The 124152-nt window shown below is 42.2% G+C and overlaps 3 protein-coding genes across 13 annotated transcripts in view; 2 read left to right on the forward strand and 1 right to left on the reverse strand.

The window, feature by feature from the left end:
• Positions 1–11333, forward strand: part of GNG2 (guanine nucleotide binding protein (G protein), gamma 2) — a 149220-nt gene extending 137887 nt beyond the window's left edge. For all 10 annotated transcript variants that reach the window (XM_011961785.1, XM_011961786.1, XM_011961791.1 and 7 more), the window contains one exon: positions 8092–11333. In XM_011961785.1, the coding sequence (XP_011817175.1) occupies positions 8092–8220 (129 nt within the window). In that variant the 3' untranslated portion in view covers positions 8221–11333. The remainder of the gene's footprint in view (positions 1–8091) is intronic.
• Positions 11334–30749: 19416 nt separating this feature from the next.
• On the forward strand, positions 30750–46243 carry LOC105525971 (chromosome unknown open reading frame, human C14orf166). 2 transcript variants are annotated; one of them, XM_011961797.1, is made up of 8 exons: positions 30750–30997; positions 32617–32741; positions 34862–34961; positions 39623–39709; positions 40820–40908; positions 42936–43004; positions 45750–45798; positions 45912–46243. In XM_011961797.1, exons 1-8 carry the CDS (start codon positions 30937–30939, stop codon positions 46064–46066), a joined length of 735 nt encoding a protein of 244 aa, XP_011817187.1. In that variant the 5' UTR covers positions 30750–30936; the 3' UTR covers positions 46067–46243. The 2 variants fall into 2 exon arrangements, with proteins under 2 accessions (XP_011817187.1, XP_011817188.1); XM_011961798.1 differs by having other exon boundaries at positions 45750–45802; positions 45912–46237.
• Positions 46244–46345: 102 nt separating this feature from the next.
• Positions 46346–110868, reverse strand: NID2 (nidogen 2 (osteonidogen)). The gene is made up of 22 exons (XM_011961796.1): positions 110400–110868; positions 109482–109787; positions 102349–102581; positions 96230–96534; positions 95789–96148; positions 85464–85613; positions 84793–85038; positions 83366–83566; positions 81496–81726; positions 71797–71940; positions 70998–71126; positions 69362–69505; positions 62104–62223; positions 61114–61347; positions 57146–57367; positions 56356–56525; positions 53685–53814; positions 53009–53180; positions 49405–49562; positions 48063–48186; positions 47266–47378; positions 46346–47022 (listed from the first exon to the last, which is right to left on the reverse strand). Exons 1-22 carry the CDS (start codon positions 110625–110627, stop codon positions 47012–47014), a joined length of 4131 nt encoding a protein of 1376 aa, XP_011817186.1. The 5' UTR covers positions 110628–110868; the 3' UTR covers positions 46346–47011.
• Positions 110869–124152: the final 13284 nt, after the last annotated feature.

Below are 124152 nucleotides of genomic sequence, written 5' to 3' on the forward strand. Positions count from 1 at the left end.
ACAAGCTCCTACCCTCATGACCCTTCCAAACCTCACCCTATATATCTCTTTCTCCAACTCCTCATTTATAGCTTTTAAAATATCCTTTGCAATAAGTTGGAAATAGCAAGTGAACTGTTTTCTTGGGTTCTGTGAGCTACTCTAGCAAATTATCCAACCTGAAGAGGTAGCCACAGGAACCTCTGATTTGTAGCCAAGTCGGACAGAAGTTGTGAGTAACCTGGGGGCCTACTACTTGCTATTGGCATTTGAAATGGGGCGGGGACAGTCTTGTGAGACTAAGCTTTTAACCTGTGGGATCTGTTTCTATCTCCACATAGATAGTATCAGAATTAAATTAAATTGTAGGACACCCAGGTGGGCCAGAGAATTGCTTGGTGTGGGAAAACCCACACATCTGGTATCAGAAAAGAAGTATGTAGAGTGGTGTGAGTATAGAGTAGGAGAAAACAGTTGGATTGTTTTTCTGTATACACTTCCCATCTCAAGCCTCCACCCAGTATAATCTTTGAAATCCTTTTAAAAAACAAATTAAAGTTAAGTCAACCTTAGATGGCTCCATTAATGCAGGCAACCCAACTGAAGCCGTGATTTTATGACTGATATCCTTAATGCAGAGGCAATTTCCCATGTGTATAGGCAATGACAGCCTGTCTGGGCTTATTTTTTTGCCTGATGGCTTGCAAGCATTTTGCAACATCAATTTTAAGATGTGTCTCAATTTCAGATGTAATGAAGATGGATTATATCTCTACCTTCTGTTTAAACTTGGGGATCTGGTTTTTATCCTCACTGACAACTGCTTCCTCTTGGCATTGTCAGGCAGTCTTCCTAGAGTAATTCTCCTGTTTTTTTGGAGCCTAGAATCACAGTCCGGTAGCCTTCATTGAAGCTGTCTAGAGTACCCCCCCGCCACCCCCACAACTCCTTACTTCCTGGTTCGCAGTCCCAGTCTGGTTTGGTGAGGATGCTGGATAGCAGGATTTTAGCAATTGCTAATCTGGGGAGATCCTTGCTGTGATCAAAAGTGAAGTCCTTCACTTGTGCAGTAGATCCCATCTCTCTAACCAAGAAACATCCTCCAGCAGTTTATTCTTCCACCTTCTGCCTATCCTGCATCAACAGTTTTTGATTCCCAGGCCGGGCGCGGTGGCTCAGGCCTGTAATCCCAGCACTTTGGGAGGCCGAGACGGGCGGATCACGAGGTCAGGAGATCGAGACCATCCTGGCTAACATGGTGAAACCCCATCTCTACTAAAAAATACAAAAAACTAGCCGGGCGAGGTGGCGGGCGCCTGTAGTCCCAGCTACTTGGGAGGCTGAGGCAGGAGAATGGCGTAAACCCGGGAGGCGGAGCTTGCAGTGAGCTGAGATCCGGCCACTGCACTCCAGCCCGGGCAACAGAGCGAGACTCCGTCTCAAAAAAAAAAACAGTTTTTGATTCCCTACATCATTTCCACTATCATACGAACATGGTGTTATTTCTCCATCTTAAATAAAATTTGTTTTTTTTCTTGATCCCTCCACTTCCCCTTCCAGCAACTGCCTCATTTGTTTACATTTTTTGCAGTATGACTTTGAAAAAATCATCTATATCCACCATCTCTAATTTCTCTTTTCCTTTTCTTTTGCAAAGTCATTTTTATTCTGGAAATAATCTCAAAGTTACAGAAGAGTTGCATGTATGTTGCAAAGAATTTTGTTTTCTCCTGAACCAGTTGAGAGTAAGTTGTCAAAAGATGTCCTGTCACCTCTGAGTACTGTAATGTGTATTTTCTACAAGTAAGGATATTGTTCTACATACTCATAATACAATCATCAGAATCAGGAAATTAACATTGACCCATTACTACCTTCTAATCCTGAGATCCCATTTAAGTATGCAAATCATCCCAGTAATGTCCCTTTTAGCAAGAGGACTGAGTTCAGAATCATTTGTTGCATTTAGTTGTCCTGTCTGGCACAGTTCTTTAGACTTCCGTGACCTTCATGACCTTGACACTTTTGGAGATTGTAGACCATTTTTTAGAATGTCACTCAGTTTGGGTTTGTCAGATAATTATAATTAAATTCAGGTAACAAAACTTTGGCATTAATATCATAGAACTAATGGAGTATTCATTTCATTCTATTCTATCAGTGGGACATTATCTCAAATTGTCACTGACTGGTAATGTTAAGTTTCATTACCTGACTAATGTGTTTTCCAGATTTCTCCACACAAACCTATTTGTTTTCTTTTTGAAGTTAAAAAGTATTTGGAATTTGGGAAGGAATTTGCTCTTTTATTCAGTGGTTTACAGTCTGCTACTATCATCATGCATTGTTGCTAGGACTCTACTTAATGTCTTGTGTGCTAGGAAGCCTTTCTACTCTGTCCCTATGTGATCTCCAGGATTGTTTTACTTGCTCCTTCCTGACATTCTTTGCATAGCCTCAAGTGGTTTTCTCCTATGCATGTGCCAATCAGTTTTTAACTAAAGACTCAAGATGAATCCTCCAGAGGCCTTAAGAGCTTTCTCTCCCCCAGTGTAATTCTTTCTTCTCTGCTATTCTCTCCTCAACTCAGGGAGATTGCTGAACTCTGTCTGGGTACTCCCTCCCTGTGCAGTGGCAGGCAGTAAGCTGGGGAAACTGTAGAATTTATCTTATCTCCCTTCTCTCAGGTATCACTCCTCTGTGCTGCCTATTGTCTAACAGTTAAAAATTATTTCTTCATATATTCTGCCCAGTTTTTAATTTGAGGCAGGACAGTTTAGTTGGCCCTTATTACTCCGTCATGGTCAAAATCAGAAGTATAGAATGCTATACAAGCTCTACAGGGACAAGCATGTTTGTACATTTTGTTCCCTGGTTATTGCAAGTATCCAGACTACACCTGGCATATTAGATGCTCAGTAAATGTTCGTTGCATGAAATATCTGTTGAAGAAGATTATGTTTGAGATCTCCTTCAGCAGTTACTGTGAGTGTTGAATATGTGTCAGGCACTGATTATGCGGTGGTAAATAACACAGGTGTGGTCCCTGCCTTCGTGGAGCCCAGAGCCTAAAGGGAAAGGCAAATATTAAATGGCAAATAAACAGACGATGTCCATAATTATAAATTGTGATAGCAATTTATAATTTTCTGTGAAAGAAAAGAATGTGAGAAAGTACTCTGAGAGAATAATGAGGAAAGTCGCTGTGGATGAGGCAATCAGTGAAGGTTCTGCAAGGAGGTGGTATTTCTGCTGACTTCTGAAGGAAGATAAGAAGCCAACCTATTGAGGAGATGATGAGAAGAATGTTATAGGATACTGAATATGTGACACTCTGAGGCAAACAAAGAACTTGGAGCTTTCGAAAAGTAAAGGCGGTATGTGAGAGGGAAGAATGCTACAACATGAACTTGGAGAGAGGGGCAGGCCCAGAACATGCAATACCCACAGGCTATTTTACAAAGTTTTGGTTTTCTACAAATTACAATGAGAAGTTATTGAAGCCTTTAAATAGGGGAATGATAGGAATCCACTTATATTTTTAAAATATCTTTCTAGCTACAGTATGGAGAATACTACTCCCGCATAGTTATGAACATAGAAAGTCATTTAAAACTGAGAAAATTAAACATTTTTGTGCTCTCGACTCAATTGCCTGTCTGCTGAAGCCTATGGTCTCCTTCTCAGAATTATGTTTTTAAACACAAAAGAAACTGATGATATTGACATGAGGGTCATTAGAATATTTTTATAAAACATTTTAAATAACATTCTTTAAAATATTTAAAATATCAATTTTTAAAAATATATATGATGTAGTTACACAAAGGTACTCCTTTGTTAACTGATTATGTAAGATCTAATAGGCCTACAGTCATAAGGTGGATGAACATAAATGCAATGTTGAGGTGTCTGCAATGAATATAATATGATTGAAAGTACCTGGTTTCTATCAGTGGCCAAGTCACGTGTACTGCTAGGGCTACTACAGTGTGTTGTCTATATTTATAATGAGAGGAAATGCTACATTTCCATTTGAGGTTAGTGAAAAATAAAGATGGAAATTTTTTGTATTATTTGAAGTTCACATACCACCCCCCGAATTCTATCTGTGGACCCCTGGGGTAATCCAAACTAATTGCTTTTTATTTACAGTTATTTTAGTAATCACAAAGAGGGAACACTGCAGAATGAACTGGGGTAGCTGCAATAGAGATAACAGGAAGGGAGCCAAATTAGAGATATCTCTGGAGGAAGAATCAACAGGTCAGAAAAGGGAGAGATTTTGTGGAGTTAGTGGGGAAATCTTCATAGAAGTAGGCATAGGAATGTAAAAGAAGCTGTGTGCAAAATGTTAGCAGGGATTGTCAGAAAGCAGAAAGATCCGCTAAGCACACTATTGCTGTGACTCATTATAAGGCAAAGGACAAGGAAGACAGCCACAGGTTAAAAAGGAGGAATGTTCATGAAGATTAAGTCAGGGACACTGAGACTTACAACTCAGTAGCTCAGGAGCTGTGGGACCTGGGGCAAACACTTAATGAAGCCTCCACTTCACATATTTAAGATGAGAATGATAATAGCTTGTGACCCATAATGTTGTTGTAAGTATTAAATAAGATACCGTATATAAAGTGGTTAGCACAGTTCTGACACATAGCAAGGGCTGATAAATATTAGCAATTATTCTGATTACTGCTGGGATTCTGACACTGTTGGAGCATTGCCCACAGGAGATTGCAATCTCATTGAGGAAACAAGATAAAACACATAATATATTTTAAGAAGGAAACCATTCAGAATCAAATGTTCAAATATAAAGATGTGAGCAACTCTAAGTTATTAAATTTTCCTAGTATAGCACTTCCTGTATCATAAAAAGATTTTGAATATTCATGCCACATAGTTGTATGTGAGTGTTGCAAATGAGTAGGGATGGACGGTGCTGCTTCTCTTCATAACAAATGAGTTTTAGATATCACTGATTTACAGTCTCCGCTGCGTAACAGCTAAGCTCCTGTTTGGTGTAACAATGACTATTGCTCAAACAAGAAGAAAGAAGGAAGAAAAAAGCGATCTCACTTCAGTCTGAAAGTCTGTCCTTTGTTTTCATGTAGGGGAGCTAAGACATGAACAGGCTGTTTCCTTTCATTTTGTCATAGAGGCATTTCATAAAGAATTTCAATTTCAACCTTTGGAGCAAAGCCCACAGTTGAGTAGTTTATATGCAGATGGCTGTGACTTAATGGCAACACATTCGAGTTCAAGTTCTTTTTCTGCTGTGTGCTTTACTGTATGATATTGAACAACTTACATAATCTGCCGAGCCTCAATTTTTCATCTATATAAAGAGGATAATAATTCTCACCTCAGGATTACTGTGAAGATCAAAAGAGGAAATTTAACTCAATGTCTGGAACAAAATAATTACACAATAAAAATATTTTTATAAGTACTGTAATGTCTATTAAAGAGTGAGACTGATTTTTATGTACATATCATGTATTGGGTTGACTAGTGTCCCCTAAAATTTATGCCCACCTGGAATCTTAGAATGTGACCTTACTTGGAAATGGGGTATTTGTAGATGTAATCAAATTAAGAGGAATCATACTGGATTAGGGTAACTCTAACTGGTGAGATGGGAAATTTGGACACACAGGGAGGAGAATTCCACATAAAGACACAGACACTCGGGGAGAATTCCATGTGAAAATAGAGATTGGAGTGATATGTCTGTAAGCCAAGGGACACCAAAGGTTGCCAGCAACCACCAGACACTAGGAGAGAAGCATGGAACAGATTCTCACTCAGAGCCTCCAGAAGGGACAAACCACGCTGATGCCTTGATTTCAAACTGCTAGCCTCTAATAGAATAAATTTCTGTTGTTTTAAGTTACCCAGTTTGTGATGACTTGTTCAAGACAGCCAGAGGAAACAAATACACAAACCAATACCTGTACCTCTTTGTGTCAGTTAGGGTTGGCTAGATGTTGTGGTAGTAACAGAAGCTGCCCTACCCTTCGTTCTTAGGGGTTTGCAACAGCACAGGCACACTTCTCACTCCTACCACATGTCAATCATAAATCAGCTGCCACTCCACACCATGTCACCTTCATCAGGAATGCTGGCAGACAGAGCAGCCTCTGTCTGGAATGTTGCCTCTATCTGTTCTGTGGCAAAGGGAACAGAGAGTCAAAAAGCTGAAGGGTTTATGGGATGAGAAGAGGAAACTGATTTCCCTACCCAACCAGTAAATCATAAAGTTGAAGTAGCCTTAAGTAACAAAGGCTGGGTGCAGCGGCTTATATCTGTAATCCCAGGACTCCGGAAGGTGAGGCAGGAGAATGGCTTGAGGTCAGGTGTTCAAGACCAGCCTGGGTAACATAGCAAGAAAATGTTTGAAAAACCAGCCAGGCATGGTGGCATGCACCTGTAGTCTCAGCTACTCAGGAGGCTGAGGCAGGAGTGACAAAGGTTTAATCAACTCAGCCCTGGGACAAGAAACAAATCAAGGGTATGGCCACTATGCCATTTGTTAAAATCTCTGCATCAATTAGGAGGGTTCCTCATAAATTATTTCAGTTGGATAAAGTGGCATAGAGGAAGGGACATGGCAAACTGTGCATTGGCTCCTAAAGCTTCTGCCCATAAGTTATCCATATAAATTCTGCTCACGTCTCTCTGGCCAGAGCAAGCTTATGTCACTGGGCAAGTCTGATGTCGTCATGTGGGCATGTATGTCCCACTTGTAGGGAGGGGCAGTGACTATCTTTAGTAATAATATAATTCACCCCAATCTTACATTAGATGATCCTTTCAGTAGTTGCTTTGATATCCTTTCAGTAGGTGCTTGAAAGGCTTTCATAGTAGTACAGTGGTGTTGCTTTCATTTCATAGTAGTACAGTGGTGTTATTTTATATCATAAATTTGACCCCAAATGGCATTCCCCAGGTTGATCATTTACCTAGTCCTCAGATGTAGCTATAGATGACTTTTAGTTTATTTCCTGAAACTACATCCACCGTCTCATGTAGTAAAAATTTCCTCTGGTGAAGATGGTCAAAGGAAGGTACTACAGGGAACTCCTAACAAGCAGCCACAAATGTGTTCTAGGAAATGACAGCATCGCCAGAATCAGTGACGGCCTCCCAGTGAAACATCACTAAAGGGCACAATGCTTGGTTAAAGTCACAGACATAACATTTTAATGTATATGATATATAAAAATATGTATTATATAGTGTGTGTATACATAGATATACCTCCTGATGTGTCTGCTTAAAAAGGGAAATTGACATGGCTTTAAGCATCCCTAGCACAACTCCTGAAGCAGAGGCACGGCTACAAAATGATAATAATGGCTAGCCTGTGTGGAAAGCTTGCTATGTGCCAGACACTAAATGATTTACATGGATTATTTCATTTAACCCTTGTTACCAGGGCTGGGACTAGGGTGGCGCAATGAGATATCGGAGCACAAAAGTGAAGGAGGGCCGGGCACAGGGGCTCACGTCTGTAATCCCAGCACTTTCAGAAGCCGAGACAGATGGATCACTTGGGGCCGGGAGTTCAAGACCAGCCTGGCCAATATGGTGAAACCCTGTCTCTACCAAAAGTACAAAAGATTAGCCAGGCACCATGGAACACACCTGTAGTCCCAGCTACTAGGGTGACTGAGGCAAGATAATTGCTTGAACCCAGGAGTGAGCCGAGATCGAGCCACTACACTCCAGCCTGGGCAACTGAGCGAGACTCTATCTCAAAAAAAAAAAAAAAATGAAGGAGACAGCCACCCGCGGGGCTGTGTAAGTGCAGGGTTGATACTTGCATGCCCCTGCCAGCAAGTGCCTCCTTCAGTTTTGCACCCTAAGTGCCTCACTCACCTTAACCTAGTCCCAGACTTGCTGGCAAGAATCCTGTGAGGTCAGTGTCATCAACTTTCTTCTTTGCAGATGAGGAAGCAGAGGCTTTTAGAGGCTGAGTATCTTGCTTCACTTTCACACAACGATGGAGCAAGGATGTGACGCCAGGACATTGGGCTCCAAAGCCTTGGGCCTTGACTGACTGTACCAGATTCCAGTGTTAGTTGTTTCTGTCTCATTTTCCAGGTGTCCAAGGCAGCTGCAGATCTGATGGCCTACTGTGAAGCGCACGCCAAGGAAGATCCCCTCCTGACCCCTGTTCCGGCTTCAGAAAACCCGTTTAGGGAGAAGAAGTTTTTCTGTGCCATCCTTTAAGTCTTCAAGAGGGGCCTGAAGAGCCTCCGGGCTCCTGGGACATTGACGTAGAGTTTTTAGCAAAGTGGGCACCTTTCTAGTCCACGGCATTTGAAGAGCGCGAGGAGAACCATCCTGGAAACTCCAGGCTATGCATGTTTAAAGATCTGGTCCCCTTTATGAGAATGCAAGCTGATCCACATCCTGAGTTAAGAGATCTGATTCTGCCGAACTGCCTGGAGGAGGGGAATATATAAAAATAAAATTGGTGTCACTTCTTTTCTGCTATCCCCCAGTCCCCCCCCCAAAATCCTCATGTTTCTGCTTCATATTTTAAAGAATAACAATTAAAACAGACAGCTGTACTGAGGTAAGATATGTATGACCTTCTTGGAATGAATATTGTCTTTAGAATACCCTTTGATAAGCTGCGCTGTCCCGTGTAGCCAAAATTCTGTTTAATGGCATTGATGTATAGTCATTGTGCCTTTCTTTTTCTTTTTTCTTTCTCCTCTACCCCTCCTTCCACCCCTTCCCATTAGAGTAGTGTGGAGATAAGGCTGGACTTGTCTATCAGATTGAACTCCAAGAATGATCACAAGAAATGTTTAGGGAGATGTTCCCCATGGTGTATCCTCATGGTAACAATGACAAAAAATGCCGGTTGTCTGTGTTCTCTTTTCACTATTCCTAACGTGTACATGATAGCTTTGATTCTGCAAGTAAAAGTAAATCATGTGTTGTGACTGGTGCTTTCATATATTTGTGACAATTTTTGAGTAATATTGCATGAAAATGTCCCTATGTTACATCCATTCAGAAGTTTTGTTGTTTTACTCTAAAGCCAGGAAAGGAAATGAGAGGGGAAAGACCCTGGGGAGGAAAGGAAATCTCAGTATTTTGAAAATTGAGATTACTTCAGAGCCTTAGCCATGCCTAAAATACCTCTGAGTTAATAGTGGTATAAATGCCTCTTCAATACGTTTTCCAGAATCCAAAGCATTTTGGTTTATCCGGGACCCAGGGCAGCACAGCTGTCACCAAGCAGGAGAGTTAAGGATTCACCATGAGTTGGGAAGTGTTTTGCCATGAGTATGAGCAAGTTCCCTCCTTCCCTGAATCATGGACATTCTAGATTAAAAGAACATTTTTTCTGCTCTTAAGAAGAAAACCATGGCCCTCCTTTGTTCAAGTATTGGAAGAAATAAACTCACAGCTCCAGAGAAGGTGACCATTCTCAGAACTCTGGCTCTTCAGAAGGACCTCAAATCGCCACTCTTTGGGCAGCAGGTGCGGTCCCCACAGCCAGCTCTACCAGGAAGAGTTCTGGCTCTTCTGTCCACTGAGATGGTCTTGGTTTTTCACTTAACAAATTTTTTAATGGAATCTTTGTTTTTGTTCTCCATCTTGTTTGTTAGAGTCTCTTGGTCTTTATTTACAAATTCCTGGCAACTAGAGTGCTCCTTTCCCAAGATATGGTAGTGAGAGTAATTTTTCATTGTAGCTGTAGTCTCCATCAGTAACAGCAGGCCCTGGAAGGCTTGATCACCTTTTTCTGTGTCATTTTCAGTCAAAGAGGCCCTCTCTTACATCTTGTTTGCTTTCAAATCCCCAAATACCATCTCCATCTCCCAATTAATTTTATTCTCCCCTCTTTCCTCTCTATTCTCTTTCTCCTGTTTTTTTTTTTTTTTTTTTTTTTTTTTTTAAGGCATGAAAAAGGAAGAGAAAAAGATTTGGTATGCCAAGGACAGATTTTGAAACAGGCTTGGTAAATGTTTTCCTTAGCTCCTTCATGGGCATGTGGGGAAAAGAATAAATACATCCAATTAAAGCTCATGCTAGGGTCGGGGAGAAGAAGATACTGAAACATTTGTGAAATGTATCAATGTACTTCTGTAACCAGATGCTTCTCTTCAAATTGTGGGGTTTTTGTTACAGTCAGGACACCCATGAAGATTTAGGGGTGAAAGAAACAGCAGAGTATTTATTAAACTACAGCATTGTACAATTAGCTTAGTAACACTGTGGAATAAGCTAAAACATATCACAGTTTTTAAATGGGCCAAAGCATGAATTGACTGTGTGGTCACATGAAAACAAGCATGAATGAATAAAGCACTCTTTGGTAGTGATTGAGGCATCATTAGAAGGCCCAGACGATTTCCACTATTCACAGTATTTCCTTTTCTCGGAAGGACTCTTTATATTTCCATGTAAATCTAGATCTTCGGAGCAGTTAAGATGGAATTACAATTTCTAGGGAGCATTTTAAGGAAAATGTTTTGGCTTTTTCATAATTTTATGTCTTACAGTATGGAATTATAATACAAAAATCTTTATATGAGTTTTGGCTTATTGGTATTTGTACTTATTCAGGGGAAAAAGTCTTTCGATTACTTATGCTTCTAAAGAGCTTAATTTCTTGAGAAATTCAACAGTCCCATCACCAGCATAATTTTCTCTTAAGGAATAACTAATAGGAAAAGTCAACTTAATTATTTAAGACCCTAGTTTCTACATATAATATATTCAATAGTAATGAAACTCTGCCATGGAATTAACTAATAAGTAGTAAAAATAAACTTCATATTTAGAATGCAAAGTCTATAAAGAACAATTTTACATGATCCTCAATATCAACTCCAGTTTAAAAGGTGTTATTTTTAAAACATTTGAAACCAAGTACTGCTTAATTTCAGTCAGAAGATGCAAAGAAATACTTTGATCTGTGTCTGATTTTGCTAATAATATTTGAAGGAGATTGCCTACCAAGGACAAATTAAACAATACATTTAAAAATCAAACAACAAACGATTTCTCCATACACTCATAGTCACATATGGAATTTTGAGAAAATAAAGCATGCTGTCTCTAGGAATTTTTATACTTCTTTTTCTTCCTAAATATTTGCTTCTAGCTGCTCTTGGCAATGGTGAATTGTTACGTATGCATTAATGTTTTGCAGCCCAAAAGTTGTTCACATTTTTCCTATATAAGATCTGTGGAGTGTGTGTTTCAAAGAGAGAACTACAGAAATGTTAAAGCAGGAAAACCTGAATGTGATGTGCACATTTTCATCCCACATGGACAATGTATGTGTTTTAATAAATGGAATTTTCAGATTCATTTCATATGCAGTCAATTTCATTGTGGAGGCCTGTGGACCACCTCACCCACTGATTCTGTCGCTAATTGGAGAAGAACCTGATGGTACGAATGGATGGGGAAATAGGAATCCATTGATTTTCTTTAGGATTTCATTAATAGAGATGTCCTGAAGAAGAAAAACCTCACTTGACAGTCTAAAAGCATTTCTTACTGGGTCTGTACATCTAGGGTACAGCCTTTGGAGACAGAGAAAGGTGGGAGCTGTGAGGAGAGTCCAGGCCCTGCTTGGGAACGGGCAGCCAGGCCCGGAGCTGTGAGGAGAGTCCAGGGCTCTGTGACAGGGTGGACTATGCAGACGGAGGAGCTGTATTGACACTCTCACTTGCTGCAGGTGTGCCACAGTGGGCTTTTTCCCTTAGGAAAAATAAAAACTGAACAACAGAAGTGCTATTCTCTGTAGCTATCCGTGATTTAAAAGGAGTACAGGAGAAGTTAAGTCCTTAGAACTCTAGATGCAGCTGCTCCTCAGAGATCTTCTTAGTCAAGAAAGACTTTCAAATGTCCCTCAGATTATACCAGTAACAGACCCTGTTAGTAAAGAAGTAAACACTGGATCTCCTGGGACTTGTGCCAACAACAGTGGCATCTTTAAACCGTGGATGAACGGGGCCACTTGGAGTTTGCACACTAGTGCTCCACTGACGTCAGTGTTTCTGAGACTGTGGTCCATGGACCACTTGCTTCAGAAGTGTTAATACCTGGAATGCCTCTTTACAAGGCAGATCCTGAGCTACCCACGAACTCAGAATCCCTGGCCGTGACTCAGGAACATGCATTCGTTACATGCTATAGTCTGAGGACCACTACAATATTTATGACAGCTAGCTTTTCATACTGCCAAAGGAAAGGCACAAACAACTCATAAATATTCTCGCTCTTCTTCCCACAGCCTCCAGAAGTGACTGCCTAGGCATGAACATGTAACGGAAGGGTGAGAATCTAGCCAGCAACTAGACATGCCACATTGAGGAAGACACTGCCGGGCTTTGACTCTGCTCCTGTTTTGTTGTGCCCCTGTGGGAGGACTGCCTCCAGTTCTCAATCTTTAATAAGCTGGTCACATTGTAGACGGCGCTTACAATGACAGAGGGAATTGGAGCTGGGTCAGCTCCAATCCACAAATTGCAAATAATTTGCCAAGGGAAATTCCTTTCCCTTCGGTTCTGCCCCACATCTACATTTTCTTCTATTTAGAACCAGGAGACTCAGGCAGAATTTATTTTAATGAAGAAGGCCATGGGCTCCTGGGCATTTCCTCAGCAAGAACTACTGCTGTTTCTCCCTGGAAGTCATAAGAACAGCCGGGAGCGGGGTATTGCATCTCTACTATGAAGCAACAGAAAGACGGTGCCTGGGGAGTTCAGTCCACCTGTGCTCAAGCATTAGCATGCACTGGAGAACCAGAACTAGGCCCCAGTGCTCCCATACGACCTTGGGCAAGTCCTTTGACTTCTCCCGCTATAAAGTGGGGACAAGAATACCTGATTCATTTATCTCACAAAATGTTCAAAAACAAATGAAAGAGGCCAGGCACAGTGCTCACACCTGTAATCCCAGTGCTTTGGAAGGCTGAGGCAGGCGGATCACTTGAGGTTAGAAGTTCAGCCTGGCCAACATGGTGAAACCCCACCTCTACTAAAAATACAAAAATTAGCCAAGTGTGGTGGTGGGCACCTGTAATCCCAGCTACTCGGGAGGCTGAGGCATGAGAATTGCTTGAACCACGGAGGCAGAGGTTGTAGTGAGCCAAGATCACGCCACTGCACTCCAGCCTGGGTGACAAAGCGAGATTCCATCTCAAAAAAAGAAAAGAAAAATGAAAGAGGTAAAGGGGCATCATGAAGGCAGAGGTGGTAAAGAACCATTAGACTCTACTTGACAGCAACCTTCGAAGAAAGGAAACTGCTAGATAGCTCCTGCTTACCTCTTAACTCGCCTCCTTTCTCCTTAGTCCTCAAACGCCCTGGTTGAGACCCTCAGTGTCTCATGTCTGAATTCCCATCACACCAGCTGCTATGGCCATTCTGACGCTCATCTTCTCCCACTTTCACCCAATTGACCCTGAGTGTTCATTAATTAGGACTTCTTTGATTGCAAGTGATAGAAACCTAATGCCCCAAAATAGGTCCCACTTCAAGCCCAGCTGGATCCAGATGCTTAGAGGATGTCATGGGATGTCCCTGTCATCCCTTGGCTATGCTCTTCTCTATGCTGGTTTAATTCTCAGACTCTTGCCTCGCAGCGTCAAGATGGTGTCAGCAGGCCCAGGTTTACATCTCAACCGTTTAGCGATCAAGGAAGAAAGATAACAACAGCTCTAGCAGAAGCCTCTAGGTATATCCCTGGAACCCTTCCTAAGACACTATTGGCTAGATCTGGTTCCTGTGCTCGCCCACCCCTGGCCCCAGGGATAGAGGTAGAGTCACTGGGCCATGTGGGCAGAACAGTGGTTCTAAGGAAATTGAAGTGCTTTTGCTACCCGAGGCAGGATTGAAAGTTAAAGGCAAAAAGCAACTGATGCTAACCACATCTTAACAGATTTATTGATGTTACCTCATCTTTCACCACATTCAGAAACCCAAGGTTCTCTGGTTCATAGTGCTCTTGTCAACCACATCACGTCCAATCTCAACTACCTGGCTCTCGAGGCCCTTGAGAGTCAGGCCACACTTGTCTAATCCCATCTTGCCTTCCAAACCCTCTTTTCCAGTTCATCCTATCTCCTTCACTGTACTGTGAGTTCATCCCACTTCCCTGTCTTTGCTGCTTTTTACATTTTTTTTTAGACAGAGTCTCACTCTGTTGCCCAGGTTGGAGAGCAGTGGCATGATCTCAGCTCACTGCAACGTCCACTTCTCGGGTTCAAGTGATTCTCCTGCATCAGCCTCCCAAGTAGCTGGGATTACAGGCACCCACCACCGTGCCTGGCTATTCCCCGCTTTGCTTCTGATGTTACTCCCTCTGAAATGTTATTACACAACTCCTTGAGTAACTAAACTTGCTTTTCTGTCAAGGTCCAGCTTGAATTCCATAAGGTCTGTGAATGACTTCAGGAAATAGGAACCTTTTTCCTCTCTCCACTCCTGTTGCCCTTGTTGTCAGTATTGTTGCATATTTGTGTTTGAGGCATTGTGCTAAGGTAGACAGCATGGCACCTGCCTTCATGGAGCTTGTGGTTTAATGGAGAAAGTAGACAAGTGAATAGTCAGTTAGCAAAGTGGTCAATTCTAGGACACAGAAGCTAAAGGGAGGATAGAAGTGATGACCAGCCCGAGGAGGTGATGCTGGAGCTAATCGTACTTAAATGAGAATCTTTTTTTCTTTTTTTTTTTTTAGGCAGAGTTTCACTCTTGTTGCCCAGGCTGGAGTGCAGTGGCACAATCTTGGCTCACTGCAACCTCTGCCTCCTGGGTTCAAAGGATTCTCCTGCCTCAGTCTCCTGAGTAGCTGGGATTACAGGCGCCCGCCATCACACCCAGCTAATTTTTGTACTTTTAGTAGAGACGGGGTTTCACCATGTTGGCCAGGCTGGTCTTGAACTCCTGACCTCAGGTGATCCATCCACCTCTGCCACCCAAACTGCTGGGATTACAGGCATGAGCCACCGTGTCCATCCAAGAATCTTGTCTCTAGAGTAATGTAACCTTTAGGAAATAGAGAACACTGGGTGGGTGGACTTCTCTTTAATCTTTCCCACATTTTAGGGCAGCTTAGAATGAAGCTCTCCCCTGCAAAGGGGTTGGCAATTGGCTCTGTACACAAAACAATGGGCCAAAGCTGAGTGAAGGTTGTCACCTCTTCCCCTCCAACCTCTACTGGCTCCATGTCTTCACAACATCATGGGGACATTCTCTTCAGCCAGCAACCCTTTGATCTGGGTGATACCACCATGCACCAACCTGGAAGTCAGATCTTGTGGGCTTCAGGCCCAGGGGCTGGAGGAAATACATTGCTGGCTGCATCACCTTAATTTTAGCCCCTGGGAAAGAGGCCCTTCCACTATCTACTGTGAACACTATCTGTAATTGCCCTTCCCTGTGTGTGCATTTGGCTATTTGCATTTGGATATAAATTAACTAGAACTTTCAATAAAATTAAAAATTCAGTTCCTCAGCTGAACTAGCCATGTTTTAAGTGCCCAATAGCCACATGCAGCTAGTGGCTATTGTCTTGGACAGCACAGATATAGAACAGTTCCATCACCATGGAAGGTTCTATTGGACAGTGCTGCTCTAGGATAATAGCAACCTTTTTTCCATTGTAAACAACTGACAGAATATGCCTTCTCCTTGAGCCCAAATTTTGACAAAACATCAAAAAGAGGGTGAGAAAGTAATAGTGTAACGACCCCTAATAATCACAACGATTGGCCACTGGTCATGGTAAATCATTGGTCATGGTAAATCATCATACAGGCTGTGGCATAGAAGAGATAAACTGAGGATTATATGTCATTCTTGGAACCCTCTAAGTCATATACTCACCTGTCTGTGTCACTCATGAACATACAATGTAATAATCATAATGATCACAACAGCAGCCGCAACAATCAAATGAACACTTACTTAGTACTTACCTTTGAGCAAGGCACAATGCTAGACATTTTATAGACAGCACTTCATCTAATTTGCACAACAGCTCTAGGACACAGGTATTATTTATCTCCTGTAGCAGATAGCTTTGTGCCTCATGACACATCCATGATCCACTGCTGATTTCAGCCACAGCTGCAGTGGAGAGTTCTCTGCAAGCTCATTCTTCCCAGTGAAAATTGCCCCTGGGGCAATCCCCAGCCAATGAGGGATGAGTCTGGAGAAACGCCTCAGGCTCCTGTCCTTTCAGAGGGACATCTCTGGATGCATTTTATGTGATTTATCTGAGCATCCATAAGACAAGGCTCAATCCTCAATCAGCCACAACAGTAACCAGCCCAATAATATGCCATATTGCTTTTTCTCACTTAAATCTGCCTCATTTTCTCTCTTCCTACATTTCTTCTTTCTGGGATCACCCGCAACACTACCTTTAATAAACTATCTGCATCCAGGACCTTGACTCAGGCTCTGCTTTGGGAGGATCTCAAAGTAACTTCACCCCTACTTTACAGATGAGGAATTTAGCATTTAGAATGGTTGACATTTCTCTAAATTCCCATTGCCGTGAAGTGGCAGACCAAGGATATAAACCTAGGTTTGTCGTGATTCCAAAGATTTAACTCTTAACTATGATCTTAGAGTGTAAATTAGAATGTAAGTACATAAGAGGGAGGTGATAATAAAAGCTCTGAGTCTGTTCTTATTTATAGAATAAGTGGATTATTAATAAACTTCAAACCTCTGAGTTACTTCTCTAAAATGAAGAAGTCAGTGAGCTCATGTCAATATTTACCTTTTCTTCACAGTGGTGGTCATTTGGTACCTAGAAAGTATCAGCAGTAGCTTACAGGTTCATCTTGCACTGAAAATATTTCCTGGTATCAAGGAGCCTGTGCAAGGAAGAACAAGAAGAGTGATTCAGGGAAGGCAGAGAGTGTTTATGTTTTTCTTCAGGACTATCAGGAAGGAAAACTCTCTTCCTTTACTGACTGCTCTTCCAATACCTGCTTCTGTGTCATCTCAGAGCCCAGTGACCCTCCAAGGGTCAAAAGCAGGATCATCTGAGTAAGAGTGGAAGCTTTCAGAGGCTTCGCTCTCCAAGCCATGATTTGAGAAAAGGATCAAGAAAGAATTTTAGGACAAAGGCCATTGCAAATGCAGTTTCAAGGACTCACTCAGAGCTTCTTTGGGAAAACAGAATGGAGCTTATCTCCTTCCCCCACCATCACTCCATTTCCTGTCCCTACTCCAGGGACCTGTTATGTCCCACTCAAGCTTGTAACACAGAATCCCAGCACAGATCAACAGATGCTGCTACACATGCACACACTTGCATATGTGCATGCACAAGGAAAGGCTGTTCCAGAATGCTTGGGAAAGCCAACTGTCACTCTCAGAAGGGACCAGCATGATGTACTGGCATGCCCATCATCAAAAAATCACTACTCCCACCGCTAGGTCATCTTGGTTTACTTTATAACAGCAGTTCTCAAAGAGCATTCCAATAACTCTTGAGGGTCCTTGAGCCCTTTTCAGGGAATCTACAAGGTCAAAACTATTTTCATAATATTATTATGATGTTATTTGCCTTTTTTACTTGCCTTCTTTCATGAACATAATTGGATATTTTAGAGGCTACATATTGACGTAACAACAGATTGAATACAAACGCACATACAAGAGTCTGTCTTCTATTAAGCCAGACAATAAAGAAATTTACAGAAATGTAAAACAATGCCACTGTTCCCACTGTACATTTTCTTGTTTTGAAAAATATAGTTATTCGTCATAAGAATATGTTATTTATGTTACCGTGTAATGGGCTTGTTATTGTTATTTTCAATGAATTAATAAATACATTTTTTTTTTGAGACGGAGTCTTGCTCTGTTGGCCAGGCTGGAGCGCAGTGGCATGATCTCAGCTCACTGCAAACTCTGCCTCCTAGGTTCAAGCAATTCTGCGTCAGCCTCCTGAGTAACTGGGATTACAGGCGTGGGCTACCATGCCCAGCTTATTTTGTATTTTTTTAGTAGAGACAGGGTTTCACCATGTTGGCCAGGTTGGTCTCAAACTTCTGACCTTGTGATCCACCCACTCCAGCCTCCCAAAGTGCTGGGATTATAGGTGTGAGCCGCCATGCTCAGCCTCATAAATACATATTTTTAAAAATTTTCTCACTTTTAATTTCTAATATGGCAAATAACAAGAGCTATAACCCACATAAGCCAAAGCCCTAATAATTTTAGGAGGTCCTCAATAATTTTCAAAAGTGTAGAAGTTCCTAGACCATAAAGTTTGAGAACTGCTGTCTTGTAGAATGCCTTTTAGTTTCACTCCCTATTTTGCAGATGGGAAAGTTGAAGAGCCATTAAAAATTATATAGAAATGTAGTGGTAGAGTCATGAGCAGAACATAAATGGAAAGAGGAGATGATTCAAAAGGGCAACATAGAAGTGTTTTAGGTCATTCCCTAGGACCGTGTTGGAATGTTTTCTAGGAAAACATTCCTGAATTCAATTTCATAATTAAACAGCATATTGAAAGACAATTTTCCACAAAAGCAAAAGTGAAATCATGACTCTCACATAGGTGTTAAATGAACACATGTCAAAGATTTTATCTAACTCATTATTAATATGGAAACAAGGCAGATGTTACAATTGGCCAAAGCAAAACTAAATAAAAGAGATTTAAAGATCAGGAATACTGAAATGAATTTGCAAATGGGTGCAAAATTGGCCTCTTTCACCAAGGACCAGACAAGTCAGGCCTCCACCAGACATGATTCAGCTGGGTGTGTAAAACAAGGATTCTTTTGCATTGCTATCGGTTATCCATAATTTACAGTTACAAAATAGCTCAAAGGCAAGGAAAGGCACTGAGCTCCCACAGAATCAGAATTAGATAACTCCGAGCCAAGTCCTGAGACTCATAACTGTAGTCCCAACTACTCAGGAGGCTGAGGCAGGAAGATCAGGCTGAGGTGGGAGGATCGGGAGGATGGTTTGAGTCCAGTCCAGCCCAGGAAACATAGCAAGACCCTCTTTCTAAAAACAAAAAACAGAGAAAGAAAAAAGGAATTAGATAACTTGGAAGAGTAATACTGTAAACAATGCATTGTTTGCTATTGAAGTACAGGTTTTTCCTTACAATTGAGACACCTTCAGGTGCCAGGCACTGAGTTAAGCTAAGTAACTCAGAAAAAAGAAGAATTTAGTTTATATCCTGTTCTCCAAGATCTTACAATCCATTCCTATTACGTCCCATCGCTAACACTGAAGAGCACCTCTTTTCTCACAGAAAGACATGGCATTTTTTAGGGTTTGTCTCTATCTGTTGGGTAATAAAAGCTAACATCAATTTAGTGCCTCCTGTGTTTTGGCTTTTAACACCCTCCCAAAAGCCCTATCAGATAATAATATCCTCTCATATTACAGAAGAAGAAACAGAAGCTAGAGAGTTAAGTCACATGTCCAAAATCTCAACCGGTAAGGTTCTTTTAGGGGCCCAAACCTCAGTAGATCCAGCTCCACCTTCACGCTCTCCCTTAATCTGGTGCCAGTTCAACAAAGAGACTCCTCCTTGGAAGAAATGCATGATGCAGTTAGTATTCACATTTCACACCAGAAAGAGCAGTCGTTTTGACCCTTGAGAATCATATGTTTTTATTAACCCCCTTAACTCAGTCAGAATTTTTAACAGCACTTTGCTTAGTAATAGACATGGTAGAACCTGAAGCATGTTTTGGTTCCTTCATCTTTCTTGGTGGACAACTATTTCTAGATGGTCTAGAAAGAAGAATTTGTAAAGATATTCTCTCTGAGAGACATGGGCATTACAGACAGAGTTGAGAAGTTGGGCCGAGGGTTGGCTCAGAGCAGGAACTGGCAAACCACAGCCTATGGGCCAAATCTGACTGGTTTTTAGATGGCCTATGAGCTAATAATGGTTTTACTGTTTTAATCATGGAAAAATGTTCTAAAATAATTTGTGACATGAAAATTATATGAAATTTAAATTTCAGTGTCTATAAATTTTCATTAGAATACAATCACACCCATTAATTTCATGTTTTCTGTGCCTGCTTTTAAGCTACAAGGTTCATGGCCCAAGATAGCTTTCTAAAACAGATTTGGAAACCAGGGTGATGTTACAATTGGTCAAAGCAAAAATTTTAAAAGAGACATTTAAAGATCAGGAATACTGAAATGAATTTGCAAATGGATGCAAAATTGGCTTCTTTACCAAAGGGCAGACAAGTCAGTTGAGCTTCCACTAGACAGAATTCAGTTGCACGTCTAAAACAAGAATTCTGTTGCAGTGCTATCAGTTATCTACAATTTACAGTTACAAAATAGCTCAAAGGCAAGGAAAGGCACTGAGCTCCCACAGAATCAGAATATGATAACTCTGAACCAAGTGCAATGGCACATGCCTGTAGTTCCAGCTACTCAGCCATATAGTTCTTCTATTTGCAAGACTGTCATAGATACTGTATGGCCTACAAAAGTGAAAATATCTATTATCTGGCCCTCTACAGAAAAAGTTTGCCAATTCTGGCTTAGAGTAACCTTCTGTTTCAGAATAATTTCTCAGAAACCCCAGAGTGAGTAGTTCAGAAGGACTTCAAGATGGCGTGTCCTAAATGCCACAGGGCTCAGAACTACTGGGGGAAATTCTATTATTTCAGGAGACTTGGTAAAAAGGCCAAATCCCACCAGAGGCTTGAAATCCTAGCCTGAATACCACTTTGGGAAGGTTCTCCGCTGGGTTTCCCGCAGTTGGCACCGCTATCACTCCATGGCTGTTCTGGTTCATGTCCTGTGGAAGTCCACTTGCCTTTACATTCATTACAATAATTACAGCTAAGTGGTGCCTCCTGTGTGGGAATTGGCCATCCCTGACAGGAACACTCTTGCACATCGTTCTTCTTTCTCAAGAGTGCCCTCTGCTGGTCAGTCCTCAGAAGGCGCCACATCATCGCGTCTTTCGTCTGCAGATGATCTTTGCAGCCAGAAGCCGAAGGTTATTTTGATCTAGAGACAAAAGCATTTTGGCTATTGTCTCCATGGCTGTTCGAGTTTTTGAGTATATAGGCATTACTACCTCAAGATATAGAACTTCTTCACTGTGGAAGACGCTGATAGAACAAAACCCCCTTTGAACGCAAACCTTTGAATGCAAAGTAATAATCCCCTAGGTAAGCAGGAAAGGCCTAGGTAAGCAATGCCCTGTTGCATGCTGGCTCCCCAAATTACTTAATAATAAGGCAAAGCTGAGTGCATAGTTTCCACCATAGGAAAGTCTCAATACACGAAGAACAAGGTCTTGTTTATGAAGACTGACATCTGGTTTAAGGGAGATCTTGTAATGTTGGAGAGGGAGGCCTGATTAGAATTGGGTAAGGATTGTGACATAATAGTTTAGGATTGGTGGACACAGCAAGGGAATGTGAATCTAGGAATGTAAACTGTCTGTTGATGACTCGAGACTTTCCAGAAAGTTCTCCCATGAAGCATAAATATTTGCAACTTGGATCTTCCAGGGCAAGAGTCTCTGGACTAGTAAAGTTATGGTCCTGAAGGTGATGAAATGGTAAATAGCTGGTTAGGGTTCTCAGCCTCATAAGAAAATGAATGCCATCTAGGAGGCCCAGTGTGAATACGATGTGAGTGTAGCCATTGCCCTGGTGACTTAGTACAAAATGTTGGGCCCACTCTGGGCTTCCAGCTTTGTTATTGTAGAGGGTGAAATATTGAGTTTTGGCCATGTTGGCTATGAGGTACAGAGAATGGGGCTAGCCCAAGAAATGCATAATTGGAGAGCTTCTCTGAGAGGTGGGGATTGAACAAGTGGGTATATGCTTATGTTTAGGCAGACGGAAAGAGGAAGGCATGGAAAATCCCTGGAAAAGCTAAAATCACCAAAGGAAAGAGCATAAATCAAGAGTAGAGATAGACACCCCCTGGAGAAAACTATAATACTTATGCTGCAGCATCAGTGGTTGATGAAAGCTGGCCAGCTTCAATGTTCCTATGCTTCTCCCTCCAGGGCCAGAGGTTGTCAGAGGAGCCAGAAATCTATCTAGGGACATGAGCTTGCCCCAACATCTCGGGGCCACCTGCCCAGTGGAGAGGACCACAGACAACACAGAGGAATGTGCTTGGGAAAGGAATGAAAAGAACTCCCCCACCTCACAGGGTAGGACCGAGGAGGACAGAGAAGGTAATTAGTTTTTGTGGAACAGAGGATTTGGCCTATTTCTTACTCCAAATTTAGTTAACTCAATGCCTGAAAGGTTGGGAAACAGGAGTGGGAAAGAAGTTGTTCCAAATGAAGGCTGCCGCTCGGGGGATCCTGCTGTGCAGGCTGCAGGAGAAGCAGGGGTGTGCCTGGGCTGCTGCTAAGGTCTCAGGGGTTGAGCAGAAACAAATGAACAGTCCTGAAGGGAGGCAAGGCAGAGCAGTGGCCCAGGAACAGGCCCAAATTAGGAATTCATGTGTAGAAGAAGTCAGCAAAAGGAAACCCACAACGTTGTCTGTGACAGCTGTTCTTATCTTGAGCACATCAGAGTCACCTGTAGGGCTTATTAAAACACAGCTTGCTGGCCCAATCCTAGGGTTTCAGATTCAGTAAGCCTGGGCTAGGGCCGGAGAATGTGTGCGGTTCTAACAAGCTCCCAGGTGATGCTGTTGCTGCCAATCCAGGGACCAGCATTGAGAACCATTGGTCTATGAGATCCCCAAAAGGAGTTGCTATGGTTTGAACATCCTCCAGAAGTTCATGTGTTGAAAACGTGGTCTCCAATGCTGCAGTGCAGAGAGGTGTGTCCATGTTTGCCATCTTTTAGGTAAGCAGATGAGGCTGGGCTGCCTAGCTTCACAGGCCACACTGTGGCAGAGGATCAGTGTCCCCTGGGCTCCTGAGGCTATGGAACTCTTGTCACTTGGATGGTGTGGGAGCAGTGGGACTTTCCTGTATGACTAAGAGAAGCACAGCCCTGACACAGAGCACCTGTAAACCTGTGCACCAAGAACCAAAGAGTGGATAGAGATATGAATGGTCCAAGGGACACCACTATGGGTCTACAAGGACATGAAAGTGATCTGCTAACTACCACTCATTCCTTGGCATGTCAGAAGTACCCCCAAATTTAGGTGCAACCCCTGAAAAAGGAGATCATAATGGATTCATCACAAATTGACAGTGATTTAACTTCTAAATTGTGTGGAAAAGAAGTCCAAAGCAGAAATGAGGTTCACATGTGTCGTCTGTTTTGCATCCCTTCCTTTAGCAACGCCTGGAATGAATGAACAGCCTAGGACAGACTTGACTTCCCAGGGCGCTGTCAAAGACTGCCCATCTCCAGGAGATCCATACTTTTTTAAAAACAAACAAATTCCAACTATTTCCCAACTGTGAGGAAAGGGTGTGAAAATGGCAGCAGCTTTAGAAACATACTCCACTGAGCTCTAAAGTCTAAGGCTGCCAGAAAGTTGGGCTCATTGGGGAAATAGCTCAAACCCTCATTAACAATCTAAATTATTTATTCCTACCTAGTCATTAGTGGGACCAATGAGGTCAGGTCTCAGGTTCCACCAATGCCACTAGGGAAACGCTACATGATTACAGCTGGAAAGGGAAGGATGACAGAGATTTCTTTTCCCTAGCATTTGCTAACACCCATACCCAGCACTGAATATTAGATACCGAGCACTAAATTCCCACGAGGCTGCTGCTCTTACTCACCAATGCTAAAGTAGGAACGACCCAGCAAACATGAGAAGTAAAGAGAAACAAAGGGTTCAACTAGAAATGGGTATAAAGAGCAAAAAGTTTCCCTTTATTATCAAACCTCAATATATTAGCATATTTACAATATTTTCCAGGGAGCTTTTTAAAAGAAAAGACGTATAAAGAAACTATTGTGCTTTTTCTGAGCCTAGAACAGGAATTGAGGCCAGAATCTCACTGGAAAATTGAAAAATCTCTGAATTAGAAGAGTCACAGTGGCGGAGCTGGGAGTATATGTCTTGTCTGCTAGCAGCTATATTCCTCCCTTTCTTTCTCATGCTCTCTTTCTCTCAGGCTTAGAATTTATGTTTCTATAATTGAAAAATTATCCAAGTGGCTGTTCAGCTCTTCCAGCAAGGCTGAGTTGTAAAGGGGAGGTACGAAGGTGAATAGTTCATACAGATAAGTCTCAATCACCCATAATAATGGCTGAAAAGAAAGTAAAGTGTAATTTGCAACAGATAATCCCTCCCATCCATTATGCTACACCAGACAATGCAGCAGCTTCTGGCATTCACCGTTCCCACTCACTTCACCACTGCAATGGCTTCCTAAACTGGTCTCCCAGCTTCTCACTCTCCACCAGCTCCCATTCGATTCTCCACATAGTAGCCAAAAGGATCCTACAACCCATGCCACAGCTTGTCACTCCTGCTTAAAACCTTCAGTGGCTTTCTGGTGCACAAGAAATAATGTCCATACTCCACACCATGGCCTCCCTCCTCACTTAACACCAGTACACCCAACCCCTGGTTCACCACCCTCCTACCACCCTGATCTTCATTCAGTTTCACAGAAGCAAACCATTCCCCACAAGGGGACTTTTTGTTCATGCTTTTGTTCATGCTCTGCCATTTCCCCCATTGGGAAATCCAATAATAGTTCATATTTGATAGCTGGTTTAGATGTTACCTCCACGATGAGGCTGCCTCTGACCACCCTATCTAATGTAGGTCCCTTTCTGTTGACCTCCATCTCCTTTGTCTTGCTGTTTCCTGCCTCCCTTTTGGGCTGTAACCTCCATGAAGAGGAGGATCATGTCTGTCTTCATCATTATATTACAAGTGTCCATCATGCTGAAAGAATGAATGAATGTTCTCCACTCTCGCTCTTTACCCAGGTCTGACATCCTCCTTAACTGACTCATTGTGAGCTACCTAGGCCTTCAGATGTTGATATAGTTTGGATGTTGTCCCTACCCAAGTTTCACATTGAATTGTAATCCTCAATGTTGGAGATGGGGTCTGATGGGAGGCCACTGAATCATGGGGGCAAATTTATCATGGGTGGTTTAGCACCATCCCCTTGGTACCATCCTCAAGATAGTGGAGTGAGTTCTCACAAGATCAGGTCATTTAAAAGTGTGTGGCACCTCCCTGCTCTCTCTCTCTTGCTCCTATACTGGCCATATGACATGCCTGCTCCCACTTCCCCTTCTGCCATGATTATAAGTTTCCTGAGGCCTCTCCAATAGCCTAGCAGATGCCAGCATCATACTTCCTGTACCTGCAGAACCATGAGCTAATTAAACCTTCTTTCTTCATAAATTACCCAATCTCAACTACGTTTCATAGCTATGTGAGAGTGGCCTAATACATATGTCATGAACACACAATAGTTGTGTCAGACTTTGAAGTAGAAGGTAGAATATCTTGTATTCTCCATCAAAAGAGACTTTTACTTAAAATGTTCACAGGTGTGAGAGCTATGGCGGGATCAGGGCAAATCTGTAGGAGTTCACCATCCCCTGCGTCCTCTTAAGCTGGCAGGCTGAACTCAGTGCTATGGTTTTGGACCCCTGGCAAGTCTGAACCTAAAGTAAAGCTTACTGTTTGGCACTCAGCTGTCAAGACAATGCCTTCTACAAGTTGGTCAAAGGATTTTTGAGGAACGAGATTTCCCAGCCCTCTAAGGTCACTCCTGCAGCAGCCCCTGTCTAATTCCTAGCATTTTGGAGAAAGACCAGTTCTCAAGAATTCGAAACAAAGGGAAAGGTCAGGCCTTTGCGGACATCTCAGTTAGCAACTATGCCTGGCGGGGGGGCGGAGCGGGGGGCAGCGGTAGGGGGTCACTGAGGTACTAGGGAAAGGGAAGAGAGAACAGGAATATGCATGGGAGATCTGTAAAGCAGATGATCTAAATTTGACTGTATGCTGGTCAATATCATATGATACCATAACCTCTGCCTTATTCATTACCTGCTTTCAAGCATTCAGAGGTGGCTTTTCTGTAACTTTGGGGGAAAGAATCTACATAATCCTATCACCCAAATGTTGATCCCTGTTACTCTGCCCTCAACCCTGCCTCCTTAAACCCCTTCCTCTCCACGTTTTAGGACACTGCATATTCCTTGTTCTCTTAGTCCTTCCAACCACTTTTCCTATATTCCAAGACTCTTCCTCCTACTCTTTCTTGAATATAAATACTAGGTTTTCCTAGGATGAAGTCTTCTGTCCTCTTTTCTTTCCCTGTCTTCTCATGAAGTTCACTGTAAGAGTTTCCAGCTACAACTTTATGCTGATGACTCCTTAATGGACATCTCATCCACTCACTCACATTCCTTCCTGACATTTCAGCAGTGATTATGGGCTATATCTACAGGACTTCGAATTCAACAGGTGCAAAACTTAATTCTTCAGCTTCCCCAGACTGGTTCCCTTCTACCAGTGCTCCTGTTTCTGTGCAAGAATTCACTGCTCATCACATCTCTGACAGGTGACCTTCCAGAAATCTCCTTTAAGCCATCCACCTCCTTCTCACGGACTATGTTAAGTCCCACCAAGTCTGTGGATCTTTCTTTCTTTTCTCTCTGGGATCTGTCCTTATGTTAGAATATTCAGTTGTAAGTTACAAGACCCCAACCAAATCTGGCTCAAGTATAAAATAGAATTTATTGGATCACATCTCAGAAAAGTTGCATCTAGCTCCCTACCAGACATTTTTGGGAATGGCCTGTCTGTGCTTCTTGGCTGTATTCTCCTCTGTGTTGTTTTCACTGTTCGGCAAGCGTTTCCTCTGCAGTATTAGATGTGGAAGGTGAATGCTTTATGCTGTTTGTATGACTACATAAATTCCTATTCATTCCTATTCCTTTTCTACCAATAAAATTGAGTTCTACTGCCCTGCCATTTTGCTTTTAATGCTAAATCATGAAATTCCAGAGCCTGACCTTAAAAAGAAGCAAGTTTTCATATTTCACATAAAGAGTCTTAGAAAGAGATGAAGGAGATGTTCTCTCATCGGGAGGCTCCCCCAGGGAGAGAGGTCTTTCTGCATTATACAACTTGTTTCAAAAATTCTGATTTCATGGGGTGTTCAATTGATAACATTCATTAGAATATAAAACCTGTTTTTCTGTGCACTGTAGAGACTTTTGTGGCTATTCCTGATTGTTACCAACTTGTTCTGTTCACTGTTTTTGGAAGACCAATTTGAACAAAGGCTTCTAGTAAAACTGCTAAGACTTTAAAAGATGTTACAAGTTGTGAAACTGTCCTTCAAAGAGCAACTTGTACCTCTGACTGGTTGCCTTTCTTGATAATGTGTTGTCCTGGCAATACCATTGAAATGGCCACCTCTACATTTCTGAAAACATATATGCCCTTGCAGATATTTTAGGTTTTCTGAGTCATGTGGTCTATGTTGCATTTATTCAACTCTGCCCTTGTAGCACCAAAGCAGTCAGTTAGCAAATGGGCATGGCTGTGTTCCAATACAACTTTATTTATGGACACTGAAATTTAAATTTTATGTAGCTTTCACATGTCATAAAATATTATTCTTCTTTTGATGTTTCAACCACTTAAAAATATAAAAACCATTCTTATCTTGCTTTTTTTTGAGCACTCTATCTAGAAATCTCTTTCCCCATATATCTGTGTGGCTAATTTCCCTACCTCCTTCTAGCACTTCCTTACACTTCACTGTCTCAATGAGGCCCAACCTGACCATCTTGTCTAAAACTGCAACACCTATTACATCCTACTTTCTCCACTATCCCTACCCCTATTTCTTACCCCCCTTACCTTGTTGTAATTTGCCTACAGTACTTAGAACCTTCTGAATAGTAAATAATGTATTTATTTATTATTGTACTGTTTGTCTTCCCTTGCCCAATGATAAGCTCCCTGAGGTCAGGGATTGGTGTGTTTAAGTTCTCAGATGCCTCCAAAATGCCTACAAGATTGCCTGGCATATAACTGACACTCTAAACACTTTATTGAACAATTCAACAGATGAATTAATGGCCTGTCAAACCTATGATCAACCATTAGATTGAAGTTCAGGTCATTTGATAATAAAAGTTGGTTTCCAAATCCTTCTACCAAAAAGACACATGCATTCTCATGTTCATCGAGACATGGAGTCAACCTAGATGCCCATCAAAGGCTGACTGGATAAAGAAAATATGGTACATATACCCCATGGAATACTATGCAGCCATAAAAAGAACAAATATTATGTCCAAATTTGCAGCAATATGGATGCAGCTGGAGGCCATTATCCTAAGCAAATTAACACAAGAACAGACTACCAAATACCACAAGTTCTCACTTACAAGTAGAAGCTAAACACTGGGTACTCATGAAGACACACACACACAAAAGTTGCTTTCCTTTTCTTGAAGTATACAGAGGGCTTGGTCTTCAGAAATGGAATTATGTAAGATTCACTTACTGTTGGACACTCCATTCAGAATAGGCCAAAGAACTCCTTCAAATTCAGAGGAAAAAAAAAAGATAACTGGGTTTTAACAAAAAAAAAGGATTAATATTTGTAATATGTTATACTTCTTTTCCAAAATTTGCTTTATTCCCTGTTCAAGTCTGATGGGTCCCTTTGGCATTCTGCATCGTTGGAATCTTCCTCTGACCTCCCCATTCCTGGTGGTGGCCAGGGCTGATGACCAGGGACAGTCTTAAGTTGCTGACAGTGGGGACCCTGAAGTAGAAAGACTAGGCCAGGAGTAAACAACTTCATTTTTTGCATTGAAAGGTCAATTTCAGAAAACAAATGGTAAGAGACTTTTTCCTTATTTTTTTTTTAAAGAAATTCATTGTCTGCAATTGTGTTTTTCCCCCTTTGTAATTTATTATTCGTATGTAAGTACTTATTATTTTCCCTTCCTTGATTGGTTCATTTTTTTGATTTTTTGGTTAGTATTTCATTAATTATACAATTAGCATGCACCACAATATGAGATTATAACTGCATCTTTGATCAAATTTTGTTGGAACTGAGACACTCTTGAACTGGTTTTCTTGATTCACTCTGTAAGCATCTTAATTGAAAAATATAGATTATCTTACAGTGCCCCCTTAAAACTAAAGCTGTATTCTGGCCTCTGTACTTCTTTTTATTATTATTATTTTTGAGATGGGGTCTTGCATGTTGCCCAGGTTGGCACGATCATGGCTCACTGCTGCCTCAACCTTGCAGGCTCAAGTGATCCTCCCACCTCAGCCTCCTAGTAGCCGGGTCCACAGGCACGCACTAGCATGCCCAGCTAATTTTTCCTTTTTTCTTTCTTTTTTTTTTTTTTTAAGTTTTAGTTTTAGTAGAGACAACATCTCACTATGTTTCCTAGGCTGGTCTCAAACTCCTGGGCTTGAACTATCCTCCCACCTCAGCCTCCCAAAGTGCTGGGACTACAGGCATGAGCCTCTGCACCCGGCCTGCACTTCTTTGTAGTACATTTTATACTTCTTGTAATTCACTTACCCTTTCTAACTCTAGATTATAAGTATTTATTTACACATCTATGTTTGTCATTATACTTAAATTTCCTGAAAATAGAGACTGTAGTTTACTCACTTGTATGCTCCACAGATCCTAAGTGTTTAATTAAAATCTGTTGAAATGAAATGAAACATACATAGTTGGCTTACCCCCAAGAATTTCAATAGCTTCCCTTAGCTTGCCATGAGAGGCTTGTCCTAATCAGACCCCTGCCTTTGTCTATAGTCTTATCAGCTGTCATTCCCTCTCACCCTCAGCCCCTACAAGCTCTAGTCCCTCTGGGCCATGCTGTTGCTCATTTCCTGCTTTATACATCCTCTTCCCTCAAACTACGTTACCCTTTTGACTGCATGGTGAATGCCTCACCATCTTCAAGCCTTAGTTTATACTTATCTGTTTATTGTTTCCCTCATTAGCCTTTTAAGCTCCATGAAAGTAGGGGCCTGGTGTGTCTTGTTCACTGCTCTCTCTCCGCTGTCTGAAAAGCAAGTAGAGACTGGATCAGGAAAGATCTTAAATACAATATAGAGTTTTGATTATTTCTAGGAGGTAACCAGGAATCACTAAAACATAAGCAGAGAAAGTTATGGACAGGTTTTTGCTTAAGAAAAATCTCTCTCATAGCTGTGTAGGGGAATGGTGTGGAGAAAGCAGGACTGGCCCTAAGAAATCAATCAGATACTTAGAGTAAGCAAAAGTGACAAGGGTCTGATATGTGGCTGTATCAGTGGGGTCCGGAAGGAGGTGAGGGATTTGAGAATTAGGAGAGACAGAATGGCAGGAATTGGTGACCTACTGGATGCTGTGACCGAGGGTGAGGAGGAGGGGGAGTGAGGGACGGGAGTGAGGGACGATCTCGGCTTCAGATTTCACTCTGGCTGAGGATATCTGGAACGATCGCGTCGTATTAACAGTTGTCTGTGTACCTGTGGATCACTCCCAACTAGTCTGAAAGCATCTTACTACAGGGACCTTGCTTTGTCGTCTTTGTATTAGAAGAGCACCTATTATGTAGGAGTAGTAATAAATGAATGAATGCACTCAAAACACTAAACAGTAATTCTGTAATCCAACGGGAGGTACAGCGAATACTAAAAGCCTACATATACTATTCTCTGCATGCTATAGCAAGAAAGAAAGGAAAGTGGCTTCCCAGTGGTTTTCTGCCTAGTGTACAACCAGGAAGCTGACAATAAAGTTTATTTGAGCGTCGACGTGCGCCGACGTGGCCCCGCCTCCCCAGTCGGAGCCTCGATTGGTGGGCATTTGCCGGCGGCCACCGCTTTTAAGCTACGATTGGCGGAGGCCGCCGTCATTTCGGTGCGTCCAAGCGTCAGCCCGCCCCCTCGCCGCGTCGCCGGTGCCTGCGCCGCCCGCTCCACCTCGCTTCTTCTCTCCCGGCCGAGGCCCGGGGGACCAGAGCGAGAAGCGGGGACCATGTTCCGACGCAAGTTGACGGCTCTCGACTACCACAACCCCGCCGGCTTCAACTGCAAAGGTGAGACGACGGCCTCGGGCCGGCCGGGTGCCCCTGACCTGGGCAGCGGTCCCAGCCTCAGTGCCCCCACCCCACCTCCCCGTCGGGACCCTCGGCGGCCTGGTTTCCGCCGCCGATCTCTGGGCGCCTCTCCTCTGGGTCGCCACGCACTTCGGCTCTTCGCCGCCCCTTCCCGGCTTCAAAGCCCTCTCACCTACTCCTGTCTCGGCATGTTACTTTCTGCACTTGCCTAACTCCAAACACCGTGTAACTAGCTTCTCAGCACATAAAGGGAAGAGCATTCGTCTTTCTCACTCACTATTCAACTCCATGGTTCCCTGGGTAATTAGGCGATACCTTGAGCACCTGCTAATTATGGGCCAGCGCGGTGCTGGATGCTGAGGAAGGTGGTAACTTGAAGACTAGCTCACTGCCTGCCGGGAGCTAAAGGGTCAAGGGGTGCGAGGGGTGGAAGCAGTCAGAACCCACTAAGCAGTTTGAGACAGTACACAATGAAGTCAGGACCGATCACAGTGGGAGAGTAAGCGCGTGTAGTAACGGGCTAGTTGTGTTGTGTGTTAATAGCAGATGAATGGGAAGGTTGAATTGTAAATACAAAGGTATTTGGGATTTTACAGCATTAGAATTTTAAAAAGTAATAACGTTGCTACTCACTGTAACAAAACTACTGCCCACCACTACTCATTTCCTTTGTATAGTTCTGGCCTGTGATAGACTGGTAAGTTTGAAAGTGATCAAGTATAACTTGTGATACTCAGACCATTGTATAATTCTCAAGACCTTATAATGGAAGCTTGAATTTGACTCACAAATTGAAAATAATTTCTAAGCAGGATGTCAGTGTTCTGTTGATCTCTTGTAGAAGCATATCAAATTATAATCTGTTGTTTTTCTACTTTAACAAAGTAACGGTGAAAATAGAGCCTTGTTCTGGATTGGAATCTTTGAGTCTCAATGTTCTTTTCTGTAAAATGGGATATTACTTACCTCAAAAGAGGTATGGGGAGGATTAAACAAAACAATGTATGCATTTAATGTGCAGTTAACATTACATGACAACAGTAGTAACAGTTTTTTGTCATTTAATTTCTTTTACTTATTATTTTGTTATTTATTTTACTTCATTACTTTGCTATAAATTTAACCTTGCCCTCTCTCTCCTTTCCGTCTGCAAAGGAACTGGAATATTAATATCTAACACTTAAATAGCAAAACTATGTGCCAGGCACTGCTTTTATCCGTATTTATTTTATTTAAGAAACTTCTTAAATAAAACAACTTCTTTTAATCTTCATGAGTCTATGAGGTAAGTTCTGTTAGCACCCTCATTTTGTAGCTGAAGAATCTGAGGCACAGAAAATGTGGGTGATTATCCCAAGTTCACACAGCCAGTAAGTATCTGGACCCAGAATTTGAATTCAGGCCAGGATTTGAACAGATCATTGTTAATCTGTACTTTCAACTCCAGAATCTGTACTTTCAACTCCCTCTTTTGGTTCAATTAATTTACTATTTTGAGGTTAAGAAAATTCCACAAGAACATGTATCTGAACATATACCTGAGAAGGAGGTATTTTATATAGTGCTTCTAGTTATTTATGTGATGTTTTTTATTGCAGATGAAACAGAATTTAGAAACTTCATTGTTTGGCTTGAAGACCAGAAAATCAGACACTACAAGATTGAGGACAGAGGTAATTTAAGAAACATCCACAGCAGTGACTGGCCCAAGTTCTTTGAAAAGGTAATGAATTAGGAAGTAAAGTAAAAGTACAGAGACCTTGTCTGAAAATCATATGAAGATGAGTGTAAAATTACTTTCTTCTTTTAAGATAAAAGTGATAATGATCAGTATTAGGAAAGCTGGATTTCAGGGATTTCGCTCTTTTGTTAGATGCATCTTTTGCTTTTAGAGCAAATCATTTTATGTCTTCCTGCCAGGCTTTCAGTATTAGATAGAAATAGTTTTCTCTAGAAACATGAAGTTTCTTAAATAAATAATGATGTAAATATTTCACTTTCTCTTTATGGCCCAAATCAGAATTTTTGTCAAACTGAAAACGTAGCAATAATACAGTGCTATTTCTTATATTAAAAGAAGACATTGGCCAGGTGTGGTGGCTAATACCTATAATTCCAGCACTTTGGGAGGCTGAGGTGGCAGATCATTGGAGCCCAGGAGTTCTGACACCAGCCTGGGCAAGCTGACGAAACCCTGTCTCTACAGGAAAATAGAAAGTTAACTGGGTGTGCTGGCACACACTTGTAGTGTTAGCTAATTGGGAGGCTGAGGCGCTCCACCACTGTGCTCCAGCCTGGGTGACAGAGTGACACCTTGTCTCAAAAAAAGATACTATTGACATGCTTGAAAACTAAGACTGTCACGTTTATGCTTATATTTAATGTAAACAGATATCCCTTGTTGTATACTAGAGAAATAGTCCTTAAAAGATCTCTGGTATATCATATTTTTGTTCCTCAAATCATTTTCCCGTTTTCGTTTTAGTAACACTTTTGATAAAAAAGAATTCTCAGAATAAAAATCCGTTTACAGTGTCATTACTTACATTAAACATTTTTATCAGTGATATTTGATGAGTGAGATATTTTTCTTGAAAAAGGCTGTTTTTCATTTGCTAGAGCAGTGTGATTAGGTACTTTCTCCGTGGAATCAGTGATTTTATAAATTAGGGATTGTATAAATTACATCAGTGTTATTAACCTTTCCGTGTCTCAATTTTCTCACCAATAAGTGAGGGTAACAATGGTACCTATTTCACAAGTGTGGCTTTGTTTTTAATGAGTAACTGTTCACAGAAGTCCCTGGCACATAGCAAGTGTCATAAGCTTATTACTACCAAGCCTCTATACTGCTACTATTAATACTACTGTATTCCTTTGCTCTTAGGAAATATTTTTAAAATTTTCAGTGGAGTTCTTAAAACTTTGAAATCTATTTTTAGGATTTTATGTTTGTTTATATTACATTTTATGCTCTATTCATGTGTACAAGACAATACAGAATTCTACATGTAGAAAGGTATTTAGAGAATATAAAAAATTTTCTAGGCTGGGCATGGTGGCTCATGCCTATAATCCCAGCAGTTTGGGAAGCCAAGATGGGTGGATCACCTGAGGTCAGAAGTTCAAGACCAGCCTGGCCAACATGGCGAAACCTCGTCTCTACTAAAAACTCAAAATTACCCAGGCGTGGTAGTGCATGTGTGTAATCCCAGCTGCTCAGGAGGCTGAGCCAGGAGAATCATTTGAACCCAGGAGGCAGAGGTTGCAGTGAGCCAAGATAGTGACATTGCAATGTTATATTACATATAATTAATGTTGCATATAATACTATTATATGCAACATTTATTTGAATATACAGCTTCTGACATTTATTTAAATTACTTGGTTACACCCTACATGTATGTTACATGGCTGCTCTTTTCAGTGGCATTTCCATAATATGAAAGTTAAGATTTAGATAATGATTTATTGCATATCCTTTTTAAAGTTATCCTTTTTAGTTAATTGCTGTATGTATATTGAGACTAGGAATCAGAAAGCTTTGATTCTAGTCCCGGGTGTAAGTTCTGTAACCTTTGGCAAGTGTCAATCTCTAGGCCTCAGCTTTCTCATCTATAAAATGAGGAAGTTCTCGTATTCTATTTTTTTTCTTTTTAAGATGGTACACTTAAATGTTCCCTTCTGTTGGGTTATATAATTGCATCAAAAGTGTAGTAATAGAAATGTTATTTAAAAATTGTTAGGGATCCAAACTAAAGGTCTCTTTCAACTCTCCTATTCTTTTTTCTATGACTTTATGGTAATAATGAAACTGATTTTTTTTTTCTTCTCCCTCACAGTATCTCAGAGATGTTAACTGTCCTTTCAAGATTCAAGATCGACAAGAAGCTATTGACTGGCTTCTTGGTTTAGCTGTTAGACTTGAATATGGAGATAATGGTACGTTTTGTGGGGAATGTGCCTTTTAAAAAGAGGAAAGATGGGAAAGGGAGTGTGAAAATGTAGGGAACTTAGCAGTTTGTTTTGTCTAATACTATTTTACCTTTGGTTCATTCTTGTCACAAGTTAAAAGCACTTTTATTGTCTTTTATTGTTTATATATTTCTTTTAGAATCTGGAAATGGTGCCCTCTGGAGAAGGCTAATTGTCTTCTCACAGAGTAACACTACTTTGATAATATGGTCTGCACCTTAGCCTTTCAAATTAAATTGTTGTTAGTGTCCCAGAATTGATGGGACTTTGAAGCGTTGTTGCAGCAAGTAATTTCTCAAAAGACTGAAGCATGTCTAATGCCAATATACATTAATACTCTATAGGCCAGAATATGTTACTTATGTTTACTGTCTTATCACAGATACTTCTATGGTTGGAAGCTTCTGAATATTAGTACCTGTAGTAAAAACAATTTTTCTTTACACTTATCTTTTCTCTTATTAGACCATTTCATTTTGAAAGGCCTGCCAGCATCTGAATGCAAGATTTGATTATCTTATCTGCATCCTCTGCATTTTGTGTTTTTCAGTTACAGTCCTCTTAATTATTTACTTTGGAAGCCTTTTTATATCTTGGCTTATCCCTTTCCCCTCATCCCGCCTACACTGACCTTTTCTTATGTTTGTTGTATCTTCATTTCCATTGGCGTAATCCTAATTCTGGCTCTTGTCACTTTCTGCCAGGAGTATTGTAATATTTCCCATTAGTGTCACCTTCTGTTCTTAACTGCATGGCCAACCAAGCTAACTTTCTGAAACATAAATCTATTTTAGGATGCCACTTGCTCCTTGTTTCCAAAGAACAGTTCTAGTTACTTATTCATATTAATAAACATCATACATATTCATAAACACTAATTTCCCATTTTCTATAAAAAGAATTTTAAGCTCCTTAGCCTGGTAGTTATTGATGACTGATATCCAGCCAGTATTCACATCTTGATATCGCAGCTAAATTAGAATAGTGTTTCCTGTTTATATCCCTTTTCCCCCTCCGTTTCTTTGTTCAAACTTATCACTTGGCTAATATACCATTTCATTCTATCTCTACGCATCTAAATCCTACCCATCTTTTTAAGATCCATCTCATATGCTGTCATATGTCTTAGCAGCAGTATAATTTCTCACTGAACTTCCATAGCTTTTAACTCTATACCTTTTAAGTCATTAACCACTCTCCATTTTGCTTCTATGTCTTATTTGTCCCAGTAATTTGTAAGCTGATACTCGGCTTTGATTCCTACGTGGTACCTCTGTTAGCTTCCAATTGATGCTCTAACAAATTACTACAAATTCAGTGACTGAAAACACAATTTATTATTTTAGAATGAGAAGGCTAACATTAGTCCCACTTGGTTCATGTCAAGTTGTCAGCAAGGTGCGTTCCTTTTGGAGGCTCTTGGGGGAATCTGTTTCTTTGCTTTTTTACCTTCTAGAGGCTGCCTGAATTCCTTGACTCTGACCTCTTCTTCCATCTTCAAGTCTAGCAGCATAGCATTTTCCAGTCTCTATTTCACTCTGCTTCCATTTTCATAACTTTGTCTCTGACTCTGATCCTCCTGAGCCTACCTGGATAATCCAGGATAATCCCCCATCTCAAGATTCTTAATTTTATCATATTTGAAAATCTTGCCATGTAAGGTAACACATACACAGGTTCCAGATAGGGACATGGACATCTTGGGGGGTACAGGTCAATATTGTGTCTGTCACAGTACCTGACATAGTTTCTTGCACACAACAAGTGCTTATCAATTTCAGTAACTGTGTGGCAAATATATGTAATATATGTGAGTGTTTACATACACTGATTTGGAGCATCAGCCAGTTTTTTGCTGGTGCCTCATACTTAAATTTCAGAAGCCTTATGGCAAAAATCTTAAGGAAAGCTCAATTTGAGACTTCATTTACTTTTCCATTTAGTTAAAAAAAAAAAAACTTGTTTTTCTTATTTTGGAAAGTACATGTATTCATAAGCCTTGTGGCTTTAGTGTAGTATATATTTTAGGGCCTTTAACAAGGTCTTTTTATCTACCCTGCTCTGGATTGGTAGGAACTGTATATGAGCCAATTTGTAGCTTATCAAAAGTGTTTTTCAGTTATTCCCAAATTCTTACATCTCAGATTATGTTTTATTCTATTTGTTCCATTTTTATAACCTGTTAACCTTCAATGGTAGATGCGTATGGTCATATATACCTACAGTTGACTTAAGTACATGTATTTCTCAGTAATAGCATGTTCTTTTAGTGAATAAAAGAAGCTTGTGTGTGAAATGTAAATTTTTCAATATTGAAAAAGGAAGTCAATATATAGTTGAAGGTGAATGGTATCAAAAGTGTATTAAAAGTCTAAGCTAGAAAACAAGTTTCATTTATTAAAATTCAGAATTACAAAAATAGACTTGAAAATTGGTCAAATAATACTGTCTCCAATCAGTAGGAGGCGCTGATGTTCTTTTGTGGTTTTACATTGATATGTTGCGTCCTTGACTTTCAAGTTACTTATTTTAAAATTTGCTGAAACCATTGTAAGTTTTTATTGTTTGTGCTCTACTACTTTTTGAAGCCTTCTGGTAGCTTGTCAACATGATTAATAACTGAAATTTTTTAAATATATAATTTCAGATGTATAGAAAAATTACAAAATAGTACAAAGATTTCATATACCTCAAGTCTACAAATGTAACATTTTACCTCATTTGCTTCATCCTTCCGTCTACATAGAGAGACACACATCATTTTTTTCTAAACCATTTGATAGTAAGTTGTAGATGATTCCTTTTTACTCTTAAACACTTTAAAACACATTTCCTAAAAACAACTTTGTCTTATATAACCACAGTACAGTGATCAAAATCAGGAAGCTATCTTTGATATACTACTATTATTTATTCACGTTTTACCAAACCCCCATTTCTCTCAACAGAAAAAAACAACCCAGAACAATCCTGGATTATGCACTGCATTTAGTTTTTACATCTCTCTTAGTATATTAAAATCTGGAACAGTTTCTGTCTTTATTTGTGCTTCATGACCCTAACATTTATTTTGTAGAGTGTCCCTCAGTTTGGATTTATATAATGTTTCCTCATTAGATCTGGGGTTTATACTTTTGTTAGGAATAATATAGAAGTGATGTGTTCTTTTTAGTACATCATATTAGGAGATACGTGGTAGTGATATGTGCCTTTACTAGTTATGTTACTTTGATCACTGGGTTACAGTTTCTCCAGTGTAAAGTTACTGTTTTCCTCTTTGTAATAAATATATCTTGTGGGGAGGTACTTTGAGACTATATCAATTATGTTTTTGCTCCTCAAATTTCCCCCACTAGTTTTAGCAACCATATGATGATTCTTGCCTGCATCATTTATTATATTGATCATCGACAAAGAGGTGTTTTTCTAATTTCATCATTTTTTCTACATTTATTTGTTGGCTTTCTCCTGTAAGTTTTCCCATCTCTAATTTACTTGTTTGTTTAAATCAGTGTAGATACATAGATTCTTATTTTAGTCAATGGATTATAATCCTTTCTGTCATCATGTACTTTGCTGTTTATACTGTTCCAGATTTGGCCAGTGGAAGCCTTTTTAATTCTCACTTAAATTTTATGCTTTTATTTTTTCCTCATTTCATTAACAGATCACATAAGCACTCTATGGCCTAAGATGCCATTTTGAACATTAAGTTTAGTGAATTATTAATAAGTGTTATTTTTGAATTCCTTTTAAGTATTTTTCAAATGAAAATAATAAAATCTACCTTTGGAATTCTGAATATCAGGTTTCCATGAAATAAGTTGGAGGTTTGTATATGATGGTGTATTTGATGTATTTGTTTTTGGAAAGCAAGGTTTTTGGATTTTATATACAGCATTCAAAAGAAGATGGGGGGAAGCGTACTTTTTAATCAGTTTGTATTTAATCTTACATAACCTATACTTAACCCTTCTCCCATTCTTCTACCCCAGATTTCAGAGGAAGCCATAAAAGCAGATTTTTACCTTCCTAAAATTTACATGTTTGAAATGATTGCCTTTAGGAATGTTAATGAAAAGATATTTGTGTCACATAGTCCAGTAATTGCTTTAGCTTAATCACAAAGATAGTTACATTGTCTTTTTACATTTTCTGTAGCAAAAATTAAGTTTGATTGAATGAGTTGTTTTATACTTATACAAGTTAAGCATCCCTAATCTGAAAATCTGAAATCCTAAATGCTCCAAAATCCAAAACTTTTTGAGCACGGACATGAGGACACAAGTAGAAAGTTCCACACAGCACTTAACACAAATTTTGTTTCATGCACAAAAGTATTAAAAATATTGTATGAAATTACCTTCAGGCTATGTGTGTAGGTAGGTTGCACATTGAACATAAAAATGAATTTTGTGTTTAGACTTTGGTCCTATCCCCAAGATAACCCATTTTATGTATGCAGATAATCCAAAGTCTGAAAAAATTAAAAATCGGAAATTATTGGCATTTCCAATAAGGGATACTCAACCTGTAATCAGTTTGGCTCAGTTAAATTTGGTAAATAGCAGTAGTCATTTTACCTTAAGTTGCAGTTCTACAAGTTATATTTTTGCCTATTTTTATAGCTGAAAAATACAAGGATTTAGTACCTGATAATTCAAAAACTGCTGACAATGCAACTAAAAATGCAGAACCATTGATCAATTTGGATGGTGAGTATATAAATGCACAACATTGAACATCAACATTTTTGGTTTCTTAAATGTTTTTTACTTTGAAGAATGAAGTCCAGGTTTACCTGGGTTTAGTAAATTAAGAAGGATCCATGCAGACAGCATTTATGTTGACATTTTATTCTCTATAATGTTTTTATAATGTGCTTTCTCCTTCCCCTTGAATTTGAATATCTGAATGTTAATTTGATTTGCTTCTAGTAATTTGGAGTTTTGTATAATCATGGGGGTCATTGTTTGCCTTTTTGAATGTATAAATTTCTTTTAATCCAATGACTATGAGACAAGTGGTAAAATTTTCCATTATTTTAAGTCCTGAATGTCTTTTAGTAATTTCCCTTTTTAAAAGTATGAAGAATCTAATTACCTAAATTATGATATGTAAAATATTCGTTCACTGCCTTATTCATTGGGACCTATAATTTAAGAGTTAACCCTTTCGAATGAGTGAGCCTCTGGGACACTCCAGAGCCACTGCTTAAAGAGAAGGTTTTGGGAAAACTATCCATTGAGGGGATCTATGTACTAAAATTAATGGCCTTGGGAAGAAATGTTAATTAAAAGTACTGCATAATTTAGCCTTGTAGAAAAAGTTACAGGACAAATACAATGTGAGTTAAATTAGTTATTTATTGGATTATTCAGTTTGGCTGATGAAATACAGATACTTCTTGACTTAGGATGAGATCATGTCCCAAAGTCGAAAATACTGTAAGTCAAAAATGCATTTAATACCCCAAAAGACCCATTGTAAAGTTGAAAAATTGTAGCTGGAACCACTGTAAGTTCAGATTTTCCTCATCTTGCACTAGGGTTACATCCCACTGAACTTGTTGTAGGGTCAAAACATTACAAGTCTAACCATCCTCAGTTGGGGACCGTCTCATATAGTGATAGGAAAACCATTTTATCCTACCAATTTAATTGTTGATAGTCTACAGGGCTTTGTTTTTTTCTCTTGTGAGTAGCAGTTTTAAAAACTAAGAGATTTGTTGTTACCAAAAAGTTAAAACTGTTTTTGTATGTTTACAAATATGTCTTACACGTTTGCAGAGTTGTAAGTTTTTGTTTGTTTTTAATCTTTTATAGTAAATAATCCTGATTTTAAGGCTGGTGTCATGGCTTTGGCTAACCTGCTTCAGATTCAGCGTCATGATGATTACCTGGTGATGCTTAAGGTCAGCTTCATGTTCTTGATTCTTGACAGAAACTGTGCACATAGAAAAATGTATTTTCTAAATATTAACTGTTGATATTAAAATTATGGTTGAATGACTAAAATACACAGAAGAATATGAGACATAAAGCAGATTTCATGGTTTTATCTGATTTGGATTGTCCGTTTTCTGCCTGCACTATGCTAAATCCTTTGCAAAGATGTTCTCATTCAATCCTGCCAACAATCCTAGAGACAGCTGCTAATATCTTTTTATGTATATCGTATGAAGAAACTGAGAATCAATGAGGATAATGTCTAAGATGACACAAAAAATGACAGAGCCAGGATTTTAAGCACTGTAACCCTGTGGTCCATTGTTTTTCCCACATTATCCTACTTCTGTTTAGTTAGTCTTTTTAATGATTCATGGTCCGCATTTGTTAAGATGATAGAAAATGCCAAATGAGTAATGGTGAATTTGGTCAAAAATATATAACCCCAAAATCTCTTTGAGAAATGAATCTTTCTGTCCCCAGTGCTAGATAGGCCACTCAGTTCATAACTATACTTCAGCGATCCCAGTAATCTGAAAGAGGTCTCTTGTTTCTGAGAGAAATCATAAACTTCAAAAGATTTATTCCTAGTAATCGTGAAAGTACAGTGGTGTGGATCAGGGGAATGGTACTTAAGATACCAGACTTGGAAATTATTTTAGAAATTATTACTGATTTTACAAGAGATTAAAAGCTTTTAACTAGACCTTGTGCAAGTAAACTACTTTGTGATAAGTTGAATAATTACATTTCACTCTACCCAAGAGATTAAGCCATAACTTACCATGCTTTTTAGATTTTTATGTATTAAATGTCAGTTTTAACAAGACTATTGTATTTGTAAGTTATTAAAATTTTCTATACTGAATCTGAATGTTAACTTGGATTTTCTCAATCCAGATTGCATACCAAAAGACAAAAATGTTTTTAGTGAAATTTAGCTATTTCAAAGGCTTGTTCTTTATTCTGACAATTACGTAAATTACCTTGGAACTGTTCTATAGTGATCATGTCAGTTTTAATCATAAAGTGAGAAGAGAGTCAGACAATGCATAGCTTATTTGGGGTGCTCTTGTTAGACTTCAAAACCCAAGGGGATAAAGTATAAATCAACTACAATAAATTGCTATAAAATTCTAGTCCTAGCTGCACATTTGTCCCTTTTGAGTTATTTTAAGAGGCACTGAAACAGTAATATAATATGGAAAACATCTTAGTACATTTGCCAAGTACAAGAATCAGTATATTAACTGGCCCCAGACTATTTAATAACATCTGCAATCACTGTTAAACATTGTTTGAATTCTCTTTTTCAAAGATAACATTTGGTTTTTTATTTAAAAATTATAGTTTAAGTTTTCACACTTACTTTTGAGTTGTAATTGTCATCTCCCTAATTAAAATTCCATTTTTTTAAAATTTGATTTTTAAGTGTGTATGGATGCTTGCATGCATGCCTACCATAATGAAGTGCCTTGGTGATGAAAACCACCAATGGTGTCCTTTGAAAGGTATGAAAATATTTTACTAGAGTGAAGTGATAAAAGCAAAGTGTAAGACAGTATGTATGATTTGCTACCCTTCGTGCCAAAAATGTGTATTCGTGCTAAGCATGCTTGTCATTTCACACTTTTAGCAAGGGTAAGGAATCTGTAGGGGATAGCAAGGCTCAGGGGTAGGAAGGAGACCTACTTTTTACCATGTATCTTGCTGTATTTAAAGTTGTTTTTTACCGGGCACCTGAATTACCTATTCAAAAAATGGTTTTAATTGTTGCAGGCACCACTCAACATTATTAAAATACTAGAAGTGTCAAAGGTTACATTATATTAGTGGTTGATTTTTTTAATTTTTAATTTATTGGAGAGTTTATTAATGAACTTAGGTAATTCTAACTTCATCAAACTTAGCATACTTATTCTCTGGGCTCATAGAAGTAAAGGATGACAGGCATACAGCCTATAAAAAGTAAAAATATTTTTGGGTTTCTTAGGCAATTCGAATTTTGGTTCAGGAGCGCCTGACACAGGATGCAGTTGCTAAGGCAAATCAAACAAAAGAGGTATGTTTCTATAAATCCTAAATAAGTTGTTAATGAACATTTCCTCTGGTATTGCCATGATTTAAACTTTGCATGTATCTGTTTAAGATATCCATTCTACATTGGAACAACTTAAAGGATAACTTACTTCAGTGCTTCCTAAAGCAAATTGAATGTATTCAGTGGCTAGGGGGTCATTTCTGAGTGAAAAATCAAACTTCATGTTCCTCTCACTTTGTACCTTAAAAAAGCTACAAGTAGCTCATTCACAGTCCACAAATTATGTCTGTAGCCTGTTGAAGTTTAATTAAAAGGATTTACCTTTATGAAACTTTACTGGATTATTTTGACTCATGCTGGAGAAGAAGGAACACACCTCACTACAAATTACTTTTCTTTTTCCATCTAAATTCTATCCTTGCTTTTATTTCTTCAGAGTAAATTCTTTTTTTTTTTCTTTTTTTCTTTTTTTCTTTCTTTTTTTTTTTTTTAGACGGAGTCTCGCTCTGTCGCCCAGGCTGGAGTGCAGTGGCCGGATCTCAGCTCACTGCAAGCTCCGCCTCCCGGGTTTATGCCATTCTCCTGCCTCAGCCTCCCGAGTAGCTGGGACTACAGGCGCCCGCCACCTCGCCCGGCTAGTTTTTGTGTATTTTTTAGTGGAGACGGGGTTTCACCAGGTTAGCCAGGGTGGTCTCGATCTCCTGACCTCGTGATCCGCCCATCTCGGCCTCCCAAAGTGCTGGGATTACAGGCTTGAGCCACCGCACCCGGCCCAGAGTAAATTCTTGTTTTATTCAGTTCCCTGGCATAAAACATGAGAAAGTGATTTGGCTAAGGTCACCTAGTTGGTCAGTGATTGAGCTCAGGCAGTCTGATTTGAGAGCCTGTGCTCTTATGGTAGGTGGGGAGAAGGGTCCATGTGTGGATGTCTGCATGAGCTTGTCAATCTGCCCAAGTGAAGGGACAGGGGGTTCTGTTGGAGTGTAAGGTTCAAGGTACAGGAGACTGAAATGGTATCTTTCAGTCCTACCTTGTAGGCTGAGAAAGCTGTATCCCATGACTACCTTCCCATTCAGGAGAAAATATGGAATATTTTTATATTATATCAGAAATCCATATATGCCTAACGTTTCATTGGCTGTGCAGCGGTAGAGAGACTGTCCTCAGGTCAGCAGCAGCGTCTGATAACACCTCCCTCCTGCAGCAGTGATTGTAGTTGTAGTGAATGCCTTGGGCACAACTATGTTGTTTGTCCTCCCTGCACCCCTCCATCTCCCAATGTCTTTTGTCCTCCAGCCCCTTTAGGCAGGCCCAGCAGTGTTAAAAGGTTACTAATGCCAGGGCAGCATCTCTGAAAGACGCAGTTTTCTTTTAAAAGTTCTTATTAGCTCGTTATATATGAATCGGGCCACTGGAAGTTGGATTAAAGATCAGCTTATTTCACCACATTATAGAACAGACAGTAAATTGTTCTGGCGTAATAGTCATTCATTCAACAAAACTCTGTCTGCTTTGGAAGGCAGCGTAAGTAAAGGCTTAGCCAAATCTCTTTGCTCTTGTTTGTCAAGTAAAATTTAGTTTTATTTTCAGTGCTCCACATTTTAATTTTGGTGTCATCTCAAAAGATACCAACCTATAACAATTTAGTGGAGTTCTTATAGTTTAGTGTACTTGTAACCATTTATAACTAGTATTTGAGGCATCTCGTAGTTTTCAGGGGTAGCTTGGTGGCCTGTTGGCAGACAAAGGAAAAAAAATGGAGCCTCTGGTACTAGATGAACATATAAAGCCACTCAGTACAATTCTGCTTTTTAATTTTGCTCACTTGTGCTTTCATACCCATTGGTTTCTTCACACTTAATCTGTTAGCTGTTTTAAAGCAGATAGAGCCATTACTAGATAAGGCAAGAACTGAGCAGCGACTAAAGTATTTGAATAGTAACAGGTTGTAACATTGAAAGTATGGGTAGTGTGTGTTTTTCTTGGCAATGATTTTATATAATCAGCAGGAAGTACAGACTGCCTGTCCTCATTTTAGAGATTTGTTTCTGTGAAGTTTGGCACCACAGAATGGCATCATCATAGTCATCATCTTTAGTATGTCCATAGGTGCTGAGTGGTTTAGTTTTTCATTTTCCTAGACTGTTTTCAAAGTAACTTTCAAGTCAACTCTTGAAAGTTAAATTATACCTAAATCCTGGTAAACACCATGCTGGCTGAAAAAATATATATTTTAGATAGGTTTGTACAATTTGTAAAGACAAATTTAAAAATACATATTTTAGATAGGTTTGTACAATTTGTAAAGACAAATTAAAAATATATATATTTTAGATAGGTTTGTACAATTTGTAAAGACAAATTAATGTGCTCAGAAATGGAATATAAGGTACTATTTTTGCCCTTTATACTGTTGCTTATGGTTACCAAAATAAGAGTAACAGCCCCGCTCAACTCGCCTTCCACAGCAGTAATGACAAGGCACTGCTGCAATAAGGATATATTGTTTTGTATGCCTGGTCTAAAGGATTGGATGAGCTGTAGAGCTTCCTGGTACATTTAAAGCTAACTTTTATCCCCTAACCGGTTGAAATAGGGAAAACTCACTAATCACAAGGCAAATATAAACAAAATTCTTAGTTCCCTTACCCATGCAGCTAAAAGAGTTAAGACACCAGAATAGCTAGGTGGTTTTCAGTTTCAGATGAGAAATGGATGCTGTTCTTAACCATAAATACTTTTTGTCTTTTTTTTTTTTTTTTAAAGGGCTTGCCTGTTGCTTTAGACAAACATATTCTTGGTTTTGACACAGGAGGTAAGTGATTTTAAATTCAAACTATATTTTAGAGACTGAATACTTGGGGGGAAGTAAATGGCCTTAAATACAAAAATTATGTATTGAAGTAGTGTTCTTTTCTCATAAAACAGATGCAGTTCTTAATGAAGCTGCTCAAATTCTGCGATTGCTGCACATAGAAGAGCTCAGAGAGCTACAGACAAAAATCAATGAAGCCATAGTAGCTGTTCAGGCAATTATTGCTGATCCAAAGACAGACCACAGACTGGGAAAAGTTGGAAGATGAACACTTTAGGACTTCAGCTTCTCACCTACTTAGTACAATTGGGAACCATACACTTCTGGCATGTTTGGAAATCAAAATGTCACATTCTCGGGGGAGGAAGCCCAGAAAATTGGGTATGTTCTAGAGATTTACCACCATTGCTTTTTTCTTTAATAAAGTTTAGGAAAGTAGAATTTTTATTATGTACTGTATGTTTGCATAAATCACCTTTCTCCTTTGTGGTTAAGGGCATATATGCCAACCCCCAACTTTGTCCTAGAGACAATATAGGTCCTTAAGTCATAGGAAAACTTAAAACACTTTATTGGAGTAATCTAGAAAATTTTAAAACTGTTACATCTTTGGTATTTATAAATGTGATACTTTCTGTGGGTACTTCTATAGAGGCACTACAGGATCAGAAAATGCAAACTGAATCATTTTAGCACCTTTTGATATAAATAGAAATGCACTGATGCAGAGGTAAAAAATTTTAGAACTTTCGTTGGGAAACTATAAATAATTGGTCCTTTCCCATCAGTTCTGCATTGGCTTCTCCAACTGTCAAGGTTTAGGATTGTATTTTTATATTGATCACATGTGCTTTTAATTTGTTGGCCAGAAGGAATCCATAGCAAAAATCACATTTAGAGTCTTAAACTCTTAGTTGAATGAATTTGACCTTTTAAATATTAAATGTTTACGAGAAGTTGCCTTAAAGCAACAGTTAAAATTCTATTACCTTTTTAAACTTGCAATAACAACCTTCATTTTTAAAAATACAGTAGTAAAGATTGAGGTATCAACTTTTCACAAAAGTCTTTTTGCACTAAATAATGTTCATCTTGTATGTTCAGGAACATCTAATGGCCAATTCCTTCTTTACTTTCTTTGCCTTTGCAGTCACTGTTCTTTAGGGTCCAGGTTCTGATTGTAAACTCCAAGTCTTCCTTTACATTACTGTATTTACTTTCTTCCTGTGAGAGAAGAGCGGGGGTGGGAGAGGGTGGTGGGTGAGTATCTTGTAGCCAAGTTGCAACAGCAAGTCTTTGCATTTTGTGTATAAACTAGGTAGATTTAAGGTAGTAAAGACTGGCCCTCAGGGCAGGAAGAAGGCAATGGTGGCAGTGTCACAGGCAGCAGGGGTAATCAAATACCATATATATCCCCCTTCTCTACCCTGCTAATTTAAAGGAGCCATCCTAAAGCATATTTTTTACCTGTTGGGCAGTAGGGGTAGACTGCAGTTATCCCGTAGAGGTGAGATCGTTGTTCTGGGAGATACTCATCAGTAAACTGGCCACTATGTTTATTTACTGATACAACACCATCCCTGGTAACAGAAAGGAAGAGTGAATTCAGGGAGAGTCATTTACTAGATTAAGAAGTTAGCTACAAAAAAGTGAGTTGCAATAGAGGATAATTTCTGGCAGCCTTCTCTGTCCGAGGGCTGATGCTAAAGCCACACTGAAGTTTGAGGGACCATTGCTCTAAATCCGTTGCCCATCTCTAGCTGCATGTTAGAATCACATGATGAGCTATCAAATCAGATTTGTAGGGCATGGGGTAAAGGGCCTAGACTTTAATGTTCCACAGGTCCTCATTTGAGAGCTAGTCTAAATAGTATTTTTCGCTCTCTCAGACAATATGTCCACAGTGTCAGTCAAAAACCAACTTAAGCCCCATATTCAATATAGTTCATGGTATCAAGGGTAGTCTTACTCTCTAATATGCTTCCTTTTGAGATAGTTAATTATCAAATAGCTTTGCTACTTTTTAAGCTATATGTGATCAATACCATTCAATTTCTGGGTGAAGTAAAAGGATGATTTCAAAAACATGAAAGGATGAAAAGAAACATCCTTGAAGGATCTTATCTGCCAATGAGGAGGTGACAAAACAAAAGCCTCAGAGGTCTTAAATGAGTAAAGTCACGTACTGACTTTTCGTAAAACAAGTGGCGTGTCCTCTGGAACAGTTGGCCTTTTCAGGCTTGTCCAGAATGTGTGGGGCTCACCTCCTCCAGTCTGTGTGGTAGAAGTGATCTGCATAGCTTACGATGCTGAAGGGGTACTTGAGGTTGTTGTGAATGACATGCCGTCCAGTTCCATCAGGTAGTGTGCACTCCAGTTTTTTGGTTCCTTTTAAAACAAAGGGGGAAAATGAGGTCCTTTTACACCACGGAGTAATAAGTTGCTTTGCCAAAAATGAGTGACAGATTCCTTCTCCAAGAAAACAATGGAAGAACGGGGAAATAATCTATGACTGCAATGGAAGTAAAATATCTTAACAACTGTAATATTACCTGTCCTATTACTCGTCTCCAGTTTGTTGGATAGCATTCCAGTTTTTAGTAGAGATTCAAACTTTCAATCCTTTTTTGGAAGACAGGATTGCATTTACATTCACTGAAATCTGGTAAGTTTCTACCTAAGTAGGGCATTAGATGTAATTATTTTTATAATTTGTGTGATTTCAAGCTTTAGCTTATAAATTATAACACCTGGGTAAATACTTGCCCTTTGTAAGCTATGTGTGTAATTATGGAGGCAGCCTTTTAACCAAAATCCTTAGTATTTTAAAAATATTTTCTAGGTAGGAGGAAAAAAGTGACTAAAATGGTAACATTTCAGTGTAAAGGAATCAGTCTTAAAAATTTTTACAATAGCTAAACCAAGAATTTCCAAGTTGCACATTTCTCATGGAGCCCTGATTTAAATTTCAAATACTTTTAAGAAATGTAACTTGTTTTAAACAACTGGGTTATAAAAGTGACCTATGTGCATTATAGGCCCTTTTATTAGATTACAAATTCAAGAACAGTCTTTTTCATATTCTTTAGTATAGAACTAGACACACAGCATTTTTTCATTTGTGCTAATGAAAGCAAACAAATTTGGGTGGCTAATACCCATGTTATTACTGAAGGAAGCCACCCTGCTACAACACTTTTCAAAGAATGTCTTTAGCATTATAACAGATGTTTGTAGGTAAGTTATAGTGACCCACTCTCCCCGCACCAGAAGAATAACTTCAATTCAGTTTGTCAATTCAACAGTGGCTAATATTTCTTTTAATCATTAAAAATATGCCAAGCACTCACGGTCAGGCAAGCAGTACAAACTTACTGCTTGATATAGCCTTCCCTCCACCCAAACCCCAGAAAGTTCATTTTAAGACTCATTTAATAGTATTTAAAAGTTTACAGAACAAAGAAAGGAGATTATGTGCTGTACTGTCAGAAATGTGTTTAAACCAAAAGATCTAAGTGATGGGATTTGATTTTGTAGTAAAATCTACTAGTGCTCACACTCACTGTAATGAGGGGTTATCTATTTGCATTCCATCAGTAGTATTACCTGCATCTGCCCAGCAGAGCAGTTTAGAGAAAGGGTCAAAGGTTAAGCCATTGGGCAATCCAATGTCTGTATTGATCAGAATTCTTCTGTTTTCTCCATCTAAAGATGATGTTTCAATTTTAGGAGCTTCTCTATTCCAGTCTGTCCAGTACAAGTTGCTGTAAGTTAAAAATCAAGATTGTAAAAGAATAGCTATGTAGCCTGTGGTAGGCAGCATCTAAGCAACCCCCAGTGATCTGCATCTCCTCGTGTATTATAGTCTTAAGCAATCCCTTCGAGTTTGGGCTGCATTATTTAGTATCTTGCTTCTTCTAGTGAGTATAGCACAAGTGATAGGCCAATATTAGGTCTCAAAAACTGGTTTCTGCCTTAGGTGCTCTCTCTCACTCCCTTTGAGGGAAGTTCAATGCCATGTTGCAACCTACCCTATAAAGAGAAACATGTGCCAAGGAACTGATGTTCTCGAGGGCTGTTGGCCAGAGACATTAGTCCTGCCTACAACCCATGTGAGCATGCTTGGACTGTGTCTTCCCCAGGCTGAGCCTTGAGATCCCTGCAGTTTGGCCATTACTTGATTGCAGCCTTGTGAGAGACTCCATGCCTGAGGAGCTCAGTGAAGACACACTTGGATTCCTGACTCACAGAAACTGTGAGACTAAATGTTGTCTTAAACTGCTGAGGGTTTGGGCAATTTGTTACACAGCTCTAGGTAACACAGCCATATTCCACTTTTACCTGTGTCACACGGTTTTCTGATTATTGTAACTAGGCGGAAGAAGTCATTACTAAGCTACTATCAGAATCCCTGCCTCCAAGATACCCCTTGACTCAACTGCCCCAAAACCTTCTGTTGAAATCTTGAATTGAATCTTGGGTTTAGAATAGAAACAAAGACAGCTGTTAGGAATGGCTTCGATATAAACTGTGGAACTTGAAGAGACGTGGACCAGGGATTTTAGAGGGAAACTGTTCTTTTTCTGCCAAAAATACAATTTGGTACTTGAAGGGGAATCCCGATTGTCCTGTACCTGGCACCCAGAGATGGAAGCCTTTTAAGTTAAGCACTTTACCTTTTTTTTTTTTTTTGAGACGGACTCTCGCTCTGTCGCCCAGGCTGGAGTGCAGTGGCCGGATCTCAGCTCACTGCAAGCTCTGCCTCCCGGGTTTACGCCATTCTCCTGCCACAGCCTCCCAAGTAGCTGAGACTACAGGTGCCCGCCACCTCGCCCAGCTAGATTTTGTATTTTTTTTAGTAGAGATGGGGTTTCACCATGTTAGCCAGGATGGTCTTGATCTTCTGACCTCGTGATCCGTCCGTCTCGGCCTCCCAAAGTGCCGGGATTACAGGCTTGAGCCACCACGCCCAGCCTAGCACTTTACCTTTTAAGTGCCACGTTAAAAATGAAAGATATTTGCCGGGTGCGGTGGCTCAAGCCTGTAATCCCAGCACTTTGGGAGGCCGAGACGGGCGGATCACGAGGTCAGGAGATCGAGACCATCCTGGCTAACATGGTGAAACCCCGTCTCTGCTAAAAAATACAAAAAACTAGCCGGGCGAGGTGGCGGGCGCCTGTAGTCCCAGCTACTCGGAGGCTGAGGCAGGAGAATGGCATAAACCCGGGAGGTGGGGCTTGCAGTGAGCTGAGATCCGGCCACTGCACTCCAGCCCAGGCGACACAGCGAGACTCCGTCTAAAAAAAAAAAAAAAAAAGATATTCATAACAGATACTAACTAGGAAATACGGTCCTATTAAGTGGAAATAGATTATTATAAGGAAACAGGTTTATAGAGCAGAAATCATGTTGAAAGCACTTTTTATAAAATACTGTTTTATAAAAGCTATAGAAGCTTTGAATAAATCAGTTGAGCTGTAGAGAACCTCAGAGAGAGAAGAAACCATAGGTTACCCACCCCTGTTGTGAATTTCATCCCTTATGCCCAATAGATGAAGCAGAGAGAAGCTAAGAGCAAAAGCCAGAAATCAGTTTCCACTTTGCACTAAGGTGGGGGTGGCCAGAAGGTAAAGCATGCATATCATTCCTTCATCCCTTCTGATCAGTCTCCTCCCCAAAATGATTTAATATTATTAAAAACGTCTGAAACAAGCTCACACAGGTATTTGGTATAGATTATTTGCGGATTGCCAGAGGAAGAAAGTTGTCAAGGTGAAATCTATAGAAAGCAAATGAGAAATATGCAGGAAGGCTTGACAACCATTCTGTTAAGCAGTTCCGGTAGATGTAATACATGTGTTTTACTGAAAAGAAAACCCACCTTGAACCAGGTTTCATTAAAAATTAAAGTCCTTTAGCATTTCTATTTGCTGTCTGGATAAGAAAATTCTACTTTCATCTTTAAACTCGTGGCTGTGTTGTGTATTTCAGCTTAAAAGTATGCTTTTTCCCCAGACTCCAGAGACATGGCCAAGGTATCATTGCTTACAAGATGGCAGCTCTCCCCAGTTGTCAGGTCAAGTACCAAGAAGGAATAAGGGGCCAGGCGCAGTGTCTCATGCCTGTAATCCCAGCCACTTTGGGAGCCCAAGGTGGGTGGATCATCCAGGGTCAGGAGTTGGAGACCAAAATGGCGAAACCCTGTCTCGACTAAAAGTACAAAAATTAGCTGGACATGGTGACACATGCCTGTAATCCCAGCTACTCAGGAGGCGGAGTTTGCAGTCAGCCGAGATAGTGCCACTGCACTCCAGCCTCGGCGACAAAGCAAGACCTTGTCTCAAAAAAAAAAACAAAAAAACAAAAAAACTTCCAAATGTCAGAAAGGCAAGCCTATGGAAAGAGTTTTTAAGAGGGCTATTAATTCATGTTGTTAAGTCAACTGGAATAGAGATACACCTTTTCCTGTGTGTAGAACCCAAAGTTTGAAACCACCTTTGAGACTCTGCACTAAGTATTTCATAGTCAAAAAGCACTTACCTGAAAATTAAAGCTGAAGGTTTTCTTTACTGATTCGAAGGGCATCGGGGAATTTCATTTCATAGAAACTCCACTTAAACATGGCAAGAGTTTATCAAGATATAAAAATTCACCCTGGTTCTAACAAGTACTGAGACACTGAACAAATCCTGTATGTCACATTTGATGACCTTAGCAATTATCACAGGGAGAATGTTTATCTTGATTTCTGCTACAGCAACACTGAGGCCAGAGGTGCCTGAGCTTTGGTTAATGTCACTTGATGTAGGTCAGCCCTACCGTGGGCTTCAACCCTGGTTTCTAAATGTGCTGCTGGAGGAGTCCCACTTCACTTCCAGTTTAAGTGTCATCTGAGACCTTGCCTGATCATTTGATTCAGAGTAGCCCTAATTCTCACAACACGATCTGAATTTTCTACATATCACATCACAGACTAATCCTGTTTATACAGTCTTGTTTCCTCCTAATAGAATATAAGTGCCATGAAAGAACAGACCTTGTCTTTTCCTAGAGCAAGTCCTGACACCTAGTAGATCCTCAGTAAATCTTTGTTACAGGAACGCATTCGAGCTTTCACTCTCTTGTTCTGACCTTCCTCACACTATTTAAAACCCAAGGGCTTCACATCAGGATCGACAGGTAAGAGGAGAATTAGGGAAGCCCAGCTGACCCTCGGATTGGATCCACAGCGATGGCGCGGGGATTCACCAGATCTGTGTGGAAGAGGACCTTGCGCCCAGAGCCATCCAGCAGGGCGCTCTCTATCTTATCCATGACACTGTCTGTCCAGTACATTGTTCTGCGGATGTGGTCGATGGCAAGTCCTTCAGGGCTTATCAGACCTGGAAATAAAGCAAAGTCAAGACTGGAGTGTTTGCAGGATATGGAGGGCAAACCTGAAGCCCTCCAGGAGTGGGGTGGGGCAGGGGGTCAGCAGGGGAAAACAAAGCCCAAGTGGCTCTAAGTCCCCAAGAATCAGGTTAATAGAGAAACAAGTACTTTTGTTACATATTCTACTACCTCTGGCTTCTAGACGAGACCTACCAGTTTGATGACACCCGGCATCCACAGTGCAAGAGCCAGACTGAATAAGGTCTCACCCCGAATTCGTACCGTGAGTTCTTTTCTTTTGAGAAGCGCTCACAGTAGGAATCACCTAATTCATTCCTTATGTATGAAGGTGTTCGCTTACAGAGGGGCTAGTCTTATACTGCTCAATAAAATGACTTGCCTAGAACTTAACCTCCCCTAGTAGAGAAAAATCGACGGGAGACTTCAGTGTAAAGTAGACAAGTGACTTTGTAGAATCAAATGAAATGCATACTCTGCTGAGTGAAGCTGCTGACCTGAATTCACGATCGTCTCAGGCTCTGCTCCCAGTTCCAGACTGGCACGGCTGATTGTCCGTCCAGCGACATCTGTCCAGTACACCATCCTCTCCCGGCAGTCGTAATCAATCCCCACGATTATGGAGCCCTTTGTGCACCAAATCATAGAATTAGAAGAATTAGGTTACATTTCCCCTTTGTTCACACTCAGCTGCCTTGCTCATGCACAGCTGCAGTGAGCAACACTGCACTGTGATCCTGCAGGCAGCAGAGCAGAGTAGCTGGACATGTGGGCACTCTGGAGTGATATCCAGGCTCAGCCACTTACTAGCCATGTAGCTTTGGGCATTTAACCTCTCTATGCCTTTGTCTCATTTGCAAAATGAGGCCAATAGTGTACCTGCTTCATATGGTTTCTATAAAAATTAATACTGTAAATGCTTGTAAAGTCTCCTAATCAGTAATTGTTATACAGTAAGCCCTTCAATAAGTGCTATTATGACTGATTTAAAAAAAAAAAAATCAGCCCCTTCAGTAATTAGAGGACATGGCCTTAAGCAAAATAAGTTTTTAATATTTTACTGGGTAACAACTGAATCCTTTCCCAATGTCATCAGCACTTTTCCAAGAGCCTTAATAAAATTTGCCACTATATGCCAACAAAATCTACTCTCCCCTCCTCTGTGAATATGAGATCTTTCCTCTACCTGAAGTGCAATCACCTATACTCTTGCCCCTGACACAGGAGACATTAGTTATATCCTGTATTAAAGTATAGCCAGGCACAGTGACACGCCTGTAATTCCTGTCCGTTGGGAGGCCAAAGCAGGAGGATTGCTTGAGCCCAGGAGTTTGAGACAGCAACATAGTGAGACCCCGTCTAAAAAAAAAAAAAAAAAATTGACTGGGCGTGGTGGCACACACCTGTAGTCCCAGCTACTCAGGAGGCTGAGGTGGGAGGATCACTTGAGCCCAGGAGGTCAAGGCTGCAGCAAGCCCAGATGGTGCCACTGAACTCCAGCCTGGGCAACAGAGCTACACCCTGTCTCAAAAGAAGGAAAAAGTCTGTAATTTGTTGGGTTAACGAACTAGGGAGTAGTGATCATCCAACCTCTAGCTAGTGAGGTCTCTCCTCATTGCTAAATAAATGAGTCTTTAAAAAAAAAACAAAAAATGCTGAGTCTGATATTTTTCTACAACTCCGCTTCATTCAGTTTTCAATCCAGGCTCCTGCTCTGAGAAGCCAACATTCAGGGATTATCTGGCTGCCCCTGAGGTCATACAAGTTCCTGCCTTGCCTAACAGCCTCCTGGGGCTTGGCTTCACTTACGCCCCCTGGGAGCATAGTCAGCACAAGATTGTACAAAAGGGGATTTGGCTCCAGTGGGGGGGTGGGAGGGGAGGGCTAAGGTCAAATACACTTTTATTTGAAAATTAAAAGGTCATTTGTCCCAGGCAAGAGTACACATTCAAATGAGCTTCCATTAACCCGGGGAATCATGGGATTCATAAACCCATGTCATAACCTCAGGTTACAGAAAACGTCCCAGTGTTTTCCTTTAAGTAAATTTCCTTAAGATGTGCAAATAACCCATGTCCCATTTCTTTCAGTTCCACTACCACTACCATCACCACCCTGTCCTGGTCAGGGGCATGTTCAGAAAGGCAATGAAGCTCTATGACTTGACTAGAATAAAAGAGGGTTAGCTTAAAGTGATGTCAACTTCTTAGTCTCTACCTCTTCCAGAGAAAGTTTTACAAAACAATGTGAGGGTTTTCTTGGGGGAGGGGATAGGACCCAAAATCTTAAAAAGAACACATCTCTTCCTAAACACTGGCTGTTTCTAAGCTTTTCTGGAACCAAATAAGTAGTTCATTTACAGAAATAAATGTAAACATGAATGCCATACTGTTCTTTCTTATGGATGAGCAAGTGCCTGGAGTGTGAAGTTCAACAATGGAATTAGATGATTTTCCATTGTGTCGATGCCTTTCTAGAGAGCTACCCTTGTTTTTCCCCCATTTTAGAGAAAACCCTCTCCCCAGAATGGGGTGCCTTGCATTAGGGAGGCTGCTGGCTCAGGAAGCATCAAGCATCCCCTGGGGAAGGCGCCATCTACTCCTCTCCCAGCGTCACACACACCTCAAGTTTTCATCTAGAGTCAGGGAAGCTTAGGAAAGAAGTGGGTCAAAGGGACAGAACCAAAGTGAAAGGGAAGGGCTGCAACGGCGAGACAGTCATTAACTGACTTCCACTTGGGAGTCCCCAACAAATCGCAGACACCACACCTTGTGGCTAGTCCTGTCACTTTGATTTCCAGGATTTCTATGGAGATGTTAAGACATACAGAGAATCCTGAGGACTTACGGTAAGAGTCTGTCCATTTTCCCTTGGATCACCATACAGCCTCGATATGCTGACAAGTCTACAGTTCCCTTTCCATATATCTGAAACCCCATGAACAAACCAGAGAGCACAGCCTTGGTCAGTGACGGGTGACCCCCAGCAACAGAGAGCCCTGGTTCTGTGGTGGTGGAATTGGGCCCATGCCAATGGGCTGCAGCTCAGAAACCCTCCAGGACTTCCCTGCCCCAGTCCACTGCACTGCAACAGGGTCTGTGAGGTGGCTCCCACTGGGAAAGCCACGCAGCCCCCGCGCCCCCCACCCCCAGCAGAAATCCACTTTACATGCAGTGACAGCAGGGTCTTGGCTGCATCCTTCTGAAGCCTGGTGCCATTGAGGGGCAAGTAGCCAATCTGCTGGCCCTGGGTATAGAGCAGGAAGGTGCCCACAGATGGAGGGGTCACATCTGGCCGGGGCGTGGGCCGGACCATGGGTGGAGCGACGGTGGGTATACCTGTGGGAGAGAGGGTGGGAGAGGAGGAAGGGGAACGAGGGCAGGCAGGGAGATGGGAAGAAAAGTTACTTTACAACATACCAGAGCCTCCAAAAATACCAAAAATTCTTAGCCCAATGCAGATGTGCTCCAGATGTTCTTCAAAAGAAATTTTAATTTCTAGGGTTTTTTTTAAGGATTAATTATGTAAATCTGCCATTTACTAGGCAAGAAGGCAGCAAAACACTTCCCTCAGAACAAAGCAGAACAGGTTTTTTGTTTTTCAAGAAAGAAAACAAAAACAAAAACAAAAAAACACAGAGCCAGCACTGTGTCAGCTTCCTTTTAGGACTCCAGAGTGACACGTGTCCCCTGTCGCCCTGGGCTTGGGAGGGGGAGTAACTGCCTGCTGAACCGAGTTGCAGATGTTCCAATTATGGAAACTGTTAATGACAAAAACCAGACACCAAACGCAAATTGGGATCTTGCGTGGACCAGATTATAAATCAACATAGCACGTAGTGACTTCTTTCATTAGACCTGGTGACCCCAACACGTCCCCCTACTTCACCACAGCAGACAGCATCCCTAGCAAAGGCCTTAGGTTCAGCTGAGGGGAGCGGGGGCGGCCCGGTGCTTACACGCAGGGGTGGTGCCTGGCTGGGAGCGGGTGCCCTGCACCTCTCTGCCATCTTTGTCCACACACCAGCAGAAGTCGCTCTTTCCATGGCACTGCAGGGGGGTGAAGTGGCCCAGGTCATCGCACTGGGGCACGTACTGGTCATCCCGAGGGGTGCCGCCATAGTGCTCCAGCAGGTTTTCCCTCCAGCGCTCACAGATGGTCGGGGGCCTCTGGGTGGGCTCTGAGCAGATGGGGAAGAGGGAAGAAGAAAAGCCTTTGATTGTGAGCCAAGGACAGAATGCAAAATGTAGCTCAAGACCCCATGCCTGGCCTCCTGGCCTGCCTTCTCCTACTGTCCAGGTCTCAGCCAAGACCACGGACACCAAACTTGGGAAGCAAATGTGTTCTAAGTACTCTACCATGGGAATCAGAAAGAGATCATCTGATGCTTCTTTCTTGCCAGGAGGGTCTGTCATCAAGGCCCAGCCACATCAAGAAAGAATAAGAGGAGGTAAGGTCAGCAGTGCAGCTCACTCAGCCTGGGAAGGGTCATGATCTCCCTCTGACCGGGAGAGGCCCACAAGGCCCATCCTGCCTGCACCTCGGGCACCTCTGCTGACGGAGCATTTGTGCAGGTGATCCTTGGGGACTCAGTGGCCGAGGTGATGCTTAAAGCCAATTTGTATTCATTCCCCACTTGCTTCAAGCTTCAAGCTCCAGGACCTGCTGAGGAGAGGGTCATCTTGCGCCTGGCCACTGTGTGTCTTAGAAAGTATTACCAAAAGCCCAACTATGCCACGGCGCCCTCTGTCTACCCATTGGAAAACTACATGGAATAAAGGTAAAACTGAGTGGAATTAGTAGTGAAGCATAGCGGAGGTGGTGGCAAACAGCTTAAAAATGGTTCTCACAGTGCCCAGTTTCCAGAAGTGCTTTACCCACACTGCGCCTGGGATTATCTCCAAGCTGAATCTTTTCCTGCAGTCTGTAGCTTCCTGCCATGTTGCCCTTTCCCCCTCTTTCTCCAGCATCCTCCTCTTATCCCCTCCCTCACAGCTCTCTGTGGTTAAAGTCCTTCTGGCTTCGGTTGCAAAGCAGTTTCCTCCCAGGCTGCTCCCACAGTGCCATTGAGGCTTTGTTCAAAATACAGGTGGTTCCTGAGCAGACTTTGCTGCAGCAGGTTATTGAGATAACTTGTTCATTTATGTTAGGACTACCCAAAGGAACTTAAACAAGAGGAGGTGCTTCTCCTTCCTTTTTAATTCCTGCAACTTAAAGCGTACGGTCTGCAGAATCACATAGCCAATAATCCTACTTGCTACCACCATTTAGATGTATAATAGAAATCAGAAACTGATAGAAACTGAGCCCCTGCCTTCACCATCAAACCAGCTGCTCCCCTAGTCTTTCCCATAAGAGTAAATGGCACCTCCATTTTTCCACTGCCCAACCTGATTATCCTTAACCCTCCTTTCTTCCATCATCCACATCTGATATGTCAAAAACTCTTTTTGGCAGTACCTTCAGAATCCACTTAGAATATCTTTACTTCTCACTACTGTACCCCCTCACCCTGGTCAAAAAGCCTCATCCTCTCCCTGGGATTTCTGCAACAGCCTTCCCACTGGTTTTCCTGCTTCCACCCTTCTATGCCCTCACTCTCTCCAAAACCAGTGTAAACTCAATTAGCAGCAGCCAGAATGGTCCATTTAAAATATAAAGGCATTTCATGTCACTCTGCTCAAAACCCTCCAATGACTCCAAAGAACAAAGTTGGGAACATTATGATCAGGCTCCAGCACCTACAGCTCCTCTTGGAACACAAAAGACTGCGAATGAAGTTGTCAGAGCTCATACCCAACTAGCTTGACTGCACGACTCACCAGAGTTGGGGGAAGCGAATGCCATTTAGTTGTCACTGTAGCTTATGACCCATGGGAGGCAAAGCTCTTTTTAAGACCCCGTGGAGAAGGTAAGACTCTGACTTCTTCACCCAAATGTGTCTCAATGGAACACAGAGAAGGAAATGCTACTTCCTCAAACACTGCAGGATTCCCTGGAGAAGTTCCCAACTCCACCCCTGCTCCATATTCAGACCTCCAAGGATTCTTTTTGCTTTAAGGGACCACCCTGTGCTGTGTGTCTGCCTTCCAAACGAAGAGATGCACCTAACTCCTGGGAAATGGGCGTCTCAAATCACTCATACATGGGCATCCCTTTCATTCATTACTATTTGCTACTTTTCAACACAACCATGAATGTCTTTCTCTTTTGCTTCTGGTTGGCAGGGGTTTAAGTATTTTGAAATCAGGGGCACAGAGCATCCTTACCCTCCCTGAAGCTGACCCCATCAAAGATGAGACCAGTCAGAGATAGCAGCCGGGTCCAAACCAGTGCCGAGAGAGTGTGTGGGCAGGAGAAAGTCCGCACAAGGGAACACGGCCCTATTTTCATCATTCACTTCTCAGTCTCTTGGTTCCCCCTTTAAAATCATTGTCCTAAACACATGCTTGTCTTAATAAATTTAATCGAATTCTGAACCATTCCCCAAAGGCACCTCCCAACCATCTGATTTCTTCAAATCCCAGATGGAGTTAGAACGACATTTTCAAAGAGAAGGCATTAGGGAAGTAGAATTTCTCTGTACCTTTTTTGGACCTTTAAAATCTTTTCCTAAAAACAGAAACAAAGAGGGACTATGGATCAAGCCATTACCAATTTTTACCTATATGAATCCGGGAACCACCAAGACCTGGCTTTTTTTATTTTTAAACAGTCTTACTCTGTCACCAGGCTGGAGTGCAGTGGCACTATCTCAGCCTACTGCAACCTCCGCCTCCTGGGTTCAAGTGATTCTCCTGCCTCAGCCTCCCAAGTAGCTGAGACTACAGGCACATGCCACCATGCCCAGCTAATTTTTGTATTTTTAGTAGAGACAGGGTTTCACCATGTTGGCCAGGATGGTCTCAATCTCTTGACCTCATGATCCATCTGCCTCAGCCTCCCAAAGTGCTGGGATTACAGGCATGATCCACCATACCCGGGCAACAATTAACACCATTAAAAGGGGAAAAAACTACGGGGATAATTTTCCAGTTCTTCTTACTTTCACACATTAAAAGCCAAGACTAGTATTTATGGAACCTTCTCGATAGTAAAAATGGATCTTTGGATAGCAAGCTGTATAGGAATCATTTTGGCTAAAATGGTATCAAGCCAATCCTATGCTCTTCATTAAATAAAGTTTTTCTGTAATGATTAAGGAAAAAAGTTTTACCCATCCCTGAATAATTCAGCAAGGAACAGAAAAGTGCCTTATCTGCCTGCTGTTGGAATCGACTGTGAACACTTGATCACCGTGCCCCACGCAGATGCGGAATGCTCAGATGGTAGCAGGCAGGTTCTCAGATTGTACATGGGCTAACCGAAACCAGATGCCTGTGCCTCCTCTGAGATGTTGGGCTACATTACAGAGGGCTGGGATTGTCAGTTTAGAGAAAACCAGCTGGATCCACCAGCAGGTGTCATTTTTCTTATTTTTCCTATTGATATTAACACAGCCTTCATACTATTTCCTGTCATTCAGAAGGCAGAGGTAAGCGAGATAGTTACATACGAAGGCAGTTTTCCTTCTCGTCAAAACACCAGTCTGGCCAGATCTTCTAACTGTCACATCTCTCTAAGATGCTGTAACAGGTCTAAGGTAGTGGGTCTCAGTCTGACCTACATACACAATCTCAACTTCCAGTTTGTACTGGACAAGGGTCTAAGAGGCCAATGTGTAACAGATCATGTGTCGTGTATTGTATATCTCTATGTCCTTATGACACAAACACGATATATATATGCACTATTATTCAAGTCTTCTCAGGAGAAAGGGGCTATGAAGGATGGTGACTGGCCCTGTGCCTCCATGGTCTGGGCAGGAATTATGATCTACTCACCACCAGTGCCATTCTGCTTCTTGAGCCCCAGGCCTAAGCTCACCTGGTGGTGGTCCACAGTGAGGCGGTGTAGAGCCAGGTGGAGTCTGGGTACCAGGAACTTCATGACCATCAGGGTCTACACACCAGCAGAAGCCAGTGCTGCCGTGACACTGTAGGGGCAGGAAGTTGCCCTGTTCGTCGCATTGGGGGATGTGGAACCGGGCCCCAGGGTGGGCATACTGGGCCTGGGCATGGCGCTGCTGTTGTTCACAAGGCGTCAGGCTTGAGGTGGAGTCTTCCAGGATCAAGGCAGAGGAAGACACAGAAGAGAAACAGAAGGCACTGCAACCCATCCACTTCACCAGCCCACAGCATGGCATGGAAAGGCACCGGGATTTTGGAGCCCTAGATTCTTACGTTATAATACCTTGCCACCATTTATCTCGTCTCTCCCCGGTTCTTCCAGTTCATCCTGTAGGTCCCTAGCTGGCTCTAAGTGTAAAGCAGCCCAGCCCCTCCCTATTGTCATCTGGGGAAAATGAGGGGTAGCCGTGGCATCTGCCCAACATCCCAAGAGACTCTGGAGAAAACAAGTCAAAGCTCATTCATCCCGAGGCCCAGAGGTTAAGTCTGAGAAGCTGCAGGCCAACGGCAGTCACTAGACTGCACCAAGCTGGCCAAGCTCCTCTAACATGGTCGCCACGGGCTTAACCCTGGCTACCGGCACATATGGCTCCTGTTTAATAAGCTTGATCTCAACACTTCATCCAAATTGCTCTCATCAAGGTCAAGTGGCTCACTAGGGCAGTTAACCAGAGCTGCTATGAGATGGGACGATGGGTGGGTCATCTCCTGCAGGCCTCCAGGAATGTCACAAATCAGTGAACTATCAGTAAACTAGGCAGCAGGAGGTAACTGAGGAAAAAAATCCACAGCCTGGAAAATCCAGCAAGGCTTCAGACCAGGCTAAATCAAGAGTGGGCTGTCATAGAAAAATACCCTTGAGGGAGCTAAGAGATTCATGTGCCTAATCTGGCCCTCTAAAACTTACCAGGTATGCACTGAAATCCATCCCCATAATATCCGGGTTGACAACGACAAGAGAAGGAACCAGGAGTATTATAGCAGGTAGCTGCGGGGTGACATCTGTTTTCTGAGCATTCGTCTATATCTGCAGAGGTCAGAAACAGAAGAGAGAAGCAAAGAACACCATGACTTCACTCACACAATCTGTGCGACTGCATGGGCTTTGGACATGTGGATCATCATCCAGTGAGGTGTCAGCTTCAGAAGACCTTTGAGCATGAGCAGAAAAATGCTGACATCTAAAGGTAGGCTTAATAGAAAGGAAAAAAAAAAAATCAAGGAACATGTGAGTTAACACATCAGACTAAACATGTTCAGTGTAGAAATCAAATGGGTAGTCACTCACAGAAAAAAAAAAAATACATCCTACAGCATGTTTCATTGACAGTGAATTCAAGGAAGTTAATTACCTTTGAACTAACCTTTAGACTACAAGTCATTAACTTCCTTTCAGCAATGCTGCAACAAAGAAAAATATATCCAACGTTTTTTTTTTCTTTCTTTCGTTGTTGGCACCATCTCTATGTAACTAACATTCGTCTATAGATGCAAAGGAGCCAGATGAGGCCCCAAATATTTTTCAGCTAAGAAGCACATTCCCATCTTGCCTAATCAGAATCTTACTATCTAGAACCACACCCCTATTAGCCAGGTCTTTTCTTTACTTTCCACTTTTAGAAGAAAGAAAGAAAGAATATTATCTAGGGTTTTAAAATAATACTTAGAAAATGGAAATCTAATTTTGCCAAGCATATCAGTATAAACAGTTCAGGCCCCTACACTCTCCACATGGCACCATGAGGATTAATTTTCACCATCATATTTCTCAAAACTACAAAATCCTGACACTTCAAACAAAAGCCAACTTACATTCCTTTTATTTAATGAAATCCGCATATGACAACAATGTCGATGTGACAAAGTCACCCCCCCCACCCCCTATCCCCAGCAGAAAAAAAAGCAGCTCTGAGAATTGAATGGTTAAAACTAACTCCGAAGGGATGAGATAAGCTATCTTAAGAGACAGGAAGTCTTTCAGAGTAAAAGGAGGATAAACAAAGGGTGTAGGTCCAATTAAGGCTTGGCTGAAAATAAAACAAAGCAGTGGTTCCATCCATGGCAATAACCAAAAGTTTCTTTAAAATGTGTGAATAGAAAAAAAAAATGTGGGATTGTGTGATCAGTGTGAAACCTAGAAAATGAGCGTGTGCTGCATCAGTATGGTGCAGCCCACGGTAGAGATACATCAGCCTGGGAAGACAGAGATTTGAAGCCCTAGATTTGATGTGAGTGGGTTGGGAACAGGGCTAGCTCCTCACCCAGCCTCCCATGACCCACATGAAACCTCTTCTAGGGTTACCTGCACCACCCTTTGTCCAGACCATGCTGTCACTGGCTTATCTTCTAGTAACTCATGTTCTTTCTCGAGTACCACTAAGTACACACACTGGGCATTAAGCATAAGGCGTTCTGTTCACTGGAGAGGAATCTTTTATGTTATAATTAGAAAGTAAGCATTCTGCTTATCTTCTGTCTCTGGGGAGTTTAGTCAGCATATATCAGTTCCTTGGAGTCCCCCCCCAAAAAGTTCTGAATACTCAATGCAACCCACAGAGTCTCCACCCAGGTGAGTGGTGGGCCTCCCTGGATACCATCATTTCACCTACAAAGGCAAGAAAGCAGATATTAATTCATCTGCAAGGGTAGAAACAAACCAAGTGTTCTGGTTGGCTCCTCAGTTGCCCAAAAATCAACCAATGTTGTCATAATTATCCTTGAGCTTGGCTCTGTGTCTTCAACAGGGCAACTCAAATGCCCAGCTGGGCAAAACCGATGACCTGACCGTCCAACACCTTGGACCTGGAAGAGGCTGTAAAACTGGCTGTAAAACTAAAGCTGTAAAAATTAACATCCAGCCAAATGCAGGAAATTAAAGCTATTCACAATACACATGCTAAAAGGACTTCTAATGGTAACAGGAACCCCAAGAAATGACAGGAAGCAGGAATTCCTGAGACACAGGGCCTATTTCTGGAGCCCATGGAGCAGTTTCTTATTGTTATTTTTGAACTAAAGAGAGAGGGGATTCCCCAGAGCTACCAATCACTGATGCGCTTAGAAACTTCAGCCTAAAAATTCTGACTAAATCTGAAAAACCAGCCTTCCTTCTCAAAGATACTGTTGGCATCATCAAAGATAGTAAAGTTTTGGGTAGATAGAAGCTATTAGAAATGACCAACAAGGAGAGGAAAGTCCCCAAAGAGACTGATGATATTACAAGTGAGAAATTCCTGCCCCAAAGATCGAGATTCCCTGAATTGCAGTCCTGACTCCTCCTTGGAGGGCCTCTCACACCATGATAGAGACGAGAGTCCAGCCAGTCCCTCCAGGCCCTGAGCATGCATGCACAGGACTTCAGATATCAACAGAGAAAACATGGAAAGACTTTCAGCCCCCTGGCAAGGGAGGGACTTTATCGCACCATTGGAGAAGGAGGCCACTGCTTATGCTTAGTCATTACTAGCAGGGGTCTGTAGGGACTGCTATAAAGACAAAAACATTCAAGAAGTAGTAGAGTCCCTTTCTCACTCAGGTAATGAAAGGTAGCTTAATCTCAGTGCAATCCTCCACTCTATCATCTATTAAAAGCTGGTAAAGAAACTGTTTGGAAGATGTGTTAAAAATCCTTTGAGTTCATGCTTTTGTGCTTCAACATCCTTCTCACTGCCCCAGTACTGAGCAAAACCACTAGGAACTGCTTGAGGATAAACCTAACCACTGGCCTCAAGTTCCCCCAGGCTCCCGCCCCTTCACCACCGCCCACTTGCCTTTGAGCCCAGTGAAATTTCCTGGCATCAATTAACCTCAAACCCATCCCAGATCCCAATAAAGGCTTCAGCCCACAGGTCCCACTTCTCTTTCTACTCCGTAATCTGTTCAGTTGGGCACCCTGCTGATTGCACCTCTGCGTGGCATGTGGTGAACCCACTCCAGACCTGTGAGTGTAATAAACTACTTCCTTTCAAGTTTCATCCTTGCCTCCTCCTGTATTTTACCATATCATACCCAACATCTACCTACATTCTTGGAACAGGAAACCTGGCCAGGCACATAATGGAGACAATGCTTTTGTTATCAAAAAAGAGAGAAGCTAGGTTGGGTGTGGTGGCTCACACCTGTAATCCCAGCACTTTGGGAGGCTGAGGGGAGTAGATGGATTGAGCTCAGGAGTTTGAGACCAGCCTGGGCAACATGATGAAACCCCCTCTCTACAAGAGATACCAAAATTAGCTGGGCATTGTGGTATGTACCTGTAGTCCCAGCTACTTGGGGGGCTGAAGTGGGAGGATCACTTGAGCCTGGAAGGTTGAGGCTGCAGTGAGCTGTAATCACACCATTGCCCTCCAGCCTGGGTGATAAAGGAAGATCCTGTCTCAAAAAAAAAAAAAAAAGAAAGAAAGAAAGAAAAGAAAAGAAAAAGAAAAACACCAGGAAACCTGAGAAAGAATAATGTCAGTATCTACCCTTAGGGCCCCTCCTGAGTAATGATGACTCTGGGTAATGGGCCATCTGTAACCCAGCTTCTTCCACTCACACTTGCTCCTCCTGGGAAGGTCCCAACTCAAGACAATCTGCTTTTGTACCTGGCCAAGTCATAACAATCCAAAAGGACAAACATGTCTGAGAAATATCCAGCTCACACCAACACAAGTTTGAAATCATTCCAGATTGAGGGAAGCTGCAGAGGATTTAACTCTACTTGGATAAAAGCCTCCTGGCTAGTGACTCAGACCAGACTTGAGAACCCAAATCCAAGTGCAGCCTCTCCAGGGAGCCGGGTTTTTAACAAACTATGGCTGGAGAAAAACTCCCACACCCCCTTATTGTTAGTTTGATGGAGTAAAAGAGCACATGTGCTTTAACAATGCATAGCTCCCACAAAATACAGCCTCTATTCTTTGGTCACTGAGACACATGTGTACTATAGAATGCCTTTAAATATACACACATACACATATATTTCTATATTTATTCTTCAAGTTCCTTTCATGATTAGCCTAGCCTGATTTATGCATGGGTCTTTAAGAAAATGACCATTCATTCTCTACTACTCCACAATCTGGAAGTTTAGAAGGCAGCCACATGGTAAGTGGCTGTGGTAGGCAGCCTCTAAGATGGCCCCCAGCAATCCCTACCTAGTGGGATTCATGGTCTTGTGTAATCCCTGCCCTTTTAGTAACTTGCTTTTAATCAATAAAGCAACATTGAAGGGATGTCATTTTTGTGATTATGACTTCCATCTTGCTAGCAGACTTTCTCTGGCATTAATAAAGTAAGCTGTCATGTTAGAGAGGCCCAAGTGACAAAAACTGAAGGCAACCAACCACCAGCAAGGAACCAAGGCTTTCAATCCAATGGTCCTCAAAGAACCAAATCCTGCCCATAATCATGAGTGGATCTTTCCCCAGTTAAGCCTGCAGATGAGACCACAGACCCACCAGACACTTTGACTGTGGCCTTGTGAGAGATCCTAAAGCACAGGACCCAGCTGGACCATTCCCAGGTCCCTGGACCACTGATATTAAATGTCTATTGTTTGAAGCTGCTACACTTTAGGGTAATTTATTACACAGCAATAGATAACCAATACACCAGGGAAGCATCTGATGGGTTTGGCATATTTTTAGTTTGTAGGCTTTGGAAAGAATCCTAAAAGCAGAGAGCCAGAAATAAAATAGGGACAATTGAAAATGGCAAAAATAGAGAGGGCAAATAAAAGACAATACTTAAATTCCCAATACGAAAAAGTAGCCAATTTCAGAGCTCTAACATGACCCCAGAAGGTAACCAAAGTCTTGCAGGGCAAATAGAAGAAAAAAGGAGGGAGAGAATAATCATTTTAGAAGTGATCAAAGCATACAGCATCTAAATTAATATTCTGATTAACACTCATCACATCTAGGCTGAAATTAATTTCAACTTCTTTGCTTTAAACCAGAGCACTAAGGAATTAAATATTTTAAAAGCACCATCTCTGCTGATCTGAGCAGCCAGATGTTTAAATAAGAAATTCTACAGACAAGACTTTTCTCAATGGATTCACATTTCTTAGAGCTGGTAGTAGGGTTAAACCAAACCAAATGATGTATTCCACAAGAAGGAAAAGCATCATTCCCAATGTCAGGCTGTGGCATCTCACCCTGAACTCCATACCTGTAGAGGGTATCTGTAAAGAGTATATCTATTACAGATATACTCAATGTTTTCTCACCAGTATATCTATGACCAGATGGAGCTCCTGGCTGGTTAAGTGGGACAAACATCTGTGAATTACAAATCTACCTCATTCTAATTGGGAAATACTCTTTATCTAGAGTTAGGGGTGTTTATTCAAGAGGTCCATAGTCTTCTTACATGACTGGGCCTAATACCAAGACACACAGGAATCCCAACTGAGGGTTACCATCTGCATCAGTCAGTTTCCTGTTGTTTATAACAGAATATCTGAAACTGAGTAATTTCTAAAGGAAAGGAATTTATTTCTTATAGTTCTAGAGGCTGAGAAGTCTAAGGTCAAGGGGTGAAATCTGGTGGCAGCCTTCCTGCTGGTAGGGACTCTCAGCAGAGGCCTGAGGTGGTGCAGGACATCACATGATGAGGGGGCTGAGTGTGCTAACATGTTATTTTAGGCAGGTCTCTCTTCTTATCAAGCCTCTAGTTCCCTTCCCATGATAACCCATTAATCCACTGATAGGGGCAGAGCTCTCATGATCCAATCACCTCTTAAAGACCCTACCTCTCAATACTGCCACATTGGAATGTAAGTTTCAACATGAGTTTTGGAGAAGCAAACATTCAAAAGCCATAGCCTCAACTTTCAATAACACCACCAAAAATATCTATTTAGGAAAAAAAAGGGGGGTGCTGAACTGAGTCACGGCTTTGGGTTAGTTCAGCATAAATTGCTCAAGAAAACCATGCAGCAGAGCTTCTGTACAGCACAAGTGGAAAGAGTAAGAATGAGGCTCAGAAACCACCATGTGCACCTGCCCCATCCAGGGAGAAGTGGAGAGCTGAGGTGCTGTCACAATGACCTTTGTTCTGTCAGTGATACATGCCCTCAAGCCTGTTGTCCACTCAGCCCATCCTGCTGAAACCAAAGGGAAAAAGGAATGGCAGAAGGATGGGCTGAGAATCAAACATCTGGTGAGGAGGAGGGAGGCCCATGCTATTTGGATCTGGTATAAAGCTCTCAGAAATTGCAAAGCTGTTCTTAGCACATCAGCTCAGTGGGCCTGGGCGGATGGCAGCAGGTGCAGACAGCAACACCAGGAGCAGGGGAAAGTCTGCCTTTTAAGGTTCATGTTCCCCAGCAGGCCCGTTCCCATTACAAACACTTCTCCCACCATTCTCTCATCCCCAGTGTCGTTTTACCCTAACTGTGTGTGTGACTCACATCATGAAACCGAGTTTCAATCTCATCACATACCACAGGGTATGTTTGGAAAACCTTTTGTGATTTAAGTAGATTTGTCAAATGATTTCTATTTTAAAGTACTCCTAATCCTAGTTTCATGGACATTTTATACTCAGAGAGTTATGTCTAGCCTTTAAATAACAACCTCACACATTCTTTCCAAGTTAAATTGCAGTGGCTAGCCTTGCAAATGATTTGGTGCTTTTATAAAATACTGTATTAAGTCTTAAAGATAGATTTCTGGGAGAAAAGTTTTGATATGTGTGTCCTTTTATATGTGTGGAGTTCTTCCCTCTTTTGAAAGAGAAAAATTAGAAATTATATATGTGTTTAGAGATAGATTAAAATATCACTTAAAGCAGGAGAACAGCACAAGCATAAGGGTTGAATTAAGCCATTAACCAAAGAGACTGAAAGGTGGAGACTGCCTAACAGGAAGGTATGCAACTTTCTCTAAATTCCCCCAGCCTGCACTGGCTCCAAGGAACCAACGTTAGAAGTTCCTGAGTGCTACAGGAATGTCTCCACCAAGGAAGCCATATATGCTCGTCCATCTAGTCCACAGGAAATCACCCTTGGCTCCGCTTTCTAATTCAAAGGATGCTTTTTTCCTCGCTATTTTGGCAGCCACAAGGCTGTTAGAATCAAAGGAAGTCCTTTGTCTTTTCTGGGAGATCTCCATCTATGTGGGGATGTGCATCCAAGGTGACTTTCCACTCACTGAAGCTGACCCGCAGTTACTTACCAGTGCACTGGTGCCCGTCGCCAGCATAACCAGGCAGGCAGGCACAGCTGAACGCGCTGCCTCCATGGTGAACACACCGGGCCTGTCCAGCAGGAGCACAGGTATGACTGCCGTCCTCACAGGGGTTGGGAGGTGGGGTGATCACTGAAAAGAGAAGAAGGCAAGGGCGTCCAAGAGTTTAGGCCTGCAAAGGGTGAGCCCTGCTCCTCATGGCATGATCCACAGACCAACAGCAACAGACCAGGGAATGCAGGTTCTCAGACCCTACTCCAGGGGCAATGATTCAGAATCTGGATTTTTGATAAGATTCCTAGACGGTTCGTATGCTATTAAAGTTCAAGTACTGGTATGAATTTGTGGTTAAAATTTTAAGCACAAAAACCCATCACCTAAGCAGTCCTCAATTAAAGTTTATAACACTCCAGAGCAATTGCTACACCTACACACACACACACACACACACACACACGGTTTCTCTTATCACTTCTACCCCTCCTTATCCCAGTGAATTAAAGAGTGCATTTTCTTTTTTTTGAGATGGAGTCTTACTGTGTCACCCAGACTGGAGTACAGTGGTGCGATCTCGGCTCACTGCAACCTCCAGCTGCCAGGTTCAACTGATTCTCCTGCCTCAGCCTCGTGAGTAGCTGGGATTACAGGCGCAAGGCACCACGCCCAGCTAATTTTTCTATTTTTAATAGAGATAGGGTTTCACCATGTTGGTCAGGCTGGTCTCGAACTCCTGACCTCATGATCCACCCACCTCGGCCTCCCAAAGTGCTGGGATTACAGGCGTGAGCCACCATGCCTGGCTAAAGAGTGCATTTTCTTTACTCTCATCCAGCTTTATCAATGGGATGAATTAGGATAGTTCTTTTGATCCATTCTTAGGTCTGTAGTATTTTTTGGAAATATAGAAGGGGTAATTTGTTACAGAAAGAGCTCTTTAGCCAGTCAAGCAGGACATGCATCAATGAATGATGAATCCATCTCTTCTAATTTGAAAAATACTTTAGGCTCTATCTAAAAAGTGGAGGTGTTTACTAGAGAGGTTCATCATCTTGTTACATGATTGGGCCAGAAATCCCAACTGAGGTGGGCATCGTTCAATAACTCAACACCAAAAATATCAATTTAGGGAAAAAGAGTGAAAATAAACAGGGCTGAAACTGAGCAATAGCTTTGAGAGATTTTGTTTTGTTTGTTCATTTGAGACAGTCTCACTCTATTACCTAGGGTGAAGTGTACTGGCATGCTCTCAGTTCACTGCAACCTCTGCCTCCTGCGTTCAAGCAATCCTCCTGTCTTAGCCTCCTGAGTAGCTGGGACTACAGGCTTGTGCCACTACACCTGGCTAATGTTCTGTATTGTTTGTAAAGATGGGGTTTTGCCATGTTGCCCAGGGTGGTCTTGAACTTCTGAACTCAAGCGATCCACCTGCCTCAGCCTTCCAAAGTGCTGGTATTACAGGTGTGAGCCACTACGTCCAGCCCAGCTTTGGGTTATTTTAATGTAAACTGTCTTCTTAAGAAAACCATATAGCAGAGCCTCTGAATAGCAGAAGTCAAAACATTGATCAAGAGCAAGATTAAAGAGCACCATGTTGGCCACACAAGAAAATGATTTTGGAACTCACAGATGCAAGTATGCCGGTCATCTGCAAACTCATAACCACTCCGGCACTCACACCTGTAGGTTCCAGGCAAGTTGATACACACGGAGTTGGGGCCACAGCGATGAAAGCCAGTTGCACATTCATTTTCATCTAAGAAGAAATGAGAACAGAAAAACTCTGCTTAATTCAAGGGTCCCAGAAGTGGAGGGTCTAAAAACTCAATGTTTTCTCACCAGTATGATGCTTCAATGGGACAAATGGTTGGCAGATGTAGAATTCTTAAAAATCAGATAAAAATGCATGTTGCAGATAACCAAAAATAGTAAAAATTTCATGCCATTCAAGTAAACACCACAGGAAGATAAATTTTTAAGTGAATATTCTAAGACTTAACTGTTTTAAAAATAATGGATACTTGGAAGAAAACCAACAATTTCTTTTTAATATCAAAAACTTTCTACCGTTGCCTTTTGGGGATATAAGAAACACAATGTCTGTCTAAAATTTAAAGAAAACCAGAAAGTCTAAGAACTACTTATTACAGGCTCAAAATTACAAAACTTAACTCAAAACATCCAGGAATTGCAACAGATGTTTTCTTTTCACAGCCCCAGTGCAAAATCCACTCCACTCCAAACCATCTTTTCAAACCTAAACAGCTAGCTTTAATTTTTAAATAACTATATTCAGATTAGCTGCTAAAATCATTGACAATGGAGGTTGTCAAGGTGACAGATACTTGTCTTCTACAGATATAATGCTCGGAGGGCAGAGGAAGAACAAGGGCTACAAGAAGGAGACACGAGAACATAGCTCTTACCCACACAGTTCCGTCCATCTCCCTGGTACCCAGAGGCGCACTCACAGGTGTAATCTACACCTGTCCCTGGATGGCACCGTGCTGTTGTGTCACACATGTGGCTCCCATCATAGCAAGGATTCACCGGAGTGGGGTCTGAATCCTCTGCTTGAGTAGAGGGGACATAAAAGTACAATCTGGCGATTGGTAAGAGAATGTCACAGATAGAGATAGAAGAGTCCTCGGAACTGACTGCATGTCTGTGTTTTGTGACACACCTGGAGACCTTACTCAACTATCCATATCCGAAGCTAGGGATTTTCTGCACTTCAGTTTTAAACTCCAGCATGGCTTCCTATTGCCTACCCTACAGACAACTAGTACCTTTACTTGCTTTCAGTAGTTTTGCATCCAGGGAATAAAAACACCCAACACATCTGTTTAAAAGTGCTTTTGCTCTTATTTCCTGTGATTCTTGGGATAATTCTGTGTGGTGAGCTGTTATCCCCGTTATGGGTCATTTTCACAGATAAGGAAATTGAGACATGGGAAAAATTGCCCAAGCTCACAAAGTCAGGAAGTGGCACAGCAAGGACTCAGACTCCAACTTCCCGGTTCTAAATCTCTCGATCTCTTACTAAAATTCCCAATTTTTATGGGTAAATCCAATTAATTAAAAAAAATCTTGCTGTTTAAAGATTCCTAAGACTAAATGGGAATGACTTACCCATTATTTACTCTTCAGGTGTAGCCTTACCAAGGATCCATCTACTCACTAGGTAGCGATTACTTAACAACTGAAACCTTCCCTAGAGAAGTCTATTTTGGCTGAGCATGGTGGCTCATGCCTGTAATCCCAGAACTTTGGGAGGCTGAGGTAGGAGGATCGTTTGAGGCCGGGAGTTCAAGCCCAGCCTGGGCAATATGCCAAGACCTTATCTCTACTAAAAAAAGAAAGAAAATTAGCCAAGCATGGTGGCCCATGCTTGTAGTCCCAGCTACTCCAGAGGGTGAGGCAGGAGGATGACTTGAGCCCAGGAGCTTAAACTTGCAGTGAACCATGATTGTGCCACTGCACTCCAGCCTAGGTGACAGAACAAGACCGCATCCTAAAAAGATATATTTATTTCTACATAATAGTCAATGCTCATTGAGCATTTATGTGTGAGGCACTGTTCTAAACAGATAGAAGAATGCCTGATTACATCCTCCTAACTACATGGTGAGGAAAATATTATCTCCACTTCTGCTGCATCACAGAGAGGCCAAATAACCTGCCCAGCGTAACACCATCAGAAGAGGTGGATGGAGCTGGAATAAAAGTCTAGCAATCTGGCTCCATAGCCCATGCTTTCCATCGCTTTGCTGCAACCCTTGCTGAAGGAACTTCATGAAGTTATCTAGTCTACCAATGACATAGAGGTATTGGAAGGAGTGTCAGATGCTCAGGTAGAATGAATCTATCAACTCGAGCACTTCTGTGTACTTCCAATTCTGCCATGTAAAATGGAAATAAGAATATGTACATCTGCCAATCCTGCTAAAGAAAATTAAGAAAACCCAACAGAATATATTTGAAAGGCAATTCCCCATTGGCAGGTCTACCCAGTCTACTGACTGCATTCCTTCTGCCTTCTCAGTGGGGCCACTGTTCATCATTATTTGAGGCTCTAGCTCAATCTCAGTCCCTAGAATTAACTCTAATCTTAGACTCAAAAAATTTCCAGAGCCCCAGCTAAGCCTGTCAGGTTCTACATTGAGCCATCTCTGCTACGAAGGGGGCTCCATCTAAGTTGTAATAACTCAGGCTTCTGCCTCATACTTCTGTGCCTGAGGCCCTGTCTTGATAGCCAGCTTAGCATTCTCTGAGTCCTGTGCTGCTTGCCAGTTCTCACTACCCCCAGACACCAGTATCATGGCATCTGTAGGCAGACTCTGGCAGTACCACCCATTTTACCACCTCCTCCTGGATTCTCTATCATTTCACTCTGTCTGACCCATGTCTCCCTACTTTGTACAGAATCTTCTATTAAAATGGAGAAACAACAACAGGAGAGAATCAGGTTCTTGTCTTATACTGAGCCTTCAGTGAGGACATGACCCTGTTGTTCTCCACTGTAACAGATGCTGACTCAGGAACCTGGTCTATACTCTCAACTCGGCAACCACAACCCTACTGCTATTGGGGGAGACTTGCCCAAAGTGACTCCTAATCTAGATCCCAAGTGCTGACTGCTGCAGCCAACAACCTCTTAGACTGGACTCACTCCCAGTCCTTCAGAGTGTCTGGCATTCTTCCCAGTGCCTGCCCTACTGCCCATGCTATGGCTCTTCCAAGTGCCCTCTCATAGCCTGCTGTGAGCTGGGATGCCTTGGCTGAGACAGCCTTGTTTTCTGGCAAACTCTTTCCATCCCACTTTATAAGAAACACCACAGTGCATTCTTGGAGTGGAATATTCCCATATTATTGATTCCTGCATTATTGGCTGAAAATAAGGAGGGCTATGGATTTATCCTCAGTTCACCACAATGTTGTTGGCTGGAGTAACAGAATCTTTGCCAAAACAAAGAACCAACAAAAAATTCTAGCACTTTTTAAACCTGATGAACTATGTAAGCATAAGCCTAGCTCCCTGAAGCATGCAGACATCCTTGGAAGTCTGTTCCTCTGGATCTCTTGGCTGACAGGAAGGAGGCACTATGATGGGGTTATGGTTGCCGAATTAACTTGAGCATAGACCAGGTTCCTGAGTCAGTCCTCAACAGGTTATAACTGAGGACAAGGTCATGTCCTCATCCATGAGGACCCAATGTAAGACAAGAACGTGATTCTCCCCCATCATTGTTTTTTCATTTTAGGCAGATTCTGTACAAAATGCCTGGCATACCCCACCAAAGCAGGAAGTAATCGTCAACATGTTTTAATTTATAGATACTAATGCTTAGCCTTCTTATTCAGTACTTTCCAGCATCAAAATTTCACCAAGGCACATTCCAGCAAAGATTAGTGAGTTCACATGGACGTCAAGAGCTTACCACCCTGTTAGGCATTACAAGAAAAAAACAAAAACAAAAACTCAGCTCAAAAGTTGACTTGCAAACTTGGATGGGCTATATTATCCTATCTAAAATTGAGAAGAAAGTGTCCCTAATTTCTCAATACTGATTTAAAACGTATGTCACTGACAGGATTAGTTCCCTAATTTGCAATCCCCAGTGCAGAATGAAAACGTGGAGCCCATGGTTCAAAGTAAAGCATTAAACCAAGCATGGTGCTCTTCTGAGCACGGGGCCCCATTCGCTGAACTTGGCTTCCCAAAACATTTTTAAAATACATTTCTAAAACCATTTCACGACTCCTTCTCTATGACTTGTAAGCTTTTCTCCTATTATAGTAAGTAAAGAACAGCAATATCCTTCTTAAGACATTTTCTATTTCACCCTCTTAAACTGCTCGACTCTCCAGCAGAGGATCTGGAACTAATTTACTCATTTAATCAAGGGGAAGAGCGGTTTTCCTTAAAGGAACAGTCCGTTCAGCTTCACTGCACGGCCCTCTGCCCAGAGCCTCCTCAACTTGCCAAAATGACCATTGAAGTGGAAGGACAGGAAGGATTTTTGGATCCTGTTTTATGACCCCACAAAACGACAAAAAAAAAAAAAAACAAAAACAGCTAACTCACACTTAAAACTTAAAGCTCAATTCGTGGGGGAGGGGGGGTGGCACTGCTGGTTGGGAAGTCAACAAGGGACAGAGGCTAGATTACTCACTGGGAAAGACACCCCAGTTCTGCATCCTTGCCCTGGGAAATCGTGCCACACCCACATCAGGTGTGGACAGCTGTGCTGTTTCCCATGAATTCCAACCAGATGATAGTTCCCTCTGGAAAAAGTGAGCAGTTCTTAGGAAGATACTGCTATGCACCAAGAGGGGAAAGAAAAAACTTGTCTGTTAGTGTTTCTTTTTTGTTGTTTTTCTTTTTTCCCTCCTATTCAGGTAGAATGAACAGTACTGCTGTGGGGGGATGAAGTAGGGTTCAAACACAAAGGGTTTAAAAGACACACATTGCCTCTTTTAAAGTTTGGTCTAAATTATGAGGCAGTCATGAGGCCAGTGTGGAATATCAGAGCCATGAGGGGTAAGGGTGTGCATACTGGAGCCAGTGCCCTTGAGTCCCAGCTCACCACTTACTATGACCAGGCAAATTACTTCATTTCTATACCTCAGTCTCATTATCTGTAAAATGGGATAACAACCCCTCCCCCACCCCACCATTGGGTAGAGGTCGCTGTGGGGATTAAATGAGTTAATTCATGTAAGGTGCTTAGAACAGTACTTGGCACCAAGTAAACCATCCTTTGGTATTATTTGACTGGGGTGATAGGGAAAATCAAAAAATTCTAAAGAAAATAAGCAACTTGAGGCCAGGCGCGGTGGCTCAAGCCTGTAATCCCAGCACTTTGGGAGGCCGAGGCGGGCGGATCACGAGGTCAGGAGATGGAGACCATCCTGGCTAACATGGTGAAACCCCGTCTCTACTAAAAAAATACAAAAAACTAGCCGGGCGAGGTGGCGGGCGCCTGTAGTCCCAGCTACTTGGGAGGCTGAGGCAGGAGAATGGCGTAAACCTGGGAGGTGGAGCTTGCAGTGAGCTGAGATCCGGCCACTGCACTCCAGCCTGGGTGACAGAGCGAGACTCCGTCTCAAAAAAAAAAAAAAAAAAAAAAAAAAAAAAAAAAAAAAAAAAAAAAAAGAAAATAAGCAACTTGGTACCTGCCAGTTTGCTTTCTCTGATCCTTTCTTACTCTCATTTGGTGTGTCTTCTAGGAAAAATACACCCAGAGATACATCTTTTTCCTAAATGGTTCCAGAATCTGAATGGGACTCCATAGCCTGGGAGATTATTTCACGAACGGTTGCTTTTGCAGATCAGATGCCTACACCCAACACAGGGCTGACCTGGACATTTAAAGGTAAAGACCATTCTCCCCAGTAGTTTTGTTTAAATCGCTCATTGAGAAATCTAGTACAGCAATCTTTCCCTTTCTAATTTACATGTTCCTCTAAAATCAACTCACATTTTCACGTGTTCATTTGCTACCTTACAGTCCCATCTCTGGGCACCCAGTGCCTACATTCCCAACCAAGTTTCTTAAAACCAATCAACCAAACCACCTCGGGATTCTCATTACAAGTCACTTCTGCATCCTAGAAAAGAGTCCCATCCTGATACCTTAATCTTGTCATATTGCTGAAGCAACGCTTCTTTATTGAGCCTGCTGAGGCTTAAGGAACCCTCAGCTCCAGTAACAAAGCACAGAACTGTGCATCACTTACAGATTCACCTCGCTGAGGAGCTAACTCTGGGCTCAACAGTTTCAATACAGTGGCTGTGAGTGAAGATGGTTTTTTTCTCCTTGTGCGGCTCTCACATTCCAGGGGAAAACATGACCTGGTTTTCAAAACTAAATGTCCCCTTGATCTGACAAAGCCACTCCCTATCTGTAGAGTTCCCTGACTTCACAAGCTCATCCTCTGGCTTGCTGGAAACATTTTTTAATAATTAAGACCTTGCTTTTTAGGATGGTTTTACATTTAGAGAAAAATGGAGCAGGAAGTACAGAGCTCCCATATCCCCCCCACCCACAATGTGCAGTTTCCCCTCTTATTAACATTGTGCATTAGTGTGGTGCATTTGTTATCCCCGATCAATATTGATACATTATTAACTAATGCCCATAGTCTGCAGTAGGGCTCTCTTGGTGTTAGACAGTTCTATAGACTGACAAACGCATAACGGCCTATATCCAACATAACAGTATCATACAGAATAGTTTCACTGCCCTAAAAATCCCGTGTTCCACCTATGCATCCTTCTCCTCCTCCCTCCTGAACCACTGGCAAGCACTGACCTTTTTACTGTCTCTGTAGTGTAACCTTTTCCAAAATGTCACAGTTAGAATGATTCTGTATGTAGCCTTTTCAGACTAGCTGCTTTCACAGAGCAACATGCTTTTAAGTTTCCTGCATGTCTTTCTGTGGCATGATATGCCTAGAACATTTTAAAATCCGTCTTCACAGGTGAGGCTAATGGTCATTGAAATTTGAGAACCACTGCTTATTTTGAGACAGATCTTGTTATGTGGCCAACACTGGTCTCAAACTCCTGGGCTCAGGTGATCCTCCCACCTCAGCCTCCAGAGTAGCTGAGATTACAGGTGCAAGCCACTGTGCCCGATGAGAATGGTTTTAGAGTTTTGTTTCTAATACTGTTTGCTTCTATTTTTATTTTTTGAAGCGGAGTCTCACTCTCTCGCACAGGCTGGAATGAAGTGGCACAATCCCGGCTCACTGCAACCTCCGCCTCCTGGGTTCAAGCAATTCTCCTGTTTCAGCCTCCTGAGTAGCTCGGACTACAGGCACACGCCACCACACCTGGCTAATTTTTTTGTGTGTATATATTTATATATTTGTTATTTTCTTTTGTAGAGACAGCGTTTCACCATGTTGGCCAGGCTGGTCTTGAACGCCTGACCTCAGGTGATCCACCCACCTCAGTCTCCAAAAGTGCTGGGATTACAGGCATAAGCCACCATGCCCGGCCTTCAATTGAGATGTAATTCATATACCATACAATTCATCCATTTAAAGTACATAATTAAACAATTTAGTATATTCAGTGTTATACAACCATCACCCCCAAAATTAACCCTGTACCCTTTAGCTATTAACTCCCTATTCCCTCATTATCTCTTAGCCCTGGGCAACCACAAAAATGCTTTCTATGTATGTAGATTTGCCTATTTTGGATATTTTACATAAATGTAACCATTTAGTGTGCTGTCCTTTGTCACTGGCTACCTTCACTTAAGGTTTCCAGAGTTCATCCATGTTGTTGCACATATCCGTACTTCATTCCTTTTTATGGCTGAATAATATTCCAGTATATGAATATATTTTTTGATGTCCATTCATCAACTGATGGACATGTTTACCTTTTGGCTATTATGAATAATGCCACTATGAATATACACAAATCAGTTTTTGTAGGGACCTACGTTATCATTTCTTTTGGGTATACAGGGAGGAGTAGAATTGCTCCATTAAATGGCAACATCGTGTTTCACTTTGAGAAACTGCTATTTTCTGTTTTTCACAGTAGCCGCGTCATTTTATAATCACACCAGCAACGTATGAGGGTTCCGAGTTTTCCACGTTCTAGCCGACGCTTATTACCCATTTTTTGATTATACTCAACTACATGAGGTAAAGTAGTATCTCATTGTGGTTTTGATTTGCATTTCCCTGATGACTAATGATGCTGAGCATCTTCACACATGCCCATTGGGTATCTGTATATCTTTCTGGAGAAAGGTCATTGCAGATCCTTTGCCCATCTTTCAGTTAGCTTGTCTCCGAGTTGTAAGAGAGTGCTTCATGTACTCTAGAACAAGTCTTATTAAAAACATGATTTAAAATATTGTCTTCCCATTCTATGGGTTGTGTTTTCACTTTGTTAATAATATCCTTTGAAGCACAATTTTTTTTTTTGAGATGGGGTCTCGCTCTGTCACCCAGGCTGGAGTGCAGTAGTGTGATCTCCACTCACTGCAAGCTCCGCCTCCCAGGTTCAAGCCATTCTCCTGCCTTAGCCTCCAGAGTAGCTGGGACTACAGGCACCCACCACCATGCCCAGCTAATTTTTGTATTTTTAGTCGAGACAAGGTTTCACTGTGTTAGCCGGGATGGTCCCCATCTCCTGACCTCATGATCCGCCCACCTCGGCCTCCCAAAGTGCTGGGATTACAGGCATGAGCCACTAAGCCCGGCCTGAAGCATAAACTTTTAAAATTTTGATGACACCCAGTTTATTTTACTGTTGCTTGTGCTTTTAGTGTCATACCTAAGAAACCATTACCGAATTCAAAGTCGCAAAAATTTACCCCCATGTTTTTTTCTAAAAGTTTTAGCTCTTACACTTAGGTCTGTTGGCCCATTCTGAGTTGATTTTTGGATATGCTGTGAGGTCAAGGGTTCAACTTCATTCTTTTGTATGTGGTCACTCAGTAGTCCCAGCACCATAGTTAACAGTTTAAAAGGCTATTCTTTCTCCATTGACTTGTTTTGGCACTGTTGAAAAAGCAATCAACTTTTTTTTTTTTTTTTTTTTTTTTGAGACGGAGTCTTGCTCTGTCGCCCAGGCTGGAGTGCAGTGGCCGGATCTCAGCTCACTGCAACCTCCACCTCCCGGGTTCACACCATTCTCCCGCCTCAGCCTCCTGAGTAGCTGGGACCACAGGCGCCCGCCACCTCGCCCGGCTAATTTTTTGTATTTTTAGTAGAGACGGGGTTTCACCGTGTTAGCCAGGATGGTCTCGATCTCCTGACCTCGTGATCAAAGTGCTGGGATTACAGGCTTGAGCCACCGCGCCCGGCTGCAATCAACTTTTAATGTGAGTGTCTATTTCTGGGTTCCCACTTCTATTCCCTTGATCTGTATGTGTATTCTTATACCAGGACCACATTGTCTTGATTATTCTACATTTCGAGTTTGAGAAATATGAGTCTGACTTTATGCTTCTTTTCCGAGATTGTTTTGGCTATTCTGGGTTCTTTGAATTTCCATATAAATTCTAGAATCAGCTTGCCAATTTCTGCAAAGAGCCAGCTGAGATTCTCATAGGGTTTATGTTGAATCAATAAATCAATTCGGGAAGTATTCACATCTTAACCATATTAAGTCTTCCAATCCATGAATATGGAACGGTCTTCCCATTTAACTGGGTCTTAACTTTTTTTCCAAAAAATGTTTTGTGGGATGCAATGTACAAGTACTGCACTTCTTAAAACTTTATCTCTTTTTGAAACAATTTCTTAATCTTCAGTTTGCTCATTGCTACTATAAATACAATTAATTTGGTGTACTGATCTTGCATATCCTGTAACATTGCTGAACTTGTTCTTTAGTTCTAATAGTTTTTTAGTGAATTCCTGAGATTTTCTACATAAAATGTCATCTGAAACTAATTTAACTTTGTCCTTTCCAATTTAGATGGCTTTTATTTCGTGTTCTTGCCTAATCGCCCTGGCTAGAACTTCTAGTACTGAATTGAATAAAAGTGGCAAGAGCAGACATCATCCTCGTCTTGTTCCTAAGCTTCAAGGAAAAGCATCCCGTCTCTCACCATTAACTATAATGTTCTGGGGATCGTGGAGGGTGAGGTTATACATCAAGTTCTATGATGTTTTGTTTTTCCAGGTACTAGCTCTTTGCCCCACCTTGGTTTTGGATGAAATTCTCCTCATCTGTTTTAGCTAAAATGTCACTTACGTGGGGATATCTCTCCTCAATCTTCAAACTAGACTCATAGTGCCCTGCACTTATCACACTTGTAACAAATACTTGTCAGCATTGCTCTCCCTAATTCCAGTCCACCTTGTTCACAGGTATATTCCTGACTGGCACACACAGTTGGATATTGCTCTAAACCAGACTCACGTACCATGCTCTATTTCCTGACTTTGACAGGGACGCTGTTCCCTGCCCTAAAACTCTTTTCTGCCTGTTTCCAACTCAAGGGCAAGGATCTGTTCTATTCATCCTTATACCTAGCACCTAACACAGCCTGGTAGGTAACCCTTAGTAACCTCTGTGAATCATTCTAACTCTACTTAAAAGGATGTCATTTTTACCCAACAACAAAAAAAGGAAACCTTACCTTCAACCGGGCCAATCTGATTGGTCACAGCAAATCTAAGCACTCTTTCTTCATCATTATACAAGGCAAAGACTCGGTCCACGCTCAGCTGCTGGGTGTTAGGGAAGGCCGGGCGTCTGGGGGCGTGCCTGCACACCTGGTAAGTGATGTTCTGGTGGATGCGGGAGGACCATGTTTGGTTGATTGCACCAAAAGTCAGAGAGTAGTCTCTGGAACTTGTAGAGGTCACAGCTGCAATGAACGCATTGGTAATTTTTTTTAAATATTAAATAAAGAGATTTTCATGTGGGGTGGATTTTTCTGCACCATTTTTCATCTAATTCTTGAAGTGTGTTCCCTTGGGAACTTCCTGAGTTTATATGAAAAAATTTGCAAGGAAATCCCAAAAACCTGAGTGGATGCAAAGCCCCAGTGCTGAGGGGGAGAAGGCACTACAGTTGTCAGTGTTATTATATGCAAAGAATAAGTATTACTGAGTGCCAGCCATGCCAATGGTGCTCTATACATACTGCCTCGTTTCTTCCTCACAACAGCGTGGTGAGGTGGGCACTGAATCGTGCGATCAGAGGCTCACAGAGGTTAAGTAGCCTAAGATGCAACGCCGCTACATGGTAAACTGAAAATGAAACTCACACTGGTTTGACTCTACACCCTAAATTTTAAACCAATCCATCCTCTACATTGCACAGAAGTGACGACTTCCAACACCTCGTACTTCAGTAAATCTGAAGGATTCCAGAGAAAGGAAAGGATTGTCTCTCACAATCTGAGTCTAGGAGTCAAGCCCAGGTCAGTAATCCGGACACTGACCATTTTGTTCACAGCCCAGGTCTCTGCTTCCCATTGTCTTCCCTACATCTCCTGCTAGGCTGCCAGCTCTCGGCATAGGAGCAGCAGGGGTTAGAGGAAAGGCACAACTCAGTCTGGATTGCCGTGCTGCACAACAGCAACTGTGATGCAGGCCGCATCCTGTATGCAGGTAGTATTTTCACAGAACACATCACGCTTCACACACATTACTGATCATGTCACATAGAAAAAGCATTTTTAGTTCCATGCTAAAGATGAGAAAATACATTCTCAGATATTAAGGGGCCTTTCCCTACAGATATTAAATGGCAAATCCAGGATATAAGTTATCTTTTCACTCCAAATCTAGCATTAGTTTTATAATAAATTACAGCATCTGTGTTTTTCGTTTTGTTTTTGAGGTGGAGTCTCACTCTGTCACCCAGGCTGGAGTACAGTGGTGCAAGCTCAGCTTATTGCAACCTCAACTTCCTGGGTTCAGGCAATTCTCCTGCCCCAGCCTCCCAAGTAGCTGGGATCACAGGAGCCCGCCACCACACCCAGCTAATTTTTGTATTTTTAGTAGAGACAGGTTTTCGCCATGTTGGCCAGGCTGGTCTCAAACTCCTGACCTCAGGTGATCCACCTGCCTCAGCCTCCTAAAGTGCTGGGATTACAGGCATGAGCCACTGCACCTGGCCTCTGATTTTTAAAGCAACCTGAACTCATCAGCTGAAACAAGTTGAGACAAATTCCAATAATCAGTATTTTTCCATGTTGCAGAAAGTAGGATGGTTAAAAACTGTATATAATCATACCATCCCTACCCACCCCATGGCCAATGTTGCTATTGATTTTATTATTTGAAAGTACTAGGTAGGGATATAGATATTGTGTATAGCAGCCAGCATTCTGCTCACTTACACATTTTCTTATAACAATAAGAGTAATAACATAGAGCTCATTTTTTGTTCCATGCACTGTTCTAGGACATGGCATGTAAGTCATTTAAGCCTTGTATCTATCTTGTAAGATGGGCATAATCCCCGTTTTACAGATGTGAAGACTGGATTATACATACTGGAGTCTGAGTAGTGGTACAGCTCCTTGTAGGGAGAGATGTGGGCTGTGAAATTTGCTGGGATGTAAGGCACCTGGCCTTGAATGTTGGTCTTAATGCTCAGATAGTTCTCTGGGTCAAGTCCCTCAGCAGTTTGAGTGATATGAACCCTCTCCTCTCCCGGGTAGAATGTAACTTCCATGTCATGGGTAAAGGCAGCACCTGGAGATGAAAAACATTCAGCATAGGGATGAAAAGAGGTCTTGCTTAAACAGTTACCAATACATATCGCCCCCTCCCAATTTCTACTGCTGTTGGAGATCGTGCCTAAGGAGATTATCTGATACTGAGAGTAAACACTATCAGCTGTTGATTCCCTAAGTTCCCAGACTTTTCCATTGAAGAATATGGTTTCATCCTGCCTTACCTCACCCAGCTTCTCTTTGAACAAGCTTGTAGTCTGTGAGAAATACTCTTGGGAACGTCCTTGACTTTTCTCTAAGGTTGCTAGACTTAGCAAAAAAACATATAAGCCTAACAACAACAACAACAAAAAAAACCACCCAAGACATTCAGGGTTTTTTGTTTGAATTTCAGATAAGTATGTCTCATGCAATATGTGGATGTGGGGGATATTTATACTAGAAAATTGTTTCTCTGAAATAGAAATTTAGCAAGGTGTGCCCTATTTTATCTACTTTTGACACAAGGGCTTTATTCAAATTTTGATTAAATGCAAGAACCTATAAACAGCTACTGAGCTCTGCAGTTAAAGATGGGGGAAGAACTTCTCACAAAACTATTTTTCATGCAATAAAGATAAAATCACTAGGAAACAAGTTTTCAGGTGGGAAGGTGAGAATCCAAAAAGTATCTTCTAAATCCTTGTTGTCAATGGGTGGCCTTTCCAGCAGCACTGGTACCTCCTAGGAGCTTGGTAGAAAAGCAAAATCCCCCACCCCAGGCCTGCTGAACCATAATTCACATTTTGACAAGACCTCCAGGTGATGTGTGCAGGTGCAGGTCTGGGGCGCACCAGCCTATACTATTATAAGTTGCAGAGCTGGGAGAAGGGCACCCCTTCACCATGAAGTAAAATCATCCCCAAGTACCATTTTTGCATTTGACAGATCTGTGCATAATTTTAAAAGCCTGACAAATATGCTTCAATGAATTGGAGTAAGAGGACACAAATGTTCTGAATGGAATCATCCTGTTTCTCAGAACAGCTGGGAGAACATTTAGACGAAATCACTGCCTTTCAAAAATTAGTGATGTGAGGTCAAATCATTCCCAACAACCTCTGGCCAGCAAACTACACACATGTGGCTCTAGAACGTAAAACAAGTGATTCCTCTTTCACTGTGTAAAGGCCTAAAGACATTGCCCCAAGGAGCACCACTGCCAAAGCAACACTGACTACCGGCTTTCTCAGAGACCCTACTCACCTGCAAGGCTGAAGCCATTCTCAGAGCCAGGTTTTTCTAAAGCAAAGAGCCAGCCAAACAGGCCTCCAATTGGTGTGAGCGGGAGGAGGGCCTGGGCTGCTGGCTGTGGGATGTGGCTGATGGCTGTGTAGGCTCTGCCGTCATTGCCCACGACATACGCATGCAGGTCCACGTCGGTGAAGTGCACAGGTGTATGGCCCACGCGGAGGTGGCCACTCACTTTCCCATTCACTCGGTGAGGTGCCCCTAAAAGACAGCAAACCCAGTTAAGCTTGAGCATCATCCTGGCTAGAGATGGGTGTACACAGTTATAATTATTCCATTGACAACTTCCAAAACTCACTCTTTAGCAAGTCGCTTTAATGATTTCCCAACCAATTATCCATATATGAAACAGTCCTGCCTCCAGTCTGTTTTCTCCCCTCCTCCTTCTCTCCACTACAACTTTGGCTCTAATAGCCGGCAGAAGGAAGCATTTCTGGATAATCCTCAAATTGGGAATCAGCCCAAACCAGTTCATTCCCCAAACATTTATTGAGCACCTCCAAGTTGATAGCACTCTGATTTAAGTAGTGGAGATGTTTGGTCCATAAAGCAGAGCTCACAGTGGTAGCTGGAAACAGGCAAGCAGCAGGAATAGACACACAGGAGTTCCCAGTCCCAGTAATTACCTTCGGGCAGACAGTGCTTCCCATTTCCATAAAACTTGGATTGGCAGTGGCAGCAGAAGCCAGTGGCATAGTCCGTGCAGAAGGCATGCCGGGAGCATTGTCTGTGGTTGTGTTCACAGGTTTCCTTGTTGGCAGCATTATGTGTGAAGACTGAAAAATAAAACAAACTTGCCTTAAAAGGACTAAATGATTCCAATGTCATTGCTGCATCAGGGACACAGCATCCGCTCCACAGAAGCAGTTTAGATCATAACAAACAGTTTTTGATGTTTAAGAGACTGGCATAACATTCAACCCAAGGGAATTAACCTGCTTTGTCTGCTGGCAAGAAGAATTGCTTACTGCTCCCAGCTGGGTCTCATTGCAGAGTTGGTGAACTAAGATGAGGCTGCACCCGTGGGTTTGAGTGCAGTAAAATGAAAACGAACCAGTAAGTACATGTTAGGTTGAACTTCATGAAACCACTATTTTTGTGGGTCAAAAAGGGCTAAATATCAGCACTTTTATATGGTTCGACCTAAAGACATCCTGAGAGGAAGACATAATAGAGAAGCTAACAAATGTCTTATGTCTAACCATCCTTCTTTTAGGTAACACTGAACTTAACAAATAGCTGGTCTCACTACCAAGATTGTTTGGATGGAAGGGTCTTAAAGAACACACGCACCTACCTCAAAGAAAGGGCATGAGGAGAAGGGGACAGAGGAGGGCAAAGCAACAGGGATTCAAGCTATTAAAAAGCCCTATGCCTTTGGCAGGGTTTAACTATGATGGGTATGGTACAAGCATGATTTCCATGCGATAGCAGACAGCTTGGGCCCCACTCGCAGATCTTCCAAGAAATTACGGAGGACCAAGATAAACTCAGTGCTCCAGCAGCTGTTGCTTCCATTTCCTACTTATTCTACCCATTAAAAGAAGAGGGCCATCTGTGCTGCAAAGAAATGGGGAAACTGGAACAAATGCCATGGTTCATAAAGGAAATGGCCAAGAGGGTAGGGTGTGGCGGGGGTTGTGGATGGACAGGGGGGTGCTTTCTCGAGGACACTGGGGAATATGCCAATCCCAAGTACGGCCACCAGGAGGCCAAGTGGCTGCACACACCTCTGCCTCCGCATCTGCAGGAGGTTGAGTTGGCTGGAGACTCCAGGAGCATGCTGTTAAGCAGGAATGGCATGGAATTCTAGAGTGAGACACTGAGGCTAGTGTGAAGGAGGACACCCTACTCTTAGGGAAAACCAAGTGGTAGTTGTGTTCCAGGTCTATCTGGAAAGGAGACAGGAGTGGAAGGAAGAAATCCAAAGATCAATCTTTACCCAGTATTCCCAGGGAGAACAGAAAACAAAGGAACTAATGAGACATAGCATCATATAGGTAACAATATCACCAGGATAAAGACTTCCATCAGCAAATTAAAATGTAACAAAGTTAACACTTAAATAGTGCTTAACATATACAAGCTTTACGTTTATCAACTCTTAATTTACACAACAACCCTAGGTAGCAGGGACTCTGTTGTTGAGACAGGGTTTTTCTCTGTCACCCAGGCTGGAGAGCAGTGGTGCAATCTCGGCTCACTGCAACCTGGACTTCCCAGGCTCAAGCGATCTTCCTACCTCAGCTTTTCGAGTAGCTGCAGCCACAAGCGTGCACCACACCTGCCTACTTTGTTTTTCAGTAGGTGTGGGTTGGTTGAGGGAAGGGGTCTCCCTGCATTGCCCAGGCTGGTCTCCGTCTCAAACTCCTGGGCTCAAGTGATCTTCCCACCTAGGCCTTCCAAAGTGTTGGGATTACAGGTGTGAGCCACCACTCTGGTCAGGGACAATTTTTTAACCCGTTTGCAGTTAAAGCTGAGGCACAGTGGATTAAAGTGCCTGAAGTCGCAAAGGCAGTGAGTAGCAAAGGTGGGATCTGAACCTAGGACATCTAGCTCAAGAATCTTAACTGCTGCTCTCTACCACCCCTTCACTGGAAGCCAAGTACGGAGATCATGAGCACTAGGTTAGGGATGCCCACTAGATTAGGGATGACCACGTGTCTGGGGTTCATCAGCACAGACTTCAAGTATAATTCAAGTCATACTTTATAAACCAGGTTTAATGATAGAAGCAAGCAGGGAAGATTATCTAGATGAATATTACAGCATGCTGAAAAACAGCACAGGTAAGAAATGAGAGTAGCAGCAGCGGCATTAACTTTTGGACAGTACTGGAGAGCTGCCTGCAGATCCTTGGGAAAGCAGCAAGCTGAGGGTTGGCAGGACAGACAGTGTCGGTTCAAGTGGAAAATCTGATTGGAACATAGTAGGAATGAAGTTATGACTCAAGATTTAGTATAGGGCCTTGATGACTTGGCTAAGAAATTCCAGTTTGATAAAAATAGAAAATTAGGCATGACTCAACTTTATTTAAACAAGTGACAAGCTTAACTTAAACAGAAAATGATATAAAATTCAAGGCAGAACAACAACAACAAAAAACCCAGGATGGATCATGGTGAAATAGATGGCTGTGAAGAAAACTATCACTGTCTATTCGTTTAAGAAAGGGAAAAAAAATTTGGAGTGAAAAGAAATGAATATAACTTGGATGTGTCAAAATCTCAGGCTTCTATGGCTCAGAAATTCACAACTAAGTGTAAGGAAGCAGCTCCTGGAGGGACTCGCACACTCACACATGTGCTCATGGCTTAAGGGCCATCAGGACTTTCTCCCAGAGCGCAAGGAATGAGGGACTGCAGAAAGCGCCGAGCTCTAGGACTCAACCTCAGCTCTCCCTCGGGGGCTCTGTGGAGACTGCAAACTCTGTCTTTCAGCTTCCTCATCTCTAAAATAAGTAGAGCACCTCTTCCTCACACCTGCATTGCCAGAAGTCGCATTTCTTCTTAATGTACTTCTGAACGCCAAGTAAAAAGGCAATCTGCTACAGGTCTAAAGAGCAGCCATTTGGCCGGGCACAGTGGCTCATGCCTGTAATCCCAGCACTTTGGGAGGCCAAGGTGGGTGGATCACGAGGTCAGGAGATCAAGACCATCCTGCCTAACACGGTGAAACCCTGTGTCTACTAAAAATACAAAAACTTAGCCGGGTGTGGTGGCGGGCACCTGTAGTCCCAGCTACTCGGGAAGCTGAGGCAGGAGAATGGCGTGAACCCGGGAGGCGGAGCTTGCAGTGAGCTGAGATCACACCACTGCATTCCAGCCTGGGTGAGAGCGCGAGACTCTGTCTCAAAAAAAAAAAAAAAAAAAAAAAAAAGCCATTTTCAGAAAATTCAGATAGAAATCAATCCAAACTCTACACTCTGTTCCACCCACAAATTAAGGAAATAACAGGCATGGACTGTATCCTATTTCAGTTATTTTGTGAAGCCTTATTCTGCAACCCAATTCTTATTCTAAGCCTGAATTATGAAACAGGGAGAGCAAAGATGGAGGAGAGAAAGTATAGATATGGAGAGTTAAACTAGGTGGAGTCATAGCTTTTATCTAAGTAAAAAGAGACAGGGCGATGCAGCAAGCAACCTACAAGTGCAACTGTGCAAAGGTTTATAGATTGGAAGCTGGACTACATTTTTCTATTATAGAAAAAGAAATTATAACAATGAGTAGGCTCCCATGACAGGCTATTATGAGACTTAAACTGTAATTACAATGGATTAACTAGTTACTGGTAAGCTAACCTGGGAGTCTTTTTAAACAGTTTTTTGTGGGATATTCTTAGGATGATACTTACGGAGCCAAGAACACACACTCGCTCTTTCAGCTTCATAACAGCCACAGGAAGGAAAGAAGATGGATCAGCCCCTAATCTAGGGGCAGGCAAGGCTCCATTTATAATCCTCTGCCACACCTGCCTTCATGCCCACGTGCACACACAGGTTTGCACACTTAGCATTTACAATGGCAGCTTGTTAGGTGAAAGGTAAATGCTGCTCACAATTTTTGTTCATTCATTCACTAATTCAACAAATATTTACTGAGTATTCACTATAGACCTGGCCTTAGTCTAGAAACTGGGGACATGGCAGGCAGCAAAAGAGACAAAAATTCACATCCCAGCAGTAGTCAATAAACAGGTATATTACTTAGTGAGGTGGATGTGTAAGAGCTGTGCAAAGAAATACAGCAGAGAAAGACAAGAAGGTGGGAGGGGGCGGGTGTACATGGCTCTTTTAAATAGCATGGTCAGGAAAGACCTCAGGAGAAGGTGACTGAGCAGAGGCCAGGAGGTGTGGGAGTGAACCCCACAGATGAGGGGAGGCGGGGTGCTGTGTCAGGCAGGAGGGGTGTGTGGGCATGTGGGAGGGATGGTGAGAGGACAGGTGGCCTGGGTCATTCATGCAGGGTCTCAGAGGTCACAGGAAGGATCTGGGCTTTCATCTGAGTGAGATGGGAAGCACTAGATGTTCTGAAGGTGGAACCAAGAAGGTTTGCTGGTGGATTGGATGTGGGATGATAGTCCTGATATGGGAAACCAAAAGGGTGGAGCTGCCAGTTACTGAGATAGGGAGACTGAGGAGGAGCAGGTTTGTGGGGTTCAGTTCTGACAACAGCATGAGGCGTCAAGGAAATTCACCAAGGGGTGAATAACAACTTACACCCTCAGCACAGCGCCATGCAGTCCTTCTCACGGAGAGCTGCATTTCTCCCGGTGGATTCCAGGGACCACGGCATCAGGATCACCTGAGGTTTCTGTTAAAAATGCAAATTCTGAGGGCCCACCTTAGACCTACCAATTCCACTCTCTGGGTGCCTCCTAGCAATCTACACTTTAGCCACCCCGCAAGTGATTCTCATACCAATTGATGTTGATAGAAGGCTTGGGATACTCACAAGCCTTGCATTTCTGAGCTAGGTGTTGCTCATTAATGTCGTTAACAAATTTAATCTGACCAATTAGCAGCGCCTCGGGTGGGTAGAATGTTAGGAAATGCTCTCGTGCTCATTCCTGGCCATCTGAGAAGCAGAGCTCGGCCCACTTGGGCATCCATCCACAAGAATACCACGTGAAGATTCTTTAGTGAAGGTAACACAGACGCACAGCAGCCAGATAGCCCTTCCCTGAAGAAGGGGGAGACCTGGAGCTAGAACAGTGCTGAGCCCATGTGCAGCTATTTATCCAGGGCAAGAAAAGCCAGACGTCCAGCCAACGTGACTGCTCAAATTTCTAAGGGAATTGCAGTGAAACTCAAAGAGGCTGAACTTCTTGAAGGCTGGGAATCAAGATCTGGATCCCAGCTAGATGAGATGTGCAATGAACACATCCAAGGAAAAGTGGCACTTTTTCTTTTCGGTGGTCATTTGCATGTCCCTTCCTATCGTGGCTTTGAGTGTATTTTCTTGCACTTCTTCCTATTCTAGTAAGATATTATCTCCATTTTATCAATGAGAAAATTGAGGCCCAGAGAGATTAATCTTCTGGCTCTAAATCTCATCAAACTGAGGGGGCATCAGAATCACTGAAGTGCAGAGGAATATGGTAGGGTCGGACAAGAGGGTGAGAGAGGGCAGGCGTACTTGGTTCTTTTAAATAGTATGATCAGGGAAGACCTTGGGAGAAGGAGACATTTGGGCAGAGGCCTGGAGGAGTTGAAGGAGTGAGCTGACTTAAAAATGTAGATTCTGGTTCAGAAGGTGGAGGAGGGGTTTGGAAATCAGTGTTTTTAACTATGTTCCCAGCTGAGTGAGAGGAGGGTAGATGAGACCCCACACTTTGAGAAATACAGTTTCTAGTCCATGGCCTCCTCTGGGTCCCACGCTCTTCCAGGAAGCTCCTGCCATGGAGAGTCAGACCATAAAGAGGTCTGCTGGCACCTCAGGGCACAGCAGGAAGGTGGAGGCTGGCCATGTTTGAATGAGCTCATTTTGTCACGGATTTATTAACTGAGGTTTGATAGTTGCTAAAGGATTCTTAACGTGAAGACTTTAAATCTCACTTTTTTTTCCCCATTTAATGCTTTTTTTTTTTTTTTTTTAACTTTTCTCAAGTCCTTAATAGAAAGAAAAATGGGGTAGGGATACATCAGAGGAAAGAAAGAAATGCCCTGCCAAAGGACTTGAGACTTGTCCTAACTGGGAGTTTGTAACAAAAATGGAAAATTCTCCTCTGCACTTGTTCTGAGCCACCTTTCAATCTTCATTTTCCCAGAAACACTTAAGCACTTGTCTGCAGCCCTTGGCCGGCCTGCCCTTCTTCACGGAGGGCCCTGGCCCAGCCACAGGGGAGGTTCCATGGTATGGACCAGGTTCACTGGGCCAACACAGAGGGACACAGGAGGCTTCGTGCACAGGGCTGCCTCAGGACAGCTGCAGCGACTATTAACAATTTTTACTGCTACCTCAAACAAAAAGAATGGGCATTTTCACTGCAGGACAAATTCTTCTAAGTTTTTCCATCTCCCAGAATGACAGACTAGCTAGGAAAACCATATCCAACTTTATAATGAAAAAACAGTGGAAAGCTTTTTCGTCCAGTTTTCATGTTTGTTTAATTTTGATGTATGTGTGTGGCATGTAATGATGCTGTTGGCAAACAGTGATCAGGACCCTGGGGGTGGCCTTTTACAACTGCTGGCATGACACTAACAGGCTCTCTTCACTTCTGGTGAAGGGAGAGGGGCTCTACCAGGGAATCTCCTCATACAGGTGTCTTCACAGGTATTGGGGGGCAGTGGGGACTCCTGGTGGCAGACCCTCTGCAACCTGGAGGTGCACGCAGGGGGGTGGTCTTTGGCACCTGGAGGGTTGCACTGGCAGCAGAACCTGCTTGAATTCTTCTCAGGGTGGAAGTCGAGCTTGCAACATGCTCCTGCAGCCTTTCCCAAGGCCAAAAGTGGAGTGGGACTACGTGAGGTTTCTGAAGGCCAGGTGTCCTTCCTCCTAACTCATCATGCAGACTAAGATTAAATTAAGCTGCGTATAGCACCACCTCAGCAGGCTGAAGAATAACTATGACCCCTATTGGTAAACCTCATTCCTTTCTACTCACAACACAGGCAGTCCCATGGTCCCAGGCAACTGAAGCCCTCACTGCCAACTCCCTCACCTCACTGCCTTAATCAACCTTTGTCTCTGTCTCTCTCACTCCCTTCCTCCCTCCTCATTCCCACCTCTGCACCTCTGCTCTTGTCACTTCTCTGTTCATGTTTTCACAAATTCGCCCTCTCATACTCTGACCCCAGGCCTGGCTCAAGCCCCTCCTTCCTCACAATGACTTCCCCAACAGCAGTGACACTCCCGGACAGTGCCTTTGACTCTGTGTCACCCTACAGCTTTCTCTAATTTCTTCATGGTTTTGTTGCAGTCTTTGCCCTTGCTAAGACAAGTCGCTAAGTATTCCCAAGCTCAGTTTCCATCTCTGTAAAATGGGAAGGATGATAGTACCCACCTTATAGGACAATTTTTTTTTTCAGGCAGTATCTCTTTCTGTTGCCCAGGCTATGCAGTGGCACAGTCATGGCTCACTGTAGCCTGGAACTCTTGGGCTCAAGTGATCCTCCCACTTCAGCCTCCTGAGTAGCTAGGACCACAGGTGAGCACCACCACACCTGGCTAACTTTTTAAATTTTTTATAGAGACAAGGTCTCCCTTTGTTGCCCAGGCTGGTCTCGAACTCCCCACAGGACATGCCAAGTTCCCACTTTAGAGCAGCAGGCTGCACTCAGCAAATGCCAGCCAAAACTTCCACTAGCACCGAGTCAGAGACAGGTACATGGCAGGTGCTTGGGTAACTTTTTGACTTCACAACAAAACTACCAGAGCTCCCTGGAAACAAGACTCCTCAGACAAAGCATGCTTGCACATCCACCCACTGCTGTTCTGTGGCCTAGGAAGACAGAGCTCGAGTGTGGCCGGGACATTCCTGCCTGGTGTAGATATGATCTAAAAATCTAAATTTCTGAACAAAAAGAAAGGTCTGTAAAATGAGTCCCTAAGGAAAAAAAAATGTAAAAAGGAGTGATATTTTCTGGGCCTTTAACTAAATCTTGATTTCTTGGTTTAGCAAGATGACTACCCTGAAGCTTCAACGGAAAACTAAAATGTATTGGGCAGGTGATTCCCAGGCTCAGTTTCAATTCTAGCAAGTACATGATGAGGTCTTCATTAACTCTGTTTTAGGGCTGAGGAGAGCCAAGGGTCCAACAGACTCTATGTCTTGACCCAAACTGCATAGCAGAGCTGGGAGTCAAGGTCAAGTCCACCCAGCACCAAAACCATGTGCTTTCTATTCCATCAGTAGAAAAAGCCAGGCGGTTGCCACATGGCTGGGTCCTTAGTACCGGGCAATGTTCTATGTCTCTGCCACTCCCACCCCACAACTTCCCAGAGGAAGTCCACACTTACCAGATAGACCTCTGAGCCGCCAATGTTTTATGTGAAAAAAATGGTCACTGCATCCCCTCAAACGTATTTAACAATTGCATGCTTCTATACTTCACACATTTCCCTAAGTTCCTTAAAAAAAAAACTGGGTTTTTTTTGTCTAAGTTTCAACTTCTAGTTAGATTTCTTCCCCCCAAATGTGTATTAACCAGCTTTTTCACAGGCGTTTTTTGCCATTACCAAGATGTCTATAGTAGACTGCATCCGGCAGCTGATAAATATCATAGTTCATGCCCTACAGCGGTTATAGCTGTGCCTCTGTTCTACTCTATGGCTGGTTCCTGAAGCCTCCTGCCCTTTACTCCAGTGATCTCGAGCTCTCAGAGCCTGAACCAGGGTGTGCAGTCCCTTCTTAACCCTTTAATACATGACTCCATAGATCTGCTTTTTAATATTCCCACGCTCTTCCCGGGGAAGGAAATCACAGCCCACAAATGAGAAGGCCATTCAGGAATGCATCTTTACCTCAAATCCCTTTGTGAAAATCTTTGATACTTGGCTTGAAAATGTACTTACAGGAAACTCATACTTTAAATTCTGGAGATTCTCAGAAGGATCTGAAGGTTCTAAAGACTTCCAATAAAATGTACATCTTCAACTTCATGGAAATGTGGCCCCTTAGGCACAAATTCACACGAAACTCTTTAATATGCACATTCTTCATTCTCTACCCATCCTCCACCCCATTCCCACTGTTTTAAATCTTCTAAAATTAGTAACAGCAGCCACTATTTATTAAGAACCAGTGAGTGCAGACATGAAGCCAAGAACTTCACATACCCTGTCTCACTGAATCCTCCCAAGAAAGTCATGAGAAATCAGAGGCTTACGAGTTACATAAGTTACTTCACCACCCAGCAAGCTTGGTAGCCCGGATTCAAACCTGAGGCTGACACCAATGTACTCCCTTGAATCCTTATACAATGCCACATTAGTCAGAAAATATTTTCTTCCCTCCTGAAGTTAGTACTTCTCCATGCAATATCCTGCAGATAATACCAGAACAGAACCCAGAAGGCTCTCTGCTAGGTCAGCCATGTTTTTGCCACAACAGTGACAGGAAACAGAAAAGGTGGAAAAACATGGAGATTCAGAACAAAGCAGTCACCTCTGACCTCTTTCTTCCTATGAGAGGTCAGATGAGCAGTCCCTGGAACAAATGGGAGTGAATCTGGGTCAGTTTCCCATTCACATCTTTCCATGCCTAATGGGGAAGAAACAGCCAGCATGACAAGTCTCAACGAGGGCTAGAAGACTGACATAGGCCCCGTGTCCATGATAATTAACCACCGCCTGCTCTCGGCATCTCCCTCCTCGCCTCTCAGTCCGATCAGTGCGTCATGAAATGAGGACAGGGCTCCAGGGAGGTGCATGCCACAGCTGCATAGCCATGAACCAGAAATGACAACAGACACAGGTGTTTAGTCATTTTCTTTCCCTGTGGGCTCTCCTCTCCCACACATCACAAGCATATCTCCCCAACCAAGGGAAGTGCTAGGCTTGTCCCACAACAGAGTATGAATCTGGCATGTTCATCTGAGCCAGCACAACTCACCACTTTAAAAAGCACAAACCCATCCCTCACTGGAATGTGTATGAAGCCACAAAATGTTTTACCTTTGCTGAACTTTCAAACTGAAATAGTTCATTACACTTGAGAGCGTAGCTGGCATAACAAACCGAGTTTTCCCCCACTCACTTCATGAGGCCCGTATTTTTAAAAAAACATTATTAATGATCAAGAGATTCCAAACAGAATCTGCCTGCCAAGATTTATTTGGCAAAGGAAATTTACTCTATCTCTTGAAACACAGGGATTAAAAATTAGATCCAATCTTCTTTTTGCTAAACTTTTCACCTACCCACTTAAGAGAAAAATCACAACTCTATGCAAAACCAGCAAGGTTAAGATGAAACCTCAGCACCCAGTTTTCTAATGCACTCACCCTCAGTGTCGGAACCTATGTTGTCTTCCAGTCCCACCTCATACGTCCCTCGACTTAGGGGTGTAGTGTGACCTGAAGCAGGGTAATTTCGAAGAACAATTTCTTCTTCAGGATGAGCTGGGGGAACATCCACTTCTGAAGGCACTGGCCCTCCATCTGGGTAGGGCTGGATGCTTCTGTTTTCAGGGTACGGTGGTGGAGTTTCCCAGGAAGGAGCCAGTGAATCTCTGTCTGCCTCGGGTGGAGCTGGGCTTCTGGTGCCTCTCTCGTCCCAGGGCTCAACTTGACCTTTTAAATCTAGCCCCTCTACCTCTCCCAGAGATGTTCCTTCTTTGGTGTGAGGGTCCAAGGTAGCAGATTCTGTTTCAGGATAGAATGGCCAATAAGTAGGTGTTGGATGCAAGGAGGAGGACAGATCAGAATCTGGAGGAGAGATCCTACCCTCTAAAGGCTTTGTATCTACTTTGGACTGGAAGGAAACATCAATGCTGCTGTGGCCATTCAATGCTTCCTCTGGTTCACCCGGAAGGTATTCAGCTTCCTCCTCATTCACATCATAGTAATCCAAATTGTCCTCATTATAGTCACTTTCCAGGGCTGTAGCATGGCTGAAGGAACGTCCCAGGGGAACAGAAGAGTGGGCAGCAGAAAGGTCTCGTCCAACTGCGGCTGGCCTGACGTTGTCCAACAGGGAAGTGCTGCCGATATGGAAAGCCCACACTCCAGGGATCCCCAGGTTGCTTAGTCTAAATAAAAAGGAAACGGTCATTGTAACAAATGTAACAATAGTGTCCATTCACCCACCTTCCTAGAAGGTGAACAACTAACTGAAAGACAGCTGGGCATGGTGGCTCACACTTATAATCCCATCACTTTGTAAGGCCAAAGTAGGAGGATGACTTAAGCCCAGGAGTTTGAGACCAGTCGAGGCAACGTAGTGAGACCCTGGCTCTACAAAACACTTCTCTAAAAAAAATTAGCCAGGTATGTGCCACACGCCTGTGCTTCCAGCTACTCAGGAGGCTGAGGTGGAAGGGTCACTTGAGCCCAGCAGTTCCAGGTTACAGTGGGCTTTGGCTGCAACCACCGCACCCCAGCCTGTGTGGCAGAGTGAGACCCTGTCTCAAAAAAACAAAAACCAAAAAACCTGAAAGGCTATTAAGATCAGGTTCAGTTTTCACGGGTATATAAAACCAAATAAAAGCAGACTTACACGGTAACTAAAAGGATCATACTGGACTTTTGATGTGAACTACCCCTTTATTTAACATTATGTTTCAAAACTGTATGCCACAGAATGCCAGACCATCAAATTATCAATCTGCTCTATAATCCAAATGGTTTATCTAAAATCTGGCTATCTGAAAATAAACAAGGAATGTAGGAATGTTTCATCCTTCCTCCACTTGTCTGGAAACTTATAACACGTTTAAAAAATGTATGCTTAAAACTCTACCAAATACTGACACTCGAATGACTACTACATACTTTCAAGAGCTGGTGATGCCCCTTCCCTGTGCCAAGTGTTTCACATTCTTCAATACAGTCTGCAAGTTACAGGCGATCATGTTCAACTTTATAGAGGAGGAAATAGGTTTTAAAAGGCTAACTGATCTTCTGAAAGTCATGTAACAAACAACTGGATCCGAATTCAGTTAACACCAAAGCCCATGCTCTACACATCTATGTTATATTATGACTGAAAACCATACCACACACTGCAGTCAATAAGCATCTGAATTATCATTACTGTACAGAATATTAAAGACATTTCATTGTTTATTCACTTGAACTGACCAATTCGCTAATCCACAAAGAACGGTGAGTCAACGTAAAAAAATTCAAAGAAATACAAATGCCAAAACCTAAAAAAATTTTTTTGGCACTGAAAAAGTTAAGGAGCAAATAAGAAAGTAGCTTAGAGGTCTTTTAAAGACTTCCGGAAACAGCTCTCTCATTTCCTCCATGAGAGAAGAACATGAACTCCATTCAGTTTCTAAATATCCCAATATTTAATTATTTTACTCAATGATATACCCTAAAGAGAACAACTACATAGGATTTCTGAAAATATGGGAAAACCTGAGTGAACAAGGGTCTGGCTATGTTGAAAATGCCAGTTTGTATACTCCTCTGATATTTATACAAAACACTAGGCTCAAATTCTCCCAAGCAATGAAATTACCTCAAAAGTCAGTCAATGAGGAATAAGAGTCAATGGCTAATAAGATAATAAAAAATTCACTGAATTATATAAGAACAAAATATCTTTCTTCATTTGGGTGGGTACTAATCATGTTCATGTGGATTTCTATAGTAATAATATTTTTCAGTACAATTTGAAAATGTCTTTCTCTTGTGTGTGTACGCATGTATGTATATGTATATGCTGTGGTCACTATTGTGATAAATTTAGGGAAAGAGAAGCATAGAAAGAAAAACTGATTTTGTGTGCAATATGCTATACATATTTGTTAAGTTCACAAGAGTTAATGTTGGTGTTTATTGGTAAGCAAATAAGGAAAACTAAAGACAGTAAGAGAAAATTCAGAAGTTCTGAGGATATTGAGTTTATTATCACATTAGAGGTGTTGCAACTATGAAATTTCCTCTTGAAGTTAGAAACAAACTATAAAACCTTCAAAAAGTGGAAAAATATAGATTATGGCCAATAAAAGCTAAATAAAAAAACCTTCTAATTATATATAAATCACTATCCTGGATTTTGTCATTATGCATAATGGAAAAGTAACCAATTTGAGTTTATTTTAAAAATCCAAGGTCATCTGGAAGCTTAGTAATAGAAAGAATTTTATTTATTAATTTATTTATTTCTAGATTTCTTAATTTATTTCTAGAAAGGAAAATTGGGTTACAAAATGGAATGACAATGCCTTCCTCCCTGGGTTGTTAGGAGAAGTAAGTGAGAAAACCACATTAAAATGCCTAGCACTGACCAGGCGTGGTGGTTCACGCCTGTAATCCCAGCACTTTGGGAAGTCAAAGTGGGCGGGTCACCTGAGGTTAGGAGTTCAAGACCAGCCTGGCCAACATGGTGAAACCCTATCTCTACTAGAAATACAAAAAAATTAACCAGGTGTGATGGTGTGTGCCTGTAATCCCAGCTACTTGGGAGGCTAAGGCTGCAGAAAAGCTTGAACCCAGGAGGCAGAGGTTGCAGTGAGCCAAGGTCATGCCACTGCACTCCAGCCTGGATGACAGAACAAGACTCCATCTCAAAAAAATAAATAAATAAAATGCCTATCACTGGCCCTACACATCATGAATACTTATTAACTACTGTCTTGTCTTCCAGAATATAGAAAAGTATGATTTCAAAATATACACATGTGAATTCATAGTTAAATTTGCAGAGGAAGAGTATGACAAACATTATGAACTATATAATTTATGACCTTTGAGCTCACAGTTGTGAGACAAATTCAAGGAAGAAAATAATTGACTAGGAAAATAACTTTACTCTTAATTATTTATTTAGAGGTAGGGTCTCATTCTGTCACCCAGGCTGGAGCATAGTGGTATGATCATGGCTCACTGTAGCCTCAACCACCTGGGCTCAAGTGATCCTCCCACTTCAGCCTCCCAAGTAGCTGGGTCTACAGGTGGACACAACCACACCCAGCTAATTTGGTTAATTTTTAGTAGAGATTAGGTCTCACTATGCCGCCCAGGCTGGCCTTAAAAGCCTGAGCTCAAGCAATCCTCCCACCTTGGCCTCCCAAAGAGCTGAGATTAAAACCACCTTGCCCAGCCTAACTTTACTCTTGAGAGATGCATACTAAGGCATATAGCAATGAACTGGCATGATGTTTGTGACTTACTTTAAAACACTTAAACAAGCCGGGTGTGGTGGCTCACACCTGTAATCCTGCACTTTGGGAGGCTGAGGCAGGTGGATCACCTGAGGTCAGGAGTTTGAGACCAGCCTGGCCAACATGATGAAATACTGTCTCTACTAAAAATACAAAAATTAGCCAGGTGTGGTGGTGGGCGCCTGTAATCCTAGCTACTGGGAGGCTGTGTCAGGAGAATTGCTTGAACCCAGGAGGCGGAGGTTGCAGTGAGCACAAGATCATGCCACTGCACTCCAGCCTGGGTAACGAGAGCGAAACTCTGTCTCAAAAAAAAAAAAAAAAAAGAAAAGAAAAAAAAATTAAATAAACAAAGAAATGAATATGGCAAAATGTTTACAATGTATAAATCTAGGTGATGGGCATTTGGGTGTTCATTTAGTTATTCTCTCCACTTTTCTGTATATTTTTGAAAATTTAAATAATGAAAAGTAGAATAGAAGATTATATTGAAGGACATTTCTATGATTTTGATGTACAGAAGTTCTTCCTAAGAATAACTCCAAGATCCAAAATCAGAAAGGAAAAGACCGGTAACTTTGACAATCTGAAATGTACAACTGCTAAATCATATACCCTTTCTCAGCAATTCCACTTTTAAGAATTTATTTTAGGGAGAAACGAGAATGTGAGCAATGTTTATTATGCTGTTTACTGCAATGATGTTTATAACAAGAAAAATCAGAAATATGTGAAATGTTCATTAATAAGCTGTCTTTATACATATATGTCACAATGTTTTATAACCTTAAAATGGTAATATAGACAGACATCTGACTGAAAGACCCCTATAAGAAGATATTAATGTGAGAACACCACTTATATAGCAAAAGAATCATTTTGGTTTTAAAAGTTTTGTATATACCTGAATTCTAGAGAAGGACCGTTAACACTCGTTATCACTTGAAGCAGTGATTATGGGTAACTTCTTCTTTTATTTCACATTATTCTGCATTGCTTGTGCTTTACTGTTTGTATTAAGCATGGATTACACTAAAGAAAAATATGTGAGTCATTTGGCCCCATATCTTACTCTGCTTTCGCCAAGCAATTCAGAGATTTCTGGGAAGTATCAAAGATAACAACGAAGGAAGGCATGAAAAGGGTTAGATGGAAATGCTGTCTGTGTGTTTGTGTGTCACACGCAATTGTGGGTGTTAGTTCCAAGAGACCTTTACGGCTCTGTTCAGGGAACACAATTGCTTTTTCCCCCAGGCCTTTTGGCCCCACTGTCTCCTGTCTCCTGTCTCCTGTGTAGACGCCAGCACTTACCCAGGGCTCTGTAATTGTTGATCTATTTGTCTATCAACCCTAATAGGGTACAAGCTGCTGGTGTGCAGGACCAGTGTCTTAGAAATCTTTGTATTCCATGTGCTTGGCCATTGTCACTTCTCTATAATGCCTGAGGAATAATAAATCTATGAGCTCCCAAGTAGAAGAGAAGGGTGGAACCAGAGCAGGAAAAGTAAGGAACTGAATTTGCTCCAGAGTCCAGATTAAGTGGCAGCCTAGATGGAGCCCTAAAGATGCCCAATGTGGACCATAAGGCTGGGAAAGGAAACAAGGACTCAGCACAAGATAAAATAAGTAGTTCAGCACTCCAGACTTGAGCTTGGATTTCGGCTTCATCACTTAACTTTGAGATCATAGGCAATTTATTTAACTTCCCTAAGTTCCTCTGTAAAATTGGGAAAATAGTAGTACTAACCTACAATTCTTATGAGTTTTAATTAAGATAACATCTGGAAAGTATTTAGCACAATGCTTGGCAAATAGTAAGTTTCCAATAAATGTCAGCTCTGAGTAACCAAATCTGGCTATAGTGGTCTCTTTCTGGTAGCCGAGCAGAGCAGATGGCATGCAAAAGTATAAGGTGTTTCTATACCTACCCAGAACTGATTAAATGAAGCTGAGAAGAAGTTAATGGAGGCCAGGAAGTAACCAATGTATTCTGTCTGGCTTCTGTATTCAGGAAATGAATACAAGCAAGGGCACCCCTATCCCCCTCATACGCCCCCCACAAAAAACCTGAAGTCAAAGAATATCCTACTGGCACTATCTGTACTGGCAAAATGCAGAAGAGCTTATTATTACACTAGTTAAGTGAGCCCTCTGGATCATTCATTCATTCATCCATCTATTTACTAAATGCCCATTATGGGCAGACACTGATGAGTCTAAGGAATGGGTTCAATTCACTTTAGGTAATGAAGCCAGAGAGACATCCTCGGACTTCCGGAAACCTATAAATCTTAGTTATTTTTCCTGCAAATTACATTACTCAATTTAATGTTTAACAGTATCTGTCCAAAAGACTAAATCACAGTGCTTCCTCCTGTGAAATGATTAATCTAGAAAACCTCAAACTGGGCGGTTTATGACTGGGTATTTTTATGTGGTTCCAAGAGCAATGTTTTTCATATCAAGCCTCAGTGGCTCTACAAATATACACACATACTGTTCTGTTTCCAGTATCTATACCCAATAGAGCAGGAAAAATAAAGGACCTTTTATGTTTTGGTGAACTTGATCCTTCCAGGGTTTAATCTAGTTTCTCGGTTTTGACTTGATGCCTTGCTTAGAAGCCACCAAGATATTATTTAATGGTCTTATGGTCACTTGTGCTCAGGTACCTCCTAAAAGTCCTTCTAGTCAAATAGGAAAGGGCTTCAGCTCAATGTTACTTACTGATAGAGATTTTTCACAGACTGTTCAGTGCTAGTCAAGCTGAAATATGGTCCTTCTGACTTCAGATCATCAGCCTCCCCTCGGCAGAAGCCCACCCGAGCTGGAAGCTGAAGCTGGACATTGTAAGACTCTTTGGGGCGGGTTCCAAGGAACTGCAGGCCATTGGCAGGATAAAGAAAGAGGGCGTAGCTATCAGACCCATCAGATGCCAACACTGCCTGGAAAGTGTTCAGCTGTGAGGAAAAAAAAAAGGAGAGAGAGAAATGTCCTGTAAAAAAACAAATAAACGAAGAAAGAAATAGAATGCAAGCAAAGCATTTTCCCCTTTCTCAGGATTCCTCCAACCTGTTTTTAAATGTCGTCTTCTTTAAAATTTCCTCTTCAAGTTACTAACATAATTTCATAAGTGATATTACTGATTATTGCAAATACCATTTGTCAATTTAGATTAATAGTTGAAATATGCATAGGTAAAACATAGGTTAAAAATATATACACTTTTAAGGTTTCAAACTTCTCTCATCCAAACCTCTTTCAGCGCTAAGAGCAATCAGCAAAATTAACTTGTCCATCCTGCAGTCACTGCCCTAGTTTATAACCCTAGGCACTTGGCATCTCTCATTGGCATCATTCGTTCATTCGTTCATTCATTTATCCATTCATCCATTTATGCCCACTATGGGCCGGCACTGTGTTAGGCCTAGTTGGTCAAAAGGCCTCCTTACTGTCTCACAGCCTCACTTTCTTTCCTCTTCCATCTACCCTTTCATACGAGCATTGGGTCATCCTCATTTCACAGATGAGAAAAAGACACAGGGGCTAACAGGTCTTCCTCAGGTCAGGTGGCAAGTATGTGGTGGTGGGCCAGCCAGCTCTACAGCCCGCACCCTCGGACACCCTAACCCCTCCTCAACATGTCATTCAAGGTGAGTTGTAACCTGGCTGCATACGTCCCTCCCAGGCTCAGTTCCACTGCATCTTTGTCAGACTATTTAATAGTCCCCATTTGCACCATGTCCTTGGATGCTTCTACACTTTGCTCATGGTTCCCTGTGCCTAGAAACCCTCCTAACCTTCAAATGCTGCCACTCGGAGGTGTTTGTGATTATAGAATGATTTCTGTTCTCTGAACCTCTGTAACGCCTTTATGAGCATCTCCAGTGAGCATTCACCTCATTATGCTTGGTTAGTTGTTTATATGTTTGTAAACACCATTCATTTATTCATTTGTACACTAATTCAAACAGCCAAGTGTTTACTTAAGCACCAGACATTATGCTTGATGCTGAGGATGCGAAGGAGCAAAGGACAGACTCTGCCCAGGAGAGTCTCATGGTGAAGGACAGGGAAACAGTCATGGTTGAAATTGTAGGAGAGTCACTGGAGAAGGTGGTAGAGGCCACAGAAGGCGGGGTGTGTGTCCAGGACCTCAGGGTGGGGGTTGGGAGGTGTCACAGAGGCAGCCGGTGAATATTATAAACACTGCAGGAGCCAACACAGACCAGAAAGAGACCAGGAGCCTGAATCCGCTGCCAATTCAACACTCAGGTCCTTATAGGATCACTCCTTAACATTCCGTCCGTCTACCCTCATGTTTTCAACAAGATGAGATTTTTGCCTTTACCTTCATTCAGCGACCACTCCTCCTAAAGATCTGTTAACAGTGCTCGATTCTCTAAAAAGGTGTTATGTTTAGGCCTCTGAAACTCTCTCTCTCACTAAATCACACTACTTTTACAATTTAGTAAGGAACTGGAAAGGTATTTTTAAAACACAACTTACTTCATAAATAATGTGACTCTTAGAAATATTATTTACTGGTAAGTATCATTACCTCTCCATTCTGCTAGACAGACAAACTTGGGCACAGAGAAGAACATCATATTTCACTGAAGGAAACAGCAAGGAAGGAATGGGCTCTTCCCTTTGTTCTGAGTCTACTCCCACAGTTGTGCTAGCTCTTTTCTAATGTTAATTTTTCCTTTCAATGTTTAATTTCAAGGTAGGGTTTTGAGGTTTTGCTAATAGGACAAAGAAACATAGATGTAACACACTCTTCAAGAGCAAATAAAATACAATCAGCCATTCTTTTAGTTCTCTAACCCAGAAAAAAACAACATCTTGCTTTGCTTCTTTCATTCATTCAATTCAGAAAGTAACAGGGTGCCTAGTATATTTGTTATTGTTCCAGTTGTTCATTGTTCATCAGCAAAGCTTGACTTTTCCAGAAACAAAAAGCAAGAAATGTTTTTAGAGCTTCTCAATGCTAGGAAGCCACAACTACTGCCAAACAGAAACAAAGGCTGTTCGGCCTCATGTCTATCCATAAGATACTCTACATCATCAACTAATGTGGACTCAATAACTTCAGAGTTGTACATTAGTCAGAATAAAGAAAAATCTACCTTCATTCAGGGAATGAAAGTAGGGAAAGAAAAGTACTCGAGAAAGGAGAAAAAAAACCCATTGTAAAAAGCTAAGCTTTCAAAGCTCCTGGCACCGATCTCCCATAATAAATGTGAAACAGGAGAGAATCCTGTTCTAAATTTAGAGAAATTCTATAAGATAAGGAGGTTGTAGAGACTGTGAAGAATTGGAGGGGATGGGGAAGGGGGGACGAGAGAAGTAAACAGAGCTGTGAAGAGGAGAGTCTGGCTTTTTGCTGTGCACTCTGGGCATTTAGCACTTTATTTTATTCATTCATTCAGCCAACCAGCCAACAAATTCATTTCAATTAAAATTTACTCAACATCTTCTATATACTATCCTTGAGATGAGCACTCATTATGGGTGGCAAGTATTTAATTGCTTTGTCTCCACCAAAATAGGCAAATATCAGAGGAAGGAAATAACTTCCTTTTAAGTAGAATTTATGATCCCAAAGTACACGCCAAAGGAGTTTGGCTGTTTAAAAGCCACCCACACACTAAATCATCACTTGTAAAGTTCTCGGTTGGTTCTACAAAATTCTACATCTGATTGCTAAAGAGCCCACTTCATGAAGTCTTGAAGGGCTCCCCCTCTCAAAAAACTCCTTGACCGGCTTCCAAACAGGAAAGGTCCTCGCATTCCTAGATACAAGCCTCTGCAAGAGCTGCACAGGCTCTGTCTCCAAAGAGAAGCCCTCAGATGGGCTGCCAAACCCGACAAACAAGTCACTGGTTCCCAGCTCCCCCAGGATCCCAGAGAGGAGAGAGGGGCCTCCACGGGGAGAGGAGCAGCACAGAGAGGATCAGGGTGAGTGGCTGCAGGCCCTGTTATCAGAAAGAGAGAAAAGCCAGAGCCCTCTGCAGAAACCAGAGCCTGACTCTTCCTCCCAGGACATCCCAATCAATGCTGAAGTGACACTCATCAGAGTCAGGCTGATGCATACAACACACACCCCTCTAAGAATTTCTAACTTGTGCAATTCATTTAATTAACTGCAGCTATCTGGCCAAAAATCAGAATAGTGACATCCTTTTCTTCAAGGGGCTTGCCTATAGAGGCTTATCAAAATGAAAATGAAAATGAAGCATTAGGGTGACTCTTATAGGGGTCACAAAGTTCTCTTTGTCATCTTCCTCAGGAACACATGTCCTCTAGAGCTGTAGGATCATTGGGTCTGGCCTCCAGTGTTTGCTGTCAACACTAACCTCCATTCCTTAGCATAGTTCTGAATCTCTCACTGCCTGTAGGACACTGTCACATGCAGGACTGTCTCTCATTTATTTTACTGCACTAAATCCTACAGATTCTGCCAAAAATTCAAAGACAAATGCTGAGTACTATCACATCCCTAATACTATATCCTTCCTGATACTCTTCAGCAAAACGTCAACATTTCTAATTTCCATATATGGTTCAGCATTAACCAATTTCCATATATGTCTCTATTCTCTTCATCTTCACAGTGATATCTTAGACTCAGGCTGAACTCTCTTGCATAGGTTGTAGACCTCCCCTCTTCTAAACCTCGTCTCCAGAAGTCAAAAAGCTACAAAAAGTCCTGCTTTTACCTCTCATTTTCTCTGTGAAATCCAACCACCTCTATCAATGACTATCAACCTTTGAACCAAGTCAACATGTCTCAGTCCCCAACCACGTGGAGGCCTCCATTGGGCAATGTCTTAATTTGTGTTCTGATGCTTACAACAAAATATTTGAAATTGGGTAATCTACAAAGAAAAGGAATTCATGTCTTACAGTTATGGAGGCTGAGAAGTCCAAAGTTGAGAGGTCACATCTGGTGAGGGCCTTCTGGTCAGTGGTGACTGCAGAGTGCCAGGCACTTAGGGCATCACGGGGCAACAAAGCTGAGTGTGCCAATGTGCTAGCTCAGGTCTCAATTCTTCTTCTTATAAAGCAACCAGTCCCATTCCATGATAATCCAGTAATCCATGAATGAATACATTAACCCATTCATGAGGGCAGAGCCCTCATGACCCAGCCACCTTTCAAAGGCTCTACCTCTCAATACTGCCACATTGAGGATTAAGTTTCAACATGTTTTTCAGAGGGGACGGATATTCAACCATAGCAGGCAACCTTCCACTCATCTGTCTTATGTTACAGCCTGTGACTCCTTCATCCATTTCTCTGGGCCCAGCTCTCTCAACCTTCTCCCAGGTCATGTTCTAGCTCAGAACAATCTCTCTTGCTACCTCACTCTCAACATCCATTCCTTTTATCCCTTTCAACTCAACTGAAATTCCAGATAAACAAAACATTCCCCACACCACAGAGATCTATATAACTCAGTTGTCTCTAACCCCATCCCTAAAATGACAAGAACAAAACACTCCTCTTTCCCCCAAAAAAGCACAGCTAAAGTAAACACTAGTCCTCCACGTCTCCCATTGGTAAGTATTTCAAAGGTCTACACCATAACTTTTTTGCTCTGTGAACTACCTATGACAGTTTAAGAAATCTCAGATTTACTGAGTTGACAAACACTATTTGTTCACATTTTTTTCAGATACAATTACACCTTGACATTCCTGCAATATCAGCTGCAACATCTGGTCACACTTGACAGGAATATCCATGGAGAAAACGGGCACCAACTGCGATTGTTTTTAATGGCAAAGATGCTATTGCTTTGAATCTTCCAGTTGCCAGTAACTTTGCAATATAAGGTTAGTAAGCCAAAATTTACGAAGGCCAAGTAGAGCTCAGTCCTTCAAGCAAATTACATCATTGTTTGCCAAAATCTATCTCCAAAGAACTAGTAAAACAAGAACTCAAGTTCCAGAGCTCTTTAAAATACCAGAAGAACTTTCATCACGGGTAACTAAAAGAACATCCCCTATCCAAACAGAATCCTCCTTTCTTCATGAAACATTCTGAAGCCAACTAGCACATGGAAATGTCTGCAAGTGGATTTTAATTAGAAAAGTAAAAGAGAGTTGGAATTTACAAATCTTTTCTACCCTAAACCTCCCCCACCCCCAAAAAAGGACCAGACAAAAGTTTTAATTCCAAAAACCTTGCATTTAAAGAGTCCTTATGCAACAAAGAGAGTAAGCAGATGGTTACCAGAGGCTGGGAAGGGTAGTAGGGATCAGGGGAAGGTGGGGACAGTTAACAGACACCAAAAAAAAAAAAAAAAAAAATTGAGAATGAATGAGACCTACCATTTGATAGCACAACAGGATGACTATAACCTGTGATAACAGGTTATTATAGTCAATAATAACTTAATTGTACATTTTTAAATAACTAAGAGTGTAATTAGATTGTGTGTAATACAAAAATACAAAGGATAAATGTTTGGGGGGATGGATACCCCATTCTCCAAAATGTGATTATTACATATTGCATGCCTGTACCAAAACATTCCATGTACCCCATAAATATATACACCTACTATGTACCCTCAAAAATTAAAAAAATAAAGAGTCCTCATATAAAAGATATATATCACAGCATCCTTACAAGATAGAGATCAGTGACATGGGCACGTAACCTCACCTCTTACAGTGGGCATGTATCATCCTTCTATAGTGAAGAAACATTTCCGTAAGTTAAAATTAAGATGAATCATATGGTTTCAGCCCTTGGAGTATGGCATTTTAGATTCAGGTCTAATTTCATAGAAGGAAGCCCTTACTTTCTTCAGGAATGAGGCAGTTCGCCATTTACCAAGCCACCCTGGCCCCACTCATATACATTTGGAGGACTTCAAATGTTGATGACAAGACTAAAGACCGGGAGCCTGGGATTTTTTACTTTCCACAGCTAGAGACTGTAAAGCACATTGAGGGCAGACTCCTATAAACTAAGGAACATGTGAACTGGTACCTGGAAGGCAATTAGGCAGAAGTTATCAAGAACTTTACCAAAAGTGCATCCTCTCTGACTTACCAATTGCACTTCCTGGAATGTCAACTAAGAACATGTGCAAAGATTTAGCTTTTTAAAAAGTAATTCATGCTATTATTTATAATAATGAAAAATCAGAAAAAGCCTTAATGGCCCCTGGGAACACTGGCTGAGTAAACTGTGGTAAACCTTCTGTATTATACAGGATAATAGCAGGATACAGCAGTATGCATCATCATAAACGATGTTGTACAAATACATTTATTGACGTTGAAACATATTCACAATACACTATTCTGTGAAAAAAGCAAGTTATAAAACAGTACGTGTAGTGTAAACTCATCATTGTTAATGGACAGCAATAAAGATATACAGAAGAAAAAACTCTGAAAATGTACACAGAAAAATGTTTATCAGTGGTAGGAAAATGAGTGGTTGTTCTCTTTTTTAAAATTCTCTATATTTTCTGATTTTTTTCCCTTCAGTGAACATATAATTAGAAATACTTGTGTACTTAGAGATGGTTCTAAAAATAAGCAACCAAACAGTAAATTGCCTTATGTTCAAAGGGGCTCCCGCATCTGCACTCCCGCTCTCATATCCGCTAAGCAATTTTTTTCTCAATGGAGTGACCACCTGCCAGGGTCTCAGAAGATGCTTAGAGACAGTATCTTTCCTCACTTCCAAGCCTCCAGCCCTGCTGCCTCCAACGTCAGCTTCAGTGCAAGAGTAGGCTCAGAAACAACTCCGAGCCAGTCCCTGGGTTGCAGCCCCAGAATTCAAGCCCATCCTTCAATTTCCTCAGCAGTCAAATATCCCTGGTCACTTACCTCTCCCGAGGGCGCCGCCCCGCGCTTGACCTCCTCGTAAGCGCCCACCTGCTCCCAGGTGGCCAGGAAGGCGTGGGTGGGGGTAAAGCGCGCAGAGCGCGGGAAGCCAGCGCGCACATAGCGGGCGGCCAGGCCCAGCACTGCCGGGGAGGTGTCCTCTCGGTACAGGACTCGGCCCCTGCCGTGGCTCGTGTCGATGTCGGCCAGGAAAGGGGCGATGGCCGGGAAGTCGGTGGGGAAATCATAGTCCACATACTGCGTTTCCCTGGGGAAGTCCTGAGTGGAGATGATGCCATTGGTGCCCACCTGGGAGAGGACAGGGACAAAAAGGTGACGGTCGCTCAAGCCCAAGGACGCTACCCTGTCGCGCAGGGAGGGAAGGGAACTGACTTAGGCAAAAAGCCTCCCCTTCCCCACGGGCTGGGAGGAGTCTGGATTCAGGGAAACAAGCGCAACTTTTGCAACTGTCCCACCTCCCCTTACTCCAACTGCGGTGCAGTAGGTCCAGGGACCTTACAACGCGTTTACCTATCTGCTCACTCCTCTCAAAACCCCGGAGCCCCATGTCCCCGGAGAGGAAGCCGCCAGGTCTGAGGAGGGAACACCCCAGCTCCGCAGACGGGCATAGCCTTCTCGCGGTCCTAACTGCAAAGCCCGCCGGCCGCCCTTAGCAACGCCACCTTTTCTGCCTGGGGCGCGTACGTGGCTGCGAACAATTCTTGCTCTCCCCTGCAGGTCATTCTTGCTCCCCTTCAGCAGCAGGGCAGGCAGCGGCATCGCTCTGGCCGGGTCCCACCGCAAGGGTGCTGGGGGGCTCCGGGCGTGGGGGATGTTTCCTCCCCTCTGGAGGCAGGATTTCCGTAGAGCGACCCCTGGGAAGAAGCTGCGGGAAAAGTTCCAGGAGGGGGCTGAACTTACGTAGAGATTGCTGAATCGGGCTTCGTAGAAGTGCAGGGGATTCGCCAGCTTCACCACGGCTGAGCTTTCGTCGTCGCCTTCCTGCAGAAGCTGGTCTCCCCACGACTCCCCGTGTGGGAAGAGCTCGTCTGGGTGCAGCGCCGCGGCCCGCGACAGCAGCAACGGCAGCAGCAGCAGCACTGGTAACGACGACAGCGCCGGCCGCCTGGCCACCCGGTCTCCCTCCATGCTCGCTCGGCCGTGCGCTTCCCCGCTACACAGCGCGTCCCGCCCCGGCCTCCAGCCCACTCTCCGCGCCGCGCCAGCCTCGAACCTGGATCTACGCGGGCGACTGGGCGGGGCGGGACTCCAGGCCCACCCAGCACGCTAATTGGCTGAGGCCTTCGGCTGGGGACCAATCACCGGCTCTGAGAAAGTTCGGCAGTGGCCACCACATCTGGTTCTCGTTAAGTTTTCTAAGGCAGCGAGCGGCAGCGGGAGCAGCGCGGCTGGCGGGGTAAAAGCTCCTGGCCAGGATTGCCCGGAGCTGCTCCTTCCACTCCGCCCCTAGGGAGCTCCTGGGTCATCCTCTCATCCGGGCTGCCCCGCGGCCCCGACGAGCCCAGCCCCGGGACCAAATGGCCCGCAAGGTCTAGGGCAGCGGCGTTGCAGATGAGCTCAGCGCCAAGGGGACCCCGCGGGGGCGAGCGCGGCTGCTGGCCTGCGAGCTCTGGCCCCAACAGGCTGGCAGGGCGCGGGCGGGTGGCGGGGTTGCGGTATGAACTTTGCGCCCTGCCCTGGGGTCCCGGGTGCCCCTGGCCCTGGAGGCCCGGCCATCGATCCAAGAAGCAAAGGGACATTGTCGTGGTCCCCTCGGCCGCTTCGCTCCACCCAGATATGCCCTGAGGAGAAGCGAGTCTTTGTACGAAGTCAGAGAGCTGACTCCTAAGTTCTGTCCGGTTGCTGAAGGCCGGCAGCTGGAAATACCTGCCCCCGGGAAAACCGCAGCAGGAAAGACCATGAAATGCGACTGTGTGTGATCCGCTCCGCTTGGGGAGTAGGATGAGGCATCCCGTTTGGGCACCAGGCAGAAATGGGCGAGGCGCGGGGATGGGAAGACCCTGATCTCTTGCCCATTGCTGCGGCCGTCGGAGCTGCCCTCCCCCCGTGGCCACGGAGGCGGTAACCTGAGCTGCTCCGCAGGACTGGAAACCGCACAACCTCGAAACCAGCTGCGCAGAAGGGGAACCCCATCCACCATAAACATCCCCTCTGCGAAGCCTCAGGAGCCGGAGGAGATTTTATTACCATTTTTATTATCAAGAGCTTGAAATTTCCCAGATAGCCTGTTTTCTCTCCCAGGACCCCCATGGGGTCCTTAAAAGCAAAGATATTTAAAAAGAAAGAAAGAAAGAAACCAAAAAGCAAATCCTTGGAAATGCGTTAAAGGACTCTCCGAAGACACACTGCTCTTCGTAGGTGTTTATTCCTATGGGCCCACTGGACAAAACGCTAAAAACTGTGAAGACATCAGACTGTGAGACTCAGAGAGCAGACACAAAATGGAAAACTGGCCCAAAGCAGTTTGCTTCCTCAGAGTGGAGAATTGTATATTTGATGTTCCAAAAATATATTTATGCTTGCACATATATTTGCTCATTCTTTCTGGGGTCAGAAATTTTAAAAATTGTTTTATTTTACTGAGGATGAAATGAAGGTTCAAAGACATTACATGACTTGACTTGCCCAACATCATCTGAAGTTAGTCCCTGATATAAAACTACTGGGCCTCTGTAGTTTTACTTTATCTCTCAATTCAGCATAATAATAACTAACATTTATTTAGTGGTACTAAGCTATAAACTTTGGAACAAGCAGACTCTGAGATGGTCTCCAATGATCCCCATTTCCTACTGTTCATTCCCCTGTATAACTCCTGCCCCGGGAGTGTGGACTGGCCTTGTGGCTTCTAACAAACATAGTGTGGCAATAGTGATGAGAAGAAAGCTAATTAGGATTGTGGCTTTTCCCTTGTTAGCTGACTCTCTCTCTCTCTCTCATTGATTTTGGTGAAGCAAGCTGTTATGTCAGGGAGGTCCACATAGCAAGGAACTGAGGAGGGCAGCCTCTGGGCAACAGTCAGCAAGGAACTGAATTCTGCCAACAACCATGTCAGTGAGCTTGGAAATGGATCTTTCCCCAGTTGGGTCTTGAGATGATACCTCAACGCTGGCTGACATTTGATTGCAGCCTTGTCAGAGACCCTGAAGCAGAAGACCCAGCTAAGCCAGGTGCAGATTCCAGGCCCACCAAAACTGAGAATTATAGTTTTGGTTAGATTATAATTATAGTTTTGGTGGGATTCCGAACCCATCAAAACTGAGAATTAAAGCTTCAGCTTCAGAAGCTGAAGAAGCTGTGTGTTGCTTTAAGCTATTATGTTTTGGGATAATTTGTTATGCAGCAATAGACAACTGATAACAAGTAGTCATTGTGTTAAGGAAAACTAAAGCTTAGATGGGATTTAAAAAAATCGGTTGATATGCTGAGATATGAACCCAGTTCTGTCTGATCTCTAAACCTGCACTCCTAACCACTAAATTATATTGTAGCAAGGCCCTTTGGAAAGTAGCTCTAGTCTATGTCTCTAAATTCATCTCCCATCACAGCCAATCTGAAGTCTTACCTGAAGCTGAGACTTTAATTCTCAAATACAACATCCTTACAGGTAAGTCCTTTTACCTACAGTGAGATTTCTTGGTCAATTTCAAGCCAACACCTTCTCATCTCTAAGACTTGAATCAAAACCCTCCTCCTTCAGGAATCTGGGAAAAGAAAAGAACTCCCCACATCTTTTGCAAAAATCTCATTAATAATCCACCCCTATTTAGCATATAATCAATAAATAACCATAAGTATAATCAGTCAAGCAGCCCACGCCACTGCTCTGCCTATGGAGGAGCCGTTCTTCTGTTTCTTTACTTATCTAATAAAGTCACTTTCACTTTACTTTGTAGACTCACCCCAAATTCTTTCTTGCAACAGATCCAGGAACCCTCTCTTAGGGTCTGGATCAGGAACCCTTTCCAGTAACACTACTGCCCCCTTTTGAGCTATGTATTCATCCTTGAAACTGCTTGCTATTGCCACAAGTAGCTATACATTAACCTAATAATGTCACATTGGACACTATACCTCATAGCCTATAGCTTAACAGTGCATAGCCACTCAGTGAGCAATGTTATTTCTGTAAAGCAATGTGAATTCCTGTCAAACAATTTTGTATCAGCCTACTCCCTGTCCCCCTTTTCTGCCTGTAAAAAACCTGCTTGTAATAAAGGCAGCATGAAGCTCATATTCAAGGTTACTTGGGTCTAAGTCTTCCAGGCAACTGTCCTCACTTTGACTCAAGTAAACGTTTTGTTATATTTTGTGCCTCTGTCTTTTCCTTTCAGGTGGACGGGGCTTTCCTGGAATCCACAGTCTGATTTAGAGGCCCTTTCTCCTGGCTTCCATGTGCCCTGTGCTTGCCGTGATCATACCTCCTATCACACATGTCTCCCATAATCCTGATCTCCACATGCTTTCCTCACCACCACCACCACCACACCTGGAGGGCAGGGATTCTGTCTTCTTCAGTGTCTGCCACAATGCCTGCCTGGCTCATCAGAAGTGTAAGAAATGTTTGTTGAATTAGTGAAAACAAGCAAGCCAGCCTGGGACGAGGATCCATGTCTGCTGGCTCAAAACGCAACATTCTTTCCCCTACACCACCTTTCCTGCTAATCTGACCTGACTCTTGTAATCCTCTTTACCAGGCTGCCTAGCAACTCACCTACCACTGCTCTCCTGTTTTTGTCATTCTTTCATTCATTCATCCATTCAACAACAATTTCCTGAAAGTTTAGCATGATAAACACAACTCTGCAAGAAATAAAGGAGTACAAAATGTGGCCCCTGACCTTAGAGAGCTCATGATCTGGTTGGGGAAACAGAGCATAAGAGGATGTCACTAGTTTTGAATCTGATGCGATCTGTGTACAGAGAAATAGTTCCAATAGAGAAGACGCTAAAATGAACAGTCTTGTTTTCCTGTCTGCATAAAGTGGCTGAATTCTCCCTGAAATAGGAGGCTTTGGATAGCTGTGCTTAAGAGGACATGCCTTTGAACTTTTTCTGATATTATTTTTAAAAGACACTATGGCACCAAGAGTGGTTTCTCCTTTAAAATGTCATTTTGTGTCTTGGGGGAAAAGAAAAAAATCTGCCGTGACTCTTTCACCAGTCAAAGTAAATACTGGAGAAATACTTTGCTTGTATCCACAGCTCTCTTTGCAAGAGTAGAATTTCCATGACTTGCCAGACTGGCTGAAGAGGCAGAGGCCCCTTTCAGACTGGAGGTTATAGAGGACTTCTGTAGCAGTTTTTAGCCTTCTTGGGTTGGATCCTCAGGGTATATCGGCGCATTGCTTGAGAAGTAAGATTATTTAGATGCAGAGCTTTTCATCAAGCCAAGGATGCTACCAGATGCCTTGCCAATAGACCTCAGCAAGAGTCTCCACAGTTATATATTTTTTGTGGTTATATTTTTGTTATAAATACCAAGACTTCAAGAATGATGATACTTCCTGTTATTTTAATCATGAGAATGGAAACACATTTGCTCCACAGTGTGGCAAATGGATCTTGGTATTTAAGAGCAAGTTCTATGTATAGAACCGATGGGTGTGTGTACATGTTTGTATTGGAGGTGGGCTTGGCAGAAAATGTCCCAGTTCTTGTTGCACACAATGATTCTTTACATAATTTTACTAAATTCCAGGGTGTGTGTGCTAGCATGTAGAGAAAATAGATTTGAACAAATTAGTATGTCTTCACAGGCTCAGGCTTAATTGAAAGTAGGTTAGGCATAGGGAGAACCATGAAGTGAGAAAGTATTTAAATTAAAATGTGCAATATGAAAAGACTCTGTTCAAGCTTTTGATATGAATCACTGCAGATGCAGTTCTGCTGTAACATTTTTAAGCAGAGAGAAGGTTGGTGTGGCAGACACTATTGGAGGCTCTCCCAACAGCCGTCCCCTCTTTTTTTTTTGGTTTTAGAAACCCCATATTGTTCAGGTAAAGACTGCAATAAGCCCGAGAATGATAGGTTGCTTCCTCAGCCCTGGAAGATGCCCTAAGATTGGTGGAAGCCAATCATGATAATGCCTTTCACCCTTATAGTGATACAGTCTCCTGTAACTTCAACCCTTCCCTCCCTGTTGGCCTTTTCCCCTCTGCCTCTAAATCCCCTCTGCCCAGTCTTACCCATAAAAATAAAAAACAAATTTCCCTACTTATTGGTTGCCTTAGTTTTATTTCTCTTACTTTCAAAAACTCTACTGGAAAGGAATTTATACTTCCTGCCTCCTTCTTTCCACGGCAAAAATAATCTTCCCAACCCCATAACTGAACTGCTCAGGCAAAGACCAACAGTGAAATCATATTACCAAATGCTATAGGTAGTTTTTAGTTTTTATCTTACTGGGTCTTTTTGTTTCTGATCCTACTGACCACTCATTTCTAGAAATTCTCTACTTCCTTGACTTTTCTGGCCATTTTGTGGTAATATCTCCTGTGAGTTTCTCATTCTCTGCTTCCAATGACTAAATATATGGCATGACCACGGCCTACTGCTCTTCTCATGTCATGCTATCCTTGAGTGTCTTGACTCCTCTGATGGCCCAGCTTCCCACCTATACTCTAATGACTCTCAAATATATCCCCAGGCCTGAGCCTTCACTTAAGTTTAAAACTAACATCCAACTCCCTGCTGAACATCTCCCCGGAACAATACCTAAGCCTTCATCTAGCATAACTAGATTCAATACTCAGTATTTCTGAGTTTTCCATTTCAGTCCATGGCAACAATATTCACCCTTTCTCAATTACCATTGTCTTGTCTCAGGTCCTCACCAACTCTCACCTGCTAGCTTTTGTGGCAGAAATGACAGGTTCACTTCTTCAACCCTTAGTTCCAACCTCCTTCTCCCTGGCCCCAGCACTATAGAAGCAAGATTGTTACTTTCTCAGCCTTTCTTGCAGCCAAAGGTGGCTGTTTGGTATAGTCCTGATCTAACTTCCAGACATCCCATGAAAGTCTGGGAATTTCTGGAAAGGTTTTGTGTTGGTGATTAAAGGAAATAATTGTATCTTTCCCCATTCTTGCTACCTTAAACACAGAGGTGATGTTTTGAGCTTGGCCAGCCATTTTCTGACTGTGAGGTACAACAGTGAGAACAAAAACATGGCCAAGCAAAAACACAGAGGGGAGCTGAGTATCTGAGTCAGTCAGCATCTGCCATCACCAGACTCCTTGGCATGTGAGCAAACAGACCCCTATATGCTGAGTCCACTGATGCATGCAATAGCACCCACTCCTCATGATCAAGTCTTTCCCTCAATTCTTTCTCTACGTATGTATATCTAAAACCACATCTGACCACCACATGGATCTCCCTTTGGGGAAAGCTAAAGCTGTGCAGCAGGGAAAGCCCTTTGTGGCTTGGCTTCTGTCTGTCACCTTCCGCCATTGCCTGCCTGACATCTTAGCAATGATGAGCTACTTCCAGGTCACCACCCACACAAGCGGCTGGACCCTGGTGGGCCTCTGCATAGGCTGTTCCTTGCCTGGAACACCCTTCCCATCTTCTGATGATTTCTCATTCCCTTCAGTACTCAGTTCAGATATCACATCACATTGGCAGCCTCTCTCAGTTCCAGCTTCCGCAGAGAACCTCTCCCCCAGCACGTGCACAATACCCGGGCACATCCCTGTCCGAGCTCCTCACTTATGTGGCTGAAATGGTCTATTTATGTCTGTCCCCTCCACTCTCTTCAAGGGTAGTTTTCATGGAATGATACATTATTTACTGCTTTTTTCCTTATGCCCTCTTACCTCCTCAGTTTCTCGATTTCAGACTGTTTCTACCATGAGCACAGGAAAAGAAAAGGGCCTTAGAAATGTCCTGAGACCTGACAGTCCCACATAGTCAGGGGAATATGAGCCAACCCTTGAGGATAGGACTGTATCTTCCTCATTCTCCATCTCATGGGTCTAGCACAGTGCCTATCTGTTACAGAAGGGCTGTTCAGTAAACTCTTGGTGATTTGAATTAGGAAATACATCCTCTAAAAAAATCTTTCATAACTCCTGTACTTATTTCCTGAATAATCCACTCCCTGATTCTTCACATATTTGTTACATTTTGCATTGTTGCTGAAAAGTGGAGATTAAATGGTTTGGCTTTTATGTTAGCAAAGAGATACCTTCCCTGATAATTATGTTTGAAAATGTTATTGCTAATGGCATTATTATCCTCCAGAAAGAATAGTGCAGAAAGGCCAGCATTGCTGTCTCCCCTCTTGTAACTCCTACTGAAAGAACAGGCTGAACCACACAATTTAGCACTTAATAATATAACATGAATAACCATCTTCTTCACGAAGACTTCTCTTCCCACCCAGACTGTAGTTCCTCAAAGGTACTGCTTTTCACTTCCTTCAAGACTCTAATAGCTACCTTACACAATGTTGAATAAATAAGGGCTGGTCAACTTCTAATGAGTTGGGTGACTGCCCAAGAGTGATGCCAGTATGTGCTATCTCCATTTGGTAGTGACCACCACTGAGTTTCCAGAGGCTGTTGTCCTTGGCTTCTTCTATGCTTCTTTCCTAGACATGCTTTGCTTCTTATGAAATGGTGACACCTCATTTCTATTGCATGTGACCTGCTGGCCACGGTCACCTCCTCTGGAAATTGATGCATGAGTCAGAACAATGTGAATGAAGCCAATAATAATAATAAGCAAGCCTTAATTGAAATTTGTAATGTAGTATGCTCTGGTTAAGCACTGTGCATGCAATATGTGCAATGTTTCATTCATCCAAGGAACATGCCCAGTTTGCAGATAAGGAAACTAAGCTAAGAGGGATTAAGTAACTTGATCAAGAACCCAGCCAGTGAGAATGGAAGGCAGAATTCAAACCCAGGAGGTCAGCCAAGCATGGTGGCTCACTCTTATAAACCCAGCACTTGGGGAGGCCAATGCAGGAGGATTGCTTGAGCCTAGGAGTTCAAGGCCAGCTTGGGCAACACAGTGAGACCCCATCTCTATTCCAAAAAAGCAAACCCACACACAAAAAAAAGCAAACCCACAAGGTTTGATTCTAGAACCCAGGCTCTTAACCACTTAAAACTATAGAGCTGAGGTTCTGATTGACCAATTACCTTACTTAGTAACATGGTCCTAGACTATACGTCTAAATCTGCCAATCTGATGAAAGAATTCTGTCTAGTATTCTCTATGATTTATAAAGCTGGATTTGTATTATCTGTATTGAATACCATCTCGTAAATGCCTAGAAAATTATAAATATCTAAAATTTGTATAGGAAACATGACCTTATACCCTTAGAGCTTGCAATCTAGATTTGGAGATAATAATAGCTATAATTTATTGAGTATTTATTATGCAGTAGACACTATAACATATTATTTGCAATCCTTACAACAACCTACCGGATAAGGAAAATGAGATTCTGAGAATTTGAGTGGCTTGCTCAGGCTATAACAACTAGTACTAGCTGAAGTAAGATATCAATGGCCCCAACGGGTCACACACACATAAACATAGTTATGCTTCAGTAATCTGGTACAGAAACCTGGTTCATTAGCCATTCAGAATGATCACAATCCCCAAAATGAATCAGAAATACTCAAAGTATGAACATTAGAAATTACAATGATAACAAATAAGAGAAATGTGAAGACTACAAAATCACCCCAGTCTTTGATTCCACTGACGTAGGTAGACCCCCAAAAAGTAGAATGTTCATATCAGACACAAAGATTAATAGACAAAGATACCCCAGGAGTTGCATAGGGTGCATTTCCACTGCCAAAGTAAGATGGAAAAAGAGCCCTTTCCTCTGTGCAGATGCCATGGTTTTACTACCAAGAAGCCTGAGCAGACCTCAGAAACAGCTGTAGTTCTCAACCATAGCTGCAGATCAGAATCACCTGGGGAAGTTTTTCAACTCTCAAAGCCCAGACAATACCACAGACCAATTAAATCAGAATTCCAGGGGTGAGACTCAGGCATCAGTAGATTATAAAGTTCCCCAGGTGATTCAAAGTGTAGCCAAGGTTGGGATCAACTGTTCTCTACACACCTTAAAAATGGGTTTTTCTTTGGTACTGATTGGTTGAACCTACTTTCAATATTTTTTCAAGATAAAATGATCTTTATAGTTTGTGTGGCAAAGCAGTGACATTTAAACAAGTTCCTTAAGAGTCAGAATGATTCAGTACTTTTGTAGGGGGAAAAATATGATCTCACCATCTCTGTGGCCCACATCTGTGAGGAAGTAGAATGATCCCTGGCTTGGCCCTACTTCTAGGGAAGTAGAAGGAAAAAGCAAGGCTCCTAAGTTTTCCCAATAATATGTCAACTCTGTTATTGCACATCTGTGGCCTACGGTGCTTCCTGTGAACCACACTAAATATTGCTACATCAGGCACCAGCCAAAGAATTTGGCCAGGAATTAGCTACAACCCAGCCCTTAACAATGGTTTCCTGGACACACCTGATAGTTGAGACACAACCTAAGGGACATACCATTTCTCTACATTCCTGTATTAAGTGAAATCATGAGAAAATAATTTACTTGGATTGTGTTACTTTACCACTCCCAAAAATACCTTGACTGAGTTAGAATTTTATAGTTTCAACTTTTTCTTTTAGGAGATGGGGTCTCGCTATGTTGTCCAGCCTGTTCTGAACTCCTGGACTCAAGTAAATCTCATACCTCAGCCTCGTGAGTAGTGCTTTCAACTTTTATAGAAGGTCTTTATGAGAAAAATCAACTTGATATACATTTCAGTACATTTTTGTAAAGCTATACTCAAAGACATTGTCTACTATTTAAATAAATTTTCTCATGTAAGATTTGCAAGAAAAATGCCTCCTAAAATATGGGACCAGGACTAAGTGGATTTTCAGTCAAACTAGGCTTTGAGTCACTGTATAACACCATGTAGGTCACTTGGTGCCAGCCACAAAACCTGAGTTTAATCCAGCATTCATTTCGCTTTAGAAAAGTATTTTGATATTAGTTCTTCAACTTTATTGTGCTAAACACCAAATGTGTCAGTCTTCCCACAAACCCAGTCTTCCTCCTGCCTTCCAGTGCAGCCCAATGCACCACTATTTCCCCTGACAGCCAAGCTGGAATTAGCCATTTGACTTCCCGCTTTCCCTCTCATTGACATCCAGTTACTTGACATCCACAGATCATAAATTCACAGAGATCAAGATTTTGTGTGTTTTACCGCCCCCCCACAATATATTTCCAGCCCCTAGCACAATACCTGACTCCTGGTAAATGTTCAATAAACATTTGTGGAAGAAATGAAGTTCATAGATTTACTTCCTGCAAAGTGTCTTGCCTGCTTCTCACTCTCACTGCCAAAATACAGGCAGAGGTCTCACCACCTTTGCTCTCATGATATGACATTCCCTCACCACTGCATTTGAATCCATCCCTGCTTAGTCCACACACTCTAGTCTCTCTGAGGTCAGCTGCTGCTCATTAAGCCTTCTAAAATTCCTGAATATGCCCCTTCCTTGCTCAAAGGTACCCTTTGACCTAGAATTCAAGATAAGTGTTTGATATTATTCTTATGTCTGTTTCCAATAATCACCACTTGGAAAGAAAAATGGAAGCAGAGGCCAGATCATGGCAGCTATGAAGGAAGAACTGGGATAGGATTAGGATGGGAACAAATCCCCTCTGTACCTTGCAGGTCATGGGAATGAAAGGAGGTCATGTATATGAAAGCAAGTTAAAACAGCACAGCACGATGAATAGGGACGTTCTATTTGTTAGTAATTGATGTCCATGAAGATAACCCCCAGTCATTCCAAAAAAAAAAAAATGCAAAGTATTTCAGCCTGTAAGACAAACAGCGGTCTCATTTTAGAAAGACTGCTGTTATAGGTTTTGGTTCGTAATCTTCCTAGATTAGAACAATCTTTACATTTGTAGAGGAGCTCACGGTTTACAATGCAGGACTCACAGGCATTATCTCATGTAACTCATTCCACCGCCCTTAAGAGATAGGCATTAATATCTTTGTGGGGCAGTACCTTATATAATTTTCATGATGGAATTTTGATTGTGAACACATTCTTTACTTCTGTGTTATCTTTACCTAAGACCTTGGACTTTGGATGTGAAGTTAGGTGCTTTGGTCTGTCCACCACAACTGTCTCTTCTCTTCAGCACCATCCATTGCTGTAAATACTTCTGGAGTAATCATTCACTGTGCACTATAAGTAGTAGTATTAGTAGTAATAGTAGTAGTAGTGGTGGTGGTAACATATAACATTTGTCAAATGTTTCATGGCCCAGGCATGCATCCGTTATTTCATTTAATCCTCCTAGCAACTCCTTGGGGAGAATAGTATTATCCCACTTTATATGTATGAGCTCAGAGAAAGAAACTGGGCTGGATCACACAGCTACTAAGTAGTGAGACTGAGATTTGAACCTGAGTAGGCTGACTCAAAACCTGAGTACTTAACATCATTATGCCATATGCTCTAGAACCTTAGGAATATCTCCACCTTTCTAAATTGTCCTTTAAAGGTGTCATTTGCAAAAAAAATTAGCTGAGCATGGTGGTACGTGTCTGTAGTCCCAGCTACTTGGGAGGTGGAGAAGGGAGGATTGCTTGAGCCCAGGAGTTTTAGGCTACAGTTAGCTTTGATTGCACCACTGCATTCCAGCCCGGGCCACAGAGTGAGACCTTGTCTCAATAAAAGAAAAAAAAAATGTTATTTGTCTCCCCTAGCCATTTCTTTAATTTTTATTCTGTATATTGAATAAACAGGTACATTTATCAGTTGACTCAGAAAGAATCCTGAGCATTAGGTATCCTTGGGCATCATTATGGATTCGGTCTACATGTGTTTCTTACATTTTCTCCCTTATTTCACAGACTCATAGCTTTGTAGTACTGGAAGGAGCCTGAGAAATCCTGTAATCTAATCTCCACATTTTTGTGTGACAAAACTCTGACTCAGTGAGATTCAGTCACTCGTTCAAGCATCACAGCACCAATAGGAAGAAAACCAGGTATCTGGTGTCACAGGCTAGTGGCCAGTGAGCCAGAGTTCCAGCCCTTTCTGCTGCACCTCAAGCCAGGAATGAACAGAGGAGAGGAAAGAAGAACACCTACTGTCAGATCAGCGCAAAGCACTTGTGATGCACTCTTTCTGAGCTCTCTGGCTATTATCTCTTCAAACATAAAGTATACAGGAAGGGCTTAATAGACCCTTGTTCCATTGACTTAGATGTGGGAGCATTAACTTGATAGCTGGGATTGGAAATACCTTCTTTTAGCTCCTACTTGAAGCATCTGGCGGCCACCGTAAACAGAATAACAGGTAGATTCATAAAAGCAGAAAGCCAGCTTCTCACTGTTCTTTTCTGGCAGGAGGGAAAAGGTGGTCTATTACAAAAAGGAGAATAAAACAATAAAAAGACACTTGGGGGAGGGCCCTCCCATCAGCTTAGACTCTCAGGGTGCTGATCTGTGAAGTGGTCACTTCGTTAAAAACATCTGGTGTGCCACAGTTGTTACTTACGGTGCGATTTTAAAGACTTATTTACACAGGACAGTCTGATTCAGCCTCTCCTATTTACAAACCCAGATTTGTCAGACCTGAATCATTAATAAGCCACATAAATAGAGTCAGTCTCTTTTTTAGGCTCAGCTGGAAAATGGACTCTACAAAGCAAAGCTCAGCTTTTCAGCCCCAAGCTCAGGAGATTCTGTTGTGTTGTTATGTGTGCGTGCGTGTGTGTGTGTGTGTGTGTGTTTTCTTTCTCCTCCTCTTTTGTTTTGTTTTGTTTTTACTGCCACAAGGTAAAATATAATTGGGAACAGTGCTGCTTTTGCCAAATCTGATGCTAACTGCTAAAGAGGCGATTCTCGTGCTGTCCATGAGCGTTGCAGTTTACCTTGTGGAGCCTAAGCATTAGGGACCCTGAACTGGAAGAGGAGTGAGCCCTGGTTCTGCCCTTCAAGTGCCTTTTTAATTCATAGTTTCAATAGAAGGAAGAGGAACTTGAGGAATTTACGAGAAACATGATCAATCCATTCTTTGGGTAGGGAAAGATAGCCCTCACGTGTGAAGGGGGAGCTGTCTGGTGTTCGAGCCTTGATGGACACTACCCACAACCCCTGTCACGCATGGTGAGTAACTGAGCCTGACCTCCACTCCAGACAGTTTGCATTTATATAGAGAGCTTCCAAGCTATGGTTCCGAACCCCCAGTCTTTCTTCAAATAGCAAGAATATCAGAGTTAATTTACACTTGGCAACCACCCCTGTCAATTTAAAAGCAGTTTCTCCCAACTGTATCCAGAAAATTTACAGGATGAATCAAGACTTGTGGAGACATTTAAAAAAAATAAAACATTAATTAAATTTTTCTTCCAATGGCATGTTTTTTAAAGTTGTTTTTAGATTTATATACAGTAAAATTCAATTTTTTGGTGTACAATTCTATGAGTCTTTACAAATACTTACAGATACATAACCAACCCCACAATCAAGATATAGAATGGCTCTGTGACCCCAAAACTATCACCAGTTCTTCCACTTTCCTCACTCCACCCTAATCCCTGGCTGCCACTAACCTATGTGGTCTCCAACCCTATAG

The sequence above is a fragment of the Colobus angolensis genome, unplaced genomic scaffold, assembly GCF_000951035.1.
Source record: "Colobus angolensis palliatus isolate OR3802 unplaced genomic scaffold, Cang.pa_1.0 Scaffold57, whole genome shotgun sequence".
NCBI classification, from domain to species: domain Eukaryota; kingdom Metazoa; phylum Chordata; class Mammalia; order Primates; family Cercopithecidae; genus Colobus; species Colobus angolensis.

Bases quoted from the DNA above. Each gene is read 5' to 3' on its own strand.
- NID2 (XM_011961796.1), bottom strand. From the start codon at position 110,627: ATGGAGGGAGACCGGGTGGCCAGGCGGCCGGCGCTGTCGTCGTTACCA. The intron at 96,535-102,348 runs GTAAGTAACATT...CTTTTTATTTAG, and splicing joins TCTGTGAAAAATCTCTATCA to ACTAAGCAACCTGGGGATCC. The intron at 71,127-71,796 runs GTAAGAGCTATG...ATTTCTTCTTAG, and splicing joins AGATGGACGGAACTGTGTGG to ATGAAAATGAATGTGCAACT.
- LOC105525971 (XM_011961797.1), top strand. From the start codon at position 30,937: ATGTTCCGACGCAAGTTGACGGCTCTCGACTACCACAACCCCGCCGGC. The intron at 39,710-40,819 runs GTGAGTATATAA...AATCTTTTATAG, and splicing joins ACCATTGATCAATTTGGATG to TAAATAATCCTGATTTTAAG. The intron at 40,909-42,935 runs GTCAGCTTCATG...TGGGTTTCTTAG, and splicing joins ATTACCTGGTGATGCTTAAG to GCAATTCGAATTTTGGTTCA.